The sequence below is a fragment of the Medicago truncatula genome, chromosome 4 (assembly GCF_003473485.1).
Source record: "Medicago truncatula cultivar Jemalong A17 chromosome 4, MtrunA17r5.0-ANR, whole genome shotgun sequence".
Lineage (NCBI taxonomy): Eukaryota > Viridiplantae > Streptophyta > Magnoliopsida > Fabales > Fabaceae > Medicago > Medicago truncatula.
This window is the reverse complement of record NC_053045.1, coordinates 5,868,768-6,012,946: the sequence shown is the minus strand read 5'-3', so window position 1 is coordinate 6,012,946 and position 144,179 is coordinate 5,868,768. Positions and strand designations below refer to the sequence as shown.

Genomic DNA, 144,179 nt, shown 5'->3' with positions numbered 1-144,179 from the left:
AGGTTTTATTACCATTTTATTACTATCTTTATGGCATTTTATGCGTTTTTGCCTCTTGCTACTCTTTATGCTTTATTTTCACTAACAAGTTTATTTCCATGTTTCATGCATCTCATTTAGCATTCCCTCCACTATCCTTAGCCTAGCATTTATTTTTGTAAGTTTTAATTCATTTGGTGATGTAATTTGCTATCATTGGTTTGTAGCTTGGCAAAGGGGCCATAGAATGTATTTAGGCAATTTTTGTAATATGGACTATGGACACTATGACGCACCGGCACGCACACACTCACCTTAGATGTATGCATAGGATTGTATGGTTAGATGAATGCTTAGGCTTAAACACTTAGATAAAAATTAACTTTTTTCCAAAACATGCAAATAACACTTGAAAACCTTTTTGAAAATAAAATGGAGTCAAAACTCCTTATTTTCCCCTTTATTTTCTTAAGTAAAATTTTCAATAAATCTTAATCCTCCATAGATTTCATTTTGAAAAAGACTAATTCCACCTCACTTTTTCCAAATCTTATGCCCTTGAGGCCTCTCATCTCTATTCTTCAAAATCTCTTTTCAAACTTAAAATCAACCAACAAAAACAAAAACCATTTTTGAGAATGAACTACGAACGGTTTTGATCCCTTAAAAGGGTACGTAGGCAATGAGTCAAAACTCATCCAAGCCGAAATAAAATCAAATCCTACTTCTTTCCACCCCCATTCTTCACTAATCATACCTTCCTTTTTTACAAGTAGGCAATAAAAAATAAAGCGTAGAAATAAACTTAGGAGAACGGTTCTTATGGAATACCATAATCGCTCCGGGTGCCTAACACCTTCCCGTAGCGAAAACGACCCCCGAATCTAGAACTTTTTAAGGGTTTTTCTCCTTTTACCCTTCCCAAGAAAAAAGAGAGATATCAACGGTCGAAAGGTTCAAGTCCAATTAATGGCTTGGCACCCAAAAACCATGATAACAGTCACACACAAACGAGTGTTCTAATTCTTACTAAAGAATTATTTTATTATTTGATGATTAAATTGAAGAATTTAATTAATCAAAATATAAATTTTCTTAAGTGGAATATTATTGTATTTTTTGCTAGTACAAAGAATACAAATAATATATAATTAAATTGAGCATGTTATTTATTTATTGAAAAATAAATAAATAAATAAAAAATATTGTTGTACGTTGCACTATCTTTACTAATTATATATATATAATCTATATATAGGAATATAACAATGGTCAATGGTTGATCATTTAGAAAGAAAAAGGAAATCGTACAACATTATATATATACAATTATATATAGTTATGTGGAATTATATTGGTCAATGATCACCTTAGTAGAAAAATTATTTTTCAAATAAATTAGCATTAACATGTGTTAATTGTTTTTATTGATTGACCATATGAAATAAAAGGTCATTAAGATGAGTCAACACATTCTATTTGATAGTAGTAGTGTGTGACCTATAAATAGACCTTAAGTGATTTGATCACAACATACAACACAACAACAAGAATACAAAATAGAAATATGCTCTAGTTTTCTAGTTCCACTACTCAAAGGTTGAGGGTAAGAATTGGTCTCGGTGTGGATACACGTAGAGTCTTCATATCATTGAAGAATTTTCATGCTTCAAGAATTGATACAAAGGTACACTTTTAGTATCTAATTTATAATTTATAATTTATGCGCAAAATAGATCCAAACTTTATTCCGTTGCATGTATTATGAACACTATTTTTACTTCAATTATATATAGTGGTTCGCAAAGTATATGTCAATTTCAGTGCTCAAGTGTTGTGCTACAATTTTTGCATGCATGTATAGAATAATCAACACTATGATCCCAAAATGATGATTGTAAAATGAAATAGGAATGTTGTGCTCTATAATGTGTGCTACTTCACTCGATATCTGAAAGATACATATGTTTGATTAAACCGTGAATATCTACTTAAAAAACAAAAATTAGTGAGGGAAAACGTAAAATTCATCTCTAATTCCGTCATTAAATTTTACGACTAAGAAATTTATGAGGAATTTCATTTTTTCCGTCACTAATTTCCCTTGCTTATTTTGCTTTTTCTAGTAGTGGAATATATGTGTGCTACTTCACCCGCACAAATGTTCTTAACCTGATGAGTGTTTAAGAATTTTATTGTTCATTAAATTGTTTATCCAAATGCAACTCAATAATTATTATATTAAAAGGATCCTTCAAAAAAAAATTATTATATTAAAAGGTATATTATATTTTAATATCAGTTTAATGATAATCTACTCTAAATGTTTTCAAAATTCAAAACTTTTTTTTTAGCAATTCAAAATTCAAAACTTGACATTTTATATTGTATGCTATATATAGTTTCTGTTTTTTTTTTTTTTATAATTTTCTCTCTCTCTCCAGAATACTTCCAACACACAATTGTGAAGTATTTTGTAAGGTGTCGAGTATAACTTGTTGGTTATATTATACGGTGTCATATTCCTATAATATTTTTACCCTCTCTTTTTCTCTTTTTTCTCTATTGTTTTCGCCAGTTGCATAATGCATGTATTGGACTAATAAAAGTTTATTGAAATAATTATGTACAGTTTTTTAGTTATCTACACCTCGTGATGCAGATTACCAATTCTTAAACCAATACACAAGAAATATTTATTGAGGTAATGGATGTTAAATAAAGGAACATGTGTGTAAATGATTGTAGGAGGCTGATGATGATTAGCATGATTGTAGAAACTTATATATATAGTGGTATGCAAAGTATATGTCAATTTCCAATTTTTTCAATTTTCCAATTTTCGTCAAAACTTTTATTTAAACTCAGAAAGTATTTTCTCTTGATAAAAGGTAGTAGACTCCTTAGCAAAACGAAATTTAAAAACTAACAACAGAATTAAAGATCTTTCAAATCTAATTTATAATTTTGATAGAATTAAATAAAATATGAAGAAAAAATATTAAATTCATTCATATGATTAATTAGTTTTTTTTACTGAACTAATATATTGTTGAAAAATTAGTGAGTAAAATACGATGCCTAAAAATATTAATCATAATAAAATTAATATTATTATTAAATAAAAATAAATAAATCGGAGGCCTATTTTACTTGTGGCCAATGATGTCGTTAACATCATGATTTAACTTGTGGAATTGTTCGATTCCAAAAGTCTATTTATCGATTTTGAGTTGATTTAGATGTAAAATTTAATTTTAGTTCTTTGAAATGAAACGAGTTTACTCAATTGAACTTGTAGTGAATTTGGTAAACACAGGTAAATTTGTAGTAATTTTTTATTTATTTTTTTGTTGCAAAGTAATTTTTTAAATTTTTTCCATCCCAATTTTTACATTTGGTTCATTTTCTTATTTGCTAGATTTATTTTGTTCATACATGTTTTTTTTCTTATAATTGAGTTGAAATTTTGAATTATTCGTGTGTGTACATGTATGTGTGTAATTAAAATATGAGGTGAACTTTGTACACGTGTCACACTATCATTGACTCTGAGATTTTTTTTTTTACAAAAAAAAATAATATTTAAAAAAAAAAAAATTTGTAAAAAATTCTCAGAACCAATGACAATGTGACACGTGTCACTTCGTCGTTGGCTTTGGGATTTTTTTTTTTAAAATAATATTATTTTTTTTGTAAAAAAAACTCAGAGCCAATGACAAGGTGACACGTGTCTAGGAATTAACTTTTTTTTTAAACTCTAACGGAAACCTAACAGAAGAGACTAAAATGAGACAAAAAAAAGCTTAAAGTACTCGAACAATCTTTTTATCAAAGCGATATCAATTAAAAATACTTAAAGGATCAAAAGAATATTTAAGTCATTTTTCAATCTATCCCTCATATTATTGGAAGCACGATTCACGTAGTATATTTTGATAGATTTGAGAAATTATATAATTTTTGATGTTATTGCATTTGCATCTATTGCTTAGTCTATTTATTTTCTGGACCATATGTTACATTGAATCGGGCCACATAAGAGCATTATTCTCAAGTTCAATTGTAAGATATATAATTTTTTAAAAATATATATATTTTATTTTTTTGTAAAAAATTCCCAGAACCAACGATAAGGTGACACGTGTCACTTTGTTATTGGCTTTGAGATTTATTTTAAAAAATATATATATTTTAAAACAAAAAATATATCATTTTTTTGTAAAAAAAAACTCAGATTGAGAGAATTACGGTTTGACTAAACACCACTATTTTCACCGTTTCAGACTATTTTCACCGTTTGTTCATTTTGTAGTTCTCTTATTGAATTGATGTTTAGAGGTGTTGATTGAACTATGTCGGTGGTCATTTCTACAACAATTTCAAGACAGATAAGTTTATTGATTTCCCTTTTGTTTATATTTAATTGATTGTTATATTTGTATATGATAATTATTTATAAAGATAATTTATGTCTAATTTTACAACATTCTTAAGGATTTTCTCTAAATTATGTTGTTCCCTAATTCTCAGATCCTCCACGGCGGTTGGTTTTGATCAAAGGAATTAAATTAGATGATTTGAAAGTGCAGATTGCGAAGCTCAGAGGAAATGCTTGAACGGTTGATGTCTTGAAGTAACGTGGTTAATTTGAGGCAAATCTTGGCCGTAGCTATTTTCAGCAAGGAAAAGTCCAGGTTATGATTTTTATCATTTAAGCCTTAGTTTATCATAGAATTATTTTTGTGATATTGGCTTGTTAGAATTGAGCTGGACAAATATACGGATTCGGGAAATTAGTAGCATCTTAAAGAACTTCAAATTGGTAGATTAATTCATCTTTGTGGATTATTGTTGTTTCAATGTATTATTATAGTCTTTATTCTCACTTTGTGGATTAATTGATCATTTTTATTGGTGCTTGGTATTTTTGTAAATTGTTTGTGAATAAAGTCATTGAAATGTTTATACTATATATATATATGAATTTGAATAAATAGGCGGAAGCTGCAAGTATGCATTTCTTTAAATGAACTTACTTTGTGATAATTGTGAATGTATGATTTTTGTGATTCCGTGACTGGTATAAAATTTTATTGCAAAATTTAAAACTAATTAAGATGATCACTCTCTTGCTTATGGATGAGAAACTTTTATATCAGTTTTTTTTTTCAAAAGGTCTTGAGATATCATCCGTGAATATTTATTTTTTACTGATATGAATTGAATATAATCCATCCTCATGCATCAAAGCATATTATAGTATATATCTCCATGTATCCATTCTTTTCTTGAATGATGTTTTGAATAGTGTCACGGCTCAACACATGCGGTGTGGAACTAGTTAAAGTCAGTTTTGACATGTGACATGTGTTATCCAATGCTTTTGGATTCTAGTTATATGCATCTCACTAATTTAACTTGTGTTATCAAAGAGTTAATATATGCATTGTTTAAGTGAACTTACAGTAAGGTATTATAGTTTATATAATTTTTCTGAAATGCATTGGCACAATATGCTTGAGAAATTCTTGAAATTTATATGATTGTATCTGAATGTGAAGCGATGCTATAATTAAATCATCTTATGTTGGATTCAACTTTCCTTTATTCTTATATTTCATTTGTGAAGTCTTTAGTTTATTTGACTAACTGCTATGTCGAGGCTTTTGTTTTTAAAGGATAAAGTGACATCTAATTTGATGTGAATGGAATAATAGGATCAAGTATGGTTCTTATACTTGATAGAAGAAAATTGAAGAAATATTTTATTGATAAAGTTATGAAAAATATGTATGGTAGAATCATGCAATATTTGAGAGATACCATAAAATAATATATGGTATATTATGGATTATCCATTCTATTAAAATATTCATACAATGATGTTCAATGAAATTTATTTATGAGAAAATATATGGGGTTTATTTTTCATTATGGAATTGTTATCGCTTGAAAATTATTCAAGTAGACCTGTAAAATAAATCTATATAGAGTTATATTTTCTCAATGTGAGGGTTTATGGATTAGACCTCAATGTGGGGGTTTGTCGCTTAGACTTTATCTAAGTAGACCTGATGATTTATATCAAGGAAGTCCGTTTGACAATATATGAAATATTTTTTAGAGTTGATGAACTATTGCATCAAAGTAATGCAATGATGTTAATTGAAATTGAAATTCATTGAAAATAAATCAAAATGTAGAATTATTTTATATGTCGTTGCTTGAAGGCGTTCAAGATTCAAGTAAGACTCTATAAATATAATTATAAAGAGATCAAGTTTATTGTTATAGAATATGATAAGTTTATTATAATCATTGACCCTCTCTTTTATATTAATAGACTTTTAGCAAGTGTACTAAAAATTATCGAAACAATAAAGTATAAAATTCATCTACACGTAGAATGCATTGGTTTCTACTAGGTAGAGACATTATCAACACAGATGTTTTAAAATTGCGGGTTGCACAATGCAAATATTTTGTTTCACAATCATAACACAAATAGCAAAATGTAAATAGATTTGTCATGAATTTTAGAAGAAAAAATTAATCATGTCTTTTGAATCCTATTTCCGTCAATGTTTGGTAAACTGCACCTAAACCCAATAATTGTTCTTCTATTTTTTTAAATATTTTTAAAAAAAAAGCCCTAATCAATCTCTTGACTAGAGCCCTCTTCTTAGTTTACGACTCACTAATCTCTTAGGTGAGTCCATAACATCGAAGGTTTTATTGAATATTAATCTTTAATCAAAACCTATTCGGTTGATATCTCTAAAGCAACTTATTTAATTGAAGAGTGTTACTAGATCTAAATCAATAGTTAGTGCTAATAGTCAATTGATCTTTAAGTTCATTTAAATTAGATCAAGATACAAAAAAACATTAAACATATGTTATATTGTATAAATACTAAAATTGCAATTGTATTTAATATAGTTTCACAGTTTAGATTGTTCAAACAGTTATAACAAAATCATATTAGACCTAATCACGAAAAATTTAGCTACTCATGGCTAAAGCACAAATAATCAGATTAAATAAAGACAACATTACATGAAATATGGTCTAACTATGACTTGGATGGCATGCGACCACAAATTCCGCAATGCTTAGCTCCAAATGTGTCTTTAAAATCTCCAAAACCGTTGTTGTGAAATCTACACGTAGAATGCATTGGTTTCTACTAGGTAGAGACATTATCAACACAGATGTTTTAAAATTGCGGGTTGCACAATGCAAATATTTTGTTTCACAATCATAACACAAATAGCAAAATGTAAATAGATTTGTCATGAATTTTAGAAGAAAAAATTAATCATGTCTTTTGAATCCTATTTCCGTCAATGTTTGGTAAACTGCACCTAAACCCAATAATTGTTCTTCTATTTTTTTAAATATTTTTAAAAAAAAAGCCCTAATCAATCTTTTGACTAGAGCCCTCTTCTTAGTTTACGACTCACTAATCTCTTAGGTGAGTCCATAACATCGAAGGTTTTATTGAATATTAATCTTTAATCAAAACCTATTCGGTTGATATCTCTAAAGCAACTTATTTAATTGAAGAGTGTTACTAGATCTAAATCAATAGTTAGTGCTAATAGTCAATTGATCTTTAAGTTCATTTAAATTAGATCAAGATACAAAAAAACATTAAACATATGTTATATTGTATAAATACTAAAATTGCAATTGTATTTAATATAGTTTCACAGTTTAGATTGTTCAAACAGTTATAACAAAATCATATTAGACCTAATCACGAAAAATTTAGCTACTCATGGCTAAAGCACAAATAATCAGATTAAATAAAGACAACATTACATGAAACCGTTGTTGTGAAATGAAGTTGGGATTATTTCATTTCCATCATCTTAGAGTACAAAATCATAACTTCATGGTCTAGGAAATTATGGAAAAACATAAGAAGAAAAAATAATTATTGAGAGCATGCAAACAAATGTAAATGACAACAAGTGGAATATTCTAGCATAATGTATTGTACAAGTCTCTTGCTATAGAAAGAACTCATTTATCTCATTCGAGTACACATTTTCCTTTACGACACCTAAAACTACCTCCTCGAAGTTTTGGACAATCTTTATCTATTTTACAATCACCAAAAGATAACCTACCGGGAGAAGAATTAGAAACTATGATGCTAAAAAATATGGAAAGAAATAGAATTAGAACATAAACAAACTTCGAAGTTTTAACCATATTTTTTCCTATTTCATCCAAATAATTGTAAATGAGTTGATCTCTTTATAGTGTATAATAAATTGCATGGTATTATAGAAATAATTAAATAGTTTAAGCATTATAGAATTTTAAAACCCTTCAGAATTCTAGAATCGTTACAAAATGTCTCTTAAATATATCAATGTGTTATTTTTGTCTCTTTAACACACATAGGAATCTCTCAAAAAAAAACACACACATAGGAAGGAGGTCATGTAATAGACATAAGAATCAAAATAATTGAATACAATTCTACTACCTTGTCATCCTTTAAAAAACATATCATGTCACGTTATTCTTAGCATGTTTTCTTATCAATTTTAGTAGGTTTTACCAGAAAGCAGAGGAGTATTAGATCAATTGTCTATGATTTCAGAACATTTGTATTGTTTTCTATATTTGAGTCTATAATTCTATTCTTCCCGAGACATAGCAATTTTAGGGTGTTCTTGATGTAATTCACGAAGAAATCAAACAAACCAGGCAAAGCAAGACATCCGAAGATTTATGTGGTCCTTGGGAAGATGAAGAATGAAGATTTGATAGGCCTCAAAAGACTTTACAGAGGGGGAAATTTTGTTCCAAAGTTCCAATACATCTTACATTGAAGAAAACACCTCAACAAGCGAATAGAAGACTCTAAAGTCTTATGTAAGCAAATGTGAAAATGTGAAAATCTTATGTAAGCAAGTTGTGATTATTCATGGCATTATTATGTGCAAAGTTGAAACTTAATTGGTCAGTTACATATATATTTCTACTGAGTTTACTTTGATTGCAAGGACATGCATTGTTATAATGCTTTGAGGTTTATTAAACTCTATTGATCAGAAGCATGAGAGGACATTCTTGCTGCTATTGATAAGATTTTATATATTAAGGAAATTGACTGTTGGGTTTACTGAGTTTACTTTGATTGCATTATAACAATGCATGTCCTTGCATTTGAAGTTTACAGAATTTGTATCTGACATAATTTGTGAAGAAGTTGAAGTTGGTGTGAAACAAATAGATGCATTTGGATATTCAGAAATTCCTATATTTGATTGGTTTTGTTGGATGTGAGTAATTTTTCATTGTCATTTTCAACCTCTGAGAGTGGTTTGTGACTGTTTGGATCAATGCCACTTTGTCTCAACCTCTTCTTGAGTGATTTTTCATTGTCATTTTCAACATCTGAGAGTGGTTTGTGAGTTTTTGGATCATTGACAGTTCTTCCTGGTAATTGTGCTGCAATCTGAGACCATCTGATATAAAACAACAACAATTAATTCCTTCACATGATTAAAATCGAAAACTATAGTATAAAAAAATAAAAAAGGACTTATGAAAAGTAGTTATTATAGTTTCTCAACAGAATCACAAATACCTGTTGCCAAGTACTGCATGAAGTTCAATGATCAAATTCTCTTCTTATTGTGAGAATGCTCCTCTTTTCAAATCAGGCGTTAAGTAATTTATCCATCTTAACCTGCATCTCTTCCCGTGTAAACCTGTAAAAGATTATATTTTTAATGACTTTTCAAATCATACGAAGATGTTGATAAATTTTGATGCTTTGATATGGAGCGGATTAGCTTGACTGTACTTGATATAGTGTAGTGAGAGAGAGTTTCACCTGAAAGAATTGGCCAAACTATAGAATTTGCTCTATGTTTCGGCCTATTTCTTTGTCTGTTCTCGGTATTATTATAGTGAATCATGAAGTTGACTGTACCTTTGACATCTTTTTAGCCAATATCATTTCAATCAATTCGATCACTGTACTTTTAACATACTTTTAGCCAGATTAGATTTATATTCGTTCAATATGTGATTTTATCAGATTTATACAATGTCTCAATTCTAATTATATGCTTTTGTTGTTGTGCTCTTGTTAATATGTGATGTTGGTTTTTGAAGAAATGAAAGGTATCATTTGATTTGGGTCTTAACATCTATGTCATGTTGTCCATTGTAGGTTCCGCTATCACAGGACCAATTGGTAAGGAGTGTGCTGATCTTTGGCCTAGGATTGCAAGTGCTGCCAATGCCATTGTATGAGTGTTGATTCTGTTTCAAGATATTGCAAGTAGTTCTGATGCCCTTTTGTGGCAGTTTTAATACAAGTGAAATGTTTTTATGTCTTGCAAGAGTATTTTGTCATATTATAGTGTTTGTTGAAATGTTTATTATGCATATTTTGCAGCTTCATAATGATGGAAACTTGATGTATTTTATGAATAGTGTTTTTGTTACAAAGAACAAGTTTTTATTGCCATTTTTTTGAGTGTATGCTATTTTTGGATTTTTTACCTCTTTACATGTTTTTAAAAAAACGCATATGCTATGTGCCAAATTTGACTCGAGATAGTTTCTAATAATCTTCTATGTCATCTTTAAAAAAAATATAAACTTCTATATCAAACTAATAATTAAAAATGACTTTTAATATGGTTGTTAGCATTCATTAATAGAAAATAATCAAAAAAATTGTACTGATGAAACAGACTGCTCTGATGAACCATTAAATTTCCTGGGGATTTTTCTGCGGATTGGTTCAGTTTCCTGAGGAATTACCTGCGGAAATATCTCTGCTGCAGCATTACCTGAGAATTACATGCGGAACGTTCGCAGGAAACACTGACGGGCAGGGGAATCTCTCCCACTCTGACCAAACATTTCCTGCAGATATTATTGGCTTTTCCGTAAGAAAGTTTCCTGCTGTTTCAAAAATCCTCAGGAAACAATTACCCACGAGGTATTACCTGGAAGTGCAAATCCTTGGCAAAATCGGCAGGGAACCTGTTTCCTGCGGATTTATCACTTGATTCCGCAGGAAAATCCGAAGGCAAATCGAGAGTTTCGTGTAGTGGTATGTACGTATGTAATTTTAATATGAGGTGAACTTGTATGAGTTTACAAATTAATTTCACACATGTAAAATGAATTTACTTTTTTTTTTGTCAAGTAGCCTAGTGGCTAGAATTCACACAATTTAATTATGGAGAAGTGGACTCACGGGAATTGAATTTACTTTCTATATTTATAATTTTTGATGTTGTATCTATTGCTTAGTCTATTTATTTTCTGGACCATATGTCACACGGAATAGGGCCGCATAAGAGCATTATTCTCAAGTTCAACTATATAATATATTGTGAGCATAAAGCATTGGTTTGTTACCAGAAGAATTAATAGAGGACCATTTTTGTGCCAATTACTACTTAGCAAAATAAAGCAAATTCCCGAATCTATATTTTTATTTTAATTAAAAAAAAACACTAGAAATGCGTTGTTTTTCTGTATGGATTGTTTTCCAATTATATAAATTTATGGCTTAATTTCATGTTTGGTCCCTAATGTTTACTTTAAGTTTTAAGTTGCTCTCTTATGTTTTAAAAATTTTAAGTTGGTCTTTTTAGTTTTCAATTTGGTCCCCTAACTATAAAGTGTCTCAATTTGGTTCCATAAATCTTATGTCGTTTACTATTTTGGTCATCTCCGTTAGTATTTTGCAAAATTTGTTAACTCATTTCCACGTGTCACTTAAGATTGATGATCAACGGTTGGATTTATAAAGCACACATGGCATACTGTGGACTCACAACATATGATAACTTTTATTGTCATCTTCTTCCCTATTCATCTTCATATAACCTTAAAAAAAAATCCAATTTTTGTCCTTTCAAAAATTCATCATTAACAATCCCGACGCATAATCCAATTTTCTTATCGTATTCAATTTTTTCTCGCTTCATTTTTCATTCTTCAAAGTTCACGATTTTTTTCATCGGATCTGAAAATTCCGATCACCAGTAACTCGATACGCCACCGCGAAAAACGGATTTCGTTGTAACATTATCGAAAATTGAAAATTTGTAACCTTAACTTATTAATTTATTAACCTAATTTGTTTGTTCAATTTTGAATCCAAAACCGATTAATGGTTTTTTGTTTGTATTGTTGTTGTGTGATTTTTTTTTTTTTCTATGTGGTTCATTATTCATGGTTTTTGGATTGTTTTTGGATTTTGAAAATTGAAGAATTTGATTGAAATGGGAAAGAAGTTGAGGATGTTGAAGAAGGTGAGATTTCTGATTTTGCTTCATTTATTATCCACCACTGTTCTTCCTTCTGGTTCCACTGCTCCATTTTCATTTCATCACTCTTCACTATAAAATCAACCTCATCGTCCACCACTGTTCTTCCCTCTTATAGGTTGTGTTATCACCATTCCCAGAAAAAAAAAGTTACCCTTTTAATGTTTTTTTTTATTCTCAATCTTTGACCCTTTTCTCTTTGACACTTTTATAGATAGTGTTCAGATTCGGATTCATTCATATAAACGTGAGATTCAGATTTAGATTCCAAATAAAGAATCGAAGCGAGATTATCAAGAATCAGTGGGCTTACGACATGGATGGACGGTGGTTGGTGTGGGAGGCAGTGGAGGAGTGAACGGTGATGATTTAGTTGGTGGTGGTTGTTTCATGGTGAAAATGAGGGAAGGAGAGTTAGTGTTGCTCTGGCTGGGTTCTGTGTTGTATACAATGCTTAAAAATTATGGTGATTTATGTATAATAAGTGTGTGTTGTTGCTTGTTGTAATGGAGGCAAATGAATCCAATTTTTAAACTTGAGAAAATGAATTTGATGGAGAAAGAGATGAATTAGGGATATAGGTTCTAATTTTGTGAATTTTTGTGTTTCAAAAAGGGTGATGATGTTAAGGTGAATAATAGTTATCATATGTCGTAAGTCAATGGTATATCATGTGTGTTTTTCAAATTTAACTGTTGATCACCAATCTTAAATGACATATGAAAATAGTTAACAGATTTTGCAAAATAATAACGGAGATGACCAAAATAGTAAACGGCAAAAGATTTATGGGACCAAATTGAGACACTTTATAGTTAAGGGACCAATTTAGTTTGATTCCAATTATAAATAATAACCGAAGAATAAAATTGGATTTTTGAAATATTTTTAGAGAGGAGTCTTTCAAAGCAAGTGTACTAAAAATTATCGAAGCAATAAAGTATAAAATTCATCTCCACTTGGAATGCATTAGTTTCTACTAGGCAGAGACATTATCAACACGGATGTTTTAAAATTGCGGGGTTGCACAATGCAGATAGTTTGTTTAACAATCATAACATAAATAGCAAAATGTAAATAGATTGGTAATGATTTTTAGAAGAAAAAAATGATCATGTCTTTTGAATCCTATATTCGTCAATGTTTGGTAAACTGCACCTAAATCCAATAATTGTTCTTCTAGTTTCATTATAATTAAAAAGAAAAACAGCTCTAATCAATCTTTTGACTAAAACCATCTTCTTAGATTAAAACTCACTAATCTCTTAGATGAGTCCATAACATCGAAGGTTTTATTGAATTTTAATCTTTAATCACAACCTATCAGGTTGATATCTCTAAAGCAACTTGTTTATTTAATTTGACTAGTGTAACTAGATCTAAGTCAATAGTTAATGTTAATAGTCAATTGATCTTTGAGTTCATTTTAAATGTGATGAAGATACAAAAAACAATAAACATAAGTTATATTGTATAAATACTAGAATTGCAATTGTATTAAATATAGTTTCATTGTTCAAACAGCTAGAACATAATTATCTTATAGACCTAATCACGAGAAATTTAACTACTCATTGCTAAAGCACAAATAACCAGATTAAATAAAGACAACATTTCATGAAATATGGTCTAAATATGACTTGGATGGCATGCCACCACAAATTCTGCAGTCCTTAGCTCCAAATAAAGTGTCTTTAAAATCTCCAAAATCCCAATCCTTGTTGTGAAATAAAGTTGGGATTATTTCATTTCCATCATTTTAGAGTACAAAATCATAACTTCAAGGTCCAGGAAATTAGGGAAAAACAGAAAAAGAAGAAGAAGAAGAAATAATAATTATTGAAGCATGCACAAAAAAAAGTAAATGACAACAAGTGGAATTTTCTAACATAAAGTATTGTACAAGTCTCTTGCTATAGAAAGAACTCATTTATCTTGGATAACATTTTCCTTTACGACACCTAAAATTAACTCCTCGTTTTGGTTTACAATCTTTATCTGTTTTACAATCACCAATAAATATCTTATCAGGAAAAGAATTAGAAACTATGATGCTAAAAATTATGGAAAGAAATAGAATTAGAACATAAACTAACTTCGGAGTTTTAGCCATATTTTTTCCTATTTGAATCCAAATAATAGTAAATGAGTTAATCTCTTTATAGTGTATAATAAATTGTATCGTCTTATAGAAATAATTAAATAGTTTAATCATTTTAAAATTTTAAAAACCCTTCAAAATTCTAGAATAATTACTGAATATATCTTAAATATATCAATGTGTTATTTATGTCCTTTAAACACACTTAGGAAGGAGGTCATGTAATAAATATAATAATCAAAATAATTGAATAAAATTTTACTAACTTGTCATCCTTTAAATAATTTTATTATTTTCTTACCCCTTTGATGACATGTCATCTTACTTTACTCATAACATGTTTTTCAGTCAATTTTAGTAAATGAGTTAATTTTAGGGTGTTCTTGAAGTAATTCACAAAGAAATCAAGCAAATCAGGCAAAGCAAGACATCCGAAGATTTATGTGGTCCTTGGAAAGATGAAGAAAGAAGATTCAAGAGACCTCAGAAGACTTTACAGAGGGAGTAATTTTTTTCTCAAGTTCTAATACATCTTACATTGAAGAAAACACATCAACATGCAAAACAGCACAGAAAACGCACTGAAGCACTCAGGCGCACCATAGAGGGGGCTAGGCACCCCATAGATGTTGTGGTAAAGCGCCTAGTGCATGCCAGGGGGCGCTAGGCGCCTCAGGATGGCAAGCACATGCGGCTAGCGCATGGCCTTAGGTGCCTGGTGTAACGCTCCTATTTCTATTAAAGCAATTAAACATGCGAATAATACATTTATTCAAGAAATAGAGGCTACGCCACATTCAAAATTGAAAAACCAATAAACATGTATATAAACCTCAACAGTCGCAGCAGAATATAAACCAGAGTAAATTCAAATATACATGTTATGAATAAATAAATTACATCAACATAGATGCATCTCAAAAATCCCAACAACGGCTAATCTCCGACAAAACAAATATGAAAATAACCTTATCTAGACCGACACAACAAGCCTAGATCAGAGCCGACTCTACACCGATATCGGAGAAAGCTCCCGATATCACCAAGCATAAACTCACCGAGCACTACTCCTGCACAACGTCTACTCATCCATACAGACAAGTAGGCGGTTAGAAACCACTAGGGGTAAGCATTATATTATCATAATCCAAATAACAGTTAACATGAATATTACAAATTAAACATCATGCACTTGATCAACACTAATACTCCCATATTAATACTTATATCCTATCCCCAATGCTCCACAACAATTAATCACCAATCGCATATGACATGAACATTCACCAATTACATTTCATGAACAAACATCATTCACATGTATCATGTACAATCATCAATCACAAGTATCAAGGACAATCATCAATCACATACATCATTTAAGACTCATGTCATGATATGCACTTATTGACACATAAATGCATGTGATACCAAATCTCAACAAGGTCGTCACCTTTCGATGCCACTTGCACATCGTATGTAAGGACTCACACCTGCCTTACAATAATCTCGAAGTAAAAGAGCTCAACTCTTTTACAGCCACACGACTATGATGCATGGACATGTAACAAGACTCGATAATGCGACAACAATCACAATTTTGTCCACAATATATAGGACGACACCCAATTATATTGTTCATCTCCACATCATTTGCATTATCAAGAAAACATGCCCATACACAATTAAATCATAGCATTCATCATCACCACATCAACATGATCATCAATAATCAACAATGTTATTCAACATCAACTATCACATATAGTTTCACCAATTCAAGCATTCTCATATTCCAAGTAAGAGGGAAAACAACATCTCATGATAAAATATCATATTCAACATCTACAATTCATCACACATAAAAATGATTATCAATAATCAACAATGTCATTCAACATCAACTATCACATATAGTTTCACCCTTCAAGCATTCCTTACATTCTAAGTAAGATAGCATACACATCTCATGATAAACATCATATCCAATATAATCATTCATTCATACAACTTCACTTAGTCATACAAGAATAATCACAATAACTCACAAGACATTTGCTCAAGAAACATTTCCGACAAAAATCCAAATCATGTGGCAAACGGCCAACATTGATAATTTTCAAAGTTAGGCAACTTATTCAAGTTTGAAATCCTACAAATCAATCTTAATCAATCATGTAGCCAAGGACTTAAGCCACTTACAAACTATTAGAAATTATTTCAAAGGATAGCTTAAGTTCGTATGAGAAAATCCAAGACAAAACGAGATTTTAGCTCAAAACCCGTTTTCACCGATTCAACTCCACCCAAAATATTTCTTATACCATCCACACATTCACATCCTCAAATACATAAATGCATACTCAATTATTCACTCTAAGTACTTCATTAGACCCAATATCAAGTTTGAAAAAGTTTCACGGCTCGTAGAAAAAGTTATGATAAGTTTTCACAAAAATCCACATGACCCATGTGTAGTAATTTGATCATAACTCAAGTTCTAAAAATCATTTGGACGTCAAACCAAAACCATTGGAAAGCTAACAAAATTACCTAAAACTTTCATGTTTACACCAAAAATCAATTCAAAACGGAAATGGGTGAAAAAGCACAAAAACGCAGAAGACCGAAGTCCTAACAGCACGCACAGCCCGTGCCGTGCACACGCACGGCCTTGCCAAAAAAAAGCAGAGTTGTACGCACGGCCCGTGCCATGCACTCGCAGGGTCGTGCTCGTCTGACAGCACAGCTTTTTCTTCGTTTTTCCGTTTTCACCATTTCGCGCATAAAATTCAAACCGTTAATCGGATTTTGACGCCGTTTTCGCCTACACGCTCCTGACACTTAGCTCTATCATAATCTACAGAAATTTCATGTTTCAATCTTCCCAAAAATCATTTTCCAAAACCTCACATAATCACTTGTTGGCGAAAACGCTTAAACCTCGACATTTCACACGAAAATCCCGTTTTCTCCCAAACGACTCGACTAACACAACCACAACATGAAAACAGAAATTTCTCTAAGTTCAATTCATCCAACAACATCAAAATTTCAGTCAACAACCATATACATCAAAAGTTCATTTTGGTCCTTCACATGAACACTTAACTCAACTTCACCAATTTCACAAAACCACCAACAACAATCCATTTCTCAACAACAAATCATGAATCATGCAAACCCAAGTCATGTATCATCATCAACAATATGAATAAACAACAACAACAACCATTAATCATGAAACATATCACAATTCATCAACAACCATGCATAATTCACCAATTGAGCATAATTTACAAACTACCCATTTTCATACATCATGAACTTGCAATTTCATCATCAACAATTCATTTAACATTAAATTAACATATTCAAACATATCTCTACCACATAAGCACGAATTTCAAAGATTGGGTTCATGATAATCACTTATTCTCATAATCAATTATGCATAGAACAAGAGGAAAAAATTAACTAAATGATTATGATAAAAACTAACCCACTTACCTTAATTATCACCAACTATTAGCTCATGCTTCACTTTTGCTCCTATGATTCTTCAAACCCTTGAATTCTTCAAGTTCCTCTTCTCTCTAACCCTTGTTCTTCTCTTCTCCCACTTTCTCTCTCTAACACCTTCTAGAAAATATCTTATGAAATGAATGAAGTGATATTTTCCTAATACAACTCCTTAGGTATAACCCTTAATGGGCCTAACCTAGTTTCTAGTGGGCTTAATCCATTTCTATTCACATCTCAAATGTTTCTACACTCTAACCGGTAATTAACTAATAACGATCAAGTAACGGTAAAATGTCACTAACGGTCACTAAACGGTAAAATCTCAATTTTACTCTAGTAACTTAATGAAATAACTATTCTCACTAATCACTAAAAGTAATTCTCACCAAAACTTATAATTTTTACCTGTTCTCACAAAATGATCAAAATACCGCTAAGTCCAAGTGACTAAAATACCCTTCTAACACAGAAACCCATGAAAATGCACCCAATGGAGAATGATCACACACAAACACATAAACCACATAATAAAAGTAATTAAAATAAATCTAGCTAAAATTGGGCTGTTACAACTGGCGCATGGTGACTTGCGAAAAAAGTCACTTTATGTGACTTTTTCGCCCCTAGAAGCCCGATAGATTTTTTAGCAAGTGTACTAAAAATGCATCGAAGTAATAAAATAAGTTTGTATCCACGAGGACTGTATTAATCTCAAGCAATAAAGTAAATATTTAGGATGTATAAATTATTTTGTTTGCCCTGGGCAGTAGATTTGATTGGATTGCATAAAATTAAATAACATAAAATAAAGATAGTTTTGGAAAAGATAAGGAGAGATGAGACTAGGTCTTTCGAATCATCGATGTTCCCTTAATTGGTTTACTGTAGCTATTCTTATGAATGATTTTCTAGTTCCACGATAGTTAACAAAATAGTCCTAATCAATCCCTTGAGTTAGGACCCTCTTCTCAAACTACAGCCCCTAATTCCTTAGGTGGTCTAATAATCTTTGAAGGTTTAAGCACGTTAACCTAGTATCACTAACAAACGATTATCCATTCCTACACTAACCATGCTTATTAGAACAATTCAATTAGGTCTAAGTCGAAAGCTAGGGTCAGTAGTCATTCGTTATGGCTAAATCATGTTTATATTTGATCAGGATATAAAAAACATTAAGAACAATTGAATTGAATAAAAACTAGATTGTCATTCACAATAAATTGAGTTTCACAGCAATATGATTCAATTAAGGTTACAAAGAATCATCTCAGACCTAACCTAAAGAATTAGTTAGACATGAATAAAGAAATAAACAATATAGTAAAGAAAATAAACCGATAGAGTTCCGTCGTTGCCAGTGTTACTCTTCAATCTAATTCAATCGGTGTTGTTGCTCTCTATTTCCATGTGCTTCCCCTTCTCTCGTGATGCGTGCGGCCCTTTTCTTTCTTTTCCAAATCGTGATGATGAGTGCGGCTTCCAATCCCAAAACCGTGATTTCAACCTCCTAGTTTCCAAGACGTGAATCCTAATCTCCAACATCCTTTTGCTTGTGGAGCTGCTTATTATATTTATATGCCAAAGTGACCTCCTCCCTTTTCCAATTGGCAGCATGATAGTTTTCTATTCTCTTGGGTCAACATCATGAATTTTTGGTCAAAGCCCAATTGTTTCTGCACCTTCCATGTTGTGACATTATTTTCTTTTCTTGTGCCACATGTTCCTAAAATCGTGTCATGAAATAGCCACTGTGACACGTTTTAACCAATGTCGAATGAACCTCATTCTATGCTCTAAATTGTGACACGTTTTCAACAATCGTGACATGATTTTGCTTTTTTCAAAATCTTCTATTTTTCTTGCTTTTCTTGTTGTTTAAGCTTGCTTATGAACTCAAAAATATCATAAAAAGACTCTAAAAATGTGGAATGACAGTCTGTCATCATAGCCCATGTTTTTAGCCCAAATTAGGTGGGAACTTTCCCTATAATACTGTCTTCCTCAATCATAATTTCTCGTTTAGGACTGGAGCAGTTCAAGAAGAAGGCGATTCTAGGAGCCAAGGAGGAGTTCTATCTTCTTCCATCTTTTCTAGCGTATGTTTTTTATCTTGTTGTATTTTGTCTTAGTTATCATGTGTAACCAGATACTTATAGGCTAGGGTTCTAAGATAAACCTCTATTTTTATTTTGTTGAATAATTATTTAATTTAATGTCGTTTATTTTAGTATATTTTTTGTTCGCTGTTATGTTTTATTAGGATTAGTTTATTCCGGCAAAGTGCAACACTATATTAGGTACTTAGGTTGTGACAATGCCTAATATTGATATTACTATCATGATGTTTATATCTTGTATATTAATATCTACCTATCTAGGAAGTAAGTGATTAATAACTAGACAAAAGATACCGAGAATGAGTTGACCCTAGTAGTAAGTACTTAGGAGGTGACATTACTAATATTGAGTAAAATTTGTTGAACCTAGGATGTAACTAGTAATTAATTAGGGAAACAAGTACCAAGGGAATTGAACCGATCCTAGTGAGACATTTTCCTCGACCTCTTGGTAAAGTAGATGTTGATAGGGCTTCCCATTTATAGAACTACCAAGTGGAGAAGGATAGTATGTTATGAGTGTCCTAAGATTCATAGATGGGAAGACCTTCGGGAACACTGGCCTTTATTGCCTTTGGAAACCTAGGAACGCCAATTTAAGTTTATGTTTCAATTACCTTTGAATTATCAAGACCCCGCACGTAAGGATCACCATGCGATCAGTAGCTGTAGTTAGCCATTGGAGGAATTGACCTAGATCAACAGGGATAGTATAAACCACGCATGTAAAGATCACTGTGCGATCAGCAGGTGCAGCTTAACACCCGACTAGCTTAGAACGTCCCAACAACCTCATTACTTGTATAGTCTACTTTAAGATAACTAAACGCGACATGAATGTTATTTAATTCCAACAAAATAAATAGGGAGGATTCAAAGAGTCCTAATGGCTGCTTACTTTTTTTGCAACCAAATAGGTAACTTGCTCTGTTACAAACAGATAAAAATTGCAATGTCTAACCCTTAACTCTTTTATTTTATATCGTTAACTTAAAATAAGTAACGCGAATTGTTTGGACGAAACAAAAGTTCATGTAGATACGATACTCTACTAATCACTTTATTACTTGGTAAACGATTTGGTACACTTGTCTAATTGGACCATCACCCTTGCTGTAAAATGAAGTTGGGCATATTTCATTTCCATCATATTATAGTACAAAATCATAACTTCAAGGTTCAAGAAATTAGGGAAAAACAGAAGGAAAAAAATTATTGAGAGCATGCACAATAACTAAATGACAATAAGTGGAATATTATAGCATAATATATATTGTACAATTCTCTTACTAGAGAAAGATCGTTTATTTTATTAGGATGTTTTAGATCGGTACACATTGGCCTTTATGACACCTAACATTAACTCCTCAAAGTTTTGGACAATCTTTCTTTGTTTTACAAGCACGGTCAAAAATCTTACTGAAAGAAGAATTGGATACTATTATGCTAAGAAATATGGGAAGAAATAGAATTAGAATATAAACTAACTTTGGACTTTTAACCTATTTTTTTCTAAATAATAGTAAATGTTTTAATCTCTTTATCGTGTATAATAAATTTCATTGTCTTATAGTGAATGACGAAATTGGCAAGTGCACCAAATCACAACAAGTAATAAAGTATCCACAGGGTTTGTCGTTCAACTATGTAATTAGCAAAACTTAATATAAAAAAATAGGAAAGAGATGTAAAAGAGGTTTGCATGGTTTAATTGCCCTGCCCATGGCGAGATTAGGTTTGTGTTTTTCAGATGTGTAATGGTGATTGGGAATCCTTGAATTCCCTGTTTCTTCTATGTTGGATTAATTCAAAGTACCTATTAATTAAGACTTAAGGATTACATGTACAATGGTTTACTATAGAAAAAATATTCCTACAGATGTCGGTGATGACAGTCAGTTATACACTATTTTTAGAGTTTTTTAATTATGTTTTAATTTTATTTTTATCAGTCTATTATTTTAACTAAGAGTCATTTGTCGTTTTTTAATTTCATTTATAGAGTAAGTAGTTTATTATATATATATATATATATATATATATATATATATATATATATATATATATATATATATATATATATGTCAGTGGCACAAGACTGACTATAAAAGAAAAGAAGAAAAAAAGAAAGCAAAAAACGTGGAGCACATGTGCTCTAAATTGGTAAAAGGATTGCGCTTTTGACTAAGGTTGACCCGAGAGAAAAAGAAGGTTCAGCAAATATATAAAGGAAGCAACACACACAGAGAAGCATTCACGTTTTTTGGAGGCGGAATCAAAGAAAAAACAAGAAACCACACGAGCAGAAGCTATCACGTTTTGAAAGGGAGAAAAACACAACACGCACAACGAGAAGAGAAGCACATGGATATGGGAAGACAACACGCATCGGAAAGTAATTGAGAGCAAAGCCAGCAACGACGGAATTCGATCAGTTTATTTCCTTTACTATGTTTATTCTTTGATCATGTTTAGCTAATTTTCTTTGATTAAGTGTGAGATGAATCTGGAATAACTCTGATTGAACCATGTTGTTGTGAAACTCTATTTCCTGTGAATATCAATCTAGTTTTACTCAATTCATCTGTTCTTAATGCTTTTTATATATTGATCACATATAATCTGAATCAGTGAGATTGTATGAGATTGCATGACTACTAACCATAACTTACAACTTAGACTTAATTGAATTGTTCAAATAAACAAGGTAGGAATGATCGTATATTTGTGATACAAGGTTAACGTCCTTAAAACCTTCAAAGAATATTAGATCACTTAAGGAATTAGGGACTGTAATCTGAGAAGATGGTCCTAAGTCAAGGGATTGATTAGGACTATTTTAGTTAGCCATCGTGAAACTAGAAGTATTCATGAGAAATAGGTACAGTGTACCAAACAGAATAAATATGATGATTCGAATGACCTGATCTCATCTCTCCATATATTTTCTAAACAACCTTTATATTCCGTTTATTTATTTTTATGCACACAAAACTACTCGGGCACTAAAATAATTTATTCATCATAGATATTAACCTTATTGCTAAATTGAGATTACACAATCCTCGTGGATACGAACATATTTTTATTACTTCGATAGAATTACTACTCTTGCTAAATATCCATCAGTCGGATTACTCCATAACTCAATTATGAAAGTTATGGACATATCCTTTGACGTCAACATCTCGCATTCCTCCAAAATTGTAATATAAAGAAATTACACTTCATTCAGATGTCTAACCCTAATATCATAAAGATCCCTAATAAATTAAAGACTCTTGAGAAAAAGCCATATGTAACGATTCGGTGAAAGCGTAAGAATTAGTTTATGAACCCTAACCGAGTTCGCAAAAGATTAAAACAATGAAACATATGAAAAGCAAATATAACTCAAATCATAATGAATAAAAAAAGTTATTGAATCCAAAAAATAATAAGAGGTTCTTCTTAGAACCCTAATCAAAGAGGTTCAGTTGCACATAGCAACATACATCATTACAAAACAATAGAAAAACATACCATAGAAAGAACAAGAGGAGGATGAAAATTATCTACCTTGAAACTCTGATGCTTGGCCCTTGCCTTGTAACGTTAGCATATGATTACTTAGGGTTTAAGAGAAGAAAACTGGACTTTTTCCACCGCTTCAACTTGAAAAACAACCAAAGGACAATTTTTGCCCGCAAAAAAGCGCAGCAGCGAATGCCAGGGGAGAAGGATGCACATTGGGCAGCGGAAAACATTGTCCCATGCGCTGTACAAAGCCTGTAAGCGGGATGTGCATGAGGCAGCCCGTGTGTGTGAATTCTTGCGTTTTCGTCCCGTTTTCGATTGTTCTTCCGTCTAGAAACTCCTAGTAACTCGAAATGAATTTTCTTCATCTTGTATTGTCTTCAAAAACCTTCTAAGAATCATTTGTATTCAAACTTAATATCCTTGATCCTTCATGTGATGTCTTGATTTATCAATTTACATGATTCATCACTAAAAAATACTCAAAACACCTATGGAGTTGCACAATTTAGGATAAAAATGAATTATGATGTAGTAAATTCGCAAGTGCATGGTTTACCGATGTAGTAATAAAAGATATCATTCTGACAGGGAGTTATGAATTCAATTAACTTTCAATAGGATTAGAGAAGAGTTCAAGTTGAAAGGTTTTGTATTTTGTTTTAAAAGAAAATATAATAATAATAATAATAAGCGTCTTGGAATTATTGGTTCGTCATGGTAACAAATCCTTCACAAATCAAACCCTAAACCTAAAATCTTATGTTGGACCTATTTTCTAAAGACAAGTTTCTCTTTAGCTTATCACATCTCCTTTCGGTCTCAGCGAGTGTGTTTCTCCAGCAACCACTTTTATTCTCATGGTTGATTGCTATTGAAATCCTTGAAGAATGAAACTTTATTGTCTCATGGTTTGCTAGACTATTCTCATGTTTTGCAATACTTGTTTGATTTCACTTGTTTCAATATCAAAACTTCTTCTTTCGGTACTTCGCTTGATATTTGTGATTATGAATAAACAAGTACTAACCCTCCTCTGTTGTCACTTTATGAATTTGATACTTGTTAATTCATTATAAAAACGGTGAATAGATTAGAAAATAGATTTACATAAAATTAGGGTTCGAGGCTTGGTTTGATAGGGATTAGGTCATTAGACTCATCCAACAATCCCAAGACAAGAAGAGTCTACTCACACATGTTCATTGTAGACATAGAAGAGAAGAATGAGAAGAACATAAAAGAAAATAAATAAATAAATAAATAAAAAGGAGAACATTTATTCAAAGAAACAGTTGTCACTTATAATTTCAGAGAACAAAAGATGATTCAATATGTTTGCTAGCTTCTCTATTTATAGTCTACAACTACTTAAACCCCAAGAAATACATCAATAGAATGTTCCACAAGAAACTATGGGCTTTACATAGAATTAAACAGGCAACTTGTCCGAGAAGTAAAAGCAGCAAAATGAGTGTTGTGGTGGTGGCACGGTCGTGCCACTGGAGGCACAGGCCGTGCCAACTCTCTGACTTGGCTTTTTGGCTTTGAATTGTTGAGGCACGGGCTGTGTCTGATATTTTTGCATAGAATCTTCATATTTTTGCCGCGAATCAGCTTCAAATTTCATTTCTTTTGCTCCAAGACTCAATCTTTCAAATATTTGTTCCTAAAATTAAATAACTTGCAATTGTAGTAAAATAGTTCTAAAAATGAAATAAAATCACATAAAATCTACCTTCAGAATTCTAGAATCATTACCAAATATCTCTTAAATATATCAATGTGTTCTTTGAGTCCCTTTAGCACACTTTGGAAGGAGATCATGTAATAAATATAATAATCAAAATAATTAAATACAATTTTACTAACTTGTACATCCTTTAAATAATTTTATTTCTTTTTTTTTTTGTACCTTTCATGAGAGTAAAGTGAAAAAATATATTTGTATACGATCATAAAGTTACGTAATATAAAGCACCCTTTGATATTTAGGAACAAGTAAAATGTATGTTATGAGCAATATATTTTTTTATTAAATCATTGGATCAAAAAAGAATTTATATTTAAACAATTTCATAGCATAATTTATTCTACTTTCTTATTCACATCATTTTGTATGAATCAATTATATAATCATTGGCCCCCGTCTTATATATTGATAGACTTTTAGTAAATGTATTAAAAAAAAACTTGAACAGGCAAATGTACTGAAAATTACCGAAGCAATATAGTATAAAATTCGTCTCCACATGAACTGCATTAGTTTCTACTAGGCAAAGATATAATCAACACAGATGTATTAAAATTGGAGGGTTACGCAAATAGTTTCTTTAACCATCATAAATTAAATAGCAAAAAGTAAATAGATTTGTAATGATTTTTAGAGAAAAATGATCATGTCTTTCAAATCCCATATCCGTCAATGTTTGGTAAATTGTACCTAAACCCTATAATTGTTCTTCTAATTTCATTATTATTTTTTTGGTAAATAGAGATGCATTTCATTAACCAAAACAGATATTACAAATGTCATAGAATCAAGAAACAAAAAACAAGGAATTTAAACATGCTATGTCAAAAAAAACAAAAAACAAATCAAGAAATGCCTACAACCTTACAAACTCAACACTAGGTTCTGTAGTTTCTTATACTGCAGCCCTCTAATGTAGACAATCATCTTGATTTGGCGAAAGAGCTCTTGCACTGATTGATGCACGTTCTGAAATCTTCTGCTATTTCTCTCGTTTCAAATCAAATGTTGAGTCACACTCACAACCATTCTACTTAACTGATGCATACCACTGTTCCCGTTGTATTGTCTTAGGATACATTGCATCACTAACTGCCAGTTGCTGGTAGTAATGCTAACATTACTCCAATGCAAGATACCTATCCAAACAACTTTAGGATATTCACACTTGAAGAAAAGGTGAGAATTTGTGTCATCCTCTTTTTTACACAATAGATACCAACTTTGTTTAACTTGTCACAAGTTGGTAATCTAACATGAATAGTTAACCAAGTACCAAACGAACATTTTGGAGGGGTAAGGTTATTGCAAATCATTTTCCTCCAAATAACTTTTTTAAAATCTCCTCTCAAGGCATTATACATTTTCTTAATAGAAAAGTTTGGTTGTTAAAGGATATTTCCATAAGCACTTGCAAATCTCTTTGCCCCGTCAAAGATTTTTCACTACCATGAAACTTGGGAAGGAGCTTCAATAAGTAGCACATTCCTCCCTTTTATGTAGTATTCATGTACCCATTTTACCCATGAAATATCCTTCTTATTAGCCAAGTGCCAGAAATGTTTGCTGATAGCAGCTTGATTCCAACATTTCAAATCAATGACATTCCACCCACCAGTTGTCTTATTCCCAAGCAACAAGAGCTCTGTTGGAAAGACTTGATCTACCCGTCCAGAGAAACACTCTAAGTGCAGTTTGAATTAATTTATGGACTTTTTGAGGAAGAGCAAATACTTGGCTCCAATAAGTTTGCACACCAAACAACACTGACTTAATAAGTTGCAATCTACCTGATAGATATTTTAGCAAGTGTACTAAATATTATCGAAGTAGTAAAAATATCGTTCCCACGAGGACTGTGTTAATCTCAATTTAGCAATAAGGTTAATATTTAGGATGTGTAAATTATTTTAATGCCTGAGGCAGTAGTTTTGGTTTGCATAAAATTAAATAAACAGAATATAAAGATAGAGTTGGAAAGAATAAGAGAGAGATGCGATCAGGTCTTTCGAATCATCTATGTTCCCCTAATTGGTATACTGCACATATTCTTGTGAATGCTTTTCTAGTTCCACGATAGTTAACAAAATAGTCATAATCAATCCCTTGAGTTAGGACCCTCTTCTCAAACTACAGCCCCTAATTCCTTAGGTGGTCTAATAATCTTTGAAGGTTTTAAGAACGTTAACCTAATATCACTAACAAACGATTATCCATTCCTAGACTAACCCTGTTTATTAGAACAATTCAATTCTGTCTAAGTAGAAAACTATGGTCAGTAGTCATTCATTCTCACTAAATCATCACTAAATCTTGTTTATATTTGATCAGGATATAAAAAGCATTAAGAACAATTGAATTGAATAAAAACTAGATTGTCATATTCACAATAAATAGAGTTTCACAGCAACATGGTTCAATTAAGGTTACACCAGAATCATCTCAGACCTAATCAAAGAAAATTAGCTAGACATGATTAAAGAAATAAACAACATAGCAAAGAAAATAAACCGATAGAGTTCCGTTCGTTGCCGGTGCTTCGCTTCAGTTTAATTCAATCGGCGTTGTTGAATTTACGTCTCCATGCGCAAAGCCTTTTTCTTTCTTTCTTTGTTCTCTAGTACCCCCACCCCAAACTTAGTTGGTTGCAAATTCCAATAGCAACCCCAAACTTAATATTTAGCAACATTCTACAATGCCTAACTCAGAAAAACAATAAGGGATAAATCATAAAAGTCTCTAAGCTTGTAATGTAGTTTGTCACTGAACAAAAATATCTAAACCTACCGGCTCAAATTGGCTAAAAAAGGATAATATTTCAAATAATAAAAAGGTAGGCTTCAAAAAGGCTCACAGGACCAAGCACTTTTGCCTCAGTGTGCTAATGACAAAGATCAATCGACAATAGAGAAAAATTGCAAGTTCTAGAAATGTAAATGCATGGAACACTCTTTAGAAGTAAATTAGAAAATAAAATTTGGCCATGAACCTTACAGTTTAGATTTCTGGGAGTTGTGACTACCTATCTTTCACTGCCGTACACTTCGCCTTTGAATCACAAGTCACTCATCCTTTTGAACTTTTGGAATACCACTTGAACAAACATTTGTTATTAAACTGGAAAAAATCAACAAACAAGCAAATTCATCAATAATAAACAAGTTCAGATTCAATCACATAACAGGGGGATACAAAAAAAATAAAAATTAAAGACAAATTGTTTGACTCAACAATAGAAATAAATTAATGAAAATAAAGACATAATAAAAAGGATGGGTTGCCTCCCACCAAACGCTTTCTTTTACGTCATCGAGCTTGACGCTTCAACCACTGTTAGGGTGGCAAAAATGATAGAAGGAATATATCACCCTTCTTCTTCCTCCTGTTTGGTAGGAATTCCATGAATTTGGCATAAAGAATCAGATACTCCCATGCACTCACTGTTGATCTTTTGGAATTTAAGCTCTCCCACCTTAGAGAAGGACGTGCATCCATTTGCACACGAGTTATTTCCTTAACCTTCGTTGATCCAGACTTCGGAAAAATATCCACACTCCTCACTTTGGGATTTTCTTCCACAACAACCTCGTAACACTCAGTCTCCATCTGAACCAGCTTCCTCTGAGACTCATGTGCTTTCTCAACAAGATCACCACACTGAACATCAAACTTCTCAAATGAAACTTGATTTGACACCAAGAAATCATCTAAAATATTTTTAAGTTGAGTATTGTAATCGATGTTGATCACCTCTTTCTTCTCTTCACAATTACTACCTGGTTGATCCCCCTCATAACGACCACATCTCTCATTTAATCTTGAGATTTTATTGTCCAAATATCCTATCTTCAAAGATAGCATATATTTTTCATACTTCAGCATATCAATCTCTTTTGTGTCATGGAAGTATAACCTGTCTATCATAGCTGCAACACTTGAATAAACTTTTTAGTAGCACAGTACAATGAGAAGAAAAAGAAGAGCATAAATCATTTTCTTTTAATTAATTTTTTTTATATATAAACAAAAATATAAATGACAGAAATCCTAAATAAAAACAAAATTACCAAATCGAAATGACTCAACAGTCCCCGGCAGCGGCGCCAAAAACTTGATAGATATTTTAGTGTACTAAATATTATCGAAGTAGTAAAAATATCGTTCCCACGAGGACTGTGTTAATCTCAATTTAGCAATAAGGTTAATATTTAGGATGTGTAAATTATTTTAATGCCTGAGGCAGTAGTTTTGGTTTGCATAAAATTAAATAAACAGAATATAAAGATAGAGTTGGAAAGAATAAGAGAGAGATGCGATCAGGTCTTTCGAATCATCTATGTTCCCCTAATTGGTATACTGCACATATTCTTGTGAATGCTTTTCTAGTTCCACGATAGTTAACAAAATAGTCATAATCAATCCCTTGAGTTAGGACCCTCTTCTCAAACTACAGCCCCTAATTCCTTAGGTGGTCTAATAATCTTTGAAGGTTTTAAGAACGTTAACCTAATATCACTAACAAACGATTATCCATTCCTAGACTAACCCTGTTTATTAGAACAATTTAATTCTGTCTAAGTAGAAAACTATGGTCAGTAGTCATTCATTCTTTCTAAATCATCACTAAATCTTGTTTATATTTGATCAGGATATAAAAAGCATTAAGAACAATTGAATTGAATAAAAACTAGATTGTCATATTCACAATAAATAGAGTTTCACAGCAATATGGTTCAATTAAAGGTTACACCAGAATCATCTCAGACCTAATCAAAGGAAATTAGCTAGACATGATTAAAGAAATAAACAACATAGCAAAGAAAATAAACCGATAGAGTTCCGTTCGTTGCCTGTGCTTCGCTTCAGTTTAATTCAATCGGCGTTGTTGAATTTACGTCTCCATGCGCAAAGCCTTTTTCTTCTTTCTCTGTAGCGTGAAAGCCCTTTTGCGTTTCTTTCCAAAATGTGGTAGCTGGTTACGTGAATTGTTGTACCAGCCGTAATGCCCTTTTCTTTGTGTCGCTTGCTTCTTTATATAGGTTCATGAAAGTAACCTACTTCCTTTCTTTTTCCACAAGTTGTTTTTTTTACAATCTTCTCCACGTGACCTATGTTGGTCATTCTTCAATTTAGGCCCAATTCTTTCTTCTTCATTTCAGCGCCCCCATGTTGCACTAGATGCTATATTTTCTTAAAATCGTGTCACGAAATAGCCACCGTGACACGTTTTAACCAATGTCGAATAAACCTCATTTTGTGTTTCAAATTGTGACACGTTTTCAACAATCGTGACACGATTTTGCTTTCTTCAAAATCTTCTATTTTTCTTGTTTTCTTTGTTGTTTAAACTTGCTTGTGAACTCAAAATATCATGAAAATGACACTAAAAATAGTGAATGACTGACTGTCATCACTACCAGCATATGATAACAACTTAGAGGACCAATTTTCAATCCTACTAATTATCCTCTTCACTAAAGGCTAACATTGCATAACAGACAGTTTTTTGGAGGATAAAGGTACCCCAAAATATCTAAAAGGGAGCTCTCCTTTGATAAGATTAAATTTAGTGAGAATAGCCTCTTGAACACTCAGTTCTACTCCACCAAAGTAGATTGAGCTTTTAGCCTGGTTAGCTTCGAGTCCAGACACACTAGAGAATTGTTCAAAAGCTTCGAATAAATGAGTGAAAGATCCCACATCACCTCTAGAAAACAATAATAAGTCATCAGCAAAACACCCATGAACTAAGTTCAACTTCTTGCACCTCGAGTGATACTTGTACTCTAATATGTTCTTGAGTAGCAGAAGACACCTATTCAAAATATTCCATACAGATTAGAAATAGGTAAGGAGCTATGGGGTCTCCTTGTCTAAGACATTTCTTTCCGGAAAAAGGGCTAGTGATATCACCATTTACATTGAAGGTATAAAATGCAGTGGTAATACAGGCCATCACCCAATTTACAAACTTGTATGGAAAACCCAGCTCAAGCATAAGATACTTAATAAAAGGCCATTCAATAGAGTCATAGGCCTTTTTCAAATCAATTTTTAGCATACATCTTGGAGATATACCTTTCCTACCATAACTTTTTATAAGTTCATGACTTAAGATGATATTATCAAAGATTACCTTACCTTTGACAAAAGTAGACGGATTCTCACAAACAATCCTACTCAAAATACCTTGAATTCTATTTGTTATAACTTCAGAGATAATCTTATAAATCACAGAGCAACAAGCTATAGGTATAAAGCTCTTAGAAGAGGTAGCATTTGGTACTTTAGTAATTAGTGTCGCATAAGTATTATTCACAACTCTAGGCATAAATCATGTCCTAAAGAACTCATCAATATCAGCAGTGACACTATCTCCTATAATATTTCAAGTAGTTTTGAAAAAATGTACATTGAATTCATCAATACCTGAAGCTTTGGCAGAATCCATACCAAACAGAGCATTTTTAACTTCAGTACTTGTGATATCTGAACAAAGTAGTAGTTCATGTTGGTGTTCAATTAGAATCGGCCCTCTCAAGACGACATTCCTATCCAACATAGGCAAAGAATCAGTTGCACTTCCCATCAAATTCATATAAAATCCCCTAATTGTTGAAGTAAGCTTTAATAGCCAATCTATATTGATTGTGTTTGGTTTTGTATCATGATATTGATATAAATATATATTGTGAATATATATAATAATACGACATTTCTTTGTTGATTTTGTTTTGTTTCAAAATAATAAAGTCTCTAGAATAATTAGTCTATTTAATGGAGCATTAAGTGTGATTTAATCGTGAGACCCATTAAATGAAAGGACATTATTCTTAAAGTATATTTGTAGTCAAGCTTTATTGTGAAAAGAGATAACATTAAATCATAGAGACTATTATGTGGATAGACCGATGATCATCTCACGGATCATAGATAAAGAGTTATCATATCTTCACGTAGGTATAAATATTAGGAGTAATATTTATACTGGATTGACTCACCATGAGAATACTACATAGTAAAAGTTATGAAAAGTGTCATAAGATATTCTCATAGTGATAGTGGTGTATTCCACCCTTTGACCTGAAACCACTATGTACCCTAGATGTTGGTCGAGTGCTTTGTCACCATTCAAACGTTGTCTGTAACAAGATGACTATAAAGTTGGTTGATGGGTACTCCACGAATCATGCTGAGGGACATGACTGACCTAGATGGAATTTGCCCCTCCTACATAAAATGAGAAATTTCTACGGGCCCAATATTGAACTTGAGAAGGGTGACATGTTATGCCTTGTGTTCAATATAGACATTAGGGCAAAAAGGTAATTATAAACACAAACATTATCACAGAAAAGGTTTCGTCAGATCACATGACATTCTCGTCACTTGGGTAGCAGTGATGTGTTGCTAGGTACCGCTCACTGTTTATAATATTAAATATGTGATTCAATATTATTGTCAACGTTACGAGAACCTATAGGGTCACACACAAAGGACAGATAGATGCGAGAAGTAAATAAGTAAGACTTATTTATAAAATAATAAATGAGACTTATTTATAAAATAATAAGTATGACTTATTAGTAATTAAATAATTAAAAATGACTTTATTATTTAATTTACGAAAAATAGAGAAACGCGGTCCACCGTAAGTACAATGTGTTTAAGTGAAATATGGTGCATCGTAAGGTACGGTGTACTTAAGTGCTTGGCTTGCTGACCACACAAGTGATTCTATAAATAGAACCCTTGTGCTGAAGCATTACATATTTTTTGTGAGTGCTTAACCTTATTCACAAAAGTTGTGAAACCCTAGCCGCCGCTCTCTAAACCTTGTTCTTACAATTCTACTACAAAGGTTCTGCTCTTCAAGAGGTAAACACATGAATCCTTAAATTGTTTAAGTATGTGTTTGATTTGTGATTAATGATTTAATCAAGATCCGTTTCAATAAGATTTCTTCCGCAGAGAGCATTAAAATTTTGAAAAATCCCTACATTAATCTCCTCTTTCATGTGTTGATGACTCTGGATTCTATTTCCTTCTTCTGGGATAAGGTATTTGATGTAGTTTTGAGATTTTCTCTCCTTTGCATATGCATGAAAGAATTTTGTATTAGAGTCCCTAGTTGTATCCAATTAGCTATGGATTTTGGAAGCCATATTTTTTCTTCAATTGTACTCCACTTTTCAAGTGAGGATAATCACATCTTTTCTTCTTCAATGAGGTCAGAGTTCAATGGGTCTGAACTAAAATGGCTTTGGGCAACAGTTAGCGCATTCCTAGCATCTTCCACTTTTTTGGTAGTGTCTTGGAAATATTTTGTGCTTAGCTCCTTCAAATCTTCTTTCAAAGCCTTCAACTTGCGCCATATATTTATTAACAAGTTGGAATGTAGGTTTTGGCCCCATTTATCTTGGATCAAAGTTGGAAACAATTGATGCTCCGTCAGAACATTAAGAAACCAGAAAGGAGTATTTCTTGGGTTAGTAGGACATACCAAGTCCTTACTTATATGAAAATGATCATAAACTCCTTTTGGATATACTTCCCCCACTGTAGCACTGAAGTTATGTAACCAAGTAGTGCTAGCAATAAACCTATCTATCTTAGAATAGATTCTATCACCACTTGCTTGGTTATTGCACCATGTGTAATACTCTCCTATGGTCCTTACCTCTGAGAGGTTATTTAGGAGAAGGCACTCAGCAAAATCGTGAATCTCTTGTTGTGTAACTGGATTCCCATTCAACCTACCATCGACCAACAAGACATTATTGAAGTCTCCTCCAAGTAGAAAATTTCCAGAAATTTTGTTGCAGGTATCTTCAATGAGCCAGATCTCCTTTCTTTGTTCCTGAGTGTTGAAAGCATACATACACGACAACTAAATGGAAACAAACACAAGAATGAAGGCTCACCACTTCACAACTAGATACAGCTTTGATATCCCACATTCTAGGGTTCCAAGCAACCCACATTCTCCCATTTGGGGAAACATCCTAATTATTAATGACAGCCCAGTCTATAAACATCAAACTAGAAGCTTTTTTGAACTATTCTATTTTAACTCTTTGTTTCTAATAGTAAACAGATTTCAAATTTATTTTTGTGCAAAAAGTTTCTTATTTCTTTTTGCTTGAATGGCTTGTTAATGCCCCCTCACATTCCAATATACAAGCTTAATTGCATGTCTGATCTCTTATGTTTATTTTAGGTTTCAAGTTTGTCCCTTATGTTTTAACAATTTCAACTTGGTTCAAAACGTTACTCACGTTGAAATAAGTTAGTCCCTTCCGTCACTTCACTTGACCATTTAAAGATTTGGGTTGAATATTCATGCATGCCTCAACTTTCGAAATACAATTGGTGAAATAGTTGTTATCAGACTGATAAATTTCAAGAAAAAGCAAGCTCATTAATAACAAACAAGTGCATATGCAGTGCAATGGATAAGGGAATCACGATGTTACAAAACACTAAGTGGCCACATTATTTTTAGAACAACTACATGAAAATAAAAACAACTACATTAGTGATAAGAAAAGTGCATAATCACATAAAATTTGGGCCAAACCCGGAAGTGTCATGCTGGTCGACCATGATATTGTCAAACTCCTCCTCCTTTCCATGGTCAAAGTCCTCCTCCTCAATCTATTGCTCCCTTTAGGCAGCTATATCTGTCTGCTCCCGAAAATAACCCCTTACCCTCTTCTTTGTACCAAACCTCTCAAAAGACCCTCTAGGCTTCTGCCTATTCTGCAAGACTGCAACGCTGCTTCAGCAAACTGCTGAGAGAAATGTGGTGGCTCAATGTACAACTGAGATGATGCTTCTTGCATCCAATTTGCCGCTCCAAACATGTAATTAACGATCAGAGAGGGTGGAGTAGTGGATATTCAGCTGTTGGTTGCTCTTGTGGTTGAGACTGCTCTTCTGGTTCATTCGGAATCCCTCCTGCCTCCCTCAGTTTGCTCATGTACTTCTCATGAGATTTCTCTTACCATGTCATGGTTGTATCATTAATTGGCTGTTGAGACTTAAAATACACATCTGAGGGTTCATGTAAAACTCCCGCTTTCTCACAAAGAAGGTTAATTACGTAGGTGTGACCAAGGGTGGTGTTTTTGGTGGAGAACATATCCTTAATGTTGTAAGCAATCAGCTTCCCCACATCCATCTCTTCATGATCCCGTTGAAAAATATCTAGTTCTTGAGTTAGCTACAGAGAAAAGTGAGATGGTTGAGGGGCTGATTTTATTTTGCATTTGGTGTTTATATATGGCGCTTATTGTGTACTACATTCCTACCAAAGTGTTGTGAATTCGATGAAAATCACACCAATAAAATACTTGATGTGTGGAGAAGGTAATAATCAAGCAACCAAAACAAAGTGTATGGAAGTTATAATGACAAACCAAAAGTAGAAAACATTAACGAGAGAAAAGAAAGAGAGAACACACGAAATGAGTTTAATTAGATGCTTTTTGAATGGTGCTAATTCAAACTGTGTCAACAATAGACACCATGATGGAATTCTGGTGATGTAACTTGTAAGGACCTTCTGGTTGTATTGGCTATGCATTAGGATGTTGGGGTGCTTATTATGCATAGGTGGTGTGGTGTCAAATATGTTTTTGGCGTTTATCCTTTTTGAAAATACTTGGTAATGTTTTGTTGTCCGACTTTCTAGCACATGATTGTGTGAGTCCTCTGCAACCTTTCATAGATGTTGGGGTTGAGTCTTCTTTACTATGATGCCTACCAATCTATCAAAAATCTTTATATTGAAAGAGTTTGTCTATCTTTTCGTTTGGTTTTTTCATGCTGCTCTTTCACAATTTGTGTAATGTTGAAAGAGTTTGAATATCTTTTCATTTTCTTGTTCTATTTTCATTTTAAATTGTGGTATCAATTTGTTCTTATTTAGTTTTCCATTAATGTTGTATCAATTTTTCTCATTGATTTTGAAGCTTGTGAAAGAGTTACTTGTGAGGCAAGATATTTGAATTTTGTTTAATTGAATTTGTTATTATCGGGTATCATTTTGTCTAGATATACCATGTGTGTAATATGAACCTCTAAAAAATGGTCTAAAGATAGATATTTACCATTTTTAGTAAAAAATTAAAATTTTATAATAATTAAAAAATCGATAACAGAAATAATTAAGATAACTTTGAAATTTCAAGTTTTTTTTTTTTTCTTTTTTAGAATCGTGGTGAAACACGCTTTACTATTTTCTGATTCAATCCAATATTACTTTTGACTAGCTTTTCCATTTTGCAATTTTTGGCCACACAAGGACCACTCCTTGCACTATGCTTGCATGTACCATTTTTCTTCAATCAACCAACAATGCACATGGAGTTATCCAATGTTGAAGGAGTAGTAGAATTGTTGGCAATAAAAGGAGGTTCGAATATCATTTTCTCTCCATTTAACAAAAGTATAAAAACATCCATCATTCTATACATTCTATCTTCAAAGAATGATACCTTCAATACTTCCTTCATCCATAAAACTTACATTACTTATTTATCAACAAAATCAACATTTCATTATTGTTTATCCCATGTCTTTATGTTCACTTCTTCGTCTCATATTACTGCCTTTTATGCTGATTTGGTTGTCCGCTTTATATTTTCATTACTGTGGAGTGGTGACAAGTAAATTACACTTAATAATCTATTAAATTTTGTTTTTCATGCCATTCCATATTGCTTGAAGGATTTCCTTGAAGAGCTAATATTTTGTTTGTTGTCTTTGTTTATCAGTTAGGAACAATGAAGTTATGTTGTTAAATAATCCAAATGTTCAAGAGACAAAGAGACAAGTGGTAAAATCAGAATATGCTACCTTTTGGTTGATGGGGAATAGAATAGAGTGGATGGAAGGGATTATTTAAAATTTGAATTGCTTCTTTAAATTATTAAAGAGAGGGGAATAAAGTGGGATCAAAATCCCTCCAAAAGCTAATTTTAGCTCCTCTCCAAAAAGGGGATTTGGAGGGGAGATAGACCTATAAAAAGACAATGAATAATGACTCGCCGGATCCAAAGCAAAATTCTTGCTTTCGTCTTCGACGATTACACCAAATACAATACACTTTTTATGCCTTAAAATATTTTTGAATCAGATCAACCCTACTAACAACCTGCAATAGTTCTTATTGTTGACATTGTTTTTAATACTAACTTTCTTATGTAGCTCTAACGTTTAAACCTTATGTTGTTTAATGAGTAAATATGAAATTTTAATTGCTTGTTACCAACTTATTTGCGTCTCTTTGAAAAATGTTTAATCTCGTTGATTTCCACTGTGCGTCTATTCATAGATGAATAGGCAAACGAATGTTTACAGAAAATTAGTTCGACAACTATGAGACCGCTTTAACAATAAAAAGTGGTTTCCAAGTAGTTAAATTAATGTTCGGTGAATATGCATTCACCTATTGAACTCTGAATAGATGTATTTTCAAAATCAACAAGGCTAAGTTAGTCCCCTGACAACATATATAGTCAGTGAACCAAAGAGATGCAAAAAAGTCAGTTAGGTTAAAAATTCAAATTAACTCATTAAACAACATAAATTCAAATGTCAGATGCACATACCTTTTTTTTTTTTTTGGTTACAATGCACACACCTTTTAGAATATGTTGTTTTACTTATTTGTAACGATAATTTTTTTCCGTTTTTTTTTATTGCACTAACGTTTAAAAAATTATGAATTGTGTTTTTTTTTATGAAATTTTGATTTTGATTAAAACTAAAAATATAAATATTTGTTGCTTTCAAGTTATAATAACCCAAACCAACCTTGATTATCTATTTCAATAACATCAAAAATATAACAAAAATATATTCTAAATTCTTTTTTTAATGACATCAACAACAATCTTTATTATATAAAAAATTATTTAAAGGTATAATTGGGATAACGAAAAAGTAAGTATAGATATACTTATCTAGTTTGTTACATTTTTTAAATGATAAAGGAAAAAATCATATATATATATATATATATATATATATATTCATATCGTGTTTGTTATATTTTTTTTTAATATTGAATTTATTCTTATCTATTTGTTACATGTGTTATTTGTATTAAAAATTAAGGGTATTTTTGGAAGAAAAAAAAAATCAGCCCAAAAGATCTAAAAGGGACATTTCGTTTATATATAATATAGAATAAAAAAACAGACTATCAAATTATTCACTGACACATTGTCTTTTTGCATGCCACATAACTCTATTTTTGTCACCTCATTTAACTTCTAAGTTGTCCTGCTACAACCTCTGATCTTCATTCTCTTGTTAAGCTTTCAATGCATTGCACAAATTAAAGGCAATGGTTTCATAAGTTACAAAAATCTATTATAATATAATAGCGAAAAGATGGACACTGATGATGACTCATCATCATATCATGTATTGGTATTTTATCGAGTTTTTTATTGCTTATTCTATGATTTTCTATAGAATTTAGAGTGAGTTATTTATAGTTTTGTGAATAAGTATGTAGTATTTTGTTAAATCATCATGTGTCTTGTAATTCCCTAACCATACTACTCTATAAGGTGTTTTTAGTCTTTTTGGTATAGATTAGTGGGTTGATCCGAGCATAATATCCTAGTAGAAGAAGTTACAAAAGCATGAAAACCAAGCATCATGAACATTAGAAGTCTAGACAACTTGGAGAAATTTTGTCTCAAGTCTCAAGCACACATCAAAGGTTAAAAGCCATAAAAAGTGGAAGAAAAAATAACAAATGAAATTTGTATCAGGGCCACATGCCCTCCGTGTACTGAAGAAAGGAACAAGAAGGACTCTTGGTCATACGCGCGCTATTAATGAGGCCAAATGTCTTGTGTGCGCTACTCTACTAAAAGCAAAAATATCATAATTGACGATGTGAAGGGCATGTGGGCAAACTTTACCCCCATGTGTGTTTGTGGGAAATTGCATATAAATTTCGTTTTTCACTCAAAAGGAAAGATTTTGAATCCTGACGACTCAGATGCATGTAGGTGCGACCAGAGCAACCAGAAGTGGCTAGACTCCTAGAACATGATTGAATGATGATCCTCTATAGAATTGTTTGAAAATGTGATTTATGATGTCCGTTTCTAATTCAATTCAATTCAAATTATGTTTATTTAATATAGTTATGGATATGGACATCTGATGTAGTATTTTTCCTTCAAACAAAAGTAACTATTTATATATCGTCTCCTCAGGGACTAGTGCGATATCACGGACCGTTCGACACCAAATATCATTTTAAGTTAAGAGATTGTTTGTTTGTTTAAACTATGTGAACTAATTTGCAAGAATAAAAGTTGAGATTAATAAGGCGTGAAACTTGTTAGGATTAGAGTTCCTTGATCAAGCATCACATGTAACCTAATGATCATATACGGATTCTAACTTTTCTTTGATATAATCACGTATCCCTCGACAATATCATTCGTGTCCAAATAATATTGTGAGATCAATTGTATCATTCAATCGTCGATGTCTCAAACTATTGAATGATCCAAGAGTCTGTCTTATCATTTAATCGATGATTTCTCAATCTATTAAATGCTAAGAAAGCGTTAAGTTTGGATACAAAAGGTGATTATCAAAACATCAATTCCATGTCTAGAATTCATGTTGTGATAGATGATTATTTTAAACCTAGATTCAAGAGTATTTTTCGATCACAATTAAATCAAACATAAACAATAAAGTGCAAGAATAATCTCAATATCAAATCAAATGCTAGAACCATATATTTATAGATCAAAAGATTACATGTTTAGCTAAGATCAAGTACCTCTAATCCCAACAAAGGAGATTTACCTACTCATTGTCATGGAAGCTTTGCAAGAATGAATTGAAAGAGAAGGATTCCTTACAACTTTGTGATCTCTCAACAAATGAGGAAGAATCCACCTTTAAACACTCTCACTCTATGAAGAACAAACCCTCTCTCTCTCTCTCTCTCTCTCTCTCTCTCTCTCTCTCTCTCTCTCTCTCTCTCTCTCTCTCTCTCTCTCTCTCTCTCTCTCTCTCTCTCTCTCTCTCTCTCTCTCTCTCTCTCTCTCTCTCTCTCTCTCTCTCTCTCTAAAATATAGAATAAAATATGAGATTTTAAGATGTCTGAAATGAATGGATCAAGTGGGCTTTTATAGACTTTTCTGATCTGCATCAACTCGCCTCGCGAGTAACTTCATTTGCCTTGGCGAGTTAAGGTTCCTTCACCAGTAGGTTTGTGCCACGTCACTTTTGAGGAGTTTTGGCCACCCTAACTCGCCTCGCGAGTAAATGCATTTGCCATTGCGAGTTGCTCGCCTTCCATTCGCCTTTGCGAGTTGAGGGCGTGTGAAAACTGGTGCTCTCTAGAACTTGCTCGCCTTTGGGACTCGCCTTTCACTTGCCATTGCGAGTTCACCCGCCTCCTGCTCGCCTTTGCGGGTTGAGTGCGAGTGATTTCTTGTGCTCTCCGACTCTTGCTCGCCTTTGGTCATTTTTTACTCGCCATGGCGAGTTCACCTTTGTACTTCTTCTTTGTTTTTCTTCTTTGCTTAGTGTTTTGTGTTCAATTCCTGCACAAATGGGTGAAGTGGGATAGATAAAGCGTAAGAGGGCTATAATCACTTATCTCTAGGCTTTTTCCTCAATAACTTGCAAAACAAGTAACAAAAGTGTCTTGAATATTCATTTGAATTATTACTTTCTCGCACTTATCAACATCCAAGGAAAAATTTGTATTTGTAAAAGCGGATGACCCATCATTTTAAAATAATTCAGTTAATTTTTGTGTAAATATTCAGTTATTTGGATATGATTTTGAATTTGAACGTTATTTTATCCATTTAATTGGATATTTTGCTCATCAGACTTTGAGAAAGATAAGGCTCAAAATAGCCCTAACCCCTCTTTCTTGGTGTTTTAGTTGGCTTGGAGAAAATCGGTTACTTTTTTTTTTAAGGAAGAAAATTGGTTACTTATTGGTCTTGATTGGATCATGTTGCAAGATGCAAAAACCAACTATAATTTTAGTCTAAACTTAACAAAATAGACTTGTTATTCGCTACATAGTTTTTTAACAAATGCTTCGAACTGGATTAAGGCCCTTCTCATTTATATCACTAAGAAACATGTTGTGGGGCTACTCTGACAGCATACCCCTGCAAATCTGGTGAGCATCACATATAAGAGGCAAACATGATTCTGAACGCATGGAATTAATTTTGATATGTTTAGGTAATGGTGATTAAAATTGATCTTAAGTTAAGCTAAAATAAAATTTGTAGCTTTTGACACCAAATATAATTTTTACATTCAAATTTACTGTTCAACTCATTTTAAATAAATGCATCAAAACATACGTTACTTTACATTAAATTCATTTTTAACTAAACTTACATTTTACGAAAAGCAATTTATTCAAAGTAAATTTGTCCACTCCAAAACCAAAGATAGAACAATTCTCACATGTCATAACTTAGACTGAGAGAACATGATAGCAACTAATAAAAGTTGACAAGTGGCTTCTATGAAAATTCTAGGGTTGAATGCAGATTAACGCTCTACTATTTAAGCGAATTCTGTTTTATCTTTTGTAAAAAATTATTTTGAGATTTCAACCTTATAATTTAAAGATTCTTTAGTTTTACACGTTCGTGGCATTTGACCGTACAAAAGAAGCGATGTAAACTGAAATTTTCTCAAATGACAGGAGCAAAAGTATCTTTAATTTTGTAAATTTGCTCAAATGTCTAAAATAGAATAATCTTTAAATTACAAGGTTGAAATTCTAAAAATAAAAATTACATGAAATAAACCAAAATTCGGTCATGTACACGGGAAAAAATGCATTTAATTTAACCCAAAATTCTATTTACGGCAATACTTTTTCTTTAATTTAATTAATTTGTTAAGGGATCCTTTCATTTATTCTATTCTAAAGTAGTACATCTTGTTGTAAAAAAAAAAACAGCGAGAGAGAGAGTAGTACATCTTATGTGGAAAGTGTGGGATTAATAACAAAAGAGGAATGATAAGTGAACACAAAAAATCAAACACAATGCAAACATCACTGTATTAGATACGTATTTTTCCTTTTTATTATTTTATTTTATGTTTTTTTCCTCTCCTCTTTCTCTCTCTCTTATCACCTTCCATCTGCAGCATCCTTTCTCTCTCATCTCTCACCACTGAAAACCACTGCTCTCTCTCTCTCTGCAATCCTCTCCGGTCACTGCAACCGCTGTCATTATGTCGTTAGCCTTCTTCTCTGACCATAGAACCACCATCATCCCTCTCCTTCTGAGATCCATTCTAATCACCGTCATTGTCTCCGTCGAAGAGATGATCGAAAATGAAGGTTCTGTTGACGGCGTTGGTGATAGAAGAAGGAGACAAGATGACCGATGAAGGTGATCGCAAATGCCAACGAGGAGAGGAGAAAGTACCGCTGAATAATGGGGCGGCGAAGGAAGGATTGGGGGTGGCCAATCTGGAAGGGACATTGAGGGTAGAGATAATAGGTGGTCGGAGACGAGAGAGAAACGGAAGGAGGAGGAGGATACGGTACGGACGATAAAAATCGAATTTGGAACGGAAGGAAGATTGAAAAAGGCAGTGAAGGAAGAGAGAAGAGGTGGATGGTACGTTGATAGAGAGAACCTGCAAATATTAGAAAGAATAGGAGGTTGTGTTTTGACAAAATTGGCCTTATTTTATTGTTGAAATGTCGAAACTACCCTGGTGTTGTATTTGTGTCCACATTTGTGTGTTTGTTTATCATTTTTTATAACAAAACCCGTAGACACAATAAGAGTGTATGTCTCTGTGTATTTTGGAACATAAAATGAACACCGCCCTCTCTCCTTCACCATCTCCAACAACCTTTGCTTCTCCTTAGGTGTCCAAAACCTTTTCCAACATCCTCGTTCCTTCTTCTTCCAAACCCATATGCATTCAACTTCCCGGCGACAACAAAAGTGAAAGTGACTATCAAAACAAAACAAAAAGTGAAAGTGACTGTAAAACAAAAAACGCCTGAAAATGATTTTTCATAGCAAATTTAGGGTGATTTTTTTTTTTTTTTTTTATATTTGTCACTTTTTCTTTCCATACGTATTCATACTAGTATTTCCACCTGTGCAACGCACGGGCAAACAAATATTTGTTATGGCATTAACAAATTATTGCTATGAATGTACCACCAAAATAAAAACATGATGCAGTTTAAAAACAATGGGATTATGTTGTTATCATCAAATTAAAGATGACATATAGTTCAATTTAATTTAAAGCAATTACATAACCTTGATCAATAATGATAAAGGACTACATAAGTGTGACACAAAAAAATAGTCTGACACTTAGAATAGCAATTAATTCAAAAGAAAAATCCTTCTTGAAGATAGATGCATCAGTCTCATTTATAAGAGAAAATTAACATTTTAGATTATACACTAGTACTTTGCTACTACACCAGTCTCATTTATAAGAGAAAATTAACATTTTAGATTAATTCAATAAATGATGTATCTGGTCTACATTGAGAACTAAATACATCATTAATTTAATGAATCTAAAATGTAAACTTTTTCTTATAAATAAAGCTGGAGGGAGTATTTGGCAAATATAGCTCCTACATATTTTCAAAAAATATTGTATATATTTTGTTGTTTATTTTATAAAAAATATATAAATTCTATTTAATTAAAATAAGTAGTTCAAACTAACAATGGATTGATCCAAGTGGTAAGAAACTTGAGTCTCTATGTGGCCACGGGTTCGATTCCTGACGCATCATGTTGGGAGGGGAGAGCTCACCTTATGTGTCACAAAGTTCATCGTTAAACGGCGATGAAAATTTGATATCGATACTAGGATAACCCAAAAAAAGTAGCTTAATTAATTAAATGAATTTAAATAAAATAATTAAATTAAATTCTTTGGAAATGTTGTTTAACATAAGGCATTGTAGTACTTTTAAAACAAGCAATCCTTCTCTCTTATCTCTTTCTCTTGTACTATCAAACAAGTATTTAAATGTCCTCTATTTATCAGATACTTTTCTTTTCTCACACTCTTTCTCTTACCTATTTCTCCCATCACAACTTCTCTTCCAAACCAAACTTACAATCTAAATATGTAGCATTTAGGACCAAACATGATTTTTACATTCAAATTTTATTTTTCAACTCAGTTTTAAATAAATTTATTCAAGAAAAATATTTTCACTCCAAAACCAAACCCACATAAAGATGGAAAATATTTGGTTGACATTGAGTTTTGATGATTTTGGTGACTTTAATGTATTTAATTGATAGACGAATTATTAGAATAAAATATTTTGGTGAGAAAGAATGATTAGTTAGAAGAGATATAGAAATTAAGTCAATGAAGTCATCAAACTCAAAGTCATCCAAATAAAACCCCACGAAGATGGTTGATTGGATTGAAATTCACATGTAAGGACTAAAAACATTTCTCCCACACCCTACCTTAGATTTGTTGAGTTTCAAGTGTAGTGGTTTAATCTAAGTGAATAAGTCTCACATCGTCTATAAATAAATAAAATATTTGATATTTAAGATGAGTAATCCATATATCTAGTATTTTAAATTTTAGATGGAGATGTGGTGTCTCATTTCTTGTGATCTTGGAGCATCGACCTCGTTGTTTCTTCTTCACCCTTGACTCTCCAACAAGATTTTTCTTTTAATTTTCCTCCAAACAAAAAAAAATTATTTAATTAATAAAAGCACATTTCCTTTTTTTAAAAAAAAAAACACATTTATTTTATTTTATTACATCTTGTGTGGAAAGTGTTGGTAAGTGTGGGATTAACAACAGAACACATAGACACAACACGAGTGTGTGTGTGTCTGTCTCTGTTTTCGAAGAGAAAAATGAACACCACCACTCTCTCCCCTTCACCATCTCCAACAACCTTTGCTTCTCCTAGGTTCTCCAAAACCTTTTCCAACATCCTCGTTCCTTCTTCTTCCAAACCCATATCCATTCAACTTCCCAGCTGCAACAAAAGGGGATTTCAGACCACTGGACTTCGTTGTAACAATACCTTCTTCCCTGGTGGACCCCCCTCTGGTAAACTATTTTGTTTCCTTTCTCTTGTTGCTTTTGATGTTAATAATTCATGTGTTCATCAATTGCATGAAGAAGCTTGTTAACATCAATTTTTTTTTTTGTATCGTTAATGTTGTTTATAGTTCTTGAATTGTTATCATATGTGTATTATTTTCTCTGTAATTTCATTTATTTCATTTGGGGTGGTGGGTGGGATTGATTATATTATTTTACATTTGCTGAATGGTAGTATATGTTTTAGGATGAACAATTGAATTGAGGGAAGCTTATATTCATTTTGCTTTACAAGTTTGGTTTTTTCCGCCGGAAATCAAACCGGTGAGCTATGAAGCACAGACACGGACAAAGCACAGACATGTCGACACTGATAATAATTTGAGAAAATGACATAATTCAATGTAATCATACGTGTGTCGATGTCGGAATGTAATCATATGTATCAATGTCGGACACGATACGTATCCGACACCGGAATACGCCTAATCCGAAGAGTATTTGTGCTTCATAGTCGGTGAGACATTTTGGTCATGGTTCAATCAGTTCGATTAGTGGTTGAACCGGATGACAACAAATATAAAAGAAAAAAGTATTAAAGTAAAACAATAAAAATGAAACATTCAACCGTGGTTCAGCCAATTCAGTGAGACTGATTTGGATTGTTAGGGAGCACTGTTGACGATCATAGTTCACTACAGGAGCTTTAATGATGGAATAGAGTTTGATGTTGATGAACAATCGCTGTATTCATAATGATTGAGATAGAATATAGTGATTGAATTCTGTTTCATTTAGCTCAAAAAGTTATATTAAAGCGAATTTAGTTACAACCATTTCCACCAAAGGTGGAGAATGTTCTAACAGACTTGGACAGATCAGCTTCTAGAAGCAAGTCCCTTTGATTAAGATTAAAATTGCTGACTAAATTTATTTCTTTGATAACCAAGGCAGCAGTAGTGTAATATTCAATCGGTTAAACCAGACTGTGTTACAAGCACGACCAAACCAATCGGCAGACTGGCTGGTCCCTAGTTGAATCAGCCAGTTCAGTCCAGTTTTTAAACCATTGGATTTTCCACAATTTAGTGGTGACTGATAATGCATTCTTAAGGATCTATTTTGCCAAACTTGTAATTACATAGTCGTAAATACGTGGTTTACACGGATGAAACTAATCCCTTTAAAAAACTATCTATCCGTAGATTTTTGTTTTAGGTACTTGATTATGTAGTGTTTTGAAGCATGTGAATCATGTAGGTGATGGTGATAGCAGCAGCAAAAATGTTCTGGATGCATTTTTCTTGGGAAAAGCTCTTGCTGAAACTCTGAATGAGCGCATTGAGTCAACACTTGGTGAGCTCTTGAGTACAGTTGGAAGACTGCAAGCTGAACAACAAAAACAAGTACAGGAATTTCAGGTAAGGAACAATTTCAATTGGCATTGTGTTGTGCTGGATTTATGGTATAAACTATAATAAATTTGCATTCAATCTGTTATCTCATATGGGTTTGCTTCAGGACTACGTAAACAATATTGTTGTTTGCTAACAATATTCATTGGAAAACTATGACCTGCTTGTAGATTTGAACAAATCGCTATTGTTCAACTTATTAGAGTGTAGTGAATAAACCATAGTTAGTTGATTAGTTAGTTAGTTAGGTAGTTAGGAGTTAGTTATACTAACTCACCCCTATAAATAAGTCTCAACTATTGTACTCTCATTCATCTTTTATCAAATCTAGTTTACTCTCCTATGAGTCACTGTGGGTATCTCCCACATGAATACACCTATGCTCTCTTTCTAGCTGATCACTATGATCTTTATCCTTGGCATTCCATGATTACTAACACAACTCTAGGCTATTTAGTACAAACTATCGTCAAGTAGAGGCTATAGTGGTGCTAGAGCATCATAGCGTTTAGGGGGGATTTGAACAAACTGCTATTTTTTGTGATCTACAATTGACAATCCTATTTTGGATGGTCTGGTAAGTGGTAACCGAAATTAGATTGTAATTTGAAACTGTGGTTTATAGTTGGGCACTTGTGTTGGACCTTAATGTTCAATCGTCTATGCTAATAATAGCTGGTATAGGAAGAAGTTTAGTTTTATAGTTTTAATTTGAAAATGATGTTACAGATATTGGGGGTTGTCAAATTATCTGGAAATTTTTTTTTTGAATTTCGGTAGTTATGAAGTTTTTTTTTTTCATAGTGTAAAATCAGTTCTATATTCCAAAATGGTACATTGGCCTATCCAGTTTGAATTCCTGAGTTAACTTTTTTCTGTAAGAAATATTATTGGGCCATAAAAGTATATGCCGGTGCACTGAATGATTCATGCATATCAAATAGCTATCAAATGTACCATCGACACTTCAGATTCAAGGCATATTCAGTGTACGCCAAGTGTCATTTTTGTGTCTATGTATTAGTGTTATCTTGTGTCTGTATATCAATCTAACGGTGCTCCAGTACATAACTTAAAATGGACCGTAAACATCCTTCCGCTTATGGGATTGTATTAGATTTAGATGCTCATCTTTTACATGTTCGAAATTATAATTCTTATACAGGAAGAAGTGTTGGATAGAGCCAAAAAAGCAAAGGAAAAAGCAGCGCGTGAAGCTACAGAGGCACAACCACAGGGACTGGTTTCCAAGTCTACAGCTTATACAGAAGTTGTCGTGGATTCATCTACTTCAGAAACAACCGATCCAGTTACTTCGGTACAGTCTACTGATGTATCCGAAATATACATTGAGCCCAACGAAGGGGAGGATCCCACATTAAGTTCATAAGTGATATAATATGCTTCACCTTTCGATATATTTTTTTAGTATTTTATGTTTACTCCTTCATTTGGCATGTATATGTAAGTTTTGTTAAAACGTATCACAATTGTTTCCCGTTTCTTGAAATTGGAATGTGATTGAGGATAACTTGGTTGTTTGCTTTTAATAACCTTTGATATATTGGTATTGGTATTAGTAAGTGACTGAGGATAAATGCACACTATTACAAAGTTTCCATGGATTTTATTTTTTTGGCTTTCCTATGTGATTTGTTGAGAAAAGGATTTATGTACGGGTGCATTTGTTTTAGATTTTTTTTTTAAACAAAAATAATTTTTTTAAAGTGTTTGTTTAGGATTTTTAGAAATATCATTTTATCAAAAAAAAAAAAAAAAAAAAACTATTTTCACTCTAAAATGAAATGCTATTATGATTAGCTTTTCTAAAAACTATTTTTTAAAAAACAAGGAGGTAACATGTGAGCTCGTTAAAAGCAGGTTGGTCTATTTGTCATAGAAGTAATGATTTGTGGATTAAAACGTAAAACTATCAAATCTAAATATCCAGATATTATTCCTAGAATCAGAAGTAACAAACCTGGTTCTAACTTTTGGCAAGGAGTTTGCAAGGGGTGGCCGAATGTAAATGAAAATATCATTTGGGGGGTAGGCAATGGGGCAAGAGTGAATATCTAGACAGATCCTTGGGGGCCTGATATGGCCAAGATGGAAGGGGTAGCAATGAGCAGTTTGTACTTGATTGAGTAGGTGGTTTCTGTTAAAGATTATGTTCCAAATGGCGGAGTGGAATGTAGTCAAGCAGACATCTAATTTTCCTCGGTCAGTGATTGGCTTTATGCAAGCAATTACTCTTCCTTGTAGTGTCGATGAGAAGGTCCCGGCCGTTTGGATTGCCGCAGATGATGAAATTTTTTTAAATGGTCTAGCTTATAGATTGCTGTTACCAATTGACGAGATGAACTCCAATTCAATCATTCCGCTAATTTGGAGTTGGAAGGGTTGCGAAATAATCAAGTTACGGGTGTGGAAGATTGGTAGTGGAATTTTGATGACAAATGTCAACAAGAAAAGGTGAAATATGACCGATACAACTTGTGTCCGATCAGCTATCTGGGATCTGAGATGTTCCTTCACGTGTTCAGAGATTGTGGACAGGCGATGCAGGTTTGGAAATATTGCAGACAGGTGGATAATGATCCTTTATTCCTAGGTTCCACTTTGAAAGAGTGGTTTAGGTACAATTTAACTTCTGATGGGAAATTTAACGGTGCTTGAAATTGGAATATTGCGTTCCCTTTTATTTGAGATAGAATTTGGTGCAATAGAAGTGAGTTGTTTTTCAAAGTCAATAGGTAGTCAGGAACGAGTCCAAGCACGTAGGATCGCACAATCTCACGTGCCACAGCACCTCGACCGTGCTTCGATCCTACTTACGAACCATGTTATCTCTGTTTCCTCTGTTTTCTCTGTATTTTGCCGTTTTTCCTCTGTTTCCTCTGTTTTTCTCTGTTTTATTGCTTGGTTCCTCTGTTTTTCTTCTAATATCTCTGTTTTATGCTTGGTTCCTTTGTTTTCCCTCTATTTTCCCTATATATTTCTCTCAATTCTATCGACAGCCTATCGATCCTACTTACGAACCGTGTTACGTTCCTCGTGTTTACGTTCTTTCACCGGCCGACCGATCCTATGTAGGAACTCGTTCCTGACTACATACTCGATCCTACGTAGGAACTCGTTCCTGACTACATACTCATCAAAGTAATACCATTTTCCAAGTTTATTACCTTGCTGAAGATCTTGAGAGGGCTAAAGAGGAGGATTTGTTCATGTTGTGGGAGTTCCAAATGTGTCATTCATTCCAAGCCGGAAATGGTCTTCTCTGGATAAGGGATGGTTAAAACTAATTGTGATGCTGCTGTTATGCAATTAAGGGGTCTACAGAAGCAGGAGGATTGGCTCGCAAACACAATGGATAATTCTGGTGGGGTTTTGCAGGAAAGATTGGTAGGTGTGGGGTTGATTCAAGCTGAAAGTCGGATGCGCTCACTGCAGTTAATCTGGTAAGCAAGGAATGCTGCCCCACTCCTCATTGTACTGTGTTGGTTACAATAATTAAATAAATGGCCAAGGCCGTGTAGTTTGTTACTTTAGGCATGTTTCTAGAAGTGCAAACCATGCTGCAGATTCTTTAGCAAAACATAACTTATCTTTAGGTGTAGATTTTTTGAGATCAATGACAGTATGCCTAGCTTTCTGTTAAGCTTCCGTTTGGAAGATGTTCTATGGCCTAGCTTTCTGTTAACCTTCCATTTGAAAGATGTAATGTGTTCGGATACTATTCATATAGTTAATCAATCTTCTTAGTAGAGGCCTTGCTCCTTACTAATCATAAATAAAAAATATAAAAATGCCATGCTAAGGTTATGCAAAAAAATACAGCTTAACATAGCACAACTTTAAAGTTCAAATAATTAAAGCAAGCAAGTAAACCCAAAAACTCATCGACATCCACAACCTCAAAAACCAGAGAAGTTCAACAGCAAATGAACACACCACTTTTTATGGAATTTCCAACTATCTACACAGAAAGCTTGACAGCAAAACTTAGTTCAACTTTTACTATACACGCAGCAGCAATTCCTTTGAGACTGCACCAACATCAATTCTAGACAGTAACCATTCCAGTTGCATCAAAGAGACACACTATGCCTATATTATAAGAAATTATATCTTTAATTACAAACCACCTACTCAAAACTTGCCAAGTATAAACATGCTATGTATACACGCTCGTCGCTAATCCTGACAGCCAATATCCCTTCATGGTAACTTCTGATTTCAAGCCACCCTGTTCATCCTCTCATGTACAATTATAATTGGCCAAAATGGGTACTAGGAACCTATTATACAAGTTGGCTCCTCAATTCTTAACTCACGAAAGAATAAGCCATTAGAACTAAATTGATTGGTTTATGATGAATCTTGGTCACATAAGGTCGGTTCAACACCGTCACCACACCAGACCACACTGCTTATAATTTACTTCCTACAAGCCATCAGTTTAGAATGTTCTCTCTTTGCAAGTTTAATTTCCTGATAATAATTTCTTGAAATTTTTGAAAGGCAAGTTGTTTTATAACTATGATATATGATGTATCATTATCAACTACCCTAGTTTCTACATCAATCTCACCTAAAACAAAAACTTCCTCAATTAGTTGCAAAGAATGTCAAAACAACAACCATTAACAAAAACATGAACAACCAATCAATTAATCCACAACAACTACAGCAACAACAAAAAAATCCAAAAAAAAAAAATCTAAGCTAATAAGGGAATAAATTTTGGATATGCTAGTATCAAGAGCAACCCATATAACCTGCTAAACATACTGCCAGTGTCATATTTAATCATTAACAATAGCAGTAGTCATAACCTCAATATCAATAGCAATTCATATCTAAATAAAATGAAATTTCAAAGTTATCTTATGTATGTTTATCTACACAGAATGATACAGAACAACACTGATACCTCACAAGAACAAATTCAATCAGCATAAAAGATTAATATAGAATTCGATGATTTGACCTCATAAGTAACTTTTTCACTAACTTCAAAATCAGCAAGAAAAATTGATACCACAACCTTAATCCAAAACAGAACAAGAACAAACTGATACCACACTTTTCAATGAAAACGGAACAAGGAAATTAAAAGATACACAAACTGTTTCAATATTAATTCCAAACAGAATAGGAAAACTTCAAAATGACAATTGTCACATAAGTTCGTATCAATAAAAAGGGCAACCCAGTGCACTGAAGCTCCCGCATACGCAGGGTCCGGGAAGGGGTCCCACCATTTGGTGTATTGTACGCAGCCTTACCCTGTTTTTACACAAGAGGCTGTTTCCAGGACTTGAACCCGTGACCTTACAGTCACATGACAACAACTTTACCAGTTGCGCCAAGGTTACCCCTCACATAAGTTCGTATCAATAATCAGAGAAAAAGAATTAATCAGAAAACAAGAATCTATTTCTTTGAGAACCAATTTGTCGCATAAGTTCGTATTTCTCTTAAACATGTTTTCTTTTTAAAATGACAATTGTTAGTGTTATTGTTGTAGGTTGGGATAAAATCATCAACCGTTTTATTACTTCACTCCTTAACATATCCATTCCAACCACCAAGTCAACCTTAGTTCTTATCATACAGCTGTGTTACTTAACATCACAGAGGGGAAAACAAGTACTAGGCATAGATAAATCCTTACAATCATGACCAGACTCAATCGATATAAATCGAAAGAAAAACAAGTACTAAGCATAAATAAATCTACATATTGTAGCTCTTTGGTGAATAAAATGAAGCATAACATAAATCCACATGAAAAGATGCACAAACTGAAATAGCAGAAATGATACAACTAAAGATGCACAAAACTGTGAAAGAGCATAATGATACAACCAAATGAAAAGATACACAAACTGTTTCAATTTTCAATATTTATTCCAAACAGAATAAGGAAAACTTCGTATATCCTTACTACAATTGAACCGATGCACAAAACAATCAACACAACATCAAATATGCACATCAGAGAAACATAAAATCAGTTGTGAACGCAACATAAAATCAAGAACCAGAGATAAAGAACTATAATTTTCATTGAACCAATCAATAGTCCATCAAACACCAGGTCTTAATGGACGAAGTTCTGGATTTCGCTCCAAATATTGGAATCTCTATGGTACAATTATTCACAGGGCTTGTTGTAGTCATCTTCGTCATTGTTTTCATTCAATCAACAATAATGATACAGCTTTTGATATTGTTTAGTGTAGTATATAAAATTGTCTATACAACTACAATTCAAATAAAAGAGTGTGACAAAAAGAATGTTAGAATATTTTGCAACAATTTATTCATGCACCAAGCATGTATAAATCTACACCGCAGTTCATTCATGAATAAAACGAAGCATAACATAAATCCACATGTCTAATCCTTAACTGTGATTGTACCATGTTAAATTATAATAACGTATAAAACACAAATTTAATCTCTAAACTATTTCTCTGCAATAGAGACTAAATTGACATAATTCATTCTACAATCATTCTAAAGCCCATTGATTTTCCTTACGAATCTCCTCCTCTTCCTCCGGAGAGAAATCATTCGCAATCTTAAAAGCCTGGCGAATCTGCTCCGATGTCTTACCATGCATAATCTCGCCTACAGTCTTGCAAGTAAGCTCCAGCAAACTCTTAATATCCAAATAATTCGCAGCCCGAACGAGTTCAAACAACGTAGTATTATCAACCTTAACAAACTCAGCATCCCACTTATCCAGCTCATCCTCCTTACTCACTACTTTCTCTTCAGAACTCACAGCAGCAGCAGCCTTAGAAACATCTTCACCGGATTTCTTTTCATCAGTGCTCGAAACCTTTTTACGATACACAAGACCATCAGTCTTCCAAGGCTTTTCTTCTTCTTCAGCAAACGCAGCAGCTTCAACATGTTTCTTGCAATACTCAATTACCATAGCCAGAATCTCGCTGGTTACGTTTGAGATAGGGATTCCAGTGTCGTCCACGCAATTGTCCTCGATCATGTACTTGATTGTTTGTGATTCTAATGCTACCGCCTCGTCGATTTCGAAGGTGTCGCCATCGGAACTTACCAGGGTGATCTTCTTTGATTGTTGTTGCTTACCCATTTTGATCATCTTCTGCTTTTGAGTAATCTTCTTTGTCGATGTTGACGATGATGCCATGGTGATAATGAATTGGGTTTTGATTCTGGGATTTTGAAAAGTGAAAACCCTAAACCTCGATTTGTTTCTTTTCCGAACGTTAGAAAATAGCGAGAGTGAGAAAAGGAGTAAAACAATTGGCGTGAGAACTGTTTATATAGGGTATCCAACGTGTCGAGCACGTTTTATTTTTAGATTTGATTTTGAATTAAAAAGTTTTTTTTTATAAGATTGGTTTTTTGGATTGAAATTTAAAAAGATGGGAGGTTCTTCCCTAAAAAAAAAATAGAGATTTTTTTCTTTTAGAGTAAATTTGGTAAAAAAAAAAAAATCAATTTTGTAACAATCATTTGTTCACAAGCTTATAACTTATTTTTTACTAGCTTATATCATTTTTTTATAAGCTGATTCAAGTAGCTTATAATTTATAACTTATCATTATTTATTTCAATTTTATCAATGTAATTTGAATTGAAAAAAAAAATATATTTAAATATAGTATTATTTTATGGCATTTCATATTTATAAACAAAATCAACAACCAATTTTACCAAACAATACAAATTCAATCGATTAATTTATCTACTACTCCATCCGTTTCAAAATACATGTCAATACACAACTTTGACCATTAATATATGTAAGGAGAATGCTAAACAGTATCCTGAGGGCATTTGTTAAGAACTAAAACAAATAACTTTTTATAAAAAGTAGTGTAATTATTATTTAATCAAAAGTCAAAACTTAATTTTTTCAAGACAAATTTTCTATTTATAGTTTATTTATCAATTGTCTTTAGGACACCGGTTAGCAAGACCTTATATTTAATTATACAGAATAAAAAAAAATTAAAATTTGACATTTTAAAAAAAATTATTGAGACAAATTAAACAACATCCTACATGCTAAAAATGTGTATTTATATATTAATAAAAAATATGGTCAAAGTAAACTATATGAATATTGGAGATCGTAAAATTGCAACATGTATTCTAAAATAGATGAAGAATAAACTAACTTTCTTTTTTACAATAAGTATAAACTAACTTAATAACTATTAACTATATAGGTTTATGTTTTACAAATTAGTTTACCTTATAAACTCATCCATTACAAACTAATTTATCAACCGTTGTCTATTTTCTTTAGCCATACAAGTTTCACATTTAACATTAGTGGCACTAATGAACTGTCAAAAAAAATAAAATAGTGGCACTAATGGAGTGATAGTCAACTAATATTCAATTCGTACCTAAATAAAATTTAACCATTGATTAACCATTTAAAACTCATTAGCATTGACCTCAGTCAAACGACACATCCTCTGTCCTCTATAGTCACAAGACGCACCACTTCAAAATTCCTCCACAAACCGTGTCAAAAATATTTGAATCGATTAAATTTCCACAATTACACTAAAAAAACATTAAATAATTTCCTTTTACATTTTGGTCAAAACAATATTTCCATTTCCATTTCCATTGAGAGCTGCTTCAAACGTGGGGTGGGATATCAAAAGAATTAAGTGGAATATTCAATTAATTCTCCCGCTCTTGTTGCAAAACTTCAATTCAAAACAGCTTTCTACAATCGCTTTTTTCTTCACTCGTTTCACTGCTGCTCTTCACTATCTTCTAACCCTAAACAAAAAAAAAAAAAAAAAGCTTATTCTTTCTTCCTCAGCAACAATGCCGCGTAAACGTGTTCGTCAACCATCGGAACAACAACAAAACGACGCCGTTAATCGTTCTACTCAGCGCAAGAAACCTAAAAAATCTCCGGTGGTTGAAGAAGAACTGGTTTCTCTTATTCCTTCTCGACGGAGGAAAGCAGCACAACGATCTTCGGTGGTTAACGCCGACGATTCATTCTTCATCGGAGATCCTTTTCTAGCTGATGAAGCTAAAACCCGTTGGCCTCACCGTTACGCCAAGAATGAGTGAGTTTTTGTTATAATTTTTTTGATTTTATTGTTCTATTAGTTTAAGAATTCAAGGTTTTAAGCTCACTGATATTCGTTTGCGTTTTCTAGTGGTTCGAGTGATGATGATACAGTGAAGGCGAAGTTTCATTACCGTGAAGTGAATGTTGATGGGGTTATATATAAGCTGAATGATAATGCTTATGTTAAGGTTCCTATTTTTATCACATTTATTGTTGATAAAATTGTGTTTTAAAGTTTATTTTATTTGATTTTACGTTGAAAATTGTGTTTTAGGGGTTTGTATCTTTGATTTGATGTTGATAATTATGTTTTTATTTTAATTGATTTCATGTTGAATATTGTGTTCCAAGGTTTATTAGTTTGATTTCAGTTTGAAAATTATGTTTTCATTGTGTATGATTTCATTTTAAAAATTTGTGTTTTAGTGTTCATTTATTTGATACCATTTCATGTTGAAAAGTTTGTGTTTTTGGATTCATTTATTTGATTTCATGCTGAAAATATTGTATTATTGATTTTGTTCCATGTTGAGAATATCTTGTCTTAGGGTTCATTTATCTGATTTGAAAATATGGTTGTTATTAATTTTATTCCTTGTTTAAAATCTGTGTTTTAGGTTTCACTTATTTGATTCCATGCTGAATATTGTGTTTTTAGGGTTTATTGATTTGATGTAAGTTTTTTTTTTGTCTGAGTTTGATTTTACTGACTTGATTTATGAATGTTGTCTAGGGAGAAGAGGGTAAAGAAAACTATATTGCTGCAATTGTGGAATTGTTTGTAACACATGAAAATGAATATTATTTTACTGCTCAGTGGTTTTACAGAGCTGAAGATACGGTAAAGATTGAATTTTATTTGATTCGTGCTTTGGTTTTGTTTATATGTTTAGGGTTATTGTTGATTTTTGTGATTTGAATGTGTGTGCAGGTTATCAAGAACCATGGGGATCTCATTGATGAAAAAAGGATTTTCAAATCTGATGTGAAAGATGAAAACCCTCTTGATTGTTTAGTTAAGAAAGTTAACATTGTACAAATTTCTCCTGATGTAAGTGCTTTGTGTTCTTTTGTTGTGTAATTTATAATTTTGCATTATGTTTTTTAGAGTTTTGATAAATGTTTAATTTGATATATACTACAGGATGCTAAAGAGAAGAATGTTCCTCCTTGTGATCTATATTATGATATGAAATACACTTTGCCATATCTAACTTTTTCAAGCATTGACAATGGTATGATTTCATAATTTAATTATGATGATTTCTTTAAGTTTCTTCTATGTAACTTTACTGAATTTTTTTATGTTTATTGTGGTTTTCCTTGATTGATTCAGAACCTTCAAAAATAGAAAGCGAGACTGACAAAATAGAAAGTGAGACTTCAACAATATCAAGTGAATCTGGGTCCAATGCATGTGCAACTGATAATAATGTGGCTGAAGAAGGATTGTCTAAAATTAAAGAATCTGATAGAGAGTGGACTTTATTAGATTTGTATTCTGGGTGTGGAGCTATGTCCACTGGCCTTTGTTTTGGAGCTTCTATTGCTGACATTAAGCTTGTGACGGTATTTAGGCTATTTTGCATAATGTTTCTTTGGTTCATTGTAACATTGCTTGTAAGGATTTTTTTACTGATTTTATAATGTTGTTTTTGACTTTGAAGAGGTGGGCTGTGGATACAAATGAATATGCATGTGAGAGTCTTAAGCTGAATCATCCCGAAACTCAAGTATGTTTTGGTGTTATCCTGTAGTTGATGCTTGTCATTGTAACATTTTTCATTATTCTTTATTATTATCATTATTCCTACTAACATTATTATTATTCTTATTGTCCTTTAGGTGAGGAACGAGACAACAGAAGACTTTTTATCTCTTTTAAAAGAGTGGTTTAAATTGTGCGAGAAGTTTGTTCTGAATGGAACAGAAAATATAGATTCTGAATTGAATGCTGGTGAAGAGGCTGGTGAAGAAGCTGATGATGAAGCAATGGATAGTTCATCTGACTCTGAGGTATTTGAGGTAGAAAGACTAGTCTCTGTTTGCTATGGTGATCCCAATGAAGATGAAAAAGCAGGACTTTACTTCAAAGTAAGATTTTGATTCAAGCTTGAACATTAATTTTTTTTTTTTTACATAATTAAGTATCTTGTGAGTACCGGCTTCAATCTGGGTTTATCTTTGTAGTTAGTTTTATTTAGGTTTATTTTTTCATGCTGATAACTAAGTTATTGATCTGAGTTTTTGCTTAAAAGATTTATAGTTAGTTAGTTTACTTGCACAAGTTTTTATGTAAAAGCATGGCTCACCTTATATCTTTATATAGTGGTCATTATTTTTATATTCTAAATTTATAATCTTTCAGGTGCAGTGGAAGGGTTATGACACCAGTTATGATACATGGGAGCCAATTGAGGGCTTGAGGTATACTCATTGATTGTTCCTCTAACTTCGCTTCACTTAGCTCTGTCTGTTTCTTAATGCTAATGCTTATAGCTAAATAATGCAAGATTCTAACCGATTTTTATTTAACAGCGATTGTAAAGAGGCTATGAAAGAATTTGTTACTAAAGGATATGAGGATAAGATATTGCCTCTTCCTGTAAGTCTCGCAACTCATTATTGGCTTGCACTCAACCCCCTTCTTTGACCTCTAATTGTTTGTCAACTGTCTGTGTTACTCATTAAATTGGTTTGTACTACTTTGTGCTTGTCCAGGGTCAAGCTGATTTCATTTGTGGTGGACCCCCTTGCCAAGGGATTAGTGGTTTCAATCGTTTCAGGGACAAAAATGCTCCTATGGATGACATAAAAAATAAGCAACTAATCGTCTACATGGATATTATTGAATTTTTGAAGCCTAAATATATATTGATGGAGAATGTTGTTGACATATTGAAATTTGCTGGTGGGTATCTGGGGCGTTATGCTGTAGGACGTCTAGTGGCCATGCATTATCAAGCTAGAATGGGAATGATGGCTGCGGGGTCGTACGGCCTTCCTCAATTTCGGATGCGTTTTTTTCTTTGGGGCGCTCTTCCTACCCAAGTAAGGCCATAGCTTGAAGTACTAAATTTTTATTTTGATGTGTTATCTAAGTTGGTCTCTAAATGTTTAATATTGAATGTTAATGATTTGTATTTATATACTCTTCTGTTTGTAGAATTTACCTTCATATCCGCTACCAACTCATGAGGTTATATCGAGATCTGTTATCCCCAAGGAGTTTGAAGTAAGAACTGATAGAAATAGAGATGTTTGTAACTTTTTCTTAGATAAAGAACATTGTAATTGCAAAGTTTTAATCAATGTGATCTGTCTATTGTCATAATGCAGGAGATTACTGTAGCTTATACCACTAATGAAAAATGTCAGCTCGCCCCAGCGTTGTACCTGGGTGACGCAATTGATGACCTCCCTCCAGTATGTTAATTTTGCTCACAAATACATTGTGAATATAGTGTGTTTGATTAGTAAAAAATTTATTTCCATTTCTTTCCTTTTTTTTTCTTTTATCAATCAGGTTGAAAATGATGACAGCGATGATGAAAAGAGTTATGGGACCACTCCTCGTACTGATTTTCAGAGATATATTAGATTAAAGAGAAGTGGTATGTTTTCTATTGATTTTATTAAAGAGAAGTGGTATGTTTTCTATTGATTTTTGAGTTTTGAAGTAGATTAGTCTTGGTTGTTTGCCTTTTTAGTAATTTGTTGTCTTTGCATGAAAGATGTCTGTTGTTTTTTTATGAACGAATGGTTCATATTTCAAAGTGTTCATATTTATCAGCTAAAATGTCCTTGCTATCTGTCTTTGCTCTTTTTCTATAACTAAAATTTTGTATGTGGTTACTGCCTGTTACATTTCACATGTTTAGAAAAATTGTCTTGCTTCCTTCATTATTAACACAAATTATTGAATCTGTGTTTTCTATTCTCTAGAGATGGTGAATTACACAGCTGACTCTGAAAGTGCACCAAGTGGTCTGCTGTATGATCACAGGCCATATCTGTTAAATAACGATGACTATGAGAGAGTTTGCCTCATTCCGAAGAAGAAGGTTCCTGATCTTGAATTGATATTATGTTCTGTTATTTTATCTTTGTTGCTCCCTGTAAATTTTAATTGTGCATTCTTGCCTTTTTTAGGGGGCAAACTTCAGGGACCTAAAGGGTGTGCTTGTGAAAGAAAAAAAAGTGGAGTGGGACCCCTCTGTTGAAAGAGTGTATCTGAAATCTGGGAAGCCTTTGGTACTAATCTTCTGTTGCCTTAGCGATGCATTTATTTTGAAGTTAGTTCTTTGTTGACAAAGGCTTTTTTTTTGTGTAGGTCCCGAATTATGCTATGAAATTTGTTCGGGGGACTTCCTCTAAGTATGTATATTTGCATATGAATTTAATGTCATCATATTTTATGTTTATTTCATCTATATCATAGTTCTTATTTATCTGCTGAACACAACAGGCCATTTGGTCGACTTTGGTGGGACGAAATTGTGTCCACAGTTGTGACCCGGGCGGAACCTCACAACCAGGTTATTTTTCTAAGTTGTGTACATTATATTTTGTAAATCCAATGCCACTTATGCTATCCTCAAATTGCAAAACCTCTTTAAAGCAATGTTCCTTAGGATTATCATGTTAGCATTTTTTCAATTAAACTCATCTGGCCATGTTCCTTGCTTGAACTTCCCTCATAAAAAATGTTCATTGTCTGGACTTGTTGTGTAAGTGGCAGTATTATTCTCGATTAATTTCTTTTTCATGCATCATTATGCATTTTCTCATTCTAAGTTATTTTATGTATAGGCTCTTATCCATCCAAAGCAAGACAGAGTACTTACCATTCGAGAGAATGCAAGGCTTCAGGGATTTCCTGATTGCTATAAACTTTGTGGCCCTATAAAAGAAAGGTATGTGTTTGAACTGGTATCTTATCTTGAGTTAATTGAATATTCTACCAACTGTGTATGCTGAATGTTCAGTCTTCCCTTCTATATTTATAACAATTGCACAACATGACTTTAACTTCTACATTTATTACAAAATTGCACAACAACTGCTCAATAACTCCGAAGGGATTAGTCAGAACTTTTTAGGTGTGATATTTCTTATTGGTCTAACAATTGTTTAAGAAAGGTTGCTAAATGTACAAAGACTAAAGATGTTTAACATAGCACACAATGTTTCAATCTTTAATGCAGGTACATACAAGTTGGAAATGCGGTTGCTGTTCCTGTGGGTCTTGCCCTCGGATACACATTGGGTTTAGCACTTCAAGGACGCTCTGGGGACAATCCTTTGACAACTCTCCCCTTTAAGTATCCAAGTTGTCTTGCCCGTCCTTTAGCTGTAGTTGATGATGATGGTTCAAGTTGAGCTTGTCCTCGTTAATTCATGTCTTTTCCATTGTTATCTTTTTTTCTTCCATTTTCATTTTTAAGCCAAGAGCATTCAGGCTCTGGAATTGTATGAATGGATGTTTGTTCAATTGATGACATTAAATATTCACACTTCGGTGATGATTTTGCAAGATTTATTTGAAAACACAATATATGTGAAGTGTGAATGTTTAAAAACTGTGATTGATTTTCTTTCAAATAAAAAAAAAACTGATTTATTTAATGATACTTAATTTTAATCAATTATTTCTGTGTCAATTTTATTCATATCAGAACACAATCTTTTATGTATATGGATGTTATTAGCAACTTATGTTTGAGTAAAACACTGTTAAGTTTGGTTATGGAAAACAGAACACAATCTTATATTTACCTCAGGCCATTACCTTGTATAGCCTTTTGTGCATCATATCACAAGTTTCACTGTAGTGGGGCTTTTCTTTAAAATAATGGTTTCAATAACAGATGATGTTGGTTGAGCATAAACTTGAATAGTATTGGCTTACATAATATCTCAATGGTGTTTGAATCCAAATATGTATCTTGGTTTGCTTTAACAAGTTGAGTTGCTGCAGAGTTTAAAATTCAGGTTTAAGTCAAGAAAATATATCTTGCAATTGATATAATTTTGTGGCTGTCTTGTTTAGTGTGAATTCTTTGGATTATTAGCATTATTTTCGCTTGGTCTCTGGTGAGGTAGCAGGTTAGTCTGTAGGCAGTGGTTTCTAATTAGTGTTGTTGCCGACTGGCTTAGGCGTGCTCTGGTGCCCCTTTGGCTAAGGTTGTGCATGTATTCAGTTTCCACTTTGTTTTTTTTGGTGTTGCATAGTTTGGTTTCCGCTTGATGTCAGCAGCACCCAATATTATTATGGATAGCAGATTTTGGATAGAGTTATTGTTTGTAGTGATACAGGGAGGTGTTTTTAGACAGCTATATGATGTCTTTAGTGTATGGCTGTATGATGTCTTTGCTATTGTCTTGCAGAGGGGAGTTTTGGTGCTTCAATTATGTGTTGATTATCTCAGGCTTGAGTTTATTGTTTTTTTTTTATCATCTCAAGCTGGAGGTTTATGTTTGTGTGAGAGTTAACTTAAAATCAGGTTTCTGCGGAATCGTGGCACGATTGCTGGGCAACGTGGCACGATGGAGGTTTCAGTTTTGAGGCAAGGCACTGGAAAAATCATGTCACGATGGGATCGCATCGTGGCATGATGGTGAGCTGGCAGCGAAAAACAGAAACGTATTTTGGGTGCAGATTTGTTCCAAATTTTAAGCGATACTTTTACTATAAATATAGACCTTGTATTAGAGCAAACTTTGAGAGAGATAGAGGGGGCTGAAACAAGAGTTTAGAAAGGCAACAACAAAACTAGGGTTTGTATAGAGTTTGTCTCTTTGGAACAAACACTAGGTTTTGAGGGTTGATTCACCTTGGGAAACACTATTAGGATTGAGTCTCTTGGTTACGGGAAGAGGCTGGGACTTTGGGTAGAATTAGGCAGGAGACTTATTCTTGTAACCCATTGATTTCTCTTTTGTAACGTTACTCATCATATAGTGGATCGGAGGGCTGCTCTCTCCCCCAGACTAGGTCAATTTCGACGGAACTGGGTCAACAAATTTTTGTGTTCTTCTCTTCTTTGTGTTCTTCTCGCCGTTGTTTTCTACTTTTGGCTTGTATTTAATTGTTCCATACACTTTGTTTTGGTTGCTTGATTATCCCTTGCTCCACACATCAAGTTGTTATTGGTGTGATTTTCATCGAATTCGCAACAATTGGCGCCCAAACCGTGGGGCAAGGGTCAAAGAATAATCAAGTACCATGGGTTCAAAGTGGGATATTGAGAAATTTACTGGAGATAACGATTTCGGATTATGGAAGGTAAAGATGGAAGCGGTGTTAATACAGCAAAAGTGTGAGAAAGTTTTGAAGGGTGAAGGTTCGTTACCGGTCACCATGTCACGAGCGGAGAAGACCGAGATGGTGGACAATGCCAGGAGTGTCATTGTCTTGTGCCTCGGGGATAAAGTTTTGAGAGAAGTAGCAAAGGAACGAACCGCTACATCGATGTTGGCAAAGTTGGAATCTTTGTATATGACAAAGTCTTTGGCTCATCGGAAAGTCCTAAAGCAACAACTTTACTCATTCGAGATGGTAAAGTCAGAGGCTATCATGGAGCTACTTGTGGAGTTCAACAAAATCATTGGGGATTAGGAGAACATTAAGTTGCGTCTTGAGGACGCGGATGCTCTGATGGTGTGGTGTTGTTTGGAGGATGAAGAAGGTGATGTGTCTCACCTTGAGATTGATGCCTAGTGGAGCGGTGGTCGTCTGGAGAGACGTTAAACACTCAACATCAGCCTGGAGGGGCGGTGGTAAGAATACTCATGATCTACCTGTTGAGGTGGAGTTTCAAGGTTGAAGACATAGTGGGATGTACGCATTTGCTAGTTGAGGTAGAGTACGCTCAGTGTGAGGTAGAGTTGAACACACCGGTAATGGTACGGCTATGAAGGACCTTGGGTGCTATGCTCTATGGTGAGCAAGGGATTTCTTCATGAAGTTGAAGAATGTATAGCACGGCTTGCGGGATTACCCTAAAAGAAGGCCAAGGGTGATTGGATGCAAGGTGATCTTCAAGGAAGCGGGAGATGTTCTGCGTTGAAGATGGTGAATGCTTGTGGGACTACCTAAAATTCCTAGCGTAGTTGGACTGCAAGGACCTTCGAGAAGGCGGAAGACATTCCGATGGCTGAAGGGGTTGAAGTGTATACTTATGGATTACTCTAAAAGCCAAGGGTGATTGGGTACAAGTAGATCTTCAAGCAAAGCAGGAGATGTCTCGTATTGAGGAGGTTATGGTATAGTCTTGTAGAACTGCCTGAAATTCCTAGCGTAGTTGGTCTACAAGCATCTTCGAGAAGGCGGAAGACATTCCGATGGCTGAAGAGGTTAGGGTGTAAACTTGTGAAGCTACTTGGAGTAGTGGGAAGCAAGGGAAAGAGCAACAAGAAGGTTGATGATTGGCATCATCACTGATTTGAAGTCAAGGTGGAGAATTGTGAGAGTTAACTTAAAATCCGGTTTCTGCGGAATCGTGGCACGATTGCTGGGCAACGTGGCACGATGGAGGTTTCAGTTTTGAGGCAAGGCCTTGGAAAAATCGTGGCACGATGGGATCGCATCGTGGCACGATGGTGCGCTGGCAGCGAAAAACAGAAACGTATTTTGGGTGCAGATTTGTTCCAAATTTTAAGCGATACTTTTACTATAAATATAGACCTTGTATCAGAGCAAACTTTGAGAGAGATAGAGGGGGCTGAAACAAGGGTTTAGAAAGACAACAACAAAACTAGGGTTTGTATAGAGTTTGTCTCTTTGGAGCAAACACTATGTTTTGATGGTTGATTCACCTTGGAAAACACTATTAGGATTGAGTCTCTTGGTTACGGAAAGAGGCTGGGACTTTGGGTAGAATTAGGCGGGAGACTTATTCTTGTAACCCATTGATTTCTCTTTTGTAACGTTACTCATCATATAGTGGATCGGAGGGCTGCTCTCTCCCCCAGACTAGGTCAATTTGGACCGAACTGGGTCAACAAATTCTTTTGTGTTCTTCTCTTCTTTGTGTTCTTCTCGCCGTTGTTTTCTACTTTTGGCTTGTATTTAATTGTTCCATACACTTTGTTTTGGTTGATTGATTATCCCTTGCTCCACACATCAAGTTGTTATTGGTGTGATTTTCATCGAATTCGCAACAGTTTGTATTTTGGATGTTTGGGTGATTAGTTTTACTGTTGTATTTTACTGATTGTACGGGGTGTCCGGGGTTTGAACCCCGACCCCTGCATATAATAATGCATTGTCCTAGCAACTGAGCTATGCTCTTTGACTAGAGATTATCAATCTATAAGTAAGCTTATATTACTTAATATCTAAAAAGCTTGCATTCCAACGATTCAACTTTATGTGTAAATTTTGGCCATGTCGTAATTCCCGACAATTTAACTTTTTTAATCAAATGAGCAATTTTCTGCATATGAAAAGTGTGAACAATATTTACAACCAGGAAAAGAAAAAACAACAAAAAGCAAAACAAAAGAAAAATAGCTAGCCATAGCCCAACGTTGCGAGTGGATTCAACCACCAACTATGGTAATTGAGAGATGAATGAAGTTTCATCTTCAACCACGTGAAGGAAAGACGCTTAATTTTGTCCACCAATTGCAAGATCAAGCACTCTGTACTTTTAAAAATCCTGTTATTTCTTTCTTTCCACAATTCCCACACAGTTGCAAACCAAATGACATTCAATAGAGATTGTCACATATGAGGTCCCCCACCACCCAATATGAACTGAGTAAAATGGTCTGATGGCGAGAACGGAGCGGTCGTAGACAGACCAACCCACCGAAGAATCAAATTCCAAACTGACCCAGATAAAGGACAATGCAAAAATAAATGATTAGCAGTTTCTAGAGAGTCACACCCGGCTACACACAGACAAGTATCATTATTATTGAGAATTCCACGCCTAAGCAGGTTATCTTTGGTCGGCAATCTATTCCGAAACAATCGCCAAGCGAAAATCACAACCTTCAAAGGGATATCCTTTTGCCATAGCGACTTCACATCCACAGGAGTGTCAACAATCTGCTGAGTAGTCTGGAAATTGTAAGCACTACGAACAGAGTAAAAATTTGATTTTTCCAAGTCCAACTATCTTCTTTGTCAACATGCAAAGTCACATTGTGAAGTAATAAACATAGTTCCCCCACCTTCTCCTCTTCCCACACAAACAGCCTCCGCCTCCACTTCCACGCCTCACTGTTCTCCCCCCACCCCAAGTGGAACATATCAAAAACTGATACCCCTTTTTCTACCGACAACTCAAACAACCTGCTAAAACTCTCCTTAAGGGACACCCCACCAATCCACACATCCTCCCAAAAATTTGTATTCTTCCCGTCCCCCATCAACCTACAGACATTATTACTAAACCAAGACTCCCTCCGCAAGGCAGCAATAGCACGCCACCAAGCCGAGGCACACCTTTCACTGTCCAATAAATTACCACCCTCCTCTCCATATCTCGAAGACAACACCCTATACCACAAACTCTCCTTCTCAACTAACAATCTCCAACACCACTTACCTAATAATGCACTATTAAACTCACTAATTCTCCTTACCTCCAAACCTCCAACCTCCTTTCTCAAACAAACAGAGTTCCTCGGTGTTACCATGTTTACCTTTTATTTGTTGATCACGATTAATAAAAATATCCCCTAAAAAAAATATAACTTAATAAACCCTATATTTAGAGATAGATTTAGATATTCTTAAATTGTTTCACAAGAGTGTTATAGAATGCAATACATTTTCATTATGTGCTTTTATTTTATTTTTAAAGGTCTAAAACTATTGCTTTGATGGTCATATCTTTAAACCGACCATACCTTTCACCAAATAACAAGCTGACATTGACTCGTGGAGATAATATTATATAAATATTAAAGGAAGATGAATATTGCACTTAGCTCTTATTATTTTGTTTTTCTATTTAGTTTAGTTCAATGCTTCAATATACACATTTGAGATATTCGATTAAAGTCAGATACAATTAAAATGTTAAAAAAATAATTTTCTAATCAACGAAGAGTTAGGTCTAGCAGAAAGGTTAAACTCTCAGAACTAGAGTTCAAATCACAGCTAAAAGAGATACTCAAATTTAATATGAACACGCATAATTTTTTTTTTATCTCAAGTGAAAAGAATCTATGAAAAATCATGATTTTTCTATAATTGATAGCAAGTATGACAATATTTGATATAAAGATGTGTAAGTTTAACTATCACAAGCATGTAATATAATATGATGCTTGAAACGTAATGTTATTGTTTACTCTGCAAAAGCAATCCGAAATATAATGGTCACTAAATAAATTGCTAACTGGCAAATTTTAATATTCATAATAAACTATCACAAGCAAAAACCAAAAAAACTAGTAAGTAGTAGTAATAGTTAAATGAAACCATAATAACCTACTGATATTACTAAACCAAGGTCCAACATCTTCTAGCTATTGTTCAAAACAAAAGTTGAAACTGTAACTGAATAATAATTCAGGCTTCTGCTATAGGTTCCTTTGCAAGTTCATCAAGCCTGCTAGATTGTATATACTTTGATGTCAAATTTGATTCTTGTTTTGGCACAATAAAAAAGTTTTCTAGTCCACTAGTCAGTGTAAATTTTGATGTAAGGGAAGCTGCAAGTAGGCTCAAAGCCTGCAAATTGCAAACCACAAAGGAAGGTTATCAACAACAAAGAAAACAAAAGAAAAGAGTAAATAACGATTTTGATCCTTAAATGTGTGAGTCAGTGTTACTAGTCCTTGAACGTATTAAAATTACAAGAACGTACATGAATGTTTCTTTTGTTAAGTCAGGGTGCTCTTCATATGTGTTTTTCATTGATTAGTTTGATTCTCAATTGTGTCTTCTGTTAGTCAGTTTGGTTCATAAATTACTAATAAAAGACATATTGATGAATGTTTTTGTGTATTTTATGTAATTTCGATACACACGGCAGAACTGTAGTAATATACTGTCTCACACATTTAAGGACCAATAGTAGTCGCTTTACCTCAGCTTCACCGATGCTTATCACCTTCATTTCCAGATCATCAAGGGGGAGGCTTAATTCTTTCAAATATGAAATGCAAGAACTACCAGAAAGTGGTTTTACTGTTAGATCATCTCCAATAGCATATAATGTTGCATTCTTCACAAATCCCATAACACCTTCTTTTGACTTGTTTGAGGATCTTGGATCCAGTTCAGTCAAGACTATTCGATTATAAATTGATACCTTTTTCTTAGAAATCACTCCTCCCTCTATCTTTTCTTCTACGATTTGGTGACTCCCATTATAGTCGCTGAACACTAGCTTTGGCTTCCCTGTACCATAATAACGAGTAGTAGGTGGTTGTGGTCGTACATCAGGAATGTTGAGGAGCTGTTTTGGACAACCAAACTGTGGCGATAGGCCAGGATTGAGTAACACCGAGCGTGAGTCCGTGCACAATGAAGAGTCCAAGGTCTCAACAGTCTTGTACAAGTTATCAACACATCCAACGAAAGAGTTACCATCCAAAAGCTTTACAACGGACCCTAATGGTATTGCGAGGAAGGTAAAAATGAAATCAACAAAGTTTTCACTCGCTTCTGCGAAGATTATTTTTTTCTGAGATTTACTTCGCGCAAGCTTAACATCCATTTTAACGTCGCTGGTGCAAGGCCTTGCTCTGACTGCTGATGCAAATTCCTTTGGTGGATTTTCTCTGTTCTTTGAGCTACTTTTCAAAATTGTATTTGTCAGAGGCTCATGAGAGGTTAAGGTGTACTTGAGGAGGTTCAGCATCTGTTACATCAAAATAAGTTGTAAGTACAAGATATTATGCAAGATATTTTAATTGCAACCAAAATAACTTGTAACATTCAAAGAACATAATTACTAACAAATTCTAACTCAAGATTTATAGTGTCTCAATAACTTAAATATAACCAACAAGCCTCATAACTTTTACAACTAGCCCAAATTGTTAATGTTTACCCTTTTAATTTATGATATACCAGGATACTTTATGTGGAAGTATGAATAAGCTAAGGTACAAGTGGGAGCCCATGAAGGATAAATCTTTCTATTTGGTTTTGTTCAATTTCATCCAATCAGTAAAAATTATCATCTCTTTTAGTTCTTACTTACACTTACTTCTGCAACAGCCCCTTGTTCCCTCCTACTACATTCTGTTACTCTGTCAGTTTATAACCACTCTATTTTCCTCCCTACTTTCCTTTCTATTCTTTTTCACAAGGACCTTCTTAATGAATGCTCTCCTATCAGGTTCTTAACCGATACTATGCCAAATGTAAACCATAATTCATCTGTTATATTGGTCCACACATTACCGTTTAAGTAGCATTTGATGCTCATAGTTAACTAACCCTGGACTAACATGTTAACACCTGAGTTTTAACTAACCCTAGACTAAAATGACTACCGATTCACAACACAGTTCTACATTGTGCTCCGCAACTGCAATTGTTGCCGCAATATAAAGGTTTTAGATGTCTCTGCAACAACAGCACAGCTACAATTTCGGCTGAATCGGCCACATTTACTCGCATTTTAATGCAATAACAAGGTTCACATTGTAACCACAACTGCAATTTAGAATCATGACTGAAAATTTCATTTCAAAAACTTTTTTTCAAATTTTTCTTACTCTACAAACTAACATGACATCATGGGGTTCCCTAATTTCTATATTTTTTCTCTCAACCCTCAATGATTTTCACTCTAGGATTCAATAGAGAAAGCTTGAATCTTTCTCTAATTATTCATAATTACCTAAGGTGTTTACAATGTGTTCTCAAACCAAATCTTTATAGGCATTTTCAATATCGTGATTCAAATGATGCTATAAGTTCATTCGAATCATCAATGCCAAAAGCTAAAAAATACAGATTTGAATGGCATATTCACCACAACTCAAAAAAAGAAAAAACACATTCAACGTGATGGGGGCATGGGAATTGCGAGATAAATACACATTGCAAAATAACTCCCCAAGGGTTGGCCTGGTGGTGAAGGCTTTGGTCGTAGGAGTGCACTCCTGTCTAGGTCTCAGGTTTGAAACCCTTAGATGCCAACAATTCATGTGTCGGGTCAGTTCATACAGGGTTTTTCCCTGACTGACTTCAATTGGGTCCCCACCAGTGATAGTGAGATTGGTCCACCAGATTAGTTGGTCCTTAGGCCGGATACAGAGTTTCCAAAACAAAACAAAATACACATTGCAAAATTGAGTTTACAATACAATACAAAACACAATCCTTCAAAAAAAAATACAATACAAAACACAACACAATTACCTCTTGCTTTCCAATGTTATGTGTGACTTCCTCTAAATTACTCAAATCTGAATACCCTAATTCCTTCAACCGTTCCACAGAGGTCATCAAAGAACAAGGCATAATCTTCAAATCATCAAACACCAAGAACAATGACCCATTTTCCTTAACAAAGACCCCATTTTGTGCATTATTCTCCTGACCCTCAGAATCCAAATTCTTAGGCTGTTTATTAGTTGGTTTTTCACAAGTACAATCAAGATTCTGTAAAGTTGTAAACTTGTTGCAAGTATCACACACAAAAAACTTACTTGATGATTCAGTGTCATCGATATTCATGAACAGGTTCATGCACAGTGATTCACATGGATTCTTGGGATTCAATAGCATTTGTTTGTAGACAGGGTTGTTCCAAACATCGTTTGGAGTGAGGGTTTGTACGGTTTTGTAGAGGTTTTTGATGCTTCCAAGGAATGGTGATGATTCTGAGGATTCTTGTTGTTGATCATTGTTGGATAAAAGGCGAATGATAGTGGCGAGTGGAAGTGAAAGGAAGCTGAAGAGAGTGTCGATGAAGTCCTTTGTTGCTTCTACAGCGACAACTTTGTTGTTTTCTCTGTCTATTAAGGTTTTGAGTGGAATCGTTTTTGGCTCTTCTCGTGCTTGTGAAGCCGCCATTGGAGGTTTTTGGTAAGCGAGTTTGAAAGTGAGAAATTTGGCAAATGGATTTGAAATTTTGTTTATTTCTTTTTTAAATTAAGAATTTTAAATAAGTTAAGTCGAGCCAGGCTTTATAAAGTCTAGGTTTGACATTTCTTTTTATATTATAGACCCGAGTTTAGTCTATTATCCATCATAGACTCTCTTTTAAAGTCTGATTTGACTTTTTTAAAGGTTTGAAGTCTGAAAACCTATTTTACACCATGGTCTAAGAACACATACTAAGCCAAAATTTAAGAAGGTCTAAAATGGATGAATAGTTTTGTTAGTAAATAGTGAAATCTTAATAAGCCAAAATCTTACGAATGTCTAATCACGCCAATATATTTGCTACTAAATAACCAAATCATATGAAGACTTAAATTTACGAAAAAACTTCTACAATGTCAATAATAGAAGATATTATATATATATATATATATATATATATATATATATATATATATATATATATATAAATTAATAGGCTGGCCTGACGAGCTTAATATGTTTTTTTTTTCTTTTCTGTAAGTCCTAGTCTAACCTATTTAATTAAACAAACTTTATAAAAAGCTTGAACTTGACTTTTTTATTAAAGGAACTAGGGCGAGCTAAGCTTTAAATAGGTTAGGTTGTAGGCCTCTGTCGAGCGGTCTGACTTGTTCCCACCCATATCTTTCGCCGTGTACAGTATGGAAACAAATGTCATTTAATTTGGGTTCAAATGTATTTTTATCCTAACTTTTAAAAAACTACGATTTTGACTGCCCGACAAAATTTTTTTTTGGCCCTCTAACTTTATAAAACGTCTTAAACAGCTTAGAAGATGTCACATGTTTAAAAACAATGGGATAAAATTGTTATTTGTTTAAAAGATACGGTGGCAACAAATGCAGTTTTTTTTAAAGATGTAGGACCAAAATTGTTTATTTTTGTTTCGCATTTTGCAATGTTTTGTAAAGTTAGAGGGTTGAAAGTGTAATTTTTGTTTGTGGCTAAAAGCACAACTTTTGCATAGTTAAGTAGCCAAAAGTGCATTTAATTTAATCATTTTGATTTTATTATCTATACTATATATAAAGAGAATAAATAAATTTGGGTTGACCTTTTTCTTTTCTATTTTACCCTTAAACAAATTTGATTACAAGATGTTTTTTTGTTGGTGTTATTAAAAAAATTATATTATATTGGTTATATTATTGTCATTGAAAAAAATAAGTATAATTTACTACAATACGAAAGTGAAAAATATTATTATATATACCTATAATTTTAAATCAAAATTAAAATAATTTTAATTAAATATTCATAAAGAATATTTTTCGTAATGTATATCGTAATGTTTACCGGTGTTTTTGGTAAACAAGACGCTAATTTTAAAATATTACTTGCAGGATCAAACTAAAAATTTTAGGATATGTTTGCAATATATTTTCTAGAAAATGTTTGAATGTTCATCATGTTCTTAAGATGAAACATGAATATAAAGATCAAAGTTTAATTCGACAGAATTAAACAAATTTTCGGAACTTTAAAAGAAAACTTAAACTTTAAAGATAAAAGTAAGTCTACAAGAAGTGAATTTGCATTGCATTAATAAAGATGGTTTATCAAATCAATGTACATACATTCTTGTTACTTCTCTCTCTCTCTCTCTGACTTGGATAATTCGAGTGTAAAAATTCAAATAATAATTTATGACCCCTACTTCTAATGAAAGACTTCTATATATACATAAGTAAAATAACTGAAAAACCAACAGTTCTAAACTACAAATCTTCGTCAAATTGACCAAGGCCAGCCCAAAGATTTTTGATGCCCTGGACGAAACAATAAATCATGCCCTTTTAATTATTCAAATATTTTTCTTATTGCATTTTTTGTTGCAAAATATTCATTTATAATCAGAGTTATATAAAAACATTTTTTCAATATAATTAATCAAAACGAATTAAAAAGAATATATATATTACTAACTACCATGTAAAAATAATAATTTTGGTGCCCCTAAAAAAATTATGCCCTAAGTTGCCGCCCCTCAAGCTCGCTCTCAGGGCCACCCTTGAGTTTAACTTGCTTTCACATGTCCTAAATATTTGATCTTACCTCTTCAAAGAGAATTTGAATTCCATTTAGTCGAACTCAAGTACTCTTAACATATTAACGTCCATCATGCTATGTTGAATACAATTGCTTCTAGATCAAATTGAATGAACTTCTCTTTGACTAAATCATTTCCAGTTGAAAAACAAGCATTAAAAAATACAGGCTAACACATAATAAAAAAGAGCAGACAGACTGGTAAGAGTGCCCGTCTGAACGCTAGTATCTATTATCTATATTTATAATTTTAATCAAAATCAAAATAATTTTAATTAAAATTTCATAAAAAAAAATATACTATTCGTAATTTATACACATTAGCGTAATATAAAATCAAACAGACAGGTACAAAATGTTATTCTAGTTTTTTGCTTAATGTTTCTAATAGTATGTCAATTGGTGTCATTAATATTTATTTTTGATGTCTTTTTTATTTATTATATATTATTTTTTAACTAACTCATCTAAATTGATACCGAAGATATACACAATTTCAAAGATAAAATTTTCATTTTAAACTTCAACGCCCTAACCACAACTTTTACATATAATTAACTCTCTCATGTTCATTTTACTTTTATTAAGTTCTCTCTTTTCTCAATTACGTCCATCAAGGATAGGAGTTAAATCCTCTCCATTTATCAAAATAAATTGAGCATATAATGTGAAGAGTGATAGACTCATAGACACAAAAAAGAGATGGTAAATATTTTAATTAAATGTGTCCTCCCATTATTAATTACTTATACTTTTTTCAAGATTTTTTGTATATTCATCTCTTTAAATAGAGTAAATATAGAGGATCTTGACTTCAAGGATAAGTAATAAGTCTACCTTGTAATTGACTTATTTATTGGGGTTAATTATTATTTATGACATAGCCGTCATTTTCACCTAGAAATCAATAGTATTTTCCAAGTAGCTCTGTTTTTATTTAGACTTTAGCAAGTAAGCAAGGATAATATAAACAAATTCTGCACAAATTATTTGTTTTTAACTACATCACATCACATCACATTTAAATAAAATTTATTTTAGTACAACTATCAAAAACAAATTATCTAGTACATGTTTGGTTTTGGTTTTGTGGTGGAGAAAATTTATTTGGATTACATTAAATTCTTTTTATGAAATTGGGTTAGATTGAGAGTGAACAAATATCAACTAATTTATGATGTGAATAATTAATAAAAAAAACACTTAAACATTCAAACATAAATTATATATTTGTAACGACAATGAGTTTGATAAAATTATGAATATATTCAATTTCTAAAACATAGTTTTTGTCAAAATTAGAGCGGCAAACCTTAATTCTAAGTCACTCACATTCAAGCTAAATATACACCATAATAATTTTGTAACTTTTTTTTTTTAAATTACCTTTATCTATCACAAGTGTGAATCCAAAAATTAAACAATAGCAATTCAACTATAATAAGTACAATATGAAAACCAGTGGCTATAAGTCCAACTTCAAATGGAATCTTCAAAACAAGTACATCACAATTAATATTCAAATCCTTTTGAAAAAAACAACCCACTAAAGCAAAAGGAAGACCAAGAACAGAGATCATACAATTACACAAATTCAACACAAAATTTAAGCTAGACATGTCCCTTCCAACAGCATATCAAGAGCACCTTCCTTCATCACCACAATGGCTAAACAAAGGAGACAACTCATGGCAAATGACAGCATCAACCCTAGTTGGTCTACAAAGCATGCCAGGTCTTGTAATTCTCTATGCAAGTATGGTCAAAAAGAAATGGGCTATGAATTCAGCTTTCATGGCACTTTATGCTTATGCATCAGTGCTAATATGTTGGGTTCTTTTATGTTACCGTATGGCTTTTGGTGATGAACTTTTTCCATTTTGGGGTAAAGGTGCACCTTCATTAGGTCAAAAATTTCTTACACATCAAGCAAAAGTACCTGAAAGTACTCATTTCTTTAAGAATGGTACTGAAGAAGCTTCAACAACACAACCACTTTTTCCTATGGCTTCACTTGTTTATTTTCAATTCAATTTTGCTGCTATTACTGTTATTTTGTTAGCTGGATCTGTTCTTGGAAGAATGAACATTAGGGCTTGGATGGCTTTTGTACCTCTTTGGCTCATTTTCTCTTACACTGTTGGTGCTTTTAGTATATGGGGTGGTGGATTTTTGTATCATTGGGGTGTCATTGATTTCTCTGGTGGCTATGTTATTCATCTTTCTTCTGGAATTGGTGGATTCACTGCAGCTTATTGGGTAAACTTTGATGTTTTGAAAATAGTGAAATTATCATAGTTTTTGGTTGTGATTTAATTGCAAAAACTCTCGAATAATTTTGTTGTTGCAAGAACAATCATGGTTTTTAATTGCGATCATGTTTTCGCGATATTAAAGATTGCGACCTTAGTTTAAGGGTCTGTTTGAATGAACTTATTTGAGCTTATCTCCTGACAAAAGAACTTGCATATTGTTTGAGATACGATAACTTATAGAAACAACTTATACATGTCAATAAACTTTATATGCTATAATAGTAATTTTGTTATAGAAGTAGTTTATATGCATAAAAGACTTCGATGATAAGGTGCGTTATGTTATAAGCGTATAATTAAGTTGTTTATCAAAACCGGTCCGAAAATCTTCAACTAGAGTTACCTAGTCAATTTTTTTGCAAAATAATGAAGCTTTATATATAATTTTTTTTCTAGGTTGGGCCAAGGTTGAAGAGTGATAGGGAGAGATTCCCACCAAACAATGTATTGCTTATGCTAGCAGGAGCAGGATTGTTATGGATGGGTTGGTCAGGGTTCAATGGTGGAGCACCATATGCAGCAAACATTGACTCTTCTATTGCTGTACTCAACACTAACATATGTGCTGCAACTAGTCTTCTTGTGTGGACCACTTTGGATGTTGCTTTCTTTGGTAAACCTTCAGTGATTGGTGCTGTTCAGGGTATGATGACAGGACTTGTTTGCATTACTCCAGGAGCAGGTTTGTCTATAAATTTTCTTAAAATCAGTTCTGTTCCTATGATCAATTATTTAATAAATAATTTTTTAAAGCGATAAAGATTGAATCTCAGTGGATCATAACAACAATTCATCGTCGTGTATTTAATTTTAGTTGTATTATTTGTTTATTTTTTTTCTTCAAAATGGAGGTGTTATTTTTTTTATTTTATTTTTTTATGGGACTTGCCATTATTGTTGGTATTTTGGTGGAGGTGGAACTTTCAACCTCTTATTATTTCACCTAATAAATATACATGTGATTCAAGACCCCTAAAATAGTAATATTATTGTGACTAAAGTCTTGACATGAAGTGGTGGATGTTTTTTTTTTTTTTTTTGAAGGAAAATGAAGTGGTGGATGTTGACAACAATATAAAATGCCGATAAATAGTTATACTAAAAGAATTATTGTTGTCACTAAAATATCCAATTATATGAGTAATATCATTTAAACTTTTGGAGTTACTAATTAAAATGTTTGAAGTCCCTTAAAAAAATATGTTTGAAGTTAAAAGTTAGATCCTTTTTGGAGCATGATGATTTTTTTTTTGGTAATAAAGATTTGTTATATTGGTTTTATTGTTAGATTAGATTAAATGTGCTAAATGGACAAGGATCCTCTACTTAAGTAACTTTAGATGAAAATTGGAGAAAATATGAAAGATAGTGATGTTGAAAATGAAGGAAAAAGATGTTATAGTATATATTGGCATTTACTAAGAGGTGGGGTTGGTTGCAACTAGCAGGACTTGTGCAGTCATGGGCAGCTATAGTGATGGGAATACTATCTGGGAGTATTCCATGGTGGACTATGATGGTCCTCCACAAGAAGTCAACTCTTCTACAAAAGGTACTTAATTAATTTCTATTGAAAAATTTAGGAATCTCTTTATTTTAAGAATCCACCTTAATTAGATAATTTGATTCTTTAGTGGATCTATAGAATATTCCAACGGTTTCTTTGAATCATCTAGAATAAAAAACTAATATCCTAGTTGCAGTCTCTCTCCAAAATATTGGTTGATACTTGATAATATTTAGTTGATGGTTAATTAATTGTGATATTTTGTTATTCTTGGATTACAATTTAATCAAAATAATACCGCAACCCAAGTTACACAAGTAGGCTATTTATTTATTTATTTTATATTTTAGAATTTGATTTCAAAATTTTACAAGTAATGACGCAACCACATTGTTCTTACGAGTATAATTCAGTTGATAATGTGGGGTCGGTGTTTGAACACCAAATTTTCCACTTATTCACTTTAAAATGAAATTTAGCCACAAGATTACTTGTCGAAAAATAAAATCATCATGTATTTTAGAATTTGGTTTATGAACTTGGATTTCCAAGTAATAACACAACCATGTCAAATCCTATGTAAAGAAGCCATTTTTTTTTCCACTTAATAATTTTTTTTTTGAGCAAAGACAATTTTATATTTATGAATGTGATAATTTGTAATGTTGATTGTAATGATTAATTAATTACGAAAGGATACTATTTGTTGGATTTAGATCTTCTCTGTTTATAAAAGAGAAACACAAATAAAATACTCATGTGATGTGACACATTTTAAAAATTAATTTAATAATCAAAACTCATTAATCCTTCGCTTGTTTTCATCTCTCTCGTTAACGGAATCTTCGATTTCTTAAGAAATTGAGAGTACATCCTATTTGTTGTTACCTCTTGTCCATGCAATTTGTTAATAGGAATATACATACAACTAGAGTTGTGTTATTTGAAGATCTATATATGTCACAACTTTTGTGATAACTAAAATTTTACAAAGGAAATGAGGTAGTTGCACAAAAACCAAAGCAATAGAGAGAAAAAGTAAAAAGATAATGTGAGTATGAAAGAGAAAGTTGTCACAAAAGTTGTAAAAAATGGTTGTTCAAATATCATTTCTCATACAACTATGATCTTATGTATGTTTTCTTAGCATTATATGAATTATCTATATACAATAACACAGGTAGATGACACCCTTGGAGTGTTTCACACACATGCTGTGGCCGGCCTTTTAGGAGGCCTCCTCACAGGTCTCTTAGCAGAACCAGATCTTTGCAGACTCATATTGCCGGTGACTAACTCAAGGGGTGCCTTCTATGGGGGCGGTGGCGGCATTCAGTTCTTGAAGCAATTAGTGGCAGCACTTTTCATCACTGGATGGAACTTAGTCTCCACCACACTAATTCTTCTCACCATACAATTGTTCATACCGTTGAGGATGTCGAACGACCAGCTCGAGACTGGTGATGATGCTGTCCACGGCGAGGAAGCTTATGCACTTTGGGGTGATGGAGAAAAGTATGACCCAACTAAGCATGGATCCTCATCAAAAGCAGATGAAATTGAAGTATCACCATATGTTACTGGGGCAAGAGGTGTAACCATAAATTTATGAGTCACATAGATATAGTTTGGTATATAGTGTAGTGTTATGGTGCAATGTAATGACATGTACGTGTAAGCTAGATTTTGAGCATTGATAATATGAAATTATAAATAGTTGGCGTGTGTTGTGTGTTGAATTTTAACGGATACATAAAAATATATGAAAATAATCACTAAATTAATTTGTATAAAAATTATTTTTCTCAACCTTGGACAAAGGATGAAGGCCAACATGGTATTGTACAATCTTTATAATTTTGATATTTCACAGAAATTTTAAGCTAATCAAACCGCTCCCAATCTTCAGATACTTTTGTAGAAGATGATGTTGTGGATGGGTCGTCATTCGAGCCTTCAATTCCGGTATCAAAGGTTTCCCAATTGGTTGTTCCTGTGGCAGGATTGCCACTTTGGCTATAAGGGTTGGAGTTTCTAGCCTTTAGAGAATCTACCATATCCACGAGGCCCTGCACACGACGCACCTGTAGAAGGATTGAAAAGCTGTGTTCAAAAGCAATACTTAAATCTCCACATGGCATCACATCTTAGCCACAAAACTTAATCTAAATTTGTAATTGCAATTTTAAGAAACAGTATGTTAACAGATGGTGCATTTTCTTAAATTCAGATGAATGCTAGAATAGGAAATCAAAGCCAATGTACAATATTTTAACAGTAAATATCATTTCACTCTATGCAAGTGAAGAAAGAGTTTTGAACAATGGATTCAGTCACTTGTAAATATATGATAAAATTGTCTACAATATTTGCACAATGGATCCAACCTCTCCCTGGATACAGGATCCCTTTCTGACAGGAGCTCAATTCACCAAGACAAAGAAACTAACCATTACAAGTCAAATATTCCATGTTTTAACTGTGATGCATATCATTACCATTAGTTAGTAATGATCCATTAAGGTAATAATGGCATTAAGTGTATGTTTGGGTGTTACCAGATGTGATTTCAAATGAATTTGATTTGGTTTAAATTGAAGTTGAAGTAAAGTGATCTATGTTTTGGACTTTAGGTATTTGTACTACAAAGTTTGATCTTAGAAGATATTTTATTACTTCATTACTTCTAATTCTAACCAAGTCGAGATTTGATGGCAAAGTCAACTGCTTTACAATGTAATTAAACAAATGAGACTCACAGTTAAACTTGCACTAATTAGTCTGATCTAAGTCATAAAAAAGGTGAGAACAAGAAGAACATTCGACATTGGTGAGAGATCAGACATACACTAGACATGGATGAGGGATATAAGGTTAGCTCGGCAGTTGGACTGGAGTGATAAGAAGATTAAGGATTCAGTCCCTATCCCCAGCATAATACTAATAACTCAGCTATTGGCCATGACTAATAAAAAAATGCAAGAGATTGCAAGGAATAGTAAAGATACGAAACAACAATAATCAACAATAATCGACAAATTATTAGCACCTAAATTAGCAATTTCAATGGCATAAAAACTACCTCAGCTTTTCTCTGCAACTTTGCTTCACCTTCGGCCTCAATTCCATCTAGTTTCAGCAATTGACTCATAAGCAACTCAGTCAACAAAAGAAATTCTTTCTCAGAAGCTTTTTTCCCTGCATTGATAGCCGCTTCCAAGGCAGCCACCTAAAAAATTACAATAATCAACACGATCAGTTACCAGTTAATATGTTTATACCATGAGTGTAGTAGTTATATATATTTCAAAAACATGCTCACCCTATCAGAGAGCTTGTCCACCTCGGCTCTAACCCCATTAATAGCTTCAGTAGCTTTAGACATCTCATTGAGTTTTCTAGTTTCCTCAAGTTTCTTCTCTTTGCTAGCAGCACGCTCCATAAGCAAAATCTTCGACTTACCCTTTACACCTTCCTGATGCAGTTGTTCCTTATCATCCTTTTCTATTCCTCTGAAGAAAAGTCTTTGTTGTTCAGGCTCTAAACCAGTTTTAGGTACAAGCAATTTTTTTAAATCTCCTGTTATTGAAAACCAAAACATGATAAGCACATATATCAATTACAAGACGTGACTGTTGAAAAAACAGTAAGTTGTGGCCATAAGATGCATCTTTGTTAAAACTACTACTTCCTCTGTCTCTAATTATAAGACTCTTACAAGATATGCTTGTCCTTAAGTATATGATTCGCGAGAAATTTCTACTCTATTAACAAATATATCCCTTATTAGTACTGCCAAATTACATTGGAATATGAAAAATCCACATTGAATGTATTTATACATAAAGGGTAATTTAGTATTAGCCATACATCAATTATACACATTAACCATGCTACCAACTTTTCTTAAAATGCGTATAACGTGTCTAAGGTTTTTATAAATACGAACTGAGGGAGTATAAAATAACAATGCAGCAATTTCATTTATTTGAACAATGACATTTAAAAGTTACACTAAGCAGGTAAATAATTAGAAAGCTACACTTATAAGTAATTCTAAAGCTCAAGCACACATACGCAACACTGACACTTCAAATTGAAGACGTGTCGAGTGTCCAACAACACATTTGATTATATTTAATCAAATATATTTTCTCAAATTATTACTGGCGTCTACGTGTCAGTGCCATGTCTGGTGTTCGTGTCACTCATAATGCAGAAATTTTGTCCCTTTGAACTATGATTTTCCCATGTGACGCTTCTCAGCATACCAAAATATGACATTTAAAAGTTACACTTCTAGAGGTCATACACACCTATGTAGAAACCAATACTACAAATTGAAGACGTGTCCAATGCTCATAATAACACATTTGATTGTATTTAATCAGTTTTAGTTTCTCAAATTATTTACCTGTGACTACGTGTCAGTGTCGTGTCAAGTGTTTGTGCCGATGCTTCATAGATCTGAAACAATCGAAGATAATTTCATGGATTAAAAGAGAGAGGAAAAACAAAAACTGACCGAAAGTGGATTGGGCTGGGAGATGGATCTCGTGAAGAGATGAACCGTACGAAACACTGATCTTGATTGTGGGCCCACCAACTCCGTCGATTTCGGATTTCGTATCCGGCGGCGAAGCGCCGTAAGTGTCTGAGACGGCGGTGTTGTTCATGAAAAGGGACGGTTGAGTTAAATGCAAAGAAACGGTGCGTTTGGTGAAAGGGAAAATGACTGGGTTTTGTTGTGGACTGTGAGATTGACTCGAGGGACATATCTTTGGTTGGATCGTACTTTGTTGGTTGGTTTCACAAAGAACTCAATCCACGTCATCAATTTTTTGGTTTTTTTTTGTTGGTGTTGTTAATGTATACTCTCTCCGTATCTAACGGTCGTTTAATGTTTGTGCTCGATTATTAAAAAAATGATGAGTTGTGTTGATTTTAATGGTAAAATTAAAATTATTTATTAAAATATCCTTATTAATTGTTGTGAGTGGTAAAGTTGAATGAAATTCAATAAAAAAAGTTATAATAATGAAAAAATAAATAAATGCTGCATTGATATTTTAAAGTGACAATTATTTTGATTAAAAGTTTGTTTGATAAAATTTGATGTGTTTAGTAATAAATTTTTGGCAGAATTATATTTTTAGTCTCTTAATTTAATTTCAGGTAACAATTTGATACTTTATCTTTTTTTTAATTTCAATTTTGTCTTTTTGGTCTATTTTTATATGAGTTTTCAAGTTTCAAATCTAATATTATTCTGCAAACATAGATGTAGACCATGAATTTGAAGACTGGAAAGCTATAAGAAAATAAAATCATGAATATGAAGCTTGAAAATTCATATGCAAATGGTTTCTATTAATGAATCCTGGAGGAGGAGAAAGAAACCTGATAGATTCACCGATCTGAGTCTGGTATTTCATTTCTTATAGGATTTGGACTTTAATCCTTAGAGCATCCCTCTAGATAGTACAAAGAAGATAGCTCTAACATACTTCTAATCTATATACAAAGAGTTTGCATCTTCTCAATTCTGAAAAATCAATTATTTCTCCATTGTTTCCGCTTACACCATAAGTCATAGAAGCTAGGTTGCTTCTTCCAATGGAATTAGCTAGAAAATCTTGAAGGGCTAGTTCATGCATAGTTAGAGCTTTATCAGAGTCATTGTTCACCTTGGTGACAGAAGCTTTTTTAAAAACCTTGATATTATTTTCAAGTTCATTAATGTAATCTCTTAAGGTTAGATCTTCTACTACCACAATGCCATATTGTCTCTGTAAAACTTGATCAACAATATGAGAATCAGCCGGACCACCGTTCTCAAGAATGTCATCGTTGACAAGAAGGTGTTCATATTGTTTCTCCATAAATCTACTGCTAGATTCTAGTCAGCAATAAAATGTTTAGGTTTCTTGCAACTGAAGCACCCATTCTTATCTTCTTTCTCACTCTTCAAACCTGGCCTTTTGAACCATTGCTCCTACCTGGAAATCTCTTTCCCTTGGTCAGGTACTGAAATCTTTTAGTTAAATATGCCATATATTCAACATCTGAGTCATTTTCAGATCCTCTATCAGAAGTTTCTTCTTCTGACTCAGTAGCCTGAAGAGCTTTAGCATATTTGCCCTTAGATGATAGAGCAATAAACTAGGGTTTCTTAGCATATCCATCTTCAACGAGCTCAATCTCATGAATCTTGAGATACCTTATTAGATTTTTCAAGCTTAGTTTATTCAAGTCCTTTGCTTTATGAATAATTATAACCTTTGGTCTGAATCTAGCAAAAAGACTCCTAAGAATCTTCTTGACATGATCAGGTACAAAATAACTATTGTTAAAAATAACTCGTGTGTGCTCTACAAGTCAAGTAATCACTATTGGGCTTCAGTAAGCCCATTAGCACTGGGTAACTAATTATCGTCATTTGCTAATTTCTCCTTTTGACCGTTCTATTGTGTGTGACCTTATAGGTTCTTGTAACAGTGACAATAATATTAAATCTTATATTTAATATTATAAACAGTGATTGTATCTAGCAACACATCACTGCTACCCAAGTGACAAGAATGTAAAGTGATCTGACACTACCTTTTCCATGATAATGTTCATGTGTACAATTACTCCTTTGTCCTCATGTCTATATTGATCACAAGACATAGATTTTGGCATCCTTGTATAGATCAATATTTATATTTCTTGATCCCAAAATATATTGAATAACGAATAAGCCCAATATCTCATATTGACTTAATTTGGCATGACCATGCAATTTTGCAATCATATTTCATCAAGAGGCCTAATAATATATCTCCTTTTATGAAGGAGGGACAAATCCCATCTAGAACACTCATGTCCCTCAACATGATTCGTCATGTGCCCATTAACCAACGTTACAGTTATCTTGTTACAAACAACGTTTGAATGGCAATAAAGCACTTGAGTCCACATCTAGGGATCATAGTGGTTTCAGATCTAAGATTGGTATACACCATTATCATTGTAAGAATATCTTATGACACTTTCATAATAAACTCTGTAGTATTCTCACGGTTGGTCAATCCAGTATAAATATTACTTCTAATATTTATACCTACGTATATACTTAACATCTCATATTTATGACCCATGAGATGTGGTCATCAATCTACATACATAATAGTCTCAATGCTTTATTAATATCCCAATTCATAATAAAACCTTTGACAACGGATACTTTAAGAATAATGTCCTCTAGTTTAACGGGATCTCATGATTTAGTCAGACTTAATGTTCCAAGAAATAGACTAATTATTTTAGGAACTTTATTATTTTGAAACAAAACAAAATGAATAAAGAAATGCCTTATTATATATATATTTTTAAATATACATTCTTTATGATCCAATGATTTAATCAAAAAATAGATCGCTTATGACATACGTTATACTTTTTCATAAATATCCAATGGTGTTTTATATTCGTACACAACTTTATGATGACATAATATTTTTTCCCTTTACACTCATGAAAGGTTAAAAAAATTATCTAAAGGAAAACTTAATGAGAAGTTAGTAAAATTGTATTCAATTATTTTGATTATTATGTTTATTACATGATCTCCTTCCTAATGTGCTAAAAGGGCAAAAATAATAGATTGGTATATTTAAGAGACATTTAGTAATGATTCTAGAATTTTAAAGGGTTTTTAAAATTGTATAATGCTTAAACTATTTAATTATTTCTATAAGACTATGAAATTGATTATACAATATAAAGAGATCAAGTCATTTACTATTATTTGGACACAAATAGAGAAAAATATGGTGGAAACTCCGAAGTTAGTTTATGTTTTTATTCTATTTCTTTCCATATTTCTTTGCATAATAGTATCTAATTCTTCTTTTAGTAAGACTTTTGACAGGGCTTGTAAAACAGATAAAGATTGTCCTAAACTTCGAGGAGTTAATGTTAGGTGTCGTAAAGATCAATGTGTAACGGTCTAAAAGACCCTAATGAGAGAAATGAGTTCTTTCTCTGGCAAGATAATTGTACAATATACATTATGCTAGAATATTCCACTTGTTGTCATTTAATTTTTGTGCATGCTCTCAATAACTATTTTTTCTTCTTTTGTTCTTCGTAATTTCATGGACCTTGATGTTATAATTTTGTACTCTAAGATGATATAAATGATATAAGGCAACAAAGATTTTTATTTACCGTGTCTCCTTATCTCTTAAATTTGGAGGTATCCTCATGGCCTGCAATCCAAACACATAACATCTTTTTGGCACCCCCTCACCTATAATAATCAATTTAATAGTTATGTTGAAATTAGTAAAGTACATTAAAAACAACACAAGCTAAACATCATCAAAATTGAAATAGAAGACTTTGTTCACTTTTAATGTATGATTTGATCTTTTTGCATGGATCAAATAGAAGATAATTTTATCTATTTACAATGTATGATGTAGTTACAAAAAAGCTCAAAAAGGTTAGTTTTTAATTGCGTTTACTATATTTAAGTTAAAACCATTTTGTCTAAAATCGAAAACAATACGCTGTTCAAACAAAATTTTGATAGATGATTATAAATTTGGCAAGAACACCAAACAATTTATGTAATTTAGTAGTAAAATAATCGTTTCCACAAGGATTGTTGTTTTCGACTCAGTACTTTACTAAACTTATAAATAAAAACAGTAAATAGGGGGAGTTTGCAAAATTTATTGGTTTGAAGTGAAAAGTAAATAGGTTTGTTGATTCAGATTTTTATGGGCGATTAGAATTCTTGAATCCCCTATACCTATCTGTTTGATTGATACGTAGTTCCTACCAATTATGACCTAAGGACTATGTAAACGATTGATAACCTCGTGGGACGAAGATTCTCATCCCTCCACAACACGGGCAAGTAGGAGAGATTCCACCATCCCATCTACTCCTTCAATAATTTGTAAGAATGCGCCCATGCACAACCAACCAAATGAAGGTTTGGATGCGATGTGGGCCATGCCACTTCCAAAGACTTTTTCAGTCACCCTCCACACTCGATCAATCCTGATGCTGTAAAGAATAAGCACTTTGAACTATGAAATGATGGATATTGGTATAAAATTATGATTTTATTATAAAATTGTGATTTTATTATGTAATGCTGCGTTGATCTTATTATGCATGATTACTATAAAATTGTGATTTTTTCAATGAGAAAACGAATTTCATCCATAGTTATGATTAAGGACTTCCTAATTAGTTTGTAAACCAACAGGTTGCAATCACATGCAAACTAAGGACCCTTCATTTATGTTTTTCCAAACTTCTCTTTCCTCTGCCAAATGTCTTGAGGATCAACGAACTTTGTTGCTTCAATTCAAAAACAATCTCGCATTTCATCCTGAAAATTCCACAAAACTAATATTGTGGAATAAAAGCATTGCATGCTGCAATTGGAGTGGCGTTACTTGTGACAACGAGGGATATATTATTGGCCTTGACCTGAGTGAAGAATCTATTTCTGGTGGAATTGAAGAATCAAGTAGTCTTTTCAATCTCCTACATCTCAAGAAACTGAACTTGGCTAATAATTATTTAAATTCTTCCATTCCATCAGCATTCAACAAGTTGGTGAAGTTAACTTATCTTGATTTGTCATATAATGAATTTGTGGGGCAGATTCCAATAGAGATTTCCCAGCTCACGAGGTTGGTTACTCTTGATCTCTCTTCTTATGTCGACACAAAACCTAAAATCCCAAATTTACAAAAGCTTATCCAAAATCTCACCAATATGAGGCAACTGTATCTAGATGGTATAAGTATAACATCTCAGGGACATGAATGGATCAATGCTTTGTTGCCTTTGAGCGACCTACAAGAACTGAGCATGTCTAACTGTAATCTATCAGGACCTCTTGATTCTTCCCTTTCAAAACTAGAGAACCTATCAGACCTTAACTACCTAGACCTTTCTTCTAATTATTTAAGTGGTGCAATTCCTTCATACCTTTTTACACTTCCATCATTGGAGGAAATTTGGCTTGAATCTAACCAGTTTAGTAAATTTAACGAATTCATAGATATGTCTTCCTCTTTAATTAACACCCTCGATTTACGTAGCAATAATCTATCAGGGCCTTTTCCAACATCTATCTTCCAACTCCGTTCACTTTCTATCCTCCATCTTTCCTCTAATAGGTTGAATGGGTCACTACAACTAGATGAGCTTTTGAAGCTTAGTAATTTATTAGGACTAGACCTTTCATACAACAACATATCAATAAATGAGAATGATGCAAATGCTGATCAGACTGCCTTTCCCAATTTTGAATATCTTCATTTGGCATCCTGCAACCTGAAAACTTTTCCTATATTCTTGAGAAATCAATCAACATTGGAAAATCTAGACCTTTCAGCCAACCAAATTCAAGGAGTTGTGCCAAATTGGATTTGGAAACTACAAAGTCTTGAACAGCTTAATATTTCACACAATTTTCTCACAGAGTTGGAAGGTTGTTTGCAAAATATTACTTCCAACCTTCATCTTATTGACCTTCATAACAACCAAATTCAAGGAACAATACCTGTTTTTTCTGAATCTATTAGATATTTGGATTACTCAACCAACAAATTCTCTGTTATCCCGCATGATATTGGTAATTACCTGTCTTCTGCATGGTTTCTATCTCTTTCAAATAATAGTTTACAAGGAAGCATCCCTCATTCCCTCTGCAAAGCTTCAAATCTTCAAATGCTTGATATTTCCTACAACAACATTTCAGGAACAATTTCTCCATGTTTAATGACAATGACTAGTACCCTTGAGGCATTAAATTTGAGGAATAACAATCTAAATGGATCTTTACCAGATATGTTTCCAACTTCTTGTGTTGTAAGCTCTTTGAACTTCCATGGAAATCTCTTACATGGGGCAATTCCCAAGTCTCTATCCCACTGCTCATCATTACGGGTATTGGACATTGGATCAAATCAAATTGTTGGTGGTTTTCCATGCTTTTTGAAAAACATACAAACACTTAGCGTCTTGGTGTTGCGGAACAACAAATTGCATGGTTCCATAGAATGTACACACTCACTAGAAAATAAGCCTTGGAAAATGATTCAAATTGTGGACATTGCATTCAATGATTTCAACGGAAAACTACCAGAAACATTCTTCACAACATGGGAAAAAATGATGCACGATGAAGTTGTATCAGACTTTATTCACATAGGGCGGACGTCATCCTTGTTATATTATCAGGATAGTGTATCTATTTCTACTAAAGGTCAAGAGATGAAGTTGGTTAAAATTCTAAAAATCTTCATGGCCATTGATTTCTCATCCAATCACTTTGAAGGACCAATACCAGAGGGGCTGATGAAATTCAAAGCAATCCATGTTCTCAACTTTTCAAACAATGCTTTCTCTTGTGAAATCCCATCAACTATTGGGAACCTGAAACAGTTAGAGTCCTTGGACTTCTCAAACAACTCCTTGGTTGGTGAAATTCCTCTGCAACTTGCAAGCATGTCATTCCTTTCTTATTTGAAACTTTCCTTCAATCATTTGGTTGGGAAGATCCCAACAGGTACTCAACTTCAGTCATTTCAGGCTTCTTCATTTGAAGGGAATAATGGGCTATATGGACCTCCGTTGACTGAAACACCAAATGGTAAAAGGCAGGATGAGCTGCACCCACAGCCAGCATCGGTCCCCTCTTCTTCAATTGACTGGAATTTTTTAAGTGTGGAGTTGGGATTTGTTTTTGGGCTCGGAATCATCATCGGTCCTCTTTTGTTTTGGAAGAAATGGAGAGTAAGTTATTGGAAACTCGTAGACAAAATTCTCTGTTTGATTTTTCGGAGGATGCATTTTGAATATGTAACTGATAGAGGACAGACATACACAATTTTAAGGTGGTCATAAGATTAGTGCTAGAGATTGTGATAATTATTTAAATAATGTTTTCAATTTCCATTTTTGTTGTACTTTGTGTTTCCTCATTTGTGTGTGATGGTATGTGTGATTAGGGGTGGCAATATGATCCATGAGATCCATATCCATCCAATCCATCCACTATAAAATACATCCAATCTATCCATCAAACAAATTTTTTTGTTAATGGATTGGATTTGATCCATCCATTAAAAACTATGGATGGATTTGATCCATCCACCTTATTTTAATAATCCAATGGATCACCTCTTTAAATTAAAAAAAGTCCAATGGATATATTCAAAAAATATTAATCTTTTTTATTTAAATATTTATATTTTTGATTATCACCTTTTTTTTTTTTTTAACTAAACTATTTAAATAAAAAATCTTATTTATGCAAAACAGCTTATTAATATCTCATTTTCAAAAACAAACTTATTTATGCAAAACAGCTTATTACGATCTCATTTTCAAAACAACTTATTTATGAAAAACATCTTATTATGATCTCATTTTCAAAAACAGTTTATTCATGCAAAACACCTTTGTATGATCTCATTTTCAAAAACAACTTATTCGAAACAACTGATTTATGCAAAACAGCTTATTAATATCTCATTTTCAAAAACCACTTATTTATGCAAAACAACTTATTACGATCTCATTTTCAAAAATAGCTTATTCAAAACAACTTAATTATGCAAAACAGCTGATTATGATCTCATTTTCAAAAAACGGCTTATTCAAAATAACTTATTTATGCAAAACAACTTATTACGATCTCATTTTCGAAAACAGATTATTTATGCAAAACAGCTTATTAATATCTCATTTTCAAAAACAGCTTATTCAAAACAGCTTATTACGATCTCATTATCAAAAACAACTTATTCAAAACAACTTATTTATGCCAAACAACTTATTATAATATCGTTTTCAAAAACAGCTTATTCATGCAAAATAGCTTATTTATGCAAAACAGCTTATTATGATCTCATTTTCATAAACAACTTATTCGAAACAGCTTATTTATGTAAAACAACTTATTAATATCTCATTTTCAAAAACAACTTATTTATGAAAAACAGCTTATTACGATCTCATTTTCAAAAATAGCTTATTCAAAACAACTTAATTATGCAAAACAACTTATTATGATCTTATTTTCAAAAACAGTTTATTCATGCAAAATAGCTTATGACGATCTCATTTTCAAAAAGAGCTTATTCAAAACAGCTTATTTATGCAAAACAGCTTATTAGGATCTCATTTTCAAAAACAGCTTATTCAAAACAACTTATTTATGCCAAGCAGCTTATTATGATCTCATTTTCAAAATCAGCTTATTCGAAACAGCTTATAATAAGCTGTTTTGCATAAATAAGTTGTTTTGCATGAATAAGCTGTTTTTGAAAATAAGATCATAATTAGCTGTTTGGCATAAATAAGTTGTTTTGAATAAGCTCTTTTTGAAAATGAGATCATAATAAGCTATTTTGCATAATTAAGCTGTTTCTGAAAATGAGATCGAAATAAGCTGTTTTGCATAAATAAGTTGTTTTGAATAAGCTGTTTTTGAAATGAGATCATAATAAGTTGTTTTGCATAATTAAGTTGTTTTGAGTAAGTTGTTTTTGAAAATAAGATCATAATAAGCTATTTTGCATAATTAAGCTGTTTTGAATAAGCTGTTTTTGAAAATGAGATCATAATAAGTTGTTTTGCATAAATAAGTTGTTTTTCAAAAGAGATCCTAATAAGTTGTTTTGCATAAATAAGTTGTTTTTTTTAAAAAGAGATCGTAATAAGTTTTTTTGTATAAGATAAGTTTTTTTGATAGGTGTGTTTTTTCGATATTACACCTATCAAAAAAAATAATACACTTTAAAAAAATTATACACTTTGATTTATGGATCGGATGGATTATCCATCCATTAAAATCTAATAATGGATGGATTGGATGGACTTTATTTTAATTGGATGGACTGGATGATTTTTTTTAAGAAAAAAAAATAGTGGATTGTAATGGACTAATGGACCTTTTTTGATCCATCCATTAGGATCCAAATCCATATCCATCCAATCCATCCACTTTGCCACCCCTATGTGTGATGATATGTATTATAACTTTAATTTGAAGCAACATTCTATGAAGTTTAAATTAAATTGTGTCATTGGGGTTTGTGGTGATATGTATCATAGTAAAACAAACAAAGGCATAACTAAAAAAACCCATTTGGGGTTGGCCTAGTGGTTGGCTTGGGATCTTGGAGTTTGCTCATTCAGTGGTCTCAGGTTCGATTCTCTCTGGTGCCAATTTCGGTGGGCTAAGTCCATACAGAGCTTGCTCTGGCTTTAAATGGGGCCCCCGCAAGTGGACGGTGGGATTGATCCCCTCGGATTAGTCGATTCTTGGATCGGATACCGAGTTTTCAAAAAAAAAAAAAAAAAAGGCATAACTAAAAAAAATAATAACATCACTTCCTATTTGGTAAAACAATTGTTTAATTTGATTTGATGATCGTCAGCTAGATATTGATACCATCTGACATAAACATTCATATCATTATCTACCTAATGATATTTTTTTTTAGTATTTTAGTCTTATTTGTAAATTAAGACATCCCGTTATTATGTTTTAGATTTTGAAGGTCTAACTCAATCCCTGTGATTTCCAGTTTTTTTCTTCCAAATTTGTAAAGGTAAAATGAACGTAATTATTATATTAATGCAAGCTTTAGAGGTAGAAGTTTAAACATGATTAATTCATTGTAAAAGTTGGAGTTGAATGTATATAATATAAGGACTTGTTTAAGATAAAGAATATTTTGTTGCTCATCAAATGGATTTTACAAAGTCAATGAATCATATATATGATGTCACCTTGACAGTGCATTGTATTGTTTATGGAAAGCCTTATTTCCATGGCATGACATTTCTGTTATATAGATTGCATAAAAAAATTGATATTATTAATTCAAAAATGTTTTGTATTACAGAGTGATTTCGGTTTTAATTCTCTTAGAAAATGCTACAATTGATTGCTTTGTATTACCATCATTAATCAATAATGTTCTTCCGATGGCTGCGATGATCGAGTTGCCATCTCCTTCATGTTCTAAAAAACAAAATTACAATCCAGTGTATTTAACTGTTCTATGATTCTCTTCAAAGTTTCAGACTATATCATCGCAAAGAAGTATACAACAATTCTGACATTCTCATTCTCAAGATTCAATGCTATTCCTTTCACACAGATATCAAATTGGTTGGACTCATTATACCCCAATCATTATTTGGATTAATCTTCATATAGTCTTCTTAATTAAGTGGCAATGCATATATCTCAAAAAGTATAAACCAGTACAACCTTTCCTACTACACGCCCTGCTTTTGCATCAAACAGCTTATCCTTTGTCACCAGCCAAAGTTTCAAATGAGCATAAATAATTAGGAAGGTTCAAATGTTCATATAAACATCCTGTATTTGTAGGCTGATTTTGATTTAATTATCATTGAAACTGCAACTTCTTCATGATTGTCTTTATAGCTATGTATCACCTTCATTAATCAATGATCTTTTGACATGAATAACATTTCCGAATGCCAAATCATAGCCAATCCCTTTTCTGAATTATTTCCACTAAATGCTATTTTTCCATTCTGTGTTACCATGAAATTGAAAGGAACTTTCCTATATGTTATCATTTAACTGTAAAAGACATTCAAAGCTGTCTTGCACTTTTCAAGGAAACATTTTTCTTAGGGACAATGGAGGACCCACAAAGATTATGTTTAATATGAAAAGTGAATTTGTAAACACCACTGACTTCATTATAATGGATTCTTAGTCATTGTTAGAAATGTAATTAAGACCAAGTGAGAATGCCAAAACAAAAATGTGGTCACACCACCGAAAGCAAGGCTTGGAAGTCCGTTAATATAACTTAAATAATTGTAGGGTCATTGCTTTCACTTTTAAGTCATTCAATTTTCCAAATAAAAATCAGCCAATAGAAAAAAATCGAGTAAATTTACACTCACCTCCCCATTGGAAAATTTGAATTGAACTCTCGGTCTTGTCAATCATGAAGGCATGTTTTCTTCGAGCAACGTAAATAAAATAGAACGCATACTTTCTAGTTGATGTTAAAATTGTTTACGATAAGTCTTGCAAGCAAACAAACTCATTTACGTTTAACAAAAATTAAGTTAAAAATTTTAAGCTAGAAAATCCAGGAATGAAGAAGTAAGGGTTTTTTTAATCGTGATAAACGAAACTTTAACTTGGTTTCGAATTGATTAAAAATTCATAGCTGACTGATCTGTTAAGAAACAAGGAGTCTTTAATTGAGAGGACCAACCGTAAATGGGTTTCGAGTCTTAGACTTGTTGTTTTCACTTGATTTTAAAATCCATGGCTGCACCGATCTGTAGTATGAAGAAACAAGTTATTTTTAATTTAGATAACCATTTGCTTTGCCATAGAGAAGAAGAAAAAGAACAAAGATAAAGAGAGACTAAAACTATGGGGGGAGCAACTTTAAGGGAAATAAGTAACTTCTTTTAACAAAAGTGTCGCGGAAAATAAGTAACTTCTTTTCCGAATGTTAAATTCTTATAATAGTGAATATTTTTTACCATAAAATATAAAAAATTACTATCATACTCCAGCATGTCTTTAAACCGATGGTGATGTCACTTTAACCATCAACCACTGACAAAACATTAAATTGTCAATTGTAATGTAACCATGACTTTTTTTATTGAAAAAATACCTTTAATAAAAGAGAAACAAAAGAGCCTGTCTGAGTATATTGTTTATACTGCCTGAGTAGTCTTCTGTCAAATATGAGGGGTTGGCTAGTGACAGACAGGAAGAATATCCTTTTCAAAACGTGTCTAACATTAAATCTTTGCACGCAACGCATTGAACCTCAACCTATTAATATGTGTGATTTTCATGTAGTAACTACAGAAAGAAAAAGGATTTATTTACCGTGGCTATCATTTTATTTGGAGTAAATTAAAATAAAGAAGTCAATATCAATATAGAGAAATGTTTATTGAGTGAAAGATAGAAGGATAGATATTCATAAACCACTATAAATATAATGTGCTGAATTTATGCTTTAAGAGCCAAGCTAATGGAGTATTTAGTATCTGTGAAAATCAACTTTCTTTGCATTATGATAACATATTTTCTCAATGGTTGGCACACTAATGCATAATTAATTAATATCAACATTGCAGGGTCATTGTTTTCACTTTTAGTGATCCTAAATTTCCAAAGAAAAATTGGCCAATGGAGATAAATTTTCTGGGTCAAGAAACTATAAATTATTATAAGGTTCACTTTGAAATAATGCAATGTTTAGTTCCCATTACATGTGTTACAACTTTACGAGTCTTGTTCAACGAAACTTCTCTTGTGTGCAACTTTATAAGTACACCATTTTTCACCTGTCTTCTCAGTTTTCTCTTGTGTTGTGTGGTGGAAAATCAAAGTAATCCAACAACAATGAGATCAATTACATTAGTTTCAATGTTTTCTTTCCTTCTCTACTTCATATATATGAGTTTCCAGATATCTGTTGCCTCGGCTAAATGTCTTGAGGATCAACAATCATTATTGCTCCAAATTAAAAACAATCTCACATTCGAAGCAGATTGTTTTAATAAACTGGAGCAGTGGAATCAAAGCATTCCTTGCTGCAATTGGCATGGTGTAACCTGTGATAACGAGAGGCAAGTTATAGGCCTTGACCAGACTAGACAAATATATGGTGGATTTGACAATTCCACTGGTCTTTTCAGTCTTCAGAAGTTGACCAAGATTAGGATGTTATATCTAGATGGTATAAGTATACCAGCTCAAGGATATGAATGGAGCAGTCTTTTGTTGCCGCTCCGTGACCTACAAGAATTAGGTATGTCAGACTGTGGTTTTTCAGGACCCCTTGATTCTTCCCTAGCAAGGTTAGAGAACTTATCTGTCATTCTTCTTGATGGGAACAATTTTTCATCCCCAGTGCCAGAAACATTTGCCAATTTTAAAAACCTAACCACCCTCAATCTTAACGATTGTGGATTGACTGGAACATTTCCACAAAATATATTTCAAATTAGAACACTGTCAGATATTGACTTATCTGACAACCCTAACCTTCATGGTTTTTTTTCCAGACTACTCACTTAGTGAATCTCTTCACAGCATTATGGCGAGTAACACAAGCTTCTCTGGAGCATTACCTAGCTCTATTGGCAACTTGAGGCACTTATCTGAATTGTATCTTTCCAGTTGTCAATTTAATGGAACACTTTCCAATTCATTGTCAAACCTCACACAACTCAGGGACTTGGATTTGTCAAATAATAATTTCACAGGTCCAATGCCACCATTTGGCATGGTCAAAAACCTTATCTTCCTAGACCTTTCATACAACAACATGTCAATCAATGGGAATGATGCAAATGTTGATCAGATTTCCTTTCCCAATATAAAACTTTTATATTTGGCATCCTGCAACATACAAAGTTTCCCTAGATTCTTGATGAATCAATCAACATTGATATCTCTAGACCTTTCAGATAACAACATTCAAGGAGTAGTGCCGAATTGGATTTGGAAACTACAAAGTCTTCAATGGCTTAATATTTCACACAATTTTCTCACAGAATTGGAAGGTTCTTTGCAAAATCTTACTTCCATTTGGGTAGTAGACCTTCATAACAACCAACTACAAGGATGCATACCTGTTTTTCCTGAATCTATTGGATTTTTGGATTACTCAACAAACAATTTTTCTGTTATCCCACATGATATTGGCAATTACCTTTCTTCTGCATTTTTTATATCTCTTTCAAATAATAATTTACAAGGAAGCATCCCTCATTCCCTCTGCAAAGCTTCAAATCTTCAAGTGCTTGATATTTCCTTCAACAACATTTCTGGAACAATTTCTCCATGTTTAATCACAATGACTAGTACCCTTGAGGCATTAAATTTGAAAAAGAACAATCTAAATGGCTCTCTACCAGATATGTTTCCAACTTCTTGTGTTGTAAACACTTTGAACTTCCATGGAAATCTCTTACATGGGCCAATTCCCAAGTCTCTCTCCCACTGCTCATCATTAAATGTATTAGACATTGGATCAAATCAAATGGTTGATCGTTTTCCATGCTTCTTAACGAAGATACCAACACTCAGTGTATTGGTTTTGTGGAACAACAAATTTTATGGTTCCATAGAATGTTCACATTTAGTAGAAAACAAGCCTAATTGGAAAATGATTCAAATTGTGGACATTGCTTCCAACAATTTCAATGGAAAACTACTTGAAAAGATTTTCACGAGCTGGGACAGAATGAAGCATGATGAAGATGTTGTATCTGGTAACAATTACATTCCAGGATCAATCGAATCATATTATCAAGATAGTGTGACAATCACATGTAAAGGTCAACAAATGGAGTTGGTTAAAATTCTAACAATTTACACAGTCATTGATTTCTCATCCAACTCTTTTGAAGGACCAATACCAATGGTGGTAATGGACTTCAAAGCACTTTATGTTCTCAACTTTTCAAACAATGGTCTCTATGGTGAAATCCCATCAACTGTTGGGAACCTGAAACAGTTGGAGTCTTTGGACCTCTCAAATAACTTTCTGGTTGGTGGAATTCCTGTGCAGATTGCAAGCCTGTCATTCCTTTCTTCCTTGAACCTCTCCTCCAATCGTTTGGCGGTGAAGATCTCAACAGGCACCCAAATTCAGTCATTCGAAGAATCATCATTTGAAGGAAACGATGGGCTATATGGTCCTCCTTGGACTAAAAAACCAAATGATAAAAGGCAGGAGATGCATCCACAGCTTGCATGTAGAAGGCTAGCTTGTTCAATTGACTGGAATTTTATAAGTGTGGAATTGGGATTCATTTTTGGGCTTGGAATTGTCATTTATCCCATCATGTTTTGGAAGCATTGGAGGGTAAAGTATTGGAAACTTGTGGACAAAACTCTTTGCTGGATTTTCTCAAGGATGTATATGGAATATGTAACCGACAGAGGTCAAACATACATAGTTTTAAGGTGGTGATAACATTAGTGCGCAAGTCATTGTGATAATTTGTAAAACAATGTTTTCTGTTTACATTTATGTTGTTCTTTGTGTTTACTTCTCGTGATGATATGTATTGGAACTTTGAAGATACATTTGAATAAAATAGTGTTATGTTGGGTGTTGTGGTGATAGCGTTTCATTCGAAATAAAAAGAGATTAAGTTGATTTATAACTATACAGAGAAAGATATATAACACTAAAAGAATAATAAAAAGTAAACCAAGAGGAATACAACTCAAAAAGCTTGATATAAAGCCTTTGATATATTTTATAGCTGGGTCCTCCCAGGCTAGTGTAGCTGCTCCTGCTATGAGTTCTGCTCTTCCTCCCACTTACATGTTGCCTCCAGTACATCCAGGATATTATGGCACCATACCTCCTTTTGGGATCTTACCTCCTAGCTATCATTTCCCACCATATTCAGTCCCACCACAAAACCTTCCCTTTCCCCATCAACAAAATAACCTTCCCTTTCCCCAACAACAACAAATCCCTCCACAACTTAATCCACTCTTTCCCCAACAACAAATCCCTCCACAACAAAACCCACCCTTTCCCCAACAACAACAAAACCCACCACAACCCCAACAAGAAAATGTGGTCGAAGAGGATGGTGCAACCCAAATGAATGGTGGTAGAGAGCTGGTGCCGTATCATGATGTTTTCCCGGATTATCCAAAAGATTCTCGTGGTCGATACATTTTAAGGCCTAGTGGAAACTCGTAAGTATTATAGTATTAGCTACATAGTTCAATTTCAATTCTTTTATGTATATTTTAAGTTGTAGTAACGTCACCATATGAGTTTTTATTGTTTCAGCTTTTTGCCGTGCAAACCGGCTGCTGAAGCTATCAGAGACATAATTCATAATTGTTATCATCATTTTTGGAAGAAATATGGTGACGTGGATGACAATGAGAAAGACCGCTGGTTTAGGCTCTTTGAGGTTACTTCAAATCTATATCATAATTTTTATTTTATTTCATATGCACAATTGTTATAGTATACTAATTTTCTTTAATATGTTATAATGCAGTGCAAGTGTTCTTGGGACGCCGTTTATCAAGATATAATGCGGTGTAATTTTCACATCAGAGCTTCTGCCCGTTTTTCAGATTTGCTTAGAAGAGCCCGTATTCGGTTTGAGGAGACAGAAAAACAGCCACATTGGATTGGCCCGCCTATCTTTGCTGACTTGGTTAAGTATTGGGCGTCTGATGAGTTCAAGAAAATATCACAGAAAGCAAAGACGAACCGGGCCTCGGAAAAGGGAGGATGCATTCACACTGGCGGTTGCTTAAGTAACGGCGAGCATGCTGATCGATTGGTAAAAATAATAAACTTTTATTTATTTTTCCATATCATATTTAAATTTGATTGTTTTAAATCAATACTACTAAATTTATGCATTTGACCATAAATTTTAATGTTTAATTAACAAATAGACTCGGAGGTTACGCCGGGATCCGTTTATTAACGAGATTCACGACGAAACACACAAAAATAAGTCCGGCCAATACTGTGACGACCGTGCTAGGAGAGTGCAGGTAATCTTTGATAATTATGTCACATTTTAGGCCTTAATGTTATTATTCTGTACATGTAATGTTTATGTGTCAAAGAGCAAATTTGCAATAATGAAAGAGCATTCTGATTACTATGTTCCTTGTAATGAGAATATTTTGTCACATTGTGTGTTTTATTTTCTTGGTAGACCCGGAAGAATGTGCTTATGATATGTGTGACTCCTGTTCAATTTTAAGTTTTGTAACTGAAACTTGTGGCTTTCACTAACTCTTACCTTTCGGGTGGGGTCTTATACTTTGCTAGTTATTATTGGAAATACATAAATAGCTCTTCCAATATCGTCATTTAGGGACATTGAACATGTAATATCCCGCTAAATTTGTAATAAACTGTCGAATTAGTTGAGCATGTCAGAACGGAAATAAGTTCTAAAGGGTTAAATATTTATTGAGAAAAGCGAAGATATTCGGTAAATATCTCGCATATCATCCCAACGGACTTGAGGAATTAAAGGGTTACAAATTAACAAAGGATAATTGTGTCTTTTCCCTTGAAGGGCAAAATGGTAAACTTGCTAATCAAGATTTTTTTTAAGTGGACCAAAGCTAATTCTTCTCTCACTTTCCATATTCTTCTTCTTGATTCTAGAACATTTTCTTCTCCCTTCTCCCTCTAAGAATTCGGTTCCCTCCCTATACTATCTTAACCACCAAAACTTCATCAAATTACCATGCATTCACTACATGAATGGTACACATAAGTTTCTAGAGGTGGTTTAAGCAAGAAAAACACTTCAAAACTTTTCACTCCCTTCTTAATTCCTCAAAACCGCCCCCTCCTTCAACTTTCCAATTCTTCATTTCTCTTTCAAATTTCATGGAAAACCACATATAAGCTTGCTCTAGGGGACTCAAGAGTGGTATGATTACAAGTTTAGGAGGGATATGTTGAATTGGTATATGAGCAATGGAAAAAGAATAAGCTGTTCTAATCATGGTAAAAGAGCTTAAATGGTAATTAAGCTGTTTTGGAGGTGCTTAAATTGGCAAATGATAAACTTCGGGTGCAGGGACTGGAATGAAATTTTTTGTATATGCTGGTTGATGAAGTAAGAGTATGTCACAAATGAGTTGAGTTGTTTCGGAAAGAGCAAGACCTATAAGCCAAGACATAAGCTATTTTGGAAAATGGACTATGGAGTTTTGGAGCTAGCAAAAGCTGCAAATTGTGGATAAGATGCTTGTAATTTCGGGACTAATGCCAAGGTGAGTTCCTTTAGCTTAGAACCCACCTTTGGGAATGGATTATGATTATGTTAGATTAATGAGATAACATGAATAATTAGACCATTTTTATGATTTCTTGTCTTTTGTGCAAGCATGACTACTATGCCATATGAATGATACATTTGAAACAGAATAGATATGAGATAGTAAAATGATTATTTCTGAACTAGGTACAATTATTAGTTATTCTAAAATCTCTTTTATGTTAATAAGTATGTTTATGTTAGCATAATTGTTGGAGGGAAATTTTATCAAGACAATTGATATGTATAATTATGGTAATGATTTGAAATACAGTCTATGAGTAATATGCTCACAGTGAATTATAGAAAATCACAGAAAAATGGAAATGAGTAGAAAAAACTTGAAATGAGTAACATGATCATAGAAAAAGAAAGAAAGAAGGAAAGAAATAATAATAAATTTGATAAAATCTCCGTTTGCTACAACGAAGAGATAATGTAGCCTATGAGGAACGACTCATAGAAACGAATGTGAAACTCCGTTTGCTACAACGAAGAGATAATGTAGCCTATGAGGAACGGCTCATAGTAATGAATGTGAAACTCCGTTTGCTACAACGAAGAGATAATGTAGCCTATGAGGTACGACTCATAGTAACAATAATGAAATAGTTACCGTTCGCCATAACGAAGAGATAATATGATATATACGCATATAATGAAATGTATAACTAATGATACTCATATTAACATGAAAATTATGTTTAGTATGAATTAGCTACGAAGCAATATCTTATGGGCATTTTGCCAATCATAGGAAATGATGAATTTTAGTTACGGAACTACGGAACTCCGGCTCAGTTAGCCGAAACTTTTTGTTATCAAAAAAAGAATCAAAGACATACTCAGATAAGTATGTCAAAGTATAAGCTATACTAGAATACGATATATTGGATTTATGTTTGTGATTATTATTATGATTATGGTGACTATGTTTATGATATAATCAAAATAGTATTTCAAACGGCGATTTTATTATCCCTGATCGCTCAGTTATGCATAATGAAATCGTTTAAACCCAAAATGGGTTGAGGTTAGAAACAGATGGGGATCCTAGGTTCCCTGAGGTTGCCTACAACCTAGGATAGATGGAACTCACTGAGACATCTTGTCTCACCCCAATCCTTTTTATTTATTTCAGTTGTACAAGTTATTATACGATAAGATGGCTCGTGATGAAGAAGCAGACGCATCTAGACTATGTAAAGTACACGTTAGTGGAACTATTTCTGAGGTAATAGGCGAGAAATTCTATGATTTGTTCAGAGAATATTTCTTTATTGTAACTTCAATGTATCCGACGCCAAGTTTAACACACATGCTAGATATCCTAGGTGATTTCTAGTAGGGGTGTTCAGAACAAGGTTACACGAAAGAAAGAATGAAACTAAGCATCAAATATATGGTGGTTATTTCATGCAAACTCCGGTTTTGTGTTTCATTTTCCACCTTTTTTTTTCCATAGGTTTTGTCCCTCTAATGCATCATAGGTTTTTTCCATTACATACCTCTTTGTCTTGCCTTATTGTTGACGATGATACTTCTAGTTATTGTTTAATGTCGATTTACTGGACTATAAAGCATAAACTAGGTGTGAATGATGCATACGCATTGAATACTCTCCAGTTGTGTCCTTAATTATTTTGTTATTATTTGAACAGGAGGAGTATGACCGGCTACTTGCTGAGGCTATTTCTGAAGGGTCAACTGTTGGTCACTCTTTGACCTTCCACACTTGGAAAAAAGTTGTTGGCGACAAGAAGAAAGGAAAGCTCTATGGTCTTGGTAACTTGGCCGCTAACTATCGGGCGGGTAGTGTTGCATCAACACTCACATTTACGCTCAATCATGGTGAAGGATCCTCCCGGCAGCCTGAGCTAACGCCAGAGATGCGGGAGCTTATTCATAGATTGGCACAAGAGCAATTCGCGCAGCAGATGGCGACTCAAGCGGCTGTTGTGCAAGATTTGCTCAACCGCCAAAGATCTTATGAGGAGCAGCTCGCTCAATTTAGGCAAGCACAGGCTCAAGATCCCTCGCTGGTTTTAAGTCCCAATATTGAGCCTTATCCGGTCGATAGAGATGAGGAGGAGGATGGTGTGGATGATGATGATGATTGAAGGTGGTGTGTCCTTTATGATAAATTTTTTGGGTCTGTAATGTTTGGGGAAGTTTCTTATACTTCCCAATACAATTTCTACCTATTTGATACTAATTGTGTGTGATGTTGGTACAATTTTAATTTCAATGATGCTAGAAAATATTTTATGTGTGATGTTGCTTTATTTTTCATTGTTAACTACATTTAAATTGTTTGTTAAAATCATTTTAATTTCCATTAATTGTTATTGTTAAAACAATTTTTATAAAAAGAAATAAAAAATAATTTAAAAACGTTTAATTAATTAATTAATTTTTGAAAAATAAAATTTAAATTCTTTTTTACAATTATTTTAATTATTAAATTTTAATATTTTGATTTTTTTTAACAAATAAAAAACGTTTTTAAAAGAAAAATCGTACACAATTTGTCAGGGGTTAACCCCTCGCACAGTCCCTGGCATATGATCCTGACACAGTCAGCAAAAGTCTGTATTGACCAGATTGACTAGAATGCGTCAGAAAAGCCTGCAATCATGCAGATACAGTTTGCCAGGAGTTGAGTCAGGACCTATGCCAGGAGCGCATTTGCTAGGAGCTAAAGCCCTGGCAGAGTCATTTGCAATGAGCAGATTTATTGGTGATTCTGCTCTTGGCAAAATCCCTGGCAAATGTCCATTTGCCAAGGCTTTTAGCATTTTGCCAGGGCTTCTGCCCCTGGCAAAATGCAACATTTCTTGTAGTGACCTTGGTCAAGATCCTAGTTCAGGGTCAAAGAAATATTTGAAATCTCTCTTAATTCAAATGGGTACAAAATGCCAAGTCTCCAATATTTCTGACGACAGTCTTTTACAGGTTTGAATATATTTTCATTGTATTTAGTTTTTAAAAATGTAAACTGGAATTTTGGTTGCTGATGTTACACTTTTCAAACAAATTATTTCGTCATTAATATGAATCAGGCGCTAAATTTATTCTTAAATTTTTGAAATTCGTTTTACATTAGTATAGTTTATGAAATGATGATTAAATTGCACATAAATTAAGTCAAAAATTTAATTACAAGCAAATTACATTTCTATAATCGGGGGGATAATTTTTTAGATTATCATATATATAGGATATATATCATTTTGTATATCTTAAGTAGGGATATATAGGATATTTAAATATTTTTTCATTTTATAGACTGCAGGTGGGACTTGGGATTCATTTTTGCTCACATGTGACAAGAGTTCCAATCGGTCAACCGTTAGTTGCAATGGTTGTTCCATACTATTTGAGCTCCCAAAAATGAAGGGGCGTAACCTGAAGAGTATGATGTTGTCCGTTGTCTATTACTCTTCCTCAGAGAACATAACATCAGGAGGTTGCCAAGGTGTGTTGATCATAAATTACACAAAGAGAACCATTCAGGTTTATAAAAGAGATACACTAACCTCATTTGAGGATGTGGATTGGCAGCGCATAACATCGAATCTAGAACCTGCTAACAAAGTGAATGTTATGGTTGTTTTTGGGGAGGGTTTCACTGTTGAGAAGACTACAATATCTCTCTTGTATGATAAACCAATAAAAGAAGAGGATGTTAATGTATATGGTGAGGAAGATAATAACGTATGTGCTTATGGTGGTGACAATGTTGATGTGCCAGCGGATGACAATGTTACCGGTCCTGGTCAAAATGAAAATATAAGTGATGATAAGCACTGGTATGCAGTGAATGAGAATACTATTGTTTCTGGTGATGATGTCATGGAATCAAATAAGAATTATGTTGTTTCTGGTTGCGAAAATGTACATGATAATAAGAAGAACTGGGATGCAGTGGACAAGTATGTTATTGTTTCTGGTGATGTAGATAAGAATGCTGTTGGAGATAAAAATGTGAGTGAATAATAGGATACACATTTTCCCTTCAATAAAAGCTATCTTCTTTTCTTGTTATGTTGCAAGTTGGATTTAAGCCTCTCTCATTTGAATTTAATTTATATATATATATATATATATATATATATATATATATATATATATATATATATATATATATATATATATAGAAACACACTCATTTTTTGGATCCTGAGTTTCTCTCTTTGTTTATGGGTTTATTAGATTTTCCGTGGACTCCTCACCAACTTTCCTTCCCTTTTCTGTGCTGTTCTAATGTCGCGGCCCTTCTGGTCCAGTTTGGTTGGCATTCTGGTTTGGATCACTTTTCGACATTTTAAGAAGGGAAGAAGTCCAAAACTTCTAACAAGGTAAGAACATACGTCTTGCATTTGTTATAACATGTGTTTTGATTGTTAAGAAGTTATAGTTATTGTTGAGGGGAGAGATATAATAGATATTTTGTTTTGTTAAGAGAAATGGAACTTGGTTCACAAGCTATATGACCAATTAAGCCGAGGAAGTTTATGAGAGTAACTTAGCTTGTGGAAACTCAAAATATGGCTTGTGGAAACTTAGAACTTAAATTTATCCCCTCTTTGGATAGTCTTGGTTTACCCTGACAATTGTTAGTAGCTATGTATATACTGATATATAAATATTATGATGAATTGTAGATATACGCGAAGAGGTAAATGGCTGGTTGATTTTGCACAAAAGTTTATTACTTACAAGAAGGTCAACAAAGCCCGCAGTGCCAGCCAGTCACAGAGATAAGCTTGGGAGTTAACGCAGAGGATTTTATCATTGCTTGGCATCTGAACGAGGAACTCGTGTTTGATATTTAGAATTTCAAGAGGTAGGGTTCCTTGTACCTGTAGCGGAGGTCCAAATCCAATACCTGCAAATTTATGCTGTTGTACATGACATTGGGTCATTTTCAAGGGACCTAAAAATATGTCTATTCTAAGGGTTTTTTAGGAGCATGTTACAGTTTAGTTATTGATTAGAGATGTAATAAAACTTATATTTTATACAATTTGGGTTTTATGTCACATTAACTATATAATTAACATAACAAAGGTACAAAATATGAGAGGTAGGGGTGGATAAGGTTCGGTTTTTGAAGAAAACCAAACCGTTTGTGGTTTGGAACGAACTGAACTGAAGTTATGGTTCAATTAACCATTTCGTTGCCTACGGACCGACCAAAAATTATATTTTAAACCGAACTGTATTTTCTTGGTCCTTTTGGAAACTTAAGAGAAGTTGATTGTACAATTAAAACAACTAAGGTTAATTTTAAGGATGATACAGACAGAGATGAGCATTGATCCCGACCCTTTTAATGGGGCTAATTCTCTTAACTAAGTTTTTTTAGTGTTTTTGAGGTTGGAACTCTTCATGTAATGGAACTCCTGACGTTTTAGTGCAATAGTACTGTCTTTGTTTTTTCAAAGATCTGGTTCTGTCTATAGATAATTTCTCTACTATTTTTTTTTTCCTTTGTTCATTTTAAGATCAAACTTGTATTTTCATTGTGATCATTATTATAAAATAAAATCAATTGAATGAATGACAGAGAGGTTTAGTGAACACATATTCCTCCTTTGTGTGCTGACTGTTGACACAGCTAGTTCAGCAAATATAATCCAAACTGTATGTTAAATGTTCGGTTTATATATAATTCGATCTGTGTCTTTTTATACACTACAATTTACCTCTAAACATGGTCTTCTGGAGGGTTTAACACATTTCAAATTCTATTTACCGAACATTTTTTCAAGGTTTCGGAAAATATAATCCAAACTGCATATTCATAGGCTTTGAATAAATATGAGCAATTTTAGAACAGTTCAATTTGTTGAAACATAGTTCGGATTATATTTGCCGGGCAAATGGTATTTTCTAAAGAAAAAAAAGGGCGTGAGTAACACACATGGTGGGAAATGTAATAGCCTAAGTTCCCGGGGATTGTTTAGCTCAAAATTCTAGTATGGGCAAAACAAGGACTAGTGGGACCTCTCGTAAATTTTGAAATTTCCGGTTCTAATTTTTTTTTTTTTTTTTTTTTTTTATGTTATAGTACAACCAATTTAATTAGACAACTGAGCTTAAACTAATAAGTTGAACTGAATTATTTGTGAAATTTTAACAAGTCGAACATGAGCTAAAAATGATTCGTTTTAAACTCGAATCGAGTTTTGAACTGGACCAATTCTTAACGAGTCGATCAAACTTTTATAATCTCGATTCGACTTGGCTCATTTTCAACTGTAATGCTTGTTCAATCTTGGCATTTTTATGGCTAGGGGAAGCACAAGCATTATTTGTATTTTGCTTCAATGACGTAATGATTTCACCCTTCTGACAGATAAACATGTTCATTATATCATATTGAGGCATACTTGCTTGGACACAAGCCAAAATAAATATATTTGGACACACACAAAACCAAGAGAAAAATAAAAGAGAACAATTGAATAATGTCAATTGATTTGACTAAATATTTTTTCTTAAATTTTTTCATTTCATGTGAGGGTGCCTAAACAATATTTATTTGTGATTGTGCTTCCCATAATTGAATTTGTCGAAGATTATTTTGCTAGACTTACACAGATGAGAGTTAAGAGTTTCACATCTATCTTAGAAATGGAGATAGTCAAAATGACTGATAGTGGATTAGAATTCCACATTAGAAAGAAGTTAATCATCATTTGATTGATCTAGCATAAGTTGCAGAAAAAGTTTGCCAAATTGAACATAAAAGGGAAGAAAAGAATGAGAAGAACAATAAATTGATCTTTAAAAAGAAAGAACTAATTACGTGATGCATGATATGTTTGATATTGATTCTAGTCCTCGTGAGTATAAGGTTGACATGATAGAATTAAAATATAGTTCCCCTTACACAAATGCCAAGCTTTATTCCCGTAAAAGAAAAATTGTATCCTATGAACAATAACATTTACACATTTGACATAACCATGACCTTAAATACTCTTAATTTGACAACATGTTTGACCATGTCACTAACGAATGTGTACATTTCAGAGACTTATTTCAAAACTCTTTAATGGAAAGAAAGTCAAATTTTGCTGAGAAGCCGTAAGAAGACATTAAGTTCATACAAATTTTTTTGAACAAGAGATTGCTCATGTTTAGGGTTGATGTTGTTGCTAGAAAACCTACCATTACGTTATTCGTTGATCTTATTATGCATGATTACTATAAAATTGTGTTTTTTTTTTTTTAATTAGAAAACGAATTTCATCCATATTTATGATTAAGGACTTCCTAATTAGTTTATAAACCAACAGGTCTTAAAAGGTTGCAATCACATGCAAACTATAGACCCTTCATTTTGTTTTTCTTTTGCATGAAATGGTTTTGGTTGATTATTTTGGACAATTTTGTCTCTCATACTAACACTGTGTTTTTACTCTCTTTCTCTCCCTCTCCTTCTCTCTCCCTCTCCCTCCCTCCCTCCCTCCCCCTCTCTCTCTCTCGAGCAAATACTAACTTGAGTGTCGGAGCATGTGTCTGTTTTAAATATACCTCTGCCGCTCGCTCTAACCATCACCAGGAAACTCATTGGATCATCTTCTCCACTGTACCAGTCCTCTATCGCTTGAGTATCGTAACTGATTCATCCTTAAACTCTGTTCTCGGACAAATAAGTTATAATAACTACAAAAATTTATATTTTAAGTTAAGAACCATGTGAAGAGCAGTTACAATTTATATCATTTAAAATATATAATATAGTTTTTCAGTAAAATATTTCCCGTGCAGGCACGGGTATCAAACTACTTGAGAACATAAAGCATCTAAAAACATAATCTCTACATATAGTTTTATTTGGAGAAATATATGATATGTGGAGAAACTTCGTTTTAAACTTTTATCTACAGTTCTCTACATATAGTTAAATTTTAATACAAAACATGTTTTTTAAATGATAGTTTAAATAAGGAATAAATCCTTTTTTTATTAAGAAATAAGAAATAAATCCTAAAAATATTTTAAACAAAATTTCAAATATCATATAGTAAATAGTATAAGAAGTATGTAAAATATTTTTATAAAGACATAATATGAGAAATAAAATAAAAAAATTTCTAAAGATATTATGGAGCCATAAATTTGATGAATGTTTTGGTTTTTTGTAATTATGTTTTTTTTTTAGAAGTTGTACCATTAGATATTGAGAAATGAATTTTGTACAACTAGAATTTTAAACAACCTAAAATTGATATTCTAGTCAAATTGATGAGGTATATTGCTAAGAAGGTTCCCTAAAATTGAATGGGAAAGAGTAGGTGAATGGCTTGGAAGTCATGGTGTGAATGACCACACTGCTCTTCTTCGAAGAAACTTCAACTAATACCACCATTTATCACATATACATATATCAAACTAAAATTGTGTCCGAGTAATTAGAGAGAGCAATGAGAATCACATTAGTTTCATTCCTTCTTTGTTGCTACTACTTCATAACATGATATAGACCAACTCATCCTTTTTTTATTTTGAATTAAAACTTGTCACCACAACTTCGTGTGAAGCTATTTTATTTAATAGATGCTCTTCAAAGTTTCACCACATCTCATCACAAAGAAGTATACATAACAAAAACTTGGTTATTTATTTATTTATTTATTTTTAACGTTAACAAACAACATGGTTGGTAATAGAAAACATTAAATTATACTACTAATTAGGACACTCATTAGTCGCTAATGCCACCTTAAAACTATGTATGTCTGTCCTCTATGGGTTACATATTCAAGATGAATCCTTGAAAAGATCCAGCAAAGAATTTTATCCACTAGTTTCCAATATCTTATCCTCCATTGCTTCCAAAACATTAGAGGACCAATGACAATTCCGAGACCAAAAACAAACCCCAATTCTACACTTAAAAATTTCCAGTCTGTTGAACAAGATAGCAACTCATCATTCCTTTTACCATCTGGTTTTTCAGTCAATGGAGGTCCATATAGCCCATCATTTCCTTCAAAAGAAGAAGACTGAAATGACTGAAGTTGAGTACCTGTTGGGATCTTCCCACCAAATGATTGAAGGAAAGGTTCAAATATGAAAGGAAGGACAAGCTTTCTAGCTGCACAGGAATTTCACCAGTCAAAGTGTTATTTGAGAGGTCTAAGGACTCCAATTGTTTCAAGTTCCCTATGGAAGATGGGATTTTACCTGAGAGACGGTTGTTTGAAATGTTGAGAATGTAAAGTGCTTTGAAGTTCCCTATTGAATATGGTATAGGTCCTTCAAAATGATTCGATGAGAAGTCGATGGAAGTGAAGACTGTTAGAATTTTAACTAAATCCATCTGTTGACCTTTGCTTGTTACTGTCACTGAATCATGATAATAAATCTGACCAAATTGGAGAACCTCAAATTGGACGCGTTTTACCTTCAAATCAGCTTGGTTTTCATCAGACCTCATTGCCTCCCACGTTGTGAAGAATTTTCCTGGTAGTTTACCACTGAAGTTGTTAAAGGCTAGATCAACTATCTGAAGCATCTGCCATGTGCCACTGGTGTTTGGACATCCGATATGACCATTGAATTTGTTGCTGCGCAAGACTATGACACGGATTGTGGATATGTTCTTCAACAGGCATGGAAATGTGCCAATGATGATGTTGTTTGCAAGGTTTAGTACTTCTAGTGCTGAGCATTTCACAAGAGATTTTGGAATCTGTCCATCTAAGTTATTCTTTTGGAGATCAAGAGTTCTTAGAGCACAATAAGGTGGAAACACATCTGGGATAGTGCCAATGAGATTGTTCATCTTCATATTTAATACCACAAGTGTTTGAGTCATTTTCATTAGACATGAGGGAATTGTTCCAGAAATGCTATTAATGGAAATATCAAGCACTTGAAGATTTGAAGCATTGCAGAGGGATCGAGGGATAGTTCCATGTAAAGTATTATTTGAAAAAGAGAGAAAAGTTGTGAAAGACAGGTAGTTACCGATATCTTGTGGGATAACAGAATCAAATTTGTTCATTGAGTAATCCAAATAAGAAGAAAATTCAGAAAAAACAGGTATTGGCCCCTGCAGTTGATTGTTATGAAGATCAAGGGATATCAAGTTGGAAGTGAGGTTATGCAAAGGTCCATCAAAACCAGTGAGCATATTGTGAGAAATATTAAGGCTTTGAAGATTTTGAATCCTCCAAATCCAGTTGGGAACTATTCCTTGAATCTGATTATGTGAGAGGTCTAGAATGCTTAACCAGGATTGGTTTCTCAAGAAACTAGGGAAAGTTTTCAGGTTGCAGGATGCCAAAATGAGTGTGCTAATATTGGGAAAGGAAGTATAATTAGGATTTGAAACATTTACATTTACTGATATGTTGTTGTATGAAAGGTCTAGTGTAGATAAATCTCTAAGCTCCATAAGCTCATCTAGCTGCAGCGACCCATTCAACCTGTTAAAGGAAAGATCGAGGACAGAAAGCGAATGGAGTTTAAAGATAGACATTGGAAATGGCCCTGATAGATCATTGTTGCTTAAATCAAGGGTTTTGAGTACAGAGGTAGACACATTTATCAATTTGTCAAATTTACTAAACTGGTTGAGTGAAAGCTGAATGTTTAGCAGTAAAGTGAGTGCAAAAAGAGATGAAGGAATGCTCCCATTGATGAAATTATCACGCAAGTCAACACTGACAAGATTGTGCAGTCCTTCAAAGTGATTGGATGATGAAATTTCACCACTTAAACGATTATGAGAAAGGTTTAGACGGGTAAGGTTTTTGGCCATCCCAAATGGTGGCATTTGACCTGTGAAACTATTAGATGACAAATCCATGTATCTCAGTTTTGTGAGGTTTGACAGTGAAAAGGGAAGTGTTCCATTAAGTTCACAATTCGAAAGATCCAATTCAGATAAATGCCCCATGTTACCAATAGAGTATGGAAATGCTCCAGAGAAGCTTGTGTTCCTTATCCTTAAGGTTTGGAGAGATCCACCCAGCAGAAATTCCGGAATCGAACCATGGAGATTGTAGTTGAAGGATAAGTCAATAAATGAGAACGTTCCAATTTGAAAGATGGTTTTTGGAAATTTACCAGTCAATCCACAAGATGCAAGACTGAGGGTGGTTAATTTTTTGAAATTGGAAAATGTTTGTGGCACTGGGGATGAAAAATTGTTCCCATCAAGAATAATGACTGATAGGTTCTTTAGTCTTGTTAGGGAAGAATCAAGGGGACCTGATAGATCACAATAAGACATACTCAATACTTGGAGGTTAGGCAGGGGCAACAAAGCATTCCTCCATTCTTGTCCCTGAGCTTTTATACTTACACCATCTAGATACAGCTTCCTAAGACTGGTCAGATTTTGGACAAATTTCTGTAGATTTGGTTTCTCAAGTTTCAGCCCTTGTCCTGTTATGTAGCTATTAACAGAAGATATGTCAAGAGTAACCAACCTTGTAAGCTGAGAAATCTCTATAGGAATTTGCCCCACAAAGTTAGCATATGACAAATTCAAATAACTCAACATCACCAACTTGTTGAATCCTGATGGAATGACAGAATTGAAATTGTTAGCAGCCAAGTTCAATTTTTGAAGATGTTGAAGACTAAAAAGACTGCTTGCATTATCAAATCCACCAGAGATTGATTCTTCACTCAGATCAAGACCAACAACAAATCCCTTGCTGTCACAAGCTACACCAATCCATTCACAGCCATCAACACTTGAATTCCACAACTTCAGCTTGTTAGAAATTTCTGGCTTGAACATGAGACTGCTCTTTAGTTGTAGTAGGAATGATTGTTGATCTTCAAGACATTTGGCTGAGGCAATGGTGGTGATTTGGAAAGTGATATAAATACTGTAGTAGCAGATAAGGAAGGAAAACAATGAAACTAATGTGATTCTCATTGTTATTTACTCGTAGTGACAATCACAACACTAATGGTTGAGTTATAAAGTTGCAGACACATGTAATCTTCACTGTGTTTTCCAGTGTGGAATGGGTCAATAGTTTTAAGGGAAATTTCGTTGAAAGTGATCTATAAGTTTCTGCAAAATCAACTGAACTGAGCATTTCGTATTTTCCAAGTAAACCTAATCATAAAGTCACATAAGTCTGATAGGAACTTGTGGGGTATTATGAGGGTCCATAGTTTAAGCTTGACCTATAAATTTGCTTAACATTATCAAAAGAAAATGCATAAAAAACATACTGATATTTATTATTTCTTTTTTTTTTTGGTCAATGATATTTATTATTTCTAATAGACACTACGTGTCTTTAAATTCTAATATTGGTTAGAAATGGATTTGGAGATGTTTATTATTTCTTCTTCAATTTCTTATTTCCTAATTCAATTTTGACATGTAGTAATATCAGTTTAGCCTATTCAGTTTTGGGTACCTTTATTTATACTATTGCAGTTTTGGGCACCTTTATTTATTTATTGAGAGACATCAAAAAAAAAATTGCAAAATACATAATTTGTATGAAGAGAATAAAATGTTACCCGAATGAGAATGAGGGTAAGGTATTTGAAGGTCTAATTCAATCCCTGTGATTTCTAGTATTTTTTCCAAAATTTTCAAAGATATAGTGGACATAAGTACTCTAATTAATACAACTACAAGCTTTAGAGGTAGAAGTATATGAATGTTGACCTGCATTCTAATCAGAATCATAACAAAAGAACTTGTTTAAGTTAAAGAACTTATATAGTCATGAAGTGGGTTTTACAAAGCCAATACTGAACCATATATGTGGCCATTTAAATTAATGAATTTTAAGCTAAACTAGTGATGCATTGAAAAACAAGATTCTAACTTTTGGAGTCCGTTTGGTAAAAATGAAACTACATTAGTTAACAGATATTTGAAAAATAGTTCATAATGATAACTGATAGATTTGAACTAGTAGTTGATTGAAATTACAACATTTGATACATAATTATTTAATTTAATTAAATCCATGACTAATCTCCGACCTATAATCTTGATGAATTCGACTATTCTAGGATAAAAAGTCAATTAAAAATTCATTAAATAAAATAAAAAATTGTACCTAAGGTGGTTTTAAATTTTAATATAAAATATTGTCAAAAAATATTATTTAACTCTAAGGAAAATTTTTTGTCAAAAGAAAGAAAAAACTCTAAAGACAATTTTTATATTTTGCTATTGGTCCATTGATCAAATACTCAAATAAATAGATATAAGGAGGGCGAATATAGTGACCAAATTACTAGGCTATGTAACAACGAGGAAGCAACAATCACCATATGAAACGGGCGTGAAGATGTTCAATATAACGAAGTTATCCATTAAATAAGACTTTAAGGGCGAAAAATTATTTTTTTTAATCGACAAAAAATATTGATTAATTTAAAACCCAACAACAGTCAAAATACATTGATTAGAAAAAACTTTTTTTTTAGAGGCCAGTAAAATTATTATTTTAAAAGAGTTATTATTATTATTAGCGCTTAGACTGACACTCAGCGTCCTTCTATCCGCTCTTTTTATTGCGTAATGCATATAAACGACGAACAATGGATTTTATAAAATCTAGTTTATTCCTCTTTTAAAAAATTGAAATTTTGATTAAAAATATAAATATAAATAATATTGTAACAAACTATACTTACCTTTTTCAATGACACCAACAATGTAACAAATATCATTGTTATGGGTAAATTTGTTTAAGGGTATAATTGAAAGTGAAAAGACTAGCTTTAAGGATAAGTTTGTATTATCTTATCGAGTTTTGCTAACGAGTGCTCTAAAAACATTGTTTAAGGATTCAATTAAAAAAAAATTATCTTAGAAATACAAATTGTTCCTTTAGTCAATGTAATAATTACACAACTTTTTAATATAAACTTTCTACTTTTAGTATTTTAACCGATACCCTAAAAATACTTGTTAGCATTCCCCTTATCTTTATTTACATTATAGATTATTATTATTATTACTACTATTATCATCATCATCAATAAATTGCTACCATGAATTCATAATCTACAAACCTCAGTCACTACCGGTGTATTATTGCTAAGGGATCCCTAAAATTGAATGGGAAAGGTGACACTACCCGTCAAAAATGAATGGAAGACTTGGAAGTCATCGTGTGAGTGACGACACATCCCTTCTTCAAAGAAACTTCTCATATGCATTTGTGATATTGTGATTGACTAATGTCACCGATCACAATTTATATTTTATCTGCCATGCACCTTGGAACACGGGGAAGAGTGTATTTGCAACTATATTAATACCACTGTTAAGAACGGTTGGTTTGGAGTAAGTCTTACTTAGGCACACACCTAAATAAAATTTATTGGGACACACATATGATTCATAAAATTTAAAAGAAAAATGATATTAAATGATGTGACTAAATTATTTCTCTTTTAAATTTTATCATGGGAGTGTGTCTAAATAGTCCATCCAAATAAAAGTATTGAGAAATGAAAGGAATTTAATTGAATCATTTAAATTGTTTGGAATTTTAAATTCTTCAAAATTTTCTAATTACCTCATTCAAACACACACTTAGACTAAGTACTAACTGTTGCACAGTGGAAACAGTCTCTGTAACCAACAATGAGAATCATATTACTTTCACTATTTTCGTTCTTTCATCGGCATGGCTGAACACAAATGTAAAAAATATTTAACTTGTTACAATTAGCTTGATATCATGAAAGCCTTTCCTCTTACAAACACAAAAAGAAAAAATTTGAACAAGTGTGAATATGATTTCTATCGTTATAATTTATAGATGTAACACCCCTACTAGAAATTTCCTAGGATATCTAGCATGTGTGCTAAATTTGGCATTGAATATATTAAAATTACAATAATAAAAATTTCCTTCGAATAATATATAGAAAATGCTCGTCTTATACCTCTGAAATAACACTAACACAATTGATGCGAAACTTCCAGCGACTTCTGCTTCTTCATTACGAACCATCATGTTGTATAATAACTTGTACATCTGAAATAAATAAAAAGGATTGGGTGAGACAAAATGTCTCGGTGAGTTCCACCTATCATAGGCTGTAGGAAATCTCGGGGAACCTAGGATCGCCAGCTGTTACTAAACTCAACCCATTTCGGGTTTATATGATTTCATTATGCATAACTGAGCGATCAGGGGATAACTAAAATCGCTGTCTGAAATACTATTTTGATTATATCATAAACATAGTCATACTCATAACTTTAATCATAAGCATAATCACCATAATCATAATAATAATCATAATCATATATCCAATATATCGTATTCTGGTATAACTTATACTTTGACATACTTATCTGAGTATGTCTCTCATTTATTTTTCTTCTGATAACAACTAATTTCAGCTAAACTAAACCGAAGTTCCATAACTAAAATTCCTCATTTCCAACGATTGGTAAAATACCCAATGAAATAATGCTTCATAACTAATTCATTCTAAACATAACTTTCATATTAACATGTGTATGCTATGTTAGTATTCATGTTGGAGGGTACTTAATTTTTATTTATTTTTTCCATTGGTTCCATAATTGAAAAATATAAGTTTTTCAAATATTATTTGAATAATTCTTGACATAGAGTTTCATATCATTAACTACAAATTTAACTGTGCATTTGGACCACATTATCTCTTCGTTGTGGCGAACGGAGTTTTTTCTCTCTCAAATTGTTACTATGAGTCGTACCTCGTAGGCTACATTATCTCTTCGTTGTAGCAAACGGAGTTTTCGCATTTTACTGTGCATTTGGACCACATTATCTCTTCGTTCTGGCGAACGGAGTTTTTTTTTCTCAAATTGTTACTATGAGCCATACCTCATTGGCTACATTATCTCTTCGTTGTAGCAAAAGGAGATTTCTATTCGTTACTATAAGTCGTACCTCATAGGCTACATTATCTCTTCGTTGTAGCAAACAGAGATTTCGCATTCGTTACTATGAGCCATACCTCATAGACTACATTATATCTCTTCGTTGTAGTAAACGGAGATTTTCTCAAGTTTTTTTTTTTCTTTTCTATGAGCATGTTACTCATTTCAATTTTCTTTCAAATCATTACTAATATACATCAATTGCGTTGATAGAACTTCCCTCCAACATTTATACTAGCATAAACATACTTATTAACATAAATGAGATTTTAGAATAAACAAATAAAGATTCCTAATTCAAAAAATAATTATTCTACTATCTCATATTTATTTTGTTTCACATGTACCATTCATATGGCATGATAGTCATGCTTATCAAGGTAGTTAAACTCACGATCCAACTCGTAGGATCGTACGACTTTGCGATCTCGCCACCCCTTCCCGTGTTGAAACATGGCTGGAATCGGAATTTGGTAGGCGCGGCCAGGATCGCCGCGAAAAGTTGCAAATACGGTGAAATCGTGCGTGTCTGCCGCTTCTGTTCTTGTTACGCAGAGATGTTTCTCGCAGGTCGGATCCACGACTCGGTTCATTAAAACGATGATGTTAGTAATAAAACATGTGAAACGCAGTCGTTTCTTTATTATTTTTTTGTTGCACGCTGACATTTCCTTTTTTTTTTTTCTTTTTCGCTTTGCCTTTTGTTTTTTTATACGCTGTCTTTTCTTTTCTTAACATATTTTTTGTTTGTTTTCAATAATTAATTTTTTTGAAGGGCATTTTCAATAATTAGTTAATAACCAATCATGTGATTTAAAAAAACCATACACATAAACAAAATAATATAATAATAAGAAAATGTTTTTGGTCAAAAATAAATAAAATAATAAGAAAATATTTTATGTTTGGGGAATGTTATATTATTTAATTTTTTTTCTTTTTCAGAGGGTTATATTATGTAATTAGCAAGTACACAATTTATTTTTTATGCATTTACATAATTTATTGCCATACATATGTCAATTTATGAATTTGGTAGGATCTTACGATCCGTGTTACGATCCATCGATTTACGATCTTGTGATCCCTCTCCGATCTTGCCTAGGATCTCGATTTTGACTACCTTAATGCTTATACAATCGGCATGTAATCCTAAAAATGGTCTAATTATTCATGTTATGTCAATAATCTAACATAATCATAATTGATCCCCAAAGGTGGATTCTAAGCTAAAGGAACTCACCTTTAATCCTTTAAAATGGCATAGGCTCGTCTCACTTTTGCATTTCAAACCTCAACCAACTTCACGCTCAACCATAAGGGCATCCATAATTAACCTGAAATCATTTATAACCAATTTGAATTCACAATGTAGCTTATTTCGGAAAAATCCACATCAAACCCGTAGCCATTTTCAGCATGAATTTCCAAACTTTAAATGCGTTTTCTGAGTCCATTCTTAATCCGAATCATGCAAAGTATTCAAACTGAAGGGAAATAAGTGTAGAATCCGAAACTTCAACAATTACTTAATTCCAGATTACACAGAAAGAGATATGATGAATATACTACCAACATGCCATACAAATTTTTACCCAATTTTCATAAGGTTGAAGTACAATCGCGTTTAACAATAATACACCATTTTGATCACCAACTCATCTTTCTTACATCAACAACAATCCATTAACAATGATCTTCAACAAAAATTCTCTAATTATCTCATTTCATGAACCAAGCTACTATAATATGAAAATTGTCATAGAAATTCAAATTTTCTCACACAATTCACATACCCATTAACTTAATCAACAATTCAAATTCAAGCTTAATTTAGGATTCTCACCTTGTTTGAAATAAACTCTTACTAGAATAAGCTTCCCACTTGAGATTCCACTTCAAACCTTGAACCTAGCAACCAAACAAAACACCACCATGAATTTCCTCTCTTGAACTCTTTCCCTCTTGCTTGCAAAAATGAAATTTTCCCAAAGTCTAGAAGGATGGGTAGATGGCTGATTTGAAGGAAGAGGGATTAATTTTGAAGCTTACTTCTTGGTCTAATCACTATAAGGGACACTCTTACACAATTTTCATGATGATTTCATGAACAATTAGGGTCTGTTTGTTTCCAAGAAAAGATTGTGGGGAGGAGAGAAAGCTGAGGGAAGGAAACATTTTCTCTAGTTTGGAACACACTAAAAAAGTTAAGGAAAGAAAGAATCTAATGGAACCCACCATGAAAATCTTTCCACGCCAATGTGGACAGAAAGGGTGGGAAACAACCACATTTTTTGAAAAGTCCAAAAAACCCTACTTTTATTGCATTTTATTTATGGTACTGTACTACTCATTTGTTGTTTACACCCACGCCAAAATTGGGAAGGAAGTAGAAAGAAGAGTCTTCATTTTAGCAAAAGACCTTTACACCCTTGCATTGGATTGTGCAAATTGTTGTTTATTTTTCTAGCATAATTTTACCTATTTGGTCTGTTGTGTTGTGTGTATAATATACAGTATCATGTGTGCTTTTATTTTTTAATTTGCTATTCTTTCTTATTTGTTCTGATTAATACATATTATATTTTTTCTTTCTCAGTATTTTATAAATATTAGTACATTATTGGTATAACTTGTAACATTGTAAGTAACAACTCTTCATGAAAAATAAATGGCTTAATTGATCCTCCGTCCCTTAACTTAATTCTTTTTTTAAATTGGTCCCATATCTTTTAAAACTCTCAAGTTGGTCCTTTATATGTGTTTCCGTCGGTTAATTTAGTCCTATTTCGTCAATTTTAATCTCCTAAAAAAGGAGACCGTTGGATAAAGGAGGTCTGTGTGATCTAATCATGTATCACCAATACTTAATTTATTCCACTTTTCTTCATCTTCTTCCCTCATCTTCATCTTCATAAAAGCTTCATCAATCTTCATTAGAAAAACCCATTTTTTTTCTTTAAAAAATTAAACCATTTAATTTCAATAAATACTACATAATCAAACCCTTAAATCTGGAATTAACATCACCAACATATTAATATAAACCCAGAAAATCAACAACAAATAACCGAGAAAACAAAACCCATCATCTTAACTCCTCACCTCTTCATTTACAAAATAAAATCCATTTCTTAAAACCCATTTGAAATTTGAAACCCGCCATCACTTCAAAACTCATCATCAACAGTAAATCTCTCTACAACGAAAGATTCAATGAAAGGAAAAGAGAATCTTAAAACTCGATGCTTGATTAAATGAATCTCAAAACCCATTTCTCAAAAACCCATTAAACATAAAAAATCTCATACTTGCAATTGATTGCTTTCCCATTGTAATATGATTCCAACAGAGATTTGATTTTGTGTATGTGGTTGTGGTTCTGAAAAGGATCGTGAGATGGAGATTTGATTTTGGTGCAGGTTCAAGAACACATGCATGTTCTAGCGTTTCTGTTGAGATGGTGTTGGTGTTGAGATTCTGGTGATGCGAATCTGGTGATGGTGTTATTGTGGGTAATTCTAATTTAGGAGAAGAGAACAGAAGAATAGGAAGAGGAAGGAAGAATATTAATATTTATGGGTAATTTTGATTTTGTGAGTAATTCAGATTTGCTGGATTTATTTTTGGTTTAATTACTCAATATTTATGAAGTTAATGAAGAGGAAGATGAAGAAAAAAGTATGAAAACCTTTATCTTGATAAGATCTAAAGATTGCTCAACCCTTTGCGGAGAACAAGTATGAAAATTTGACAAATTTTATTATTAGAAAATTTGATTAAAAGAAATGTTTTTTTTTTTTTTTTTTTTTTTTTTTTTTTTATGAAGATGATGAAGATTGTTCAATGTTGTATGAAGATGAAGATGAGGGAAGAAGATGAAGGAAAGTGGAATAAATTAAGTTTTGGTGATACATGATTAGATCTCTCAGACCTCCTTTATCCAACGGTCTTCTTTTTTAGGAGATTAAAATTGAGGAAATAGGACTAAATTAACCGACTGAAACACATATACAAGACCAACTTGAGACTTTTAAAAGATATGGTACCAATTTAAATAAAAGAATTAAGTTAAGGGACCGGAGGATCAATTAAGCCAAAATAAATAAATAAATTGCAAAAGTTTATTAATATTTTTTTTAATCGGCAAAATATATTTATTAATAAATAAATACTTGAATCATAAATAAATGATTTACTAATATTCTATTTTCAATTTTAAAATACTATATATACACATTGAATATCTTATTTCTATAAAAGGGCAGTTATGTCATTTACTAATCATATATATCTTTCCTTCCTTTCACTTTCACTTATACCAAACAACCAAACAATCATCTCACATTCCTTTCCCTTTCTATTCACTTTCAATCCTTCTACTTTCTTTCCTTTAATTTTCTTTCTTTTGTCATCCAAACAAAGCCTTAATGATTTTTGGTGGATTGGGTGAGGAGAGGTAGAGAAGACGTGAGCTAGAGAGGAAGAGAGAAGAAAAATCTGAAATTTGGAGAGAAAGATGGATAAAAGTGTAGAAATTTCATGTTTTGTCTTATTTGTATCCTTAGGTAAGAAATTACCAAAATGCCCTTTTCTACACTCTTGTTCAAACTAGAATATCCGATAAAATACCGTAAAAGTTTTAAATGAAATATTTCAATCACCATAGTCCGTTGAAATAATATGTTTCAATCCTGAAAAGTCTTGTGCACAATTACCATTTTGTCCTTCCCTAAAAAAATTCAAAAGATAAAATAACTGATATTGAACTTTTACATGCGGGGTATTACAATAGACCAACTCATCCTTTTTTTATTTCGAATTAAAATTTGTCACCACAACTCCGTGTGAAGCTATTTTATTTAATAGATGCTCTTCAAAGTTTCACCACATATCATCACAAAGAAGTATACATAACAAAAACTTGGTTATTTATTTATTTATTTTTAACGTTAACAAACAACATGGTTGGTAATAGAAAACATTAAATTATACTACTAATTAGGACACTCATTAGTCGCTAATGCCACCTTAAAACTATGTATGTCTGTCCTCTATGGGTTACATATTCAAGATGAATCCTTGAAAAGATCCAGCAAAGAATTTTATCCACTAGTTTCCAATATCTTATCCTCCATTGCTTCCAAAACATTAGAGGACCAATGACAATTCCGAGACCAAAAACAAACCCCAATTCTACACTTAAAAATTTCCAGTCTGTTGAACAAGATAGCAACTCATCATTCCTTTTACCATCTGGTTTTTCAGTCAATGGAGGTCCATATAGCCCATCATTTCCTTCAAAAGAAGAAGACTGAAATGACTGAAGTTGAGTACCTGTTGGGATCTTCCCCACCAAATGATTGAAGGAAAGGTTCAAATATGAAAGGAAGGACAAGCTTTCTAGCTGCACAGGAATTTCACCAGTCAAAGTGTTATTTGAGAGGTCTAAGGACTCCAATTGTTTCAAGTTCCCTATGGAAGATGGGATTTTACCTGAGAGACGGTTGTTTGAAATGTTGAGAATGTAAAGTGCTTTGAAGTTCCCTATTGAATATGGTATAGGTCCTTCAAAATGATTCGATGAGAAGTCGATGGAAGTGAAGACTGTTAGAATTTTAACTAAATCCATCTGTTGACCTTTGCTTGTTACTGTCACTGAATCATGATAATAAATCTGACCAAATTGGAGAACCTCAAATTGGACGCGTTTTACCTTCAAATCAGCTTGGTTTTCATCAGACCTCATTGCCTCCCACGTTGTGAAGAATTTTCCTGGTAGTTTACCACTGAAGTTGTTAAAGGCTAGATCAACTATCTGAAGCATCTGCCATGTGCCACTGGTGTTTGGACATCCGATATGACCATTGAATTTGTTGCTGCGCAAGACTATGACACGGATTGTGGATATGTTCTTCAACAGGCATGGAAATGTGCCAATGATGATGTTGTTTGCAAGGTTTAGTACTTCTAGTGCTGAGCATTTCACAAGAGATTTTGGAATCTGTCCATCTAAGTTATTCTTTTGGAGATCAAGAGTTCTTAGAGCACAATAAGGTGGAAACACATCTGGGATAGTGCCAATGAGATTGTTCATCTTCATATTTAATACCACAAGTGTTTGAGTCATTTTCATTAGACATGAGGGAATTGTTCCAGAAATGCTATTAATGGAAATATCAAGCACTTGAAGATTTGAAGCATTGCAGAGGGATCGAGGGATAGTTCCATGTAAAGTATTATTTGAAAAAGAGAGAAAAGTTGTGAAAGACAGGTAGTTACCGATATCTTGTGGGATAACAGAATCAAATTTGTTCATTGAGTAATCCAAATAAGAAGAAAATTCAGAAAAAACAGGTATTGGCCCCTGCAGTTGATTGTTATGAAGATCAAGGGATATCAAGTTGGAAGTGAGGTTATGCAAAGGTCCATCAAAACCAGTGAGCATATTGTGAGAAATATTAAGGCTTTGAAGATTTTGAATCCTCCAAATCCAGTTGGGAACTATTCCTTGAATCTGATTATGTGAGAGGTCTAGAATGCTTAACCAGGATTGGTTTCTCAAGAAACTAGGGAAAGTTTTCAGGTTGCAGGATGCCAAAATGAGTGTGCTAATATTGGGAAAGGAAGTATAATTAGGATTTGAAACATTTACATTTACTGATATGTTGTTGTATGAAAGGTCTAGTGTAGATAAATCTCTAAGCTCCATAAGCTCATCTAGCTGCAGCGACCCATTCAACCTGTTAAAGGAAAGATCGAGGACAGAAAGCGAATGGAGTTTAAAGATAGACATTGGAAATGGCCCTGATAGATCATTGTTGCTTAAATCAAGGGTTTTGAGTACAGAGGTAGACACATTTATCAATTTGTCAAATTTACTAAACTGGTTGAGTGAAAGCTGAATGTTTAGCAGTAAAGTGAGTGCAAAAAGAGATGAAGGAATGCTCCCATTGATGAAATTATCACGCAAGTCAACACTGACAAGATTGTGCAGTCCTTCAAAGTGATTGGATGATGAAATTTCACCACTTAAACGATTATGAGAAAGGTTTAGACGGGTAAGGTTTTTGGCCATCCCAAATGGTGGCATTTGACCTGTGAAACTATTAGATGACAAATCCATGTATCTCAGTTTTGTGAGGTTTGACAGTGAAAAGGGAAGTGTTCCATTAAGTTCACAATTCGAAAGATCCAATTCAGATAAATGCCCCATGTTACCAATAGAGTATGGAAATGCTCCAGAGAAGCTTGTGTTCCTTATCCTTAAGGTTTGGAGAGATCCACCCAGCAGAAATTCCGGAATCGAACCATGGAGATTGTAGTTGAAGGATAAGTCAATAAATGAGAACGTTCCAATTTGAAAGATGGTTTTTGGAAATTTACCAGTCAATCCACAAGATGCAAGACTGAGGGTGGTTAATTTTTTGAAATTGGAAAATGTTTGTGGCACTGGGGATGAAAAATTGTTCCCATCAAGAATAATGACTGATAGGTTCTTTAGTCTTGTTAGGGAAGAATCAAGGGGACCTGATAGATCACAATAAGACATACTCAATACTTGGAGGTTAGGCAGGGGCAACAAAGCATTCCTCCATTCTTGTCCCTGAGCTTTTATACTTACACCATCTAGATACAGCTTCCTAAGACTGGTCAGATTTTGGACAAATTTCTGTAGATTTGGTTTCTCAAGTTTCAGCCCTTGTCCTGTTATGTAGCTATTAACAGAAGATATGTCAAGAGTAACCAACCTTGTAAGCTGAGAAATCTCTATAGGAATTTGCCCCACAAAGTTAGCATATGACAAATTCAAATAACTCAACATCACCAACTTGTTGAATCCTGATGGAATGACAGAATTGAAATTGTTAGCAGCCAAGTTCAATTTTTGAAGATGTTGAAGACTAAAAAGACTGCTTGCATTATCAAATCCACCAGAGATTGATTCTTCACTCAGATCAAGACCAACAACAAATCCCTTGCTGTCACAAGCTACACCAATCCATTCACAGCCATCAACACTTGAATTCCACAACTTCAGCTTGTTAGAAATTTCTGGCTTGAACATGAGACTGCTCTTTAGTTGTAGTAGGAATGATTGTTGATCTTCAAGACATTTGGCTGAGGCAATGGTGGTGATTTGGAAAGTGATATAAATACTGTAGTAGCAGATAAGGAAGGAAAACAATGAAACTAATGTGATTCTCATTGTTATTTACTCGTAGTGACAATCACAACACTAATGGTTGAGTTATAAAGTTGCAGACACATGTAATCTTCACTGTGTTTTCCAGTGTGGAATGGGTCAATAGTTTTAAGGGAAATTTCGTTGAAAGTGATCTATAAGTTTCTGCAAAATCAACTGAACTGAGCATTTCGTATTTTCCAAGTAAACCTAATCATAAAGTCACATAAGTCTGATAGGAACTTGTGGGGTATTATGAGGGTCCATAGTTTAAGCTTGACCTATAAATTTGCTTAACATTATCAAAAGAAAATGCATAAAAAACATACTGATATTTATTATTTCTTTTTTTTTTTGGTCAATGATATTTATTATTTCTAATAGACACTACGTGTCTTTAAATTCTAATATTGGTTAGAAATGGATTTGGAGATGTTTATTATTTCTTCTTCAATTTCTTATTTCCTAATTCAATTTTGACATGTAGTAATATCAGTTTAGCCTATTCAGTTTTGGGTACCTTTATTTATACTATTGCAGTTTTGGGCACCTTTATTTATTTATTGAGAGACATCAAAAAAAAAATTGCAAAATACATAATTTGTATGAAGAGAATAAAATGTTACCCGAATGAGAATGAGGGTAAGGTATTTGAAGGTCTAATTCAATCCCTGTGATTTCTAGTATTTTTTCCAAAATTTTCAAAGATATAGTGGACATAAGTACTCTAATTAATACAACTACAAGCTTTAGAGGTAGAAGTATATGAATGTTGACCTGCATTCTAATCAGAATCATAACAAAAGAACTTGTTTAAGTTAAAGAACTTATATAGTCATGAAGTGGGTTTTACAAAGCCAATACTGAACCATATATGTGGCCATTTAAATTAATGAATTTTAAGCTAAACTAGTGATGCATTGAAAAACAAGATTCTAACTTTTGGAGTCCGTTTGGTAAAAATGAAACTACATTAGTTAACAGATATTTGAAAAATAGTTCATAATGATAACTGATAGATTTGAACTAGTAGTTGATTGAAATTACAACATTTGATACATAATTATTTAATTTAATTAAATCCATGACTAATCTCCGACCTATAATCTTGATGAATTCGACTATTCTAGGATAAAAAGTCAATTAAAAATTCATTAAATAAAATAAAAAATTGTACCTAAGGTGGTTTTAAATTTTAATATAAAATATTGTCAAAAAATATTATTTAACTCTAAGGAAATTTTTTGTCAAAAGAAAGAAAAAACTCTAAAGACAATTTTTATATTTTGCTATTGGTCCATTGATCAAATACTCAAATAAATAGATATAAGGAGGGCGAATATAGTGACCAAATTACTAGGCTATGTAACAACGAGGAAGCAACAATCACCATATGAAACGGGCGTGAAGATGTTCAATATAACGAAGTTATCCATTAAATAAGACTTTAAGGGCGAAAAATTATTTTTTTTAATCGACAAAAATATTGATTAATTTAAAACCCAACAACAGTCAAAATACATTGATTAGAAAAAACTTTTTTTTTAGAGGCCAGTAAAATTATTATTTTAAAAGAGTTATTATTATTATTAGCGCTTAGACTGACACTCAGCGTCCTTCTATCCGCTCTTTTTATTGCGTAATGCATATAAACGACGAACAATGGATTTTATAAAATCTAGTTTATTCCTCTTTTAAAAATTGAAATTTTGATTAAAAATATAAATATAAATAATATTGTAACAAACTATACTTACCTTTTTCAATGACACCAACAATGTAACAAATATCATTGTTATGGGTAAATTTGTTTAAGGGTATAATTGAAAGTGAAAAGACTAGCTTTAAGGATAAGTTTGTATTATCTTATCGAGTTTTGCTAACGAGTGCTCTAAAAACATTGTTTAAGGATTCAATTAAAAAAAAATTATCTTAGAAATACAAATTGTTCCTTTAGTCAATGTAATAATTACACAACTTTTTAATATAAACTTTCTACTTTTAGTATTTTAACCGATACCCTAAAAATACTTGTTAGCATTCCCCTTATCTTTATTTACATTATAGATTATTATTATTATTACTACTATTATCATCATCATCAATAAATTGCTACCATGAATTCATAATCTACAAACCTCAGTCACTACCGGTGTATTATTGCTAAGGGATCCCTAAAATTGAATGGGAAAGGTGACACTACCCGTCAAAAATGAATGGAAGACTTGGAAGTCATCGTGTGAGTGACGACACATCCCTTCTTCAAAGAAACTTCTCATATGCATTTGTGATATTGTGATTGACTAATGTCACCGATCACAATTTATATTTTATCTGCCATGCACCTTGGAACACGGGGAAGAGTGTATTTGCAACTATATTAATACCACTGTTAAGAACGGTTGGTTTGGAGTAAGTCTTACTTAGGCACACACCTAAATAAAATTTATTGGGACACACATATGATTCATAAAATTTAAAAGAAAAATGATATTAAATGATGTGACTAAATTATTTCTCTTTTAAATTTTATCATGGGAGTGTGTCTAAATAGTCCATCCAAATAAAAGTATTGAGAAATGAAAGGAATTTAATTGAATCATTTAAATTGTTTGGAATTTTAAATTCTTCAAATTTTCTAATTACCTCATTCAAACACACACTTAGACTAAGTACTAACTGTTGCACAGTGGAAACAGTCTCTGTAACCAACAATGAGAATCATATTACTTTCACTATTTTCGTTCTTTCATCGGCATGGCTGAACACAAATGTAAAAAATATTTAACTTGTTACAATTAGCTTGATATCATGAAAGCCTTTCCTCTTACAAACACAAAAAGAAAAAATTTGAACAAGTGTGAATATGATTTCTATCGTTATAATTTATAGATGTAACACCCCTACTAGAAATTTCCTAGGATATCTAGCATGTGTGCTAAATTTGGCATTGAATATATTAAAATTACAATAATAAAAATTTCCTTCGAATAATATATAGAAAATGCTCGTCTTATACCTCTGAAATAACACTAACACAATTGATGCGAAACTTCCAGCGACTTCTGCTTCTTCATTACGAACCATCATGTTGTATAATAACTTGTACATCTGAAATAAATAAAAAGGATTGGGTGAGACAAAATGTCTCGGTGAGTTCCACCTATCATAGGCTGTAGGAAATCTCGGGGAACCTAGGATCGCCAGCTGTTACTAAACTCAACCCATTTCGGGTTTATATGATTTCATTATGCATAACTGAGCGATCAGGGGATAACTAAAATCGCTGTCTGAAATACTATTTTGATTATATCATAAACATAGTCATACTCATAACTTTAATCATAAGCATAATCACCATAATCATAATAATAATCATAATCATATATCCAATATATCGTATTCTGGTATAACTTATACTTTGACATACTTATCTGAGTATGTCTCTCATTTATTTTTCTTCTGATAACAACTAATTTCAGCTAAACTAAACCGAAGTTCCATAACTAAAATTCCTCATTTCCAACGATTGGTAAAATACCCAATGAAATAATGCTTCATAACTAATTCATTCTAAACATAACTTTCATATTAACATGTGTATGCTATGTTAGTATTCATGTTGGAGGGTACTTAATTTTTATTTATTTTTTCCATTGGTTCCATAATTGAAAAATATAAGTTTTTCAAATATTATTTGAATAATTCTTGACATAGAGTTTCATATCATTAACTACAAATTTAACTGTGCATTTGGACCACATTATCTCTTCGTTGTGGCGAACGGAGTTTTTTCTCTCTCAAATTGTTACTATGAGTCGTACCTCGTAGGCTACATTATCTCTTCGTTGTAGCAAACGGAGTTTTCGCATTTTACTGTGCATTTGGACCACATTATCTCTTCGTTCTGGCGAACGGAGTTTTTTTTTCTCAAATTGTTACTATGAGCCATACCTCATTGGCTACATTATCTCTTCGTTGTAGCAAAAGGAGATTTCTATTCGTTACTATAAGTCGTACCTCATAGGCTACATTATCTCTTCGTTGTAGCAAACAGAGATTTCGCATTCGTTACTATGAGCCATACCTCATAGACTACATTATATCTCTTCGTTGTAGTAAACGGAGATTTTCTCAAGTTTTTTTTTTTCTTTTCTATGAGCATGTTACTCATTTCAATTTTCTTTCAAATCATTACTAATATACATCAATTGCGTTGATAGAACTTCCCTCCAACATTTATACTAGCATAAACATACTTATTAACATAAATGAGATTTTAGAATAAACAAATAAAGATTCCTAATTCAAAAATAATTATTCTACTATCTCATATTTATTTTGTTTCACATGTACCATTCATATGGCATGATAGTCATGCTTATCAAGGTAGTTAAACTCACGATCCAACTCGTAGGATCGTACGACTTTGCGATCTCGCCACCCCTTCCCGTGTTGAAACATGGCTGGAATCGGAATTTGGTAGGCGCGGCCAGGATCGCCGCGAAAAGTTGCAAATACGGTGAAATCGTGCGTGTCTGCCGCTTCTGTTCTTGTTACGCAGAGATGTTTCTCGCAGGTCGGATCCACGACTCGGTTCATTAAAACGATGATGTTAGTAATAAAACATGTGAAACGCAGTCGTTTCTTTATTATTTTTTTGTTGCACGCTGACATTTCCTTTTTTTTTTTTCTTTTTCGCTTTGCCTTTTGTTTTTTTATACGCTGTCTTTTCTTTCTTAACATATTTTCTGTTTGTTTTCAATAATTAATTTTTTTGAAGGGCATTTTCAATAATTAGTTAATAACCAATCATGTGATTTAAAAAAACCATACACATAAACAAAATAATATAATAATAAGAAAATGTTTTTGGTCAAAATAAATAAAATAATAAGAAAATATTTTATGTTTGGGGAATGTTATATTATTTAATTTTTTTTCTTTTTCAGAGGGTTATATTATGTAATTAGCAAGTACACAATTTATTTTTATGCATTTACATAATTTATTGCCATACATATGTCAATTTATGAATTTGGTAGGATCTTACGATCCGTGTTACGATCCATCGATTTACGATCTTGTGATCCCTCTCCGATCTTGCCTAGGATCTCGATTTTGACTACCTTAATGCTTATACAATCGGCATGTAATCCTAAAAATGGTCTAATTATTCATGTTATGTCAATAATCTAACATAATCATAATTGATCCCCAAAGGTGGATTCTAAGCTAAAGGAACTCACCTTTAATCCTTTAAAATGGCATAGGCTCGTCTCACTTTTGCATTTCAAACCTCAACCAACTTCACGCTCAACCATAAGGGCATCCATAATTAACCTGAAATCATTTATAACCAATTTGAATTCACAATGTAGCTTATTTCGGAAAATCCACATCAAACCCGTAGCCATTTTCAGCATGAATTTCCAAACTTTAAATGCGTTTTCTGAGTCCATTCTTAATCCGAATCATGCAAAGTATTCAAACTGAAGGGAAATAAGTGTAGAATCCGAAACTTCAACAATTACTTAATTCCAGATTACACAGAAAGAGATATGATGAATATACTACCAACATGCCATACAAATTTTTACCCAATTTTCATAAGGTTGAAGTACAATCGCGTTTAACAATAATACACCATTTTGATCACCAACTCATCTTTCTTACATCAACAACAATCCATTAACAATGATCTTCAACAAAAATTCTCTAATTATCTCATTTCATGAACCAAGCTACTATAATATGAAAATTGTCATAGAAATTCAAATTTTCTCACACAATTCACATACCCATTAACTTAATCAACAATTCAAATTCAAGCTTAATTTAGGATTCTCACCTTGTTTGAAATAAACTCTTACTAGAATAAGCTTCCCACTTGAGATTCCACTTCAAACCTTGAACCTAGCAACCAAACAAAACACCACCATGAATTTCCTCTCTTGAACTCTTTCCCTCTTGCTTGCAAAATGAAATTTTCCCAAAGTCTAGAAGGATGGGTAGATGGCTGATTTGAAGGAAGAGGGATTAATTTTGAAGCTTACTTCTTGGTCTAATCACTATAAGGGACACTCTTACACAATTTTCATGATGATTTCATGAACAATTAGGGTCTGTTTGTTTCCAAGAAAAGATTGTGGGAGGAGAGAAAGCTGAGGGAAGGAAACATTTTCTCTAGTTTGGAACACACTAAAAAAGTTAAGGAAAGAAAGAATCTAATGGAACCCACCATGAAAATCTTTCCACGCCAATGTGGACAGAAAGGGTGGGAAACAACCACATTTTTTGAAAAGTCCAAAAAAACCCTACTTTTATTGCATTTTATTTATGGTACTGTACTACTCATTTGTTGTTTACACCCACGCCAAAATTGGGAAGGAAGTAGAAAGAAGAGTCTTCATTTTAGCAAAAGACCTTTACACCCTTGCATTGGATTGTGCAAATTGTTGTTTATTTTTCTAGCATAATTTTACCTATTTGGTCTGTTGTGTTGTGTGTATAATATACAGTATATGTGTGCTTTTATTTTTTAATTTGCTATTCTTTCTTATTTGTTCTGATTAATACATATTATATTTTTCTTTCTCAGTATTTTATAAATATTAGTACATTATTGGTATAACTTGTAACATTGTAAGTAACAACTCTTCATGAAAAATAAATGGCTTAATTGATCCTCCGTCCCTTAACTTAATTCTTTTTTTTAAATTGGTCCCATATCTTTTAAAACTCTCAAGTTGGTCCTTTATATGTGTTTCCGTCGGTTAATTTAGTCCTATTTCGTCAATTTTAATCTCCTAAAAAGGAGACCGTTGGATAAAGGAGGTCTGTGTGATCTAATCATGTATCACCAATACTTAATTTATTCACTTTTCTTCATCTTCTTCCCTCATCTTCATCTTCATAAAAGCTTCATCAATCTTCATTAGAAAAACCCATTTTTTTTCTTTAAAAAATTAAACCATTTAATTTCAATAAATACTACATAATCAAACCCTTAAATCTGGAATTAACATCACCAACATATTAATATAACCCAGAAAATCAACAACAAATAACCGAGAAAACAAAACCATCATCTTAACTCCTCACCTCTTCATTTACAAAATAAAATCCATTTCTTAAAACCCATTTGAAATTTGAAACCCGCCATCACTTCAAAACTCATCATCAACAGTAAATCTCTCTACAACGAAAGATTCAATGAAAGGAAAAGAGAATCTTAAAACTCGATGCTTGATTAAATGAATCTCAAAACCCATTTCTCAAAAACCCATTAAACATAAAAAATCTCATACTTGCAATTGATTGCTTTCCCATTGTAATATGATTCCAACAGAGATTTGATTTTGTGTATGTGGTTGTGGTTCTGAAAGGATCGTGAGATGGAGATTTGATTTTGGTGCAGGTTCAAGAACACATGCATGTTCTAGCGTTTCTGTTGAGATGTGTTGGTGTTGAGATTCTGGTGATGCGAATCTGGTGATGGTGTTATTGTGGGTAATTCTAATTTAGGAGAAGAGACAGAAGAATAGAAGAGGAAGGAAGAATATTAATATTATGGGTAATTTTGATTTTGTGAGTAATTCAGATTTGCTGGATTATTTTTGTTTAATTACTCAATATTTATGAAGTTAATGAAGAGAAGATGAAGAAAAAAGTATGAAACCTTTATCTTGATAAGACTAAAGATTGCTCAACCCTTTGCGGAGAACAAGTATGAAAATTGACAAATTTTATATTAGAAATTTGATTAAAGAAATGTTTTTTTTTTTTTTTTTTTTTTTTTTTTTTTTATGAAGATGATGAAGATTGTTCAATGTTGTATGAAGATGAAATGAGGAAGAAGATGAAGGAAAGTGAATAAATTAAGTTTTGTGATACATGATTAGATCTCTCAGACCTCCTTTATCCAACGGTCTTCTTTTTTAGGAGATTAAAATGAGGAAATAGGACTAAATTAACGACTGAAACACATATACAAGACCAACTTGAGACTTTTAAAGATATGGTACCAATTTAAATAAAAGAATTAAGTTAAGGGACCGGAGGATCAATTAAGCCAAAATAAATAAATAAATGCAAAAGTTATTAATATTTTTAATCGGCAAAATATATTTATTAATAAATAAATACTTGAATCATAAATAAATGATTTACTAATATTCTATTTTCAATTTTAAAATACTATATATACACATTGAATATCTTATTTCTATAAAAGGGCAGTTATGTCATTTACTAATCATATATATCTTTCCTTCCTTTCACTTTCACTTATACCAAACAACCAAACAATCATCTCACATTCCTTTCCCTTTCTATTCACTTTCAATCCTTCTACTTTCTTTCCTTTAATTTTCTTTCTTTTGTCATCCAAACAAAGCCTTAATGATTTTTGTGGATTGGGTGAGGAGAGGTAGAGAAGACGTGAGCTAGAGAGGAAGAGAGAAGAAAAATCTGAAATTTGTAAAAGTGTAGAAATTTCATGTTTTGTCTTATTTGTATCCTTAGGTAAGAAATTACCAAAATGCCCTTTTCTACACTCTTGTTCAAACTAGAATATCCGATAAAATACCGTAAAAGTTTTAAATGAAATATTTCAATCACCATAGTCCGTTGAAATAATATGTTTCAATCCTGAAAAGTCTTGTGCACAATTACCATTTTGTCCTTCCCTAAAAAAATTCAAAAGATAAAATAACTGATATTGAACTTTTACATGCGGGGTATTACAATAGACCAACTCATCCTTTTTTTATTTCGAATTAAAATTTGTCACCACAACTCCGTGTGAAGCTATTTTATTTAATAGATGCTCTTCAAAGTTTCACCACATATCATCACAAAGAAGTATACATAACAAAAACTTGGTTATTTATTTATTTATTTTTAACGTTAACAAACAACATGGTTGGTAATAGAAAACATTAAATTATACTACTAATTAGGACACTCATTAGTCGCTAATGCCACCTTAAAACTATGTATGTCTGTCCTCTATGGGTTACATATTCAAGATGAATCCTTGAAAAGATCCAGCAAAGAATTTTATCCACTAGTTTCCAATATCTTATCCTCCATTGCTTCCAAAACATTAGAGGACCAATGACAATTCCGAGACCAAAAACAAACCCCAATTCTACACTTAAAAATTTCCAGTCTGTTGAACAAGATAGCAACTCATCATTCCTTTTACCATCTGGTTTTTCAGTCAATGGAGGTCCATATAGCCCATCATTTCCTTCAAAAGAAGAAGACTGAAATGACTGAAGTTGAGTACCTGTTGGGATCTTCCCCACCAAATGATTGAAGGAAAGGTTCAAATATGAAAGGAAGGACAAGCTTTCTAGCTGCACAGGAATTTCACCAGTCAAAGTGTTATTTGAGAGGTCTAAGGACTCCAATTGTTTCAAGTTCCCTATGGAAGATGGGATTTTACCTGAGAGACGGTTGTTTGAAATGTTGAGAATGTAAAGTGCTTTGAAGTTCCCTATTGAATATGGTATAGGTCCTTCAAAATGATTCGATGAGAAGTCGATGGAAGTGAAGACTGTTAGAATTTTAACTAAATCCATCTGTTGACCTTTGCTTGTTACTGTCACTGAATCATGATAATAAATCTGACCAAATTGGAGAACCTCAAATTGGACGCGTTTTACCTTCAAATCAGCTTGGTTTTCATCAGACCTCATTGCCTCCCACGTTGTGAAGAATTTTCCTGGTAGTTTACCACTGAAGTTGTTAAAGGCTAGATCAACTATCTGAAGCATCTGCCATGTGCCACTGGTGTTTGGACATCCGATATGACCATTGAATTTGTTGCTGCGCAAGACTATGACACGGATTGTGGATATGTTCTTCAACAGGCATGGAAATGTGCCAATGATGATGTTGTTTGCAAGGTTTAGTACTTCTAGTGCTGAGCATTTCACAAGAGATTTTGGAATCTGTCCATCTAAGTTATTCTTTTGGAGATCAAGAGTTCTTAGAGCACAATAAGGTGGAAACACATCTGGGATAGTGCCAATGAGATTGTTCATCTTCATATTTAATACCACAAGTGTTTGAGTCATTTCATTAGACATGAGGGAATTGTTCCAGAAATGCTATTAATGGAAATATCAAGCACTTGAAGATTTGAAGCATTGCAGAGGGATCGAGGGATAGTTCCATGTAAAGTATTATTTGAAAAAGAGAGAAAAGTTGTGAAAGACAGGTAGTTACCGATATCTTGTGGGATAACAGAATCAAATTTGTTCATTGAGTAATCCAAATAAGAAGAAAATTCAGAAAAACAGGTATTGGCCCCTGCAGTTGATTGTTATGAAGATCAAGGGATATCAAGTTGGAAGTGAGGTTATGCAAAGGTCCATCAAAACCAGTGAGCATATTGTGAGAAATATTAAGGCTTTGAAGATTTTGAATCCTCCAAATCCAGTTGGGAACTATTCCTTGAATCTGATTATGTGAGAGGTCTAGAATGCTTAACCAGGATTGGTTTCTCAAGAAACTAGGGAAAGTTTTCAGGTTGCAGGATGCCAAAATGAGTGTGCTAATATTGGGAAAGGAAGTATAATTAGGATTTGAAACATTTACATTTACTGATATGTTGTTGTATGAAAGGTCTAGTGTAGATAAATCTCTAAGCTCCATAAGCTCATCTAGCTGCAGCGACCCATTCAACCTGTTAAAGGAAAGATCGAGGACAGAAAGCGAATGGAGTTTAAAGATAGACATTGGAAATGGCCCTGATAGATCATTGTTGCTTAAATCAAGGGTTTTGAGTACAGAGGTAGACACATTTATCAATTTGTCAAATTTACTAAACTGGTTGAGTGAAAGCTGAATGTTTAGCAGTAAAGTGAGTGCAAAAAGAGATGAAGGAATGCTCCCATTGATGAAATTATCACGCAAGTCAACACTGACAAGATTGTGCAGTCCTTCAAAGTGATTGGATGATGAAATTTCACCACTTAAACGATTATGAGAAAGGTTTAGACGGGTAAGGTTTTTGGCCATCCCAAATGGTGGCATTTGACCTGTGAAACTATTAGATGACAAATCCATGTATCTCAGTTTTGTGAGGTTTGACAGTGAAAAGGGAAGTGTTCCATTAAGTTCACAATTCGAAAGATCCAATTCAGATAAATGCCCCATGTTACCAATAGAGTATGGAAATGCTCCAGAGAAGCTTGTGTTCCTTATCCTTAAGGTTTGGAGAGATCCACCCAGCAGAAATTCCGGAATCGAACCATGGAGATTGTAGTTGAAGGATAAGTCAATAAATGAGAACGTTCCAATTTGAAAGATGGTTTTTGGAAATTTACCAGTCAATCCACAAGATGCAAGACTGAGGGTGGTTAATTTTTTGAAATTGGAAAATGTTTGTGGCACTGGGATGAAAAATTGTTCCCATCAAGAATAATGACTGATAGGTTCTTTAGTCTTGTTAGGGAAGAATCAAGGGGACCTGATAGATCACAATAAGACATACTCAATACTTGGAGGTTAGGCAGGGGCAACAAAGCATTCCTCCATTCTTGTCCCTGAGCTTTTATACTTACACCATCTAGATACAGCTTCCTAAGACTGGTCAGATTTTGGACAAATTTCTGTAGATTTGGTTTCTCAAGTTTCAGCCCTTGTCCTGTTATGTAGCTATTAACAGAAGATATGTCAAGAGTAACCAACCTTGTAAGCTGAGAAATCTCTATAGGAATTTGCCCCACAAAGTTAGCATATGACAAATTCAAATAACTCAACATCACCAACTTGTTGAATCCTGATGGAATGACAGAATTGAAATTGTTAGCAGCCAAGTTCAATTTTTGAAGATGTTGAAGACTAAAAAGACTGCTTGCATTATCAAATCCACCAGAGATTGATTCTTCACTCAGATCAAGACCAACAACAAATCCCTTGCTGTCACAAGCTACACCAATCCATTCACAGCCATCAACACTTGAATTCCACAACTTCAGCTTGTTAGAAATTTCTGGCTTGAACATGAGACTGCTCTTTAGTTGTAGTAGGAATGATTGTTGATCTTCAAGACATTTGGCTGAGGCAATGGTGGTGATTTGGAAAGTGATATAAATACTGTAGTAGCAGATAAGGAAGGAAAACAATGAAACTAATGTGATTCTCATTGTTATTTACTCGTAGTGACAATCACAACACTAATGGTTGAGTTATAAAGTTGCAGACACATGTAATCTTCACTGTGTTTTCCAGTGTGGAATGGGTCAATAGTTTTAAGGGAAATTTCGTTGAAAGTGATCTATAAGTTTCTGCAAAATCAACTGAACTGAGCATTTCGTATTTTCCAAGTAAACCTAATCATAAAGTCACATAAGTCTGATAGGAACTTGTGGGGTATTATGAGGGTCCATAGTTTAAGCTTGACCTATAAATTTGCTTAACATTATCAAAAGAAAATGCATAAAAAACATACTGATATTTATTATTTCTTTTTTTTTTTGGTCAATGATATTTATTATTTCTAATAGACACTACGTGTCTTTAAATTCTAATATTGGTTAGAAATGGATTTGGAGATGTTTATTATTTCTTCTTCAATTTCTTATTTCCTAATTCAATTTTGACATGTAGTAATATCAGTTTAGCCTATTCAGTTTTGGGTACCTTTATTTATACTATTGCAGTTTTGGGCACCTTTATTTATTTATTGAGAGACATCAAAAAAAAATTGCAAAATACATAATTTGTATGAAGAGAATAAAATGTTACCCGAATGAGAATGAGGGTAAGGTATTTGAAGGTCTAATTCAATCCCTGTGATTTCTAGTTTTTTCCAAAATTTTCAAAGATATAGTGGACATAAGTACTCTAATTAATACAACTACAAGCTTTAGAGGTAGAAGTATATGAATGTTGACCTGCATTCTAATCAGAATCATAACAAAAGAACTTGTTTAAGTTAAAGAACTTATATAGTCATGAAGTGGGTTTTACAAAGCCAATACTGAACCATATATGTGGCCATTTAAATTAATGAATTTTAAGCTAAACTAGTGATGCATTGAAAAACAAGATTCTAACTTTTGGAGTCCGTTTGGTAAAAATGAAACTACATTAGTTAACAGATATTTGAAAAATAGTTCATAATGATAACTGATAGATTTGAACTAGTAGTTGATTGAAATTACAACATTTGATACATAATTATTTAATTTAATTAAATCCATGACTAATCTCCGACCTATAATCTTGATGAATTCGACTATTCTAGGATAAAAAGTCAATTAAAAATTCATTAAATAAAATAAAAAATTGTACCTAAGGTGGTTTTAAATTTTAATATAAAATATTGTCAAAAAATATTATTTAACTCTAAGGAAAATTTTTTGTCAAAAGAAAGAAAAAACTCTAAAGACAATTTTTATATTTTGCTATTGGTCCATTGATCAAATACTCAAATAAATAGATATAAGGAGGGCGAATATAGTGACCAAATTACTAGGCTATGTAACAACGAGGAAGCAACAATCACCATATGAAACGGGCGTGAAGATGTTCAATATAACGAAGTTATCCATTAAATAAGACTTTAAGGGCGAAAAATTATTTTTTTTAATCGACAAAAAATATTGATTAATTTAAAACCCAACAACAGTCAAAATACATTGATTAGAAAAAACTTTTTTTTTAGAGGCCAGTAAAATTATTATTTTAAAAGAGTTATTATTATTATTAGCGCTTAGACTGACACTCAGCGTCCTTCTATCCGCTCTTTTTATTGCGTAATGCATATAAACGACGAACAATGGATTTTATAAAATCTAGTTTATTCCTCTTTTAAAAAATTGAAATTTTGATTAAAAATATAAATATAAATATTGTAACAAACTATACTTACCTTTTTCAATGACACCAACAATGTAACAAATATCATTGTTATGGGTAAATTTGTTTAAGGGTATAATTGAAAGTGAAAAGACTAGCTTTAAGGATAAGTTTGTATTATCTTATCGAGTTTTGCTAACGAGTGCTCTAAAAACATTGTTTAAGGATTCAATTAAAAAAAAATTATCTTAGAAATACAAATTGTTCCTTTAGTCAATGTAATAATTACACAACTTTTTAATATAAACTTTCTACTTTTAGTATTTTAACCGATACCCTAAAAATACTTGTTAGCATTCCCCTTATCTTTATTTACATTATAGATTATTATTATTATTACTACTATTATCATCATCATCAATAAATTGCTACCATGAATTCATAATCTACAAACCTCAGTCACTACCGGTGTATTATTGCTAAGGGATCCTAAAATTGAATGGGAAAGGTGACACTACCCGTCAAAAATGAATGGAAGACTTGGAAGTCATCGTGTGAGTGACGACACATCCCTTCTTCAAAGAAACTTCTCATATGCATTTGTGATATTGTGATTGACTAATGTCACCGATCACAATTTATATTTTATCTGCCATGCACCTTGGAACACGGGGAAGAGTGTATTTGCAACTATATTAATACCACTGTTAAGAACGGTTGGTTTGGAGTAAGTCTTACTTAGGCACACACCTAAATAAAATTTATTGGGACACACATATGATTCATAAAATTTAAAAGAAAAATGATATTAAATGATGTGACTAAATTATTTCTCTTTTAAATTTTATCATGGGAGTGTGTCTAAATAGTCCATCCAAATAAAAGTATTGAGAAATGAAAGGAATTTAATTGAATCATTTAAATTGTTTGGAATTTTAAATTCTTCAAAATTTTCTAATTACCTCATTCAAACACACACTTAGACTAAGTACTAACTGTTGCACAGTGGAAACAGTCTCTGTAACCAACAATGAGAATCATATTACTTTCACTATTTTCGTTCTTTCATCGGCATGGCTGAACACAAATGTAAAAAATATTTAACTTGTTACAATTAGCTTGATATCATGAAAGCCTTTCCTCTTACAAACACAAAAAGAAAAAATTTGAACAAGTGTGAATATGATTTCTATCGTTATAATTTATAGATGTAACACCCCTACTAGAAATTTCCTAGGATATCTAGCATGTGTGCTAAATTTGGCATTGAATATATTAAAATTACAATAATAAAAATTTCCTTCGAATAATATATAGAAAATGCTCGTCTTATACCTCTGAAATAACACTAACACAATTGATGCGAAACTTCCAGCGACTTCTGCTTCTTCATTACGAACCATCATGTTGTATAATAACTTGTACATCTGAAATAAATAAAAAGGATTGGGTGAGACAAAATGTCTCGGTGAGTTCCACCTATCATAGGCTGTAGGAAATCTCGGGGAACCTAGGATCGCCAGCTGTTACTAAACTCAACCCATTTCGGGTTTATATGATTTCATTATGCATAACTGAGCGATCAGGGGATAACTAAAATCGCTGTCTGAAATACTATTTTGATTATATCATAAACATAGTCATACTCATAACTTAATCATAAGCATAATCACCATAATCATAATAATAATCATAATCATATATCCAATATATCGTATTCTGGTATAACTTATACTTTGACATACTTATCTGAGTATGTCTCTCATTTATTTTTCTTCTGATAACAACTAATTTCAGCTAAACTAAACCGAAGTTCCATACTAAAATTCCTCATTTCCAACGATTGGTAAAATACCCAATGAAATAATGCTTCATAACTAATTCATTCTAAACATAACTTTCATATTAACATGTGTATGCTATGTTAGTATTCATGTTGGAGGTACTTAATTTTTATTTATTTTTTCCATTGGTTCATAATTGAAAATATAAGTTTTTCAAATATTTTTGAATAATTCTTGACATAGAGTTTCATATCATTAACTACAAATTTAACTGTGCATTTGGACCACATTATCTCTTCGTTTGTGGCGAACGGAGTTTTTTCTCTCTCAAATTGTTACTATGAGTCGTACCTCGTAGGCTACATTATCTCTTCGTTGTAGCAAACGGAGTTTTCGCATTTTACTGTGCATTTGGACCACATTATCTCTTCGTTCTGGCGAACGGAGTTTTTTTTTCTCAAATTGTTACTATGAGCCATACCTCATTGGCTACATTATCTCTTCGTTGTAGCAAAAGGAGATTTTATTCGTTACTATAAGTCGTACCTCATAGGCTACATTATCTCTTCGTTGTAGCAAACAGAGATTTCGCATTCGTTACTATGAGCCATACCTCATAGACTACATTATATCTCTTCGTTGTAGTAAACGGAGATTTTCTCAAGTTTTTTTTTTTCTTTTCTATGAGCATGTTACTCATTTCAATTTTCTTTCAAATCATTACTAATAACATCAATTGCGTTGATAGAACTTCCCTCCAACATTTATACTAGCATAAACATACTTATTAACATAAATGAGATTTTAGAATAAACAAATAAAGATTCCTAATTCAAAAAATAATTATTCTACTATCTCATATTTATTTTGTTTCACATGTACCATTCATATGGCATGATAGTCATGCTTATCAAGGTAGTTAAACTCACGATCCAACTCGTAGGATCGTACGACTTTGCGATCTCGCCACCCCTTCCCGTGTTGAAACATGGCTGGAATCGGAATTTGGTAGGCGCGGCCAGGATCGCCGCGAAAAGTTGCAAATACGGTGAAATCGTGCGTGTCTGCCGCTTCTGTTCTTGTTACGCAGAGATGTTTCTCGCAGGTCGGATCCACGACTCGGTTCATTAAAACGATGATGTTAGTAATAAACATGTGAAACGCAGTCGTTTCTTTATTATTTTTTTTGTTGCACGCTGACATTTCCTTTTTTTTTTTCTTTTTCGCTTTGCCTTTTGTTTTTTTATACGCTGTCTTTTCTTTTCTTAACATATTTTTGTTTGTTTTCAATAATTAATTTTTTTGAAGGGCATTTTCAATAATTAGTTAATAACCAATCATGTGATTTAAAAAAACCATACACATAAACAAAATAATATAATAATAGAAAATGTTTTTGGTCAAAAATAAATAAAATAATAAGAAATATTTTATGTTTGGGGAATGTTATATTATTTTAATTTTTTTTCTTTTTCAGAGGGTTATATTATGTAATTAGCAAGTACACAATTTATTTTTTATGCATTTACATAATTTATTGCCATACATATGTCAATTTATGAATTTGGTAGGATCTTACGATCCGTGTTACGATCCATCGATTTACGATCTTGTGATCCCTCTCCGATCTTGCCTAGGATCTCGATTTTGACTACCTTAATGCTTATACAATCGGCATGTAATCCTAAAAATGGTCTAATTATTCATGTTATGTCAATAATCTAACATAATCATAATTGATCCCCAAAGGTGGATTCTAAGCTAAAGGAACTCACCTTTAATCCTTTAAATGGCATAGGCTCGTCTCACTTTTGCATTTCAAACCTCAACCAACTTCACGCTCAACCATAAGGGCATCCATAATTAACCTGAAATCATTTATAACCAATTTGAATTCACAATGTAGCTTATTTCGGAAAAATCCAATCAAACCCGTAGCCATTTTCAGCATGAATTTCCAAACTTTAAATGCGTTTTCTGAGTCCATTCTTAATCCGAATCATGCAAAGTATTCAAACTGAAGGGAATAAGTGTAGAATCCGAAACTTCAACAATTACTTAATTCCAGATTACACAGAAAGAGATATGATGAATATACTACCAACATGCCATACAAATTTTACCCAATTTTCATAAGGTTGAAGTACATCGCGTTTAACAATAATACACCATTTTGATCACCAACTCATCTTTCTTACATCAACAACAATCCATTAACAATGATCTTCAACAAAAATTCTCTAATTATCTCATTTCATGAACCAAGCTACTATAATATGAAAATTGTCATAGAAATTCAAATTTTCTCACACAATTCACATACCCATTAACTTAATCAACAATTCAAATTCAAGCTTAATTTAGGATTCTCACCTTGTTTGAAATAAACTCTTACTAGAATAAGCTTCCACTTGAGATTCCACTTCAAACCTTGAACCTAGCAACCAAACAAAACACCACCATGAATTTCCTCTCTTGAACTCTTTCCCTCTTGCTTGCAAAAATGAAATTTCCCAAAGTCTAGAAGGATGGGTAGATGGCTGATTTGAAGGAAGAGGGATAATTTTGAAGCTTACTTCTTGGTCTAATCACTATAAGGGACACTCTTACACAATTTTCATGATGATTTCATGAACAATTAGGGTCTGTTTGTTTCCAAGAAAAGATTGTGGGAGGAGAGAAAGCTGAGGGAAGGAAACATTTTCTCTAGTTTGGAACACACTAAAAAAGTTAAGGAAAGAAGAATCTAATGGAACCCACCATGAAAATCTTTCCACGCCAATGTGGACAGAAAGGGTGGGAAACAACCACATTTTTGAAAAGTCCAAAAAACCCTACTTTTATTGCATTTTATTTATGGTACTGTACTACTCATTTGTTGTTTACACCCACGCCAAAATTGGGAAGGAAGTAGAAAGAAGAGTCTTCATTTTAGCAAAAGACTTTACACCCTTGCATTGGATTGTGCAAATTGTTGTTTATTTTTCTAGCATAATTTACCTATTTGGTCTGTTGTGTTGTGTGTATAATATACAGTATCATGTGTGCTTTTATTTTTTAATTTGCTATTCTTTCTTATTTGTTCTGATTAATACATATTATATTTTTTCTTTCCAGTATTTTATAAATATTAGTACATTATTGGTATAACTTGTAACATTGTAAGTAACAACTCTTCATGAAAAATAAATGGCTTAATTGATCCTCCGTCCCTTAACTTAATTCTTTTTTTAAATTGGTCCCATATCTTTTAAAACTCTCAAGTTGGTCCTTTATATGTGTTTCCGTCGGTTAATTTAGTCCTATTTCGTCAATTTTAATCTCCTAAAAAAGGAGACCGTTGGATAAAGGAGGTCTGTGTGATCTAATCATGTATCACCAATACTTAATTATTCCACTTTTCTTCATCTTCTTCCCTCATCTTCATCTTCATAAAAGCTTCATCAATCTCATTAGAAAAACCCATTTTTTTTCTTTAAAAAATTAAACCATTTAATTTCAATAAATACTACATAATCAAACCCTTAAATCTGGAATTAACATCACCAACATATTAATATAAACCCAGAAAATCAACAACAAATACCGAGAAAACAAAACCCATCATCTTAACTCCTCACCTCTTCATTTACAAAATAAAATCCATTTCTTAAAACCCATTTGAAATTTGAAACCCGCCATCACTTCAAAACTCATCATCAACAGTAAATCTCTCTACAACGAAAGATTCAATGAAAGGAAAAGAGAATCTTAAAACTCGATGCTTGATTAAATGAATCTCAAAACCATTTCTCAAAAACCCATTAAACATAAAAAATCTCATACTTGCAATTGATTGCTTTCCCATTGTAATATGATTCCAACAGAGATTTGATTTTGTGTATGTGGTTGTGGTTCTGAAAAGGATCGTGAGATGGAGATTTGATTTTGGTGCAGGTTCAAGAACACATGCATGTTCTAGCGTTTCTGTTGAGATGGTGTTGGTGTTGAGATTCTGGTGATGCGAATCTGGTGATGGTGTTATTGTGGGTAATTCTAATTAGGAGAAGAGAACAGAAGAATAGGAAGAGGAAGGAAGAATATTAATATTTATGGGTAATTTTGATTTTGTGAGTAATTCAGATTTGCTGGATTTATTTTTGGTTTAATTACTCAATATTTATGAAGTTAATGAAGAGGAAGATGAAGAAAAAAGTATGAAAACCTTTATCTTGATAAGATCTAAAGATTGCTCAACCCTTTGCGGAGAACAAGTATGAAAATTTGACAAATTTTATTATTAGAAAATTTGATTAAAAGAATGTTTTTTTTTTTTTTTTTTTTTTTTTTTTTTTTTTTATGAAGATGATGAAGATTGTTCAATGTTGTATGAAGATGAAGATGAGGGAAGAAGATGAAGGAAAGTGGAATAAATTAAGTTTTGGTGATACATGATTAGATCTCTCAGACCTCCTTTATCCAACGGTCTTCTTTTTTAGGAGATTAAAATTGAGGAAATAGGACTAAATTAACCGACTGAAACACATATACAAGACCAACTTGAGACTTTTAAAAGATATGGTACCAATTTAAATAAAAGAATTAAGTTAAGGGACCGGAGGATCAATTAAGCCAAAATAAATAAATAAATTGCAAAAGTTTATTAATATTTTTTTTAATCGGCAAAATATA

The 144,179-nt window shown here is 32.8% G+C and overlaps 10 protein-coding genes, 3 long non-coding RNA genes and 2 pseudogenes across 15 annotated transcripts; 6 read left to right on the top strand and 9 right to left on the bottom strand.

Moving 5' to 3' along the window:
* The first annotated feature begins 45,171 nt into the window (after positions 1–45,171).
* LOC25491494 (uncharacterized protein At4g13200, chloroplastic) lies at positions 45,172–48,439 on the top strand. The gene is made up of 3 exons (XM_013599434.3): positions 45,172–45,447; positions 46,702–46,862; positions 48,022–48,439. The coding sequence occupies exons 1-3, from the start codon at positions 45,249–45,251 to the stop codon at positions 48,244–48,246; spliced, it is 585 nt and encodes a 194-aa protein (XP_013454888.1). The 5' UTR covers positions 45,172–45,248; the 3' UTR covers positions 48,247–48,439.
* A 4,714-nt stretch (positions 48,440–53,153) lies between these two features.
* LOC25491492 (SKP1-like protein 1A) lies at positions 53,154–54,161 on the bottom strand. The gene has a single exon (XM_013599432.3). The coding sequence runs from the start codon at positions 54,043–54,045 to the stop codon at positions 53,383–53,385; it is 663 nt and encodes a 220-aa protein (XP_013454886.1). The 5' UTR covers positions 54,046–54,161; the 3' UTR covers positions 53,154–53,382.
* A 1,320-nt stretch (positions 54,162–55,481) lies between these two features.
* LOC25491491 (DNA (cytosine-5)-methyltransferase CMT3) lies at positions 55,482–61,533 on the top strand. The gene is made up of 21 exons (XM_039833963.1): positions 55,482–55,655; positions 55,703–55,963; positions 56,057–56,156; positions 56,702–56,809; positions 56,900–57,019; positions 57,113–57,203; positions 57,305–57,537; positions 57,636–57,701; positions 57,814–58,062; positions 58,337–58,395; positions 58,507–58,573; positions 58,690–59,019; positions 59,135–59,203; positions 59,308–59,394; positions 59,495–59,582; positions 59,914–60,032; positions 60,121–60,222; positions 60,302–60,345; positions 60,437–60,506; positions 60,781–60,884; positions 61,176–61,533. The coding sequence occupies exons 2-21, from the start codon at positions 55,713–55,715 to the stop codon at positions 61,348–61,350; spliced, it is 2,532 nt and encodes an 843-aa protein (XP_039689897.1). The 5' UTR covers positions 55,482–55,655; positions 55,703–55,712; the 3' UTR covers positions 61,351–61,533.
* Positions 61,534–65,698: 4,165 nt separating this feature from the next.
* LOC112420743 (uncharacterized) lies at positions 65,699–66,621 on the bottom strand. The gene is made up of 2 exons (XM_024780377.1): positions 66,154–66,621; positions 65,699–66,040 (listed from the first exon to the last, which is right to left on the bottom strand). The coding sequence occupies exons 1-2, from the start codon at positions 66,619–66,621 to the stop codon at positions 65,699–65,701; spliced, it is 810 nt and encodes a 269-aa protein (XP_024636145.1).
* Positions 66,622–67,248: 627 nt separating this feature from the next.
* LOC25491490 (uncharacterized) lies at positions 67,249–71,002 on the bottom strand. The gene is made up of 3 exons (XM_013599430.3): positions 70,313–71,002; positions 68,022–68,798; positions 67,249–67,663 (listed from the first exon to the last, which is right to left on the bottom strand). Exons 1-3 carry the CDS (start codon positions 70,967–70,969, stop codon positions 67,502–67,504), a joined length of 1,596 nt encoding a protein of 531 aa, XP_013454884.1. The 5' UTR covers positions 70,970–71,002; the 3' UTR covers positions 67,249–67,501.
* A 3,572-nt stretch (positions 71,003–74,574) lies between these two features.
* LOC25491489 (ammonium transporter 2) lies at positions 74,575–78,628 on the top strand. The gene is made up of 4 exons (XM_013599429.3): positions 74,575–75,349; positions 75,802–76,087; positions 76,854–76,957; positions 78,093–78,628. Exons 1-4 carry the CDS (start codon positions 74,708–74,710, stop codon positions 78,522–78,524), a joined length of 1,464 nt encoding a protein of 487 aa, XP_013454883.1. The 5' UTR covers positions 74,575–74,707; the 3' UTR covers positions 78,525–78,628.
* Positions 77,995–81,699, bottom strand: LOC25491488 (BAG family molecular chaperone regulator 4). Of its 2 annotated transcripts, XR_005645842.1 has the most exons (5): positions 81,438–81,699; positions 80,235–80,491; positions 79,995–80,141; positions 78,723–78,996; positions 77,995–78,492 (listed from the first exon to the last, which is right to left on the bottom strand). XR_005645842.1 is itself a non-coding variant. In XM_013599428.3 (4 exons), exons 1-4 carry the CDS (start codon positions 81,586–81,588, stop codon positions 78,796–78,798), a joined length of 756 nt encoding a protein of 251 aa, XP_013454882.1. In that variant the 5' UTR covers positions 81,589–81,699; the 3' UTR covers positions 78,672–78,795. The 2 variants fall into 2 exon arrangements, 1 of the variants encoding a protein (XP_013454882.1); XM_013599428.3 differs by lacking the exon at positions 77,995–78,492 and having other exon boundaries at positions 78,672–78,996.
* A 2,732-nt stretch (positions 81,700–84,431) lies between these two features.
* On the top strand, positions 84,432–85,125 carry LOC120580309 (uncharacterized). Its single transcript, XR_005646026.1, has 2 exons — positions 84,432–84,743; positions 84,813–85,125. It is a non-coding gene; the product is annotated as an uncharacterized lncRNA (long non-coding RNA).
* A 1,066-nt stretch (positions 85,126–86,191) lies between these two features.
* On the top strand, positions 86,192–88,837 carry LOC25491485 (receptor-like protein 7). Its single transcript, XM_013599425.3, has one exon. It carries the CDS (start codon positions 86,192–86,194, stop codon positions 88,835–88,837), a length of 2,646 nt encoding a protein of 881 aa, XP_013454879.3.
* A 10,290-nt stretch (positions 88,838–99,127) lies between these two features.
* Positions 99,128–102,069, top strand: LOC25491483 (uncharacterized). Of its 2 annotated transcripts, XM_039833907.1 has the most exons (3): positions 99,128–99,767; positions 100,953–101,045; positions 101,473–102,069. In XM_039833907.1, the coding sequence occupies exons 2-3, from the start codon at positions 100,977–100,979 to the stop codon at positions 101,929–101,931; spliced, it is 528 nt and encodes a 175-aa protein (XP_039689841.1). In that variant the 5' UTR covers positions 99,128–99,767; positions 100,953–100,976; the 3' UTR covers positions 101,932–102,069. The 2 variants fall into 2 exon arrangements, 1 of the variants encoding a protein (XP_039689841.1); XR_005645983.1 differs by lacking the exon at positions 100,953–101,045.
* Positions 102,070–108,430: 6,361 nt separating this feature from the next.
* On the bottom strand, positions 108,431–111,937 carry LOC25491481 (receptor-like protein 7; annotated as a pseudogene).
* A 2,760-nt stretch (positions 111,938–114,697) lies between these two features.
* Positions 114,698–117,764, bottom strand: LOC120580245 (uncharacterized). Its single transcript, XR_005645948.1, has 3 exons — positions 117,565–117,764; positions 116,962–117,055; positions 114,698–114,819 (listed from the first exon to the last, which is right to left on the bottom strand). It is a non-coding gene; the product is annotated as an uncharacterized lncRNA (long non-coding RNA).
* A 2,847-nt stretch (positions 117,765–120,611) lies between these two features.
* LOC120580045 (receptor-like protein 7) lies at positions 120,612–124,136 on the bottom strand. Its single transcript, XM_039832982.1, has one exon. It carries the CDS (start codon positions 123,925–123,927, stop codon positions 120,739–120,741), a length of 3,189 nt encoding a protein of 1,062 aa, XP_039688916.1. The 5' UTR covers positions 123,928–124,136; the 3' UTR covers positions 120,612–120,738.
* Positions 124,137–126,892: 2,756 nt separating this feature from the next.
* On the bottom strand, positions 126,893–129,953 carry LOC120580251 (uncharacterized). Its single transcript, XR_005645954.1, has 3 exons — positions 129,755–129,953; positions 129,153–129,246; positions 126,893–127,014 (listed from the first exon to the last, which is right to left on the bottom strand). It is a non-coding gene; the product is annotated as an uncharacterized lncRNA (long non-coding RNA).
* A 2,799-nt stretch (positions 129,954–132,752) lies between these two features.
* On the bottom strand, positions 132,753–136,276 carry LOC120580050 (receptor-like protein 7; annotated as a pseudogene).
* Positions 136,277–144,179: the final 7,903 nt, after the last annotated feature.

Excerpts from the sequence above, each read along its gene's own strand:
- LOC25491491 (XM_039833963.1), top strand. The coding sequence starts at position 55,713 with ATGCCGCGTAAACGTGTTCGTCAACCATCGGAACAACAACAAAACGAC. Across the intron at positions 58,574-58,689 it reads ATAAGATATTGCCTCTTCCT|GGTCAAGCTGATTTCATTTG; the intron begins GTAAGTCTCGCA and ends GTGCTTGTCCAG. Across the intron at positions 59,020-59,134 it reads GGGGCGCTCTTCCTACCCAA|AATTTACCTTCATATCCGCT; the intron begins GTAAGGCCATAG and ends TTCTGTTTGTAG.
- LOC25491489 (XM_013599429.3), top strand. The coding sequence starts at position 74,708 with ATGTCCCTTCCAACAGCATATCAAGAGCACCTTCCTTCATCACCACAA. Across the intron at positions 75,350-75,801 it reads GATTCACTGCAGCTTATTGG|GTTGGGCCAAGGTTGAAGAG; the intron begins GTAAACTTTGAT and ends TTTTTTTTCTAG. Across the intron at positions 76,958-78,092 it reads AGTCAACTCTTCTACAAAAG|GTAGATGACACCCTTGGAGT; the intron begins GTACTTAATTAA and ends ACAATAACACAG.
- LOC25491494 (XM_013599434.3), top strand. The coding sequence starts at position 45,249 with ATGAACACCACCACTCTCTCCCCTTCACCATCTCCAACAACCTTTGCT. Across the intron at positions 45,448-46,701 it reads CCCTGGTGGACCCCCCTCTG|GTGATGGTGATAGCAGCAGC; the intron begins GTAAACTATTTT and ends TGAATCATGTAG. Across the intron at positions 46,863-48,021 it reads AACAAGTACAGGAATTTCAG|GAAGAAGTGTTGGATAGAGC; the intron begins GTAAGGAACAAT and ends ATTCTTATACAG.
- LOC112420743 (XM_024780377.1), bottom strand. The coding sequence starts at position 66,621 with ATGGTAACACCGAGGAACTCTGTTTGTTTGAGAAAGGAGGTTGGAGGT. Across the intron at positions 66,041-66,153 it reads TTGTGTGGGAAGAGGAGAAG|ACTACTCAGCAGATTGTTGA; the intron begins GTGGGGGAACTA and ends TACAATTTCCAG.
- LOC25491488 (XM_013599428.3), bottom strand. The coding sequence starts at position 81,588 with ATGAACAACACCGCCGTCTCAGACACTTACGGCGCTTCGCCGCCGGAT. Across the intron at positions 80,492-81,437 it reads CCCAGCCCAATCCACTTTCG|GAGATTTAAAAAAATTGCTT; the intron begins GTCAGTTTTTGT and ends TTTCAATAACAG. Across the intron at positions 78,997-79,994 it reads AGTTGCAGAGAAAAGCTGAG|GTGCGTCGTGTGCAGGGCCT; the intron begins GTAGTTTTTATG and ends ATCCTTCTACAG.
- LOC120580045 (XM_039832982.1), bottom strand. The coding sequence starts at position 123,927 with ATGAGAATCACATTAGTTTCATTGTTTTCCTTCCTTATCTGCTACTAC.
- LOC25491490 (XM_013599430.3), bottom strand. The coding sequence starts at position 70,969 with ATGGCGGCTTCACAAGCACGAGAAGAGCCAAAAACGATTCCACTCAAA. Across the intron at positions 68,799-70,312 it reads ATAACATTGGAAAGCAAGAG|ATGCTGAACCTCCTCAAGTA; the intron begins GTAATTGTGTTG and ends TTGATGTAACAG. Across the intron at positions 67,664-68,021 it reads TAAGCATCGGTGAAGCTGAG|GCTTTGAGCCTACTTGCAGC; the intron begins GTAAAGCGACTA and ends TGCAATTTGCAG.
- LOC25491492 (XM_013599432.3), bottom strand. The coding sequence starts at position 54,045 with ATGGCATCATCGTCAACATCGACAAAGAAGATTACTCAAAAGCAGAAG.
- LOC25491483 (XM_039833907.1), top strand. The coding sequence starts at position 100,977 with ATGGCTCGTGATGAAGAAGCAGACGCATCTAGACTATGTAAAGTACAC. Across the intron at positions 101,046-101,472 it reads TTAGTGGAACTATTTCTGAG|GAGGAGTATGACCGGCTACT; the intron begins GTAATAGGCGAG and ends TTATTTGAACAG.
- LOC25491485 (XM_013599425.3), top strand. The coding sequence starts at position 86,192 with ATGCAAACTAAGGACCCTTCATTTATGTTTTTCCAAACTTCTCTTTCC.